At 37.1% G+C, this 144179-nt stretch overlaps 1 protein-coding gene and 1 non-coding gene across 3 annotated transcripts; one reads left to right on the forward strand and one right to left on the reverse strand.

Annotated features, from left to right (window-relative positions):
- Positions 1 to 46052: 46052 nt before the first annotated feature.
- Positions 46053 to 109914, reverse strand: Msr1 (macrophage scavenger receptor 1). 2 transcript variants are annotated; one of them, XM_028872366.2, is made up of 10 exons: positions 109696 to 109914; positions 100368 to 100473; positions 98225 to 98338; positions 91200 to 91609; positions 89056 to 89242; positions 85451 to 85522; positions 81088 to 81177; positions 78721 to 78774; positions 60242 to 60430; positions 46053 to 48994 (listed from the first exon to the last, which is right to left on the reverse strand). In XM_028872366.2, the coding sequence occupies exons 1-10, from the start codon at positions 109792 to 109794 to the stop codon at positions 48861 to 48863; spliced, it is 1455 nt and encodes a 484-aa protein (XP_028728199.1). In that variant the 5' UTR covers positions 109795 to 109914; the 3' UTR covers positions 46053 to 48860. The 2 variants fall into 2 exon arrangements, with proteins under 2 accessions (XP_028728199.1, XP_028728200.1); XM_028872367.2 differs by lacking the exons at positions 46053 to 48994; positions 60242 to 60430 and adding an exon at positions 74031 to 76748 and having other exon boundaries at positions 109696 to 109911.
- A 6248-nt stretch (positions 109915 to 116162) lies between these two features.
- Positions 116163 to 116269, forward strand: LOC114695181. Its single transcript, XR_003734819.1, has one exon. It is a non-coding gene; the product is annotated as a U6 spliceosomal RNA (small nuclear RNA).
- Positions 116270 to 144179: the final 27910 nt, after the last annotated feature.

The following is a 144179-nucleotide window of genomic DNA, read 5'->3' on the forward strand; positions in this document are numbered from 1 at the left end:
TATCCCATATATAGTAACAACTATTGGCATAACATGACATTATATTATGCCTTTTGAGTAACCTAGAGATGACTAGAAACATATAGGAAGATATGGGTTAGTAACTTACAAAAGTGACATTCTTCTTCTTTTTTTTTAAAGGGACTTGAGATATCTATGCAGTGAGAGGTGGAGAACCTGGAACCAAACATGAGAGAATATTGTGGAACAAAGTACTACTAAAATATTATAAGATTGTCATCTCTCAAACATATAGGTAGATATATGACTTTAATATAAAGTTTTAAGGGACTGTCTAAGAATTACATATGATCATAAGTTTAGTAGCACAGTCAGTCATAGATTTGGGAGTAACTCACAGGGCCCCACCATATCCTTCTGAACATTTGGATACTGGTATATCCTAGGGGAGGGCATTCATTATCCTTAGTGGTTTACTCATTGGTGGGACCATTAGATTTCAAACTCAACATACATAGAAGGTACTGGTTAAACTCAATGGGTCACAAAACCCCCAAACCAAGCAGAAAGACATGAAGGTGGGAAAAGCATTTACAGGACAGAAGGGAGATAAAGAGAATAGGAGTTTAGAATAATCAGATTGTATTATATATGTGCATTAAATTGTCAATGAACAAATTTAATAAAGAGTATAAGGTATCTGACTCTTTCTACTCAGAAAACCCAAGCAGACCATGCTTTCACTTCAATCAATACCATTAACATCACTGGCAGAGTTATCTACATTCTCACACATCCTTTTTTGCAGACAGGAAAAAACTCTCCACATATTGTTCAATTAAATGTTTGTAGAAAAGGACACATGGACTTAACCTCAAAGTTAGTGAAGCTAGCTGAAGAGACAGAGAAAGGACCAAGTAAGGAGACTTTTGGAACAATGTGCATATCTTGTTCACCTAAGGTTCAAGCAGAGAATTAATAAAATGGATTTGCAAGGAGCTATAACTGTTTTGCTCATGGGAGAATGTAATGAGGGAGAAAATTGAGTTCTCAAGGCTGATAGAGAAAAGAGACAGGGAGCAAGCTTCCTTTGTTTGGAAAATGCATTGATGAGATTTCTTGGGAAATCAAGTCTTGCTGTGGCATGGGTGTGACCTGGCATTATGACCTCAGAAATGGGAGGATCCAAAAAAAGAGCAGCATAAGGAAGAAGTGTCCGGTGAACCCAGTCACAACTCCCAAATATGTTGTGATGTTATTCAGTTTGCAAAAATCTTGGTAATCTCTCTCTCTCTCTCTCTCTCTCTCTCTCTCTCTCTCTCTCTCTCTCTCTCTCTCTCTCTCTCAGACAATGAGACTGGCAGTATTTTCAAGTTATAGATATTTATATACTAGCAGAGTTCAAATCATCAGTCATTAAGTTTGGGTACCCTGGGGAACAGAAGACATGTGAGAGTGTGAGCATCCTTGACGCTGAATTTTGACTTTCATCCTCTGACATTTGCAGATATCAGTCCCACCTGACACTGAACACTCGGAAATGGTCAGACACCACAAGTTCAAAGTACAGCTTTCAAAAACTGCCCTTACTCCAGAGGTTAGCTGGAGTTGGGAATCTCACAAATATTAATCTCTCTGGAACTGTTGGATAGTAGTTTCCTCTAAAATGAAAACTTTCCACTTTGGAGGGAAACTTCTTAATACAGGTTGTTTAAAGGGAGGTGAAACATACTACTCCAAGTGGAGATGAAATACTGTAGGGAAGCCTGGTAATCTCTTCCCAAGCCAGCAGATTCCACTTCAGCTCAGCTGGCAACTTGGCCTCCTGGGAGGTAAGTACGCAGGTCCTTAAATATTGAAATTTTGCTTCATTTCTAAAGCCTGGATTCACTTGGTCTCCATAAAATTTTCTATCATTACTTAAATTTATTCTACAGCATCTTAGAATCTCATGGCTTTAAGATAGGTTATGCTTTTATAGATTATTCATCAATGACTTCTAATTCATGGTTTGCAGAGTTTATGCATGAAGTTTTTTTTTTTAATGATGCAACTATTAATCCTGTAAAACGGGTAGGGGAGGGCAGATTAGCACAGAGCATTCTTCACTATCTAATGATGATGGTGATGGTCTTCTCCGTGTCTGTGTTTTCCTCAGTCATCCTTATGTGGGCTCTGCTCCTCTGGTCAGCATCCTTATGGATTAGCATTCATTATCAGGGGATCAAATGAGTTACTTGAAAGATTATAAAAGCTGAGACATTCTTACAAGCTGTTTCTTAGTCACCGTGTAAAATTATCTCATGTTCTTCCACCTCCAATATTAGCTAACAATTTATTTTCATTTCTGTATAGCTTACTCTACTCACGTTCTAAGACAGAATTCCTTAGACTTAAAATACATAAGAAAATCCTGAGAAAGTAATGAACATGCAAGGTCTTTAAAGAATTTCTGGTTCAGTAGAGAGGGAGGAAATAGCAACTGTGTTGTACTAGCTGCAGCAATAAGGAAAGAGAAGAAAATTAAAGGGATCCAAATAAGGAAGATGAATTTAAACTATCTCTATTTGCATATGACATGATACTATACATTAGTGATCCTCAAAACTACCAGAAAACTTCTAGAAATGAAAAAAAATTCAGAAACATGGCAGGATACATAATCAGCTTGTACAAATCAATAGCTTTTCTATACATCAACAACAAATATATAGAGAGGGTATTATAGACACACTCCCATTTAAGATAGCCTCAAAAGAAAAACAAAATATCTAGGAATAAACCTAATTGAGGAAGTAAAAGTCCTCTATTGTATGGTAACTTTAAACCGCCAAAGAAAGAACTAGAGAAAGACAAGAGAAAAATGGAAAGACATCCCATGCTTATTATGGATTGGTAAACTTAACATTGTAAAAATGACCATTCTACTATAAACTATACATTCAGTGCAATCCCATCAAAATTCCCACCCCATTCTTCACATAAATAGAAAAACAATTATCTTAAAATTCATATGGAACCACAAAAGATCCCAGATGCCCAAAACTATCCTGAGCAAAAACAACCATTCCAGATGGATTACAGCTCCAGATCTTAAGATATATTATAGATTCATAATACTGAAAACAATATGGTGCTGGCACAAAAACAAACATGTGGGCAAATGAAACAAAATGAAAGACCCAAACATGACTACAATTAATTCAGTTATCTGTTGTTAATCAAAGATGCTGAAAACATAACCTGCTCCCAAAACTACTTGGTAAAGCATTCCCAAGATTTACAGACAAGCAAATGTCAGGTATTGTGAAATTAGACAGAGTGAAGTAAAAGATTCATGTCAGCATTCAGAGGCGTTGGTGTACTGGCAATCCCTAACAGATCTATATTTGAACTTGCAGAACATGATATATTAAAACTATGCTGTTAGAGTTTCAATACAGGTTTGTTATAGCTCAAATGAAATGTTCCTATGGGCATATGCATTGAATATTTGTTTCCCGAACTGGTGGTTTGCTTTGGGAAAATGATGAACCTTAGGGTGGCATGCCTAGCTGTAGGAAACAGGTCACTGGAGGAATGCTTTTGAAGGTTCTACCTGGTCCATAAGCCTTTACTCTCCCTGCTTATAACTTCTGTGAGATACTACTCTGTGGTAGCCACAATGTTCAGCCCAAGTGCATGGAAACAAACACCAAGGGCCTCAGAAACTGTGAGCCAAATAAATCCTTCCACCCCTAAGAAGTATTTATGTCAAATACAGGTCAACAACTGTAAAGTGATTAATAGTGTTCCATTGGGGACCAAATGACTGCAGTTTATTCATTTTGGCTGGCTGCAGTCACTAGGTTAAGTGAATGAGTGTGACCACAAGAATGTAAAGGACAAGCATGGCCCTGAGGGGAAAATATGGAACTCTTTTCATTGTAGAATAAGTAAGTTTCGAAAGAATTTTCACACCTGTTATTTCACATGTAGTTCAGTGTCAAAGTGTAAGAATAGCCAGATCTCTTACTTCCCTGACTTTGTAGATGAGAGAATAGACTGAGGTGTATAAAAAGGTGGGTGCACACCCCCCTAATTAAAAAGAAATTGCACAAAAATGAAGTATCATTCTTATTCTTGCTAACTAGATACCAGTTTATTGACTTATCACCTATTTGAGTACATGTGTCAGGCATTAGGAGTATAAGGATTTAAAAGGAAAATTTCTCTTCAAGATATCCACCATATGATGAGGGCATCTTTCTACTTAATGCTATTTTCAGAAGGAATTCTCTTTTCCATAGCTACAGATGTATCACTGACAAGAAGAAATACCCAGCAAAAACATGATGCATGGACCTCAGCTCCATGGCTTTTCAAGACCTATGCAGAATCTCCAGAGTCCATTTATTCTGGGGCTAATTATCTAACCTTGTGGTTGGACAAAATTCCCTTGCCTATACTCTGTCCCTTGACTGGATAGTAGAAGTATCATCTGGTGAGAAAGGGGGATTTTTTTTAAAGGCAGAAGTCAATTCTATGAATCTTTCTGTTAATAATTCTTAAATTAGAATGATGAGCATGGAGTTAGAACTGTTGACAAAGGAAATTTCTGGATTACTCACAAGTAGAATTTACTTTTAATCCCTCCTACGCCCACATTCACCAGTATCAAAGTTAAAGATTTCACACAGGCACATGGTAAGTTTGATGTTGAAAATCTTAAATCTTATTCAAGAACAATCTTAATTTCTCTTCTATCTTACTGATCTGCTTTAATGTTAAAATCGTTGTCTACTTATGTGCTTTGTTTTACATCCAATGGATGTGAATGGTACCTAGCAGATGCAAGTGTGGTCAGTCTTGCAGCTGGGGCCTGGTGATCCATATTTTTGCTTTACCATGGGCAAATGAGTAGTATAGGATCCAATGAGTACATTTTTTAAAGCAGAAATCATAGAAAGAATCTAACTAAAACCATTTCGAGCACACATTGCTAACAATTGGATTCGAATCAAAGAGTATGAAAGTTTATTATTAGCCGTAACTTTTACGATGAGTTTTTGCTAAAGTAATTAATTCCAAGGAAGATTCTGCTAGTGTTAGGGAAATTTTACTTCACTGTATGATTTCGTGGAACTATTTGGGACCCTCTGTCATAAAAAGTAAGAATCTGAATTTAAGGAATGTAGAGGAGCTAGAGAAAAGTATTCAAAGCAAAGTTCTGTTTGGTCTCTGAATATTCCTGCCATCAGTGTTCCAGTAACTGACTCCAAGCAGAGTCACAAGCAATTATAGCTTCCACAACCAGTGGCTACCATCTGTCTCTTTTTAAAAATGAAGGGGCTATTTGAAAGTATTGGAAAGAGTATCTGGTTCCCTTAATATGCTTCTGAACCGAAGTCTGTGTTGGGCAGGCTGAGCACTACAGCAAAGTGCTTTAGAAGCAAACTTATTACTCAGCTTACCTGTCAACTGATTGCCTTTCTTTCCTCTGGGCCAGTATTTCCTGTTCTTAACCAAATCTTCTGGGAAAAAAAAAACTGAAGAAGAGAGGACAATGCAAAGAAATTAGGCACATCACTCTATTTCATTTATTTGCCTCCTCTTTAGTACAGCTAAACAAAATGTCTTTATTTTGTTATAAGTGGACAAATAGAAACAGAGCCAGTACAGTGGGCTGGACTGAAATATCTCGTCAATCAGAGTTGAAAAGTGCTCTGCAGATACTGGCTTACTGCACTCTGTGAAATATGTCATGTTGGTATATTAGGTAAATACTGTAAACTGTATATTAATTACAGATGGAATAAACAAAAATTTAATGCACAGAATTAATTTAGAAGTAATCATCTGCATAGGTAGATTAATTTATTAATCTAATACTATAAAATATTGAACCCAATCCACTTAAAATTAAGCTCAATGAACCATAAGAAAACTTAAGAACTTAAATAACCACTGATATTATTAATATCTTGTCAAATGAGTTCTACTTTATAAGATACAGTTTCCATTCATAATAGGAGCCAGGACAACTTTGACAAGGAAGTTATTTTAGGTCCCTTTCACTTAAAGACATACACACCATTGGGTGAGACATCTGCCTTTTCTCTTTTTTCCATTTCTCTCCTTTTACCCCACCATTTCTATCTGTTTCCCTCCACTTTCATCAATAATTTCTAAGATAGTTTGTTTGAATAAATGGTGTTAGCTCTTACCTAATGCTCAGAATTAGAGTGTGTCTCAAAAATATTTGTTTCAGAATCAGAAACTGACATTTTGATCTTTATCTCTGGTAATAAATAGTATCTTCTGATTTCCATTTCTGATTTTAATAAGGGTAGATCACTATTGACAAAAGGTCCACTAATTAATCTTTGCCATCAGAATTCTGACATGAGATTTCATACACTCACTGTCATATTGACTGAGTAAATGGCTTATTCTGAGGTTTATTACTGTATCTACTGACAGACTTCTGATTTCTTATGACAGATACTACACACTTTAAAAATTTTTGTTATTTAATTATTGATGGATAGTAGTATTTTGATTTTTGGTAGGGGTTTATTTTCTAATTATTTAATTTATTTTTCCCTTCTTTCTCTCCCTTCTCCCACTCCCCTCCCTTCTCTGTCTCTCCCCCCCATTTCCCCTCTACTTTTTCTTTCTCCCTTGTCCACATTAGCTCTTTTTTCTTTTCCTGTCTGCCTCCTTATTTTTCTACCTCATCCTTCTTTTCCATCCTTCCTTCCTTCTTTCTTTCTCATTGTTTCTCTCTCTAAATATTTAATGACTGTGCCAGGCATTATGCTTGGTGCTGGTAATATAATCACAGGATCTGCTTTGAGGATCTGATACTAAAATAGGGATACTATAATAAGTTTGCAGCACAGCATTACACTGTAGAAGAGATAATGAGGGGAGCAGAAGAAAGGGGCTGTTTGGAAAGTGTTCAAGTGTCAAATTCAAGAATTACAGAAATTTTTATTGTCAATTTTTATGGAGTCAATCAGAGAAGTTAGAAGTCATGGTAAGCAGAGAAGAAAATAGTTCAATATCGATTAGATGAGAAAATTCAAAGCCTTTGCAGATCTATAAGCCAGTCCAAGATCATGCAAGAGAGAAAGTGGTGTGGATTGTGGCAGTTGAAATTCTAAATGAGCTGGAAACATTGTAAAGGCCTCTTTCTATGTCATAGGGGTCTATTTTTACCTTGCAGGTAATGCTGTCCTTTCAGAGGTTTTCAAGACAGTACAGAGAGTGACTCTCCTTTTAGAAACCACGTTTAATATAAGTTGATCATATACATGGAAAGAAAATTTAGAAACCAATATAAAACTCCTTCAATTCATGGTCTCCTCTTAACATTATCAGCTAATGGATTGACACTATCTAAGAAGTAGCTCCTGCTGGAGAAGAGGCAAGGTGTTCCTGGGACCTAAGCCCAGAGCCAGCTCACATGTGCACAGCACTAAGCAGACAATGTTGCTCCCCCCCCCTCTACTGCTGCCCAAAGCTCTGGCTCTTCTCTCTAGTACATATTGTGAGCACATCCAAACTGCTACCTCAGATGACAGTGTACGATAACTCAGCATCCTGTCATTGGCCCAGCACAGTCTCCTTTCACCTCAAGTGCCTGATTGCGGTGCATCGCTCTTGCCGAAAGACTTTAGTTATTTGTTGAAATGATGGTCTGCTTTCAAGTGAGCATGGGGGGGGCGCAGCTCACAATATTTGCCATTGAGTTTTAATCAATGCTGTGGGGGGAAAATTGTTGAACATCTCATAGGAAATTGCTGTGATCATCTTTGATAGCTTTGCCAGAAAGAGTAGAAAATTGCAGAAAATTGTTTAAAAATATAGTTAGAATGATTTAGCATTAGTGGCAACCTCAATTTCAACTCTGGCTGTTTCATCATTTACTTAATGTAATCTATGATTTTATCTATTAGCTTAAATTTCTCTTTCAATTTTCTTGCTTATGTCAAGACTGCCTGAGTGCCCTGCATCTGGCTTTCATGAAGCAGCATTTACTCAGCCCTTCTTCCCAGCACCTGGCTATTTGCATACTCAGGTTTGCAGCTCCAAATGGTGATGAATGCTTACTCAAGATGGCCATTCTGTGCAATTATTTTATAAGCATTTGGTTTCCATTAAATTGAAAATGTTTCAAAAACTTCTGCTGACATTTTAACTCACCATGGACATTTGGTTTCTAATAATCATTAAGCTCTTAGCCTTCCATATCACATAATTATGATTATATCCATAGATTTGTGCTGCTCCCAACCTTGGTCAGAGAAGCTTCTTATTGCAGTGTGTCGTGGTTAATGCAGAGATTCATAACCGTTCAAAGCTAAGAATAAGGGACTGTGAGGGTTCAGTCATAGATGTGATAGCTCCACCAATCCCTGACCCCCAAGGCTTAGGGAAGAAGTGGCAGAAAGTTCATAAGAGCCAAAGGATGCGGTAAAATGCTGTTAAATGATGTTGTGTCCTCTGGACATAACATGTCTGTTGCACACATAAGCTCATAGGGACTGTGGTTACCTATATAAAACCTGTACAAGATAAGTCAGTTATGAGTTCCAGCACAGAGGGCAGGGGCTCTGGAGACCCTACCCTTAGCTGAGGAGCTACTGGTAGTTGATATCTGCTGTGCCTGGGGAGAGTCACATTTTGTGTGTGTGTGTGTGTGTGTGTGTGTGTGTGTGTGTGTGTGTGTGTGTGTGTGTGTGTGTGTGTTGGTTTTTGAGACAGGTTTTCTCTGTATAGTTTTGGTACCTTTCCTGGATCTCACTCTGTAGACCAGGCTGGCCTTGAACTCACAGAGATCTGCCTGCCTTTGCCTCCTGAGTGCTGGGATTAAAGGCGTATACCACTGCTGCCCTGCCAATTCAAATAGTTTTAGGAGTGTGGCCAGCTGCTGGTAGATTCTTTAGGCCTCAGTGAATGACTCTTACTCATGTACACACAGACAGCACTACTTGGACTTGGTGGATTTATAAATTACAATATTTTTAAAAGGAGGACATAAAGTTGGGAGGGAGATGGGACAAGGGTCTTGGAGGGAGGTGGATGGGCACAGTAAGTAGTAGATATAATCAAGATTTTATATATATATACACATACATATATGTGCAAGTTTTAGAAAAAAACTAACTAAAAATGTTAAGTATTCAAAACTCACTCAAAATTATATATAAAAATCTAATGAGGGGGCTATAAGAATATTATAGAAGTTAAGAATACTTGCTACTCTTCTAGAGTTTTACTCCAAGTACCACACAGCAGCTTATAACCATCTATAGTTCCAGTTCTAGGGGATCTGACACCCTCTTCTAGTCTCTGCAGGCACCAGGCATGCATGTGATGCGCATAAATACACGCATGCAAACACTCATCAAGTAAAAATCAAGTCTTAATGTGAGAAATTCATGGAGTCTACTTAAAGGGCAAAGGAATTAATTAAGGGAGAAAACCTCACTGTACAGAACACAATTGTTGCAGGTTCTGGAATGCTGGGGCAAATTCCCATGCTGTTCTGGTCATCTAAGTCAGTCCTGCATCCCAGTCCCATGAGGGAGCAAAGAGCAAGCCTAAGTGAGTCTCCGGACTTAAGGGTATCCTCGAGCCATACCTGGGGGGGCATGTATTTCAAGGTCATAGGTAGGTAGAACAGTCACCTGCTGCCTCTCTAGAGGTGGTGCTTCAAGGTCATAGATGGAACAGCTACACACTACAAAGTCTTTAAAAAAATTCTCTTCAACAGGGGCCTGCTAGATGGTTCAGCTGGTAAAGAGGCTTGCTGCCAAATCTGACAACAGGTGTGTGATCTCCAAATTCTACATGATAGAGAGAACCAACTTCCAAAAAAGTGTTCTTTCACCTCCTCCAGCATGCCATGATATTCATGTTTTATCCCCTTCCAACAAAGAAAATAAACAGACAAATGCAGAAACTCAGTTGTACAAACTTGTCATTTAGCAGAGAGGAATTTTAAATCTATACACTAGCATCAAGACAGTGATTTCAATCAAAAATTTATTTTCCTGATTGAATACCGAGTTGTGATGGTTTATTACGTTTATTTCTAATGATCAATTCTGGTTAGTCAAGTATGTGTGGGGACCCATTGCAGAAGTGCAACCATGTAGAGGACAGAAAATAACTGTATGTTCTTCCTAACCTATTTATCATGGAAAGAAAATGGCATTATCTCCTTAACACAAGAACTAAAAATCTATAATCTAACCATTTAAAATAAAACTAAAAAAAGGACTTAAAAATACAGTCCTTCACTTTTTAAGTCAAAGATACTAGAGAAATAAGTAATACATATGTATTCTGTAGGAATTTAAGACCACCTGATTTTTGACAAAGAAGGCAAAACTATACTGCCCAGCCTGCAGGGCTTCAATGGGTTCTCGACCACCCTAAGGAGGGAATGTAGGGACAGGATATACAAAGGAAAGACACCAAGTCTGGATTCTGATCAAGGTGCCCTTTATTTCTCTTCCACAAAGGTTTATATAGCTCAGCAGGGTGGGGGGAGCAAGAAGAGGTCATCTGCATAAGGTGGGGCAAGCTAACAGGATGTTTGTATAGGCTGTTTACAGGGTGAGAGGGTCAAGGGCTCTGACTCAATGTCTTGTTGCTAGGCAACCTGACTGTAAGATGATCTAGTTCCCAGTCTTATTGGGAGTCTGTGTTTTTCCATTAACTAGAGATTCTGTCCTTGTCCCTGACACTATACAATGGAATAAAGAAAGCATCTTCAACAAATGGTGCTGGAATAACTGGATGTCAACACATAGAAGATTGCAAATATATCCATATCTATCGCCCTGCACAAAACTCAAGTCCAGGTGGATTCGAGACCTCAATATAAATCCAACTACACTGATCTGATAGTGGAGAAAGTAGGAAGTAGCCTAGAAAACATTGGCACAGGAGACCACTTCCTAAATATAACACCAGTAGCACAGACACTGAGAGAAATAATTAATAAATGAGACCTCCTGAAAATGAGAAGCTTCTGTAAGGCAAAGGACACAGTAAATAAGACAAAAGACAGCCCACAAAATGGGAAAAGATCTTCATCAACTCCACATCTGACAGAGGACTGATCTCCAAAATATATAAAGAATTCAAGAAACCAGACAGCAAAATACCAAACAATCCAAATAAAAAATAGGCTACAGATCTAAGCAGAGAATTATCAACAGAAGAATCTCAAATGGCCAAAAGACATTTAAGGAATTGCTCAACATCCTTAGTCATCGGGGAAATGCAAATCAAAATGACTCTGGGATACCATCTTACACCTGTCAGAATGGCTAAGATCAAAAACACTGATTACAGCTTATGTGGGAGAGGATGTGAAGCAAGGAGAACACTCCTCCACTGTTGGTGGGAGTGCAAACATGCACAGCCACTTTGGAAATCGATATGGCGGTTTCTCAGAAAATTGCGAATCAATCTATGTTAAGACCCAATGATACCACTCTTGGGCGTATACTCAAGGGATGCTCAAGCATACCACAAGGACACTTGTTCAACTATGTTCATAGCAGCATTATTTGTAATAGCCAGAACCTAGAAACAACCTAGATGCCATTCAACTGAAGAATGGATAAAGAAAAAGTGGTACATATACACAACAGAGTACTACTCAGCAGACAAAAACAATGATATTATGATATTTGCAGGCAAATGGATAGAACTGTGAAATATCATCCTGAGTGAGGTAACTCAGACTCAGAAGGACAAGCATAGTATGTACTCACTCATAAGTTGATACTTGAAGTAAAGCAAAGGATAATTAAACTATAACCAACAGCTCCAGAGAAGCTAGGAAGCAAGGAGGACCCTAAGAGGGATGTAGAGATCACCTTGGGAAGGGGAAACAGAGGAGCTCTCCATGAGTAAACTGGAGATGAGGGGAGGCAAAAGAAGGTAGGGGATGGGGGATGAGAACATGAAGTAATGGGATGGTCTAGCTGGGGGAGGGACAGAGTGGGAGAACAATGAAAGAGATATCTTGATAGAGGGAGACATTATGGGGTAAGGGAGAAACCTGGTGCTAGGGAAATTCCCAGGAATCCAAAAGAATGACCCCAGGTTAGACTACTATCAACAGTGGTGAAAGTGTCTGAACTGGCCTACCCTGGTAATCAGATTGATGAATATCCTAACTGTCGTCATAGAACTTTTATCAAGTAACTGATGGAAGCAGAAGCAGAGATCCACAACCATGCACCAGGCTGAGCTCATGAGCAAGGTGGATTAAGATCATGATGGAGGAATCTACAGAGACAACTGAACCAAGCTCAAAGGAACTTATGAACCAATGCTGTGGGATTCAGCTACAGACAGATAGCTGTGGAACCTGCATGGGAACAGACTAGACCCTCTGCCTACAGGAGACGGTTGTGTAGCTGGGTCTGTTTGAGGGCCCCTGGCAGTGTGATCAGGATTTATCCCTGGTGCATGAGCTGGCTTTCTGGATCCCATTTCCTATGGTCCGACACCTTGCTCACCCCTGATAAAGCATGGGGGAGGGGACTGGTACTGCCTAAACTGAATATACTAGGCTTAGCTGTCCCTGCATGGGAGAATTTACTCTGTTAGAGGAGGGGATGAGGGGTGGGGAAGAGAAGATGGCAGGGGATCAGGAGGAGGGATGAGAGGGGGATCTGTGGTTGGTATGTAACATGAATTTAAAAAAAAAACTAAAAAATAAGAAAGTGTTTAAGAAAATATAAAAGTATGTCAATGATGTAACTCCAAAGAGAAATCTGCTATTGTAACATTTATTTTTAGTTTCTTAATGTATATGTGCACATGTGTGAGTATATGCCTATTGTGTCCAGGTGCCTGTGTAGGCCAGAAGAGGGCACTGGATGCCATGGAGCTGGAGGCACTGGTTGTGAGCTTCTCATCATGAGTTGGGCAAGTGCTCTTGACTGCTAAACCACCTCTCTGGGCTCCCAAGAAAAATCTTTTAAAACAGCAAGATCCTTCTAAATTATGGCAATGTTTTCAATGATAAAAGGAATGTTCTCCAACAAGCTATTGAAATCTGCCAGAAATGTATCAGCTTACTCAATAGTCATTTTGGAGAAAATGGCAGCATTTTTAGACTTCCTAAACTACCCAGACCATAGCCTATTGTTCTCTTTCTAATTCACACTTCAAAGATTAGCACAGTTACATGGAAAGGAAAAAAAAAAGTTTTTCAAGGTTAGAGTAGAAATCGATAAAGCGTTAGATTTCTAAAATTTAAGAAACTGATACTCATGTCTTATACTACAAATATATTCAGATAAATTGATATGTGTATTCCTATATGTAAATGTACTCATCTTTTCTACCTAATTGCCAAATGCTTATTGAGTTGATCTTATGCACAAATCAATGTGCTAAGTCAACAAGAAGTTTAATAAGTTCTCAGTGCTACTTAGGCTCAATAATTTGCCTTTAGCACACCACTAGTATCTTTATCTAATTGGCATCAGAAAAGTGAGGAAATGTAATTCATTGAAAAAATTTTATCCACACTATAGTGTTTGCTATTCTTCAAACCAGGAAGCATTATGTACGTTGTTTTTGGAGAATGTCACAAAAAATTTACTTAGCACTGGACTGTCAGAAATAAGGGTGTAGTCTAGATATTTTATTAGTTTGGCTGGCTACGTCTAGATGTTCTCTCTTGCAGGAACAGGCACAAACCTTTGATACTATGAAACATGGCCAAAGGTGACTACAGATTGTTCTGTGAGATGAAACACATGAGTGGGATGCCCATCTCATAATTTCCTAACATTTTTTAGACTTCTTCTATCAAACTAAATGAGAAGAACAAAATAATCTATTATCCACCACCAGTGTTGGAGATTTTTACATATTTCCATTAAACTCCATATTATATTTTTATCTCTTTTTAGCCAAACCTTGAAATATGAAGCTAATTTTTTCGATAGGGCTATCAGAAGTCTCTCTATCCAAATACTGTTTAAAGAGCCAAAGAGTCACATGGAGTATAGAAGATGACTTAACATTTTATAGGCTGGTCAGTAATCTGGTATGCAATGTTTTCATGATCAGGAAAATATGTGGGGAAGAAATTATTACCCTCTCTCCAAGATCTGGGAAAGTTTAGATCAACCTTGTTATAAATTTTTTGTTATAAATTTTTAATGATGATTTTCTTTTTAACTTAAGCATTATTAAGACCTTTCTATATCCATTCATGTCAATAAGTCAGATTTTCCTTGTTAGAGGGCATCTTAGGATATGGTGAATGTTATCATAAAAATCAATAAGAAGGCAAGGGGCTAAGCCCCGTCTCAACTTGGTATGCCAGACTTGGTTGACCACCTAAGGGAGGTCTACCCTGTCTAAGGAGTGGAATGGGAGGGTGTGGGATGTGGAAGACATGGAGGGCAGGAGAAAGGATTTGCAGGGGAACTGGGGATGGTATGTAAAAAAAAATTAAAGAAAAAAATAATAAAAAGAACATCAACAAACTCAAAACCTTAAACCTCAAACTTTTAGAAAGTAGCACTTGAAGGAAAACAGTGGGAGTTTTTCCATGAAAAGAAACATTGGAAGTATGCAAATGAGCTGATGTGAACTCAGAGTAAAAGTTGTAGTTTCTAAATTCTGCCCTTGGTGTGCTCAACATGGAAAAGAACCATTTCTAATGTTTCTTTTTATGATTAAATACATTTAACATTAGTTCTTCCCTAGAATGAAATAAAAAGGCTTTTCCAATATTTAACATTTTAAATTATTTAAAAATATTCTAAGTTATTTTTACTTCTATATATATTATATATATGAGATACTCTTTTAGCTGAAATACTTAGACATTTTAATATTAAAAAATTGAGTTGAAAATATATGTTCCATGCAGGAGATTTTGCACCTGCAGGATGAATAATTTCTCAACTAAAATATGATTTATGGAGCAGAGTCAGTTGAAAGCAACCATTTAAAAGTTTTTAACAGGATCTTGTGTCTTAGAGGACCATTGCAAACACAAAATTTTGCAGCAGTTTCTGTATCTTCTGCAACTCACTCAGCAATGGTTGCTTCACTCAGAGCAGGAACCTCTTGGATATTTAACAAGCATTTCTTTGTCACCCCATTCTGTGTCATGGACAAAATTAGCAATGCTCCTGTGTGTCCTCCTGCAGGAGCCACACTGCTCTGCTTTCCTTCTAAGGCTTGTCAATACCTGTGGACCATGGAGTAATATATGTAGCTCCACCGTCTACTCATCAGCTTGACCACGGGGAAGGCCCCTTGGTTACAAGCTTCACATTTGTGCACATTTTGCTAGTACACAATTAGACTCTGTATTGTTCTTTTCAAAAAGATAATTCTGGATTCAAAGGACTGATTGATATTCTTTGTTAAACACTTGTACTGTTCATTTACAGAAATGAAACACAAACAAGAGCATAGTCTTAGAGAGGCCCCTTTCATTGCTTTCTGTTGCTTGCTATCAACTGACAACTTTGACTTGAAGAAGATAAAGTCAATGGTTAATGGATGGAGTAAGTTAATGTTGATTGTTTTCAGTTGAAAAATGATGTGCCCCTCTGTGGGTGGAAGGCTGATCCTCTCACTGGTTGACTGATGGACAGGAAGTATGAGGTCTTCTCAGGAAATACTGAGGTGGAGGCAGTCTGAGGGGATGCTTTATTTTGGATGGTGTGATTAAAGTTCTAGCCATGCATTTAAAGGGCAGCTGTGACAAATGAGACAATTGCTAGACATCTAGCCTATCTGTCCCAGCTCTCAGACCATGATGACCTCCAAATCTCTCAGAGAAGTCTTCCTGTTCATCTTCCGAGAACTACCTATCTCATGATAATTGTTCAAATATAATATTAAATACAATTTTTATTATTGTTTTAGCCTTGATATTTATTTGTATCCTTTTACTTTAATCCTTTCATTATCATCTTTGGTATTTTGTAGAGATTGATTTATGCCAGATACACAAAAGGTATGTGTTGGAATTTTATTTTGAAAATTGAATTTTAACACTGTATACTACACTTCAAGTTTTATGAAACTTTAGAACTATGGTTAGACATATTATGAATGCTACATGGAGTCTTGGGAGTTTGTGAGAGGGTAATATTCTATAGGGAATGAAGGTCATTCTCTGTTTCAAACAAACAGAATAGGAAAGAGGCACTTGGAAGGGGACAGATGGACAGAAGGTCCTTAAGCCAAGGTAAGATGCAATGGCATTATCACCTATAGTTTGAAATAGTGAAACATAGTTGCAATTCCAGGAGTGGGAACCTGTGTGGGTGTCAGATTACCAAGAGGAATAAGAGAGGAGGACTGAGAAGCACATGTAATGGGAACCTTCTCCTATGTTAGTCCTAGATAACAGGAGATTGGCTTCAATTGATTATAATGTGGAAAGTCATGAGAAAAACCTACAAGGACGTTAGTAAGCAAATTTCTGAAAATATGCATGTAGCATCTTCATTCTAACCAAGTGATGATGCAGAACTGCTTTCATGAGAAATCAAATGTAGCTCTGTAAGAACTGAATCAATACGAAGACACAGCAAATAATAAAGAAGGACAAAACAAAAACAAACAAGAACTTAAGACAGAGGCCTAAGGGAACCATAACAAATCAGACTGCCAAGCATTCTCCCATGAGTGGTCCCTGTCTGGATAGAAGTGAATTCCTGAACTTGGCCATTTAGTAATCCATCGACTCTGTAACCATGAAGAATACCGATATTACAAACCAACACTGAATCATTGACGCTTGCCTGATGCCAATACTGTTGATGAAACTTCAATGTGTTTCAATGTGCAGTAAAATTCAACCATACATCTGGAAGCTTGCAATGCCTGGTTCCAGAAAGATAAGAACCTTATGATGCTTTGTGGTCCCACTCAACATAATGTGTATATATGGCATTGTACACAAGCTTAATTTTATGTATGTAAGAAAACTATGTTGTTGTTGTTTTTAATAAACAGTGTTAAAGGGTGCTTACATTGCTGTGGGATGGTCTGTATGTCAAATTACTCTGATTGTAAAAATAAAACACTGATTGAGTGACAAAAGTAAAAAGAAGAATTGAAGCGAATGAGAAACAATGCATAAACAAATGTAAGAATAAGACACAATGCTATGTTTATGATGGATTATTTAATTGCTTAAGGTGATACTTTGTAAGAAAATATTTTTTTTTTTTTGTTATATCATACAGTTTGTTATTAAGCAGGTTGCTATATTCTTTGTACAAGACATACAGAAGTTTCTTAACTTGGATTCAGTTACCTCTATTTATAGTTTGATTCTTTGACATTCTCTGTTCTGTATATTATTTTTTTTCCTTTATGAAATAGGCACAAGCTCTTTGTGAGAGGCCTTTCTCAGAAAGCTCCCAGCCTTCACTGAAGAAATTTCTCTTCACAGTAGATAGAGGCCACCACAGAAAACTACAACTGGACACAATGCAGATATCAACTGACCACGCAGAGCCCAGGCCCAAAGGATGTGTCTACATCATAGCTGCTACATCTATGGCTCAGTGGACACATGTATGTAACAATAGTAATCAAATAAAAAGGCTATCTATTTGAGTGGGGCATGAGAGAGGTTGGATAGAGAGGACATGGGTGGGACCAGAAGGAAAATAAATGGAATGGGGTAAGTGATACAATTGTATTTTAATTAAAAGGTATAAAAATAATAAAGTAGGTAGGGTATGGGCTCTAAACAATTATTTGATTGAAAGTCTCAGGTGATGGGGAGATACCACTCAATCACACAGTTTCTTGGTATACATGAGTCCTTCTGCTTATTACTTTGGTGATATTCATGTAAATTAAAAAATTAGTATCACAATTTGTCATTTATTCAGTATGAGAAGAAAAGACATCTTTGAGACAATGCAAACTCTTTAAATTACTAACAAAAAATCTTTTTCTATTTAGCAATCTGTTTTCCTTTAACATCATTGAGACTTCAAAAATTTTTCAACTAATGTGTTTCTCAGAATGATACTATGTGATATCAAAGGGTTCGTCTTTCCATTAAAAGCTATTTATTTATTTGTATTCATATTTACTGGCCTATTACTATCTGGAATTGATCACTGACCTCCAATTAATATGCAACTTAGGAATCAGAAAGGACCACTTCCCTGCCCCACTCACATATTTCCTCTTTCTTTGTTTCTTTCTCTCCTTTCTCTTATTTCTGGTAGTTTTGGGTAAGAACTTTTTCAGGATTTTCCTGCTTGTGTTATGAATCCAATGGTGAGGTTGTGTATGAGAGAGAGGAGTGAAACATGAGACAGACTGAAGGGAGGAGGCCCTGCTTCCATTCAGCCAGTGGTAGGGCAGATACAGCCACCAGACAAAGGAAGACCACAAATAATAAAGCTGGAGGTAGAAGGACTTATCACACATGTATCCCAAGGCAGGAGAGCCTGAAGCTTCTTCCTGGGCCAAAGCTGAGTTGTGTGAAGTGCCCTCTTGTGCTGGCTGTCCTTGATGGAGATACCAGGGTTTTCATCCTTTCTTCCATCACCCTAACATCTTCTTTTGCTTCCTTTGTATAGTGTAAGGGATCCAGTAATTGCTTTGGACTAAAAGGATAATCTGGGATAATCATCTTCTTTTAAAGTCAGCTGAATGGCACCTATAATTTCACTTTGCAATCTTAATTTCTCTTTGTGGTCACAGAATTTAGGAATGAGAACTTGAACATATCTGATGGTTTTTACTTTTTGCTGCACTTTACAAAATTCTTCAAAATTTTACTTTTACTTTTTTTAGTGCTGGAGACTGAGCCAAGGACCTTTGTACACCAAATAAGCCATGAGTTTACCATGAAGTGATCCCTGGCATCTTATTTTTGTGTTTCAAGCCATAAAAATTCCTTCAGGAAATCTTTCCAAGCCCCTAGATTCAGTGGGTACCATAAAGTGTACCCCAGTACCTTTGTTCCTGTGTATATTATACTGGGTATCAGCCAGTCCAAAGTACTTCCTTCTATTTGGAAAATATATCCATTTAAGATTCTACCTCTTCTTTTTTCTGTAGTGTTTCTTAAGTACTAAAATTTGTCAGAAAGCTCTTTTGGTATGATTACAGTTGCCTTTTTTAAAATTTGCTAACTATAGTAATTATAAGTAATCATTAAGTAACAATTATTTTTTTCTTTGTTGTCTAATGCTGTACAAAATTCAAGTCTGGTGTAATGACCATAGATCTATTAGTTGAATATTCTTGACATTGATGGTCACTTATATGCACTTCTATTCACATTGAATTACCTATTAGTTTTAGGGCTCTGCAGGGCATAAACTATTAAATTTTTTTTTTTTTTTGGTTTTTTCGAGACAGGGTTTCTCTGTGTAGCTTTGCGCCTTTCCTGGAACTCACTTGGTAGCCCAGGCTGGCCTCGAACTCACAAAGATCCACCTGGCTCTGCCTCCCGAGTGCTGGGATTAAAGGCGTGCGCCACCACCGCCCGGGAAACTATTAAATTTTTACTACACAGTAGTCTGTCATATACTGTCTATATATTAGTTGCCAAATACATGGTGACTGTATTGTGTGCTTTTGCAATACAGTGATGAGGCAGACATGAGAGACAGTCCACCACAAAAGGGAAAATTGGGGAGAAAAGGAGATAAATTTGAAGGAACGTCCAAACCTACCAAGGTGAACACCATGAGGTCTTGAGGCTTGAGAAAAATCATCTTGAGCTTGATAAAAGGGCTTTCCAATATTCCAGGGTGGTATCATCACCATTGTTGAGGCTTACCCCATCACTCTAGGAAATGTCTGCCCCTGAAATCTCATATGCATCCTTGAACGACAATACAAAGCAGATCATCTCGAGAACTTTTGCAGGATGTTCATCTGCCCTGTTGAAACCAAGACAGTATTGCCAAGTGTCTCCAAATCATACTCTGGGTCTATCTTCCCTTTCTTAAAGAACAGAATGTATTCCCAATCCCCCTTCATTCATTCCATTTAGTACTCTATCAGTGTATCTGCTGCTATAGTTCTGGTTATCCACCAACTCTTCCTAGTTTTGCTCATTTGATTAAAACTATGGTTCATGCCTATGATGATCTCATCAAAAGCTGGCCTATCACACAAATAATTGTCTTTTCTGAACACTTTATTCATGTGTGTGTGTGTGTGTGTGTGTGTGTGTGTGTGTGTGTGTGTGAGAGAGAGAGAGAGAGAGAGAGAGAGAGAGAGAGAGAGAGAGAGAGGAAGTAAACTGTTTATATTTTTAATTTCAAATCTGTTGTTGCCAATCTCCTCAATTTGACTTCCCTTCTTTGTTTCTCTTTTCTCTCTCACTATAGACCTCCTCCACAGCCCCAGGAGCCTAAACTAGTACTCACTTTGGATTTGAACTGCAAGAGGACTGATTAACAACAAGATCAAAACTACTCCCATTCAACCGTGAATCTCACAGGAATGACCCCCTCTGCCAAAATAAAATTTTCTACCACAGCAAGACTATATGCTAAAGCAGAAATAATTATCTTAGAGGACTCTTAGTGTCCCCCTAAGCAAATAGGACTTCTGAGAACCACTGAGTCTGAGACAATGATGAACTAGGCCATGCTGTGACCAGATGGCTTCCTTATGCACATTTCTTCTGCTGTTAAAACTAAAGTTCATATCAGTGCTTAAAAAATGGCTTGGGGGGTCACTGTCCTCTTCTCTGTTCCTCTTTCTGGTGTGCCGTTTTGATTATGTCTCCTTGGTCTGCTTTCCCCATTAGTCATCTCTTTAATTGGATTCCTAGGGCTGACAGTGCACTCCAAAGTTCTTGTCACAGGCTCGGTTTGATTCCAAGACCAACTTGGAGGCTCTGTCTATGAGCCCCACCCTGTATAGGTCTTCAGGTTCTGCTCTGTTTATGACATTAAACTCCCAGGTAAAGTCCTATCCCACCTTTCATATCCTTCTATCTTGCAGAAAGCGTTTCTTCCACTCTGTTGCCTAAGTATGGAGAAGCCATAGTGTAGCTCTCCTAACCCTATTCTTAGGGTTCAGTCCTCACGGGTGTTGGACTAGTAGCAGAGTGCTTTACCCAGCATTGCAGTTGACTCTGTTGGCTCTCATATTGGGTTCAAGTACAAAGTATAGACTTAATCATCTCATTTCTCCATGCTGGGTGTCTTGGAGTCTAGTGAAAGGTGATGGGGTAACTTTTTCTTCCTAACTTCATTCTACATAGCTAATAGTATTTTGTTATGCAAAGTATAAACATTACGGCCTTTGGCCTTGGGTCTTTTGAAGACAGTTTGGTGTTTGAATGGGTATCCATTTTTGACTCAGAGAATATGGGAACTTGCTGAAAGAGCCACTTCTCTAGTTTCCTATCATATAAATTCTAATAGAGGTAATGCTTGAAAGAAGCCATTCAAAAAGCTTTAAACACATATTTTATGTATCAGTAGAAAACATATGCTACTGAGAAAAAATACCCATCATCTTTTTATGTGTGGTATGAGGTACAGCATGAATATACTGAATGAACATCTGGGGCAGAGGAAGAAGCTGGCAGCTCTGGAAAGGAGGACCAGATCCCCATGTCCATTTGATCCCAGCTTTGTTCTATGCTCTCCATTCCAGAAGAAAATACTAGGGAGAGCCCAGGTGACTGCAGACACGATTATCATAAAAGTCAGTGCCTTCAAACTTGAGGAAAAGAACAAGATTTCAGACCTCCCACTGAGAATTGTCTCTGAAAGCTCTTGTAAGAAGCCAGACTCTGCAGTAGGCACCTGGTGTTTGTCACCTGAGCTTTCACAATGGCCTCAAGAGGCAGTTATCCCAGATGACTTGACAGAGGTAAAAACTGAAACTTGCACCTTATGTGATTTGGATGAGTCAGAAGCAGTGTTAGTATTATAGCATATTAATTCTTCCCAACACCATGTAATTCTAGAGATAGCGGGTAGGATGATGTCACCTGGACTTTGGTAAGCAAGAGTATATTTACCCACCTCATTTGGGAAAGAATATAATGTTTTATGTTAGTTAAATGTGATGGTTAAAACTGCCAACATGACAGGATTCAGAATTACCTTGAAAACAAGTCTTTTAGGCATACCTGGGAGGAACAATCTAGATCAGCTTGCCATATGGGAGTGCCTATAAAAGATGTTCTATATCAGGTTAGTTGATATGGGAAGACCTTTCTTAATTGTGGGAAGTACCACAGTACCACAGTCTGATGTCCTGGACTGGATAAAGAGGAGAAAGCAAGTTGAGCATTAGCATTCATTCCTGTGCTTCCTTGTGGATGTAATGGGACCAGATGCCTAAAGGTCTTGCCTCTAAGACTTCTGTCATGATGGAGTATACCAAAGAATGATGAGCCAAAATCAAGACTTCCTTCCTTAGTTTGGTTTTACTAGGCAGGCACTTTTTGCAGCAAGGAGGCAAATAATGCTGTGTATGACATAAAGAACTCAACTTTAAAATATTAATAGGATAGTTTAGTGAGAATCAAGTTAAAAATAGTTTATTTTACATAGTTAATTTCTAAGAGAAATTTGAGTGCATTAAAAAACTCAAAGTTTTAGGGAAATTGATATGTTAAGACATTATGTGTATGTGTGTATGCATATTGGACAGCTATTCATTCCTGGACATGAGGCCTGTCCTGGAGTGTGATTGATATACCTAATAACAATCCACTGGAGAAAACTGATTTTTCCCTCTCTCAGTGGGTATCAATTCCAAACAGCTTCTTGGTTAAGAGTGGGACTTTGTGTCTATTTCCCCTTCTCACTGCAGGTCAGAGAATGCTGTCACAGTCTCTGTTAGTTCGGATGTGCATCAGTCCTGTGCTGTCTGGGGTCATCCACCAACTTCTCTCTTAAAATCTTTCTGCCACCACCGCCCTTGGTATAGATCCCTGAGCCTTGAAGGGAGAGGTTTGATAAAGATACTCCATTTAGGGATGAGCACTTCTAAGTTGCTTACTCTTTGCATATTGGCTGGTGTCAATTTTTTTTGTTGATTGCCATCTATTGCAAGTAACTTCTCTGATGAGGGTTGCATGATGCTCTGCTCCATGGTTGTAGCAATGTGTGATTAGGAGTCATTTACTGCTATGCATTGGCTCCTTTTGTTTGTTTGTTTGTTTGTAATTTTCATCCTATTGATTTTTTTGGTATTTTTATCTTATTTTAACATTTATTTTATCTGTTTTTATTGAAAATAGATTCTGATTATTCTTTTTTCCTGCCCCATCTCTTTGCAGATCCTCTACACTTCCCTACCCATATAAATCCACACCCTTTCTTTCTCTCTCATTACAATACAAATATGCATCTAAAAATAATAAAACAAAACATGAACAGACAAGAATAGAACAAACAAGTAGAAAAAAGTGGAAGAAAACATACAAGAAACTCATACAGACATTGAGACACATATTTGTACACACAGAAGAACATAAATAAAACAAAAGCAGAAACCATAATATATAAGTAAAGGACTGTAAGGTTAAAAGAAAAAAGTCCAGACAAAGCATTGTGAGACAAAAAACTCCAAAAACATCATTGTTTGTGTATTTTCTTTGTTTGTTTTGCTTGTTGTTGGCCATCTACTTCTAGACAGGTGGCCTGCCCTTGAGAATATTTTATATACCTAGTGAAATGTTGTTGGAGAAAACCAAGTTTCCCTTTGTGGAATCTTCCCTCTACATCTCAGGTGGAATTTGATAGCATTCTTAGCTTTAGGGTTGGTAGAAGCTGTAGGTGTCTATGTTGAGTAAGGAGTTCAAAAGTTCACCCACTTTACCAAGTAATGTTGAAGTTGGACATAGAGCCCAAAAGCAAATGGCTAATAAGGGGAGTAAAGATAGCCTAAGATAAGAGAGCCTAAGATAATTTTTCTCTCTACTTGTAGCACAGCATCTTTCCATCCCATAATCACAATGTTCTAGTCAGGTAAGGTCAAATTGTCTATAGGTCTTTAATACAAATGCAACATTTTTAGATGTTCTATTGATGCCCGGCTTCTTGGTAAGTGTTTTTTAATTTATGATTGCTTTTTTATAAGTACAATAAAAGATGACAGAAGAGCACACTATTCAGAGTTAACTTGGACCCATTTCCCAAGCATTGATTGTCACTCATATTTAGCCCCTAATAAACTCTTACTTCCTTTGGAGAAGGACTTGTGTTTAAATTGACAAAAGTAATTAGTTTAAAATGCAAGGTCTCAGAGAAATGAAGTCACGTTCAATTACTTACTACTCTAAAAGATATATAAAGCAGGAGAAAAGGAGAGCAGTGTGACAGACAATTTAAAATGAAATTAAGTGAGAACCAGATGGAATATGAATATTTAACTCACATCGAAAGCCAGGTCACTGAGCAGCCTAAGTGCTAGGGTTGCCAGATAGAATGGAGGTCAGTGAAAATGAGGTTCTTGTCACCAATACATTAAATCTCAATAGAACTCTGACCTACATACTTCATGGCACACACTGGTACTGTAAAAACATATGTGTCCTCTACCTTTTTCTGCCTCTGTCTCAGTCTCTGGATGTTCCTTCTCTATCTCTGTTTTTGTCTCTGCTTCCTCTCCCTGTCTCTAGTTCACTGTCTTCAGTGTCTGTGTGTTTTCCTTTGTCTCTGTCTCTCTTCCCTCCTCTGTGTCTCTTTTCCATGTCTCTCTCTGTGTATGTCTCTCTGTCTGCCATGTCTCTTGGTCTCACTGCTGCTTTCTGTCTCTCTGTGTTTCTCTCCACATAGCTCTCTATCTCTCTGTGTGTGTCTCTCTATGGATATGTGTCTCTCTGTGTTTTTCTCTCTCTGTGTATCTCTGTGTGGGTGTCTCTGTGTCTCAGTGTGGGTGTCTGTGTGTCTCTCTGTGCATGTCTCTTCTCTGTCTCTGTGTGTGTCTCTCTCTCTGTGTATGTATCTCTCTGTGTTTCTGTCTGTGTGTCTCTGTGTGGGCATCTCTGTGTGTATCTCTCTATGTGTGTGTCTCCCTCTCCATCTCTCCCTCACCATAGCTCTCTCTCCCATCTCTTTCTCTCTCTGTGCTGTGTCTGTCTATCTCTCTCACTCTGTGTTTCCATGTGTCTCTGTGTCTGTGTCTCTGTCTCTCTCCCCTCACACACACAATTGGAAAGCCATTTGGATATACAACTGCCATATGCAGTAATATACAACTGACCCTAGGCTACAGAAAGGGGACAGGAACCATTTACAGATAGGCCATGATGGTACCTACTTCTGTTTATCTCTTCTTTGTAGGTTTTGATAGCTTTAACAGTGAATCTTAACTTTGTGCCCTGGGGTGTGAACTGCACAGATCATCATGCAATGGGATTTGATTTAAAAATTGGAGTGTTGTGAGTCAAACTGTTATAAACATCTAAGAAATAAACAGTGACAACTGTTTATTATAGATATTCAGTATTTTACCAAGTTTCTTAGTTCTTTCTTCCAATATGAGAACTGCAAGGCAACTCCACCTGGGACTTTAAAACAAATACAGACTTGCCATTTTAGACTCTGCAACTGTGAGCATGTTTTCTTTCTTTCTTTGGTGCAAGGTACTAATGCTCAAGTAAATAGGATGTGAGGGTTTGTTTGTTTGTTTGTGGTTGTGTGTGTGTGTGTGTGTACCATGTGACCTGGTGAGAATTTTGCCCTTAACTATAGCAAGCAGTGTACTTTTTTTTTCTTATTTTTCTCCATTCAATACTAAAGAACCCCCCAGACATGTGCTGCTTATTTTAAATTCAAAAGTAACTAGTCATCTTGTGTTATGATTTTCTACTTCTGGCATCTCTATTAAGAGTAAATCGCCTACTAGATCTCATTTTAATTACTAATATTATGTATGTGTTTCTCATCTTTGCATGTTAGTATGACATTAGGATTGAAACTTCTTTTGTGATAATTTATTTCTGACTTCACTTAGAGAATAGAATTTCCCAGACACTGTTGCCAGAGGATTAACGTTTTTTGTAAGCATTTAGTTAAATACTTAAGCTTGGCTGCTTGCAGAAGAGAACACATAGTTTGACAATGTGTTATGCACAGATAATGTGTTTTTAATTGTGATTGTATTTATTGAAGGCAAAGCAAGTATTAAATGTGTTCTCATGGCTGAATAACTGCAAATTGAGAATGACTTTTCCAAATCTTCTCTTTTCACACTACTTTACGTCTCTTGTTCTTCTGTTGTCTCTTACTGATTTTCAGATTCCTTCCTTTTCCCTCTTCCTTTCCTCCTAGCCCAGTGGTTCTCAATCTTCCTAATGCTGCGACCCTTTAACACAATTCCTCATGTTGTGCTAACCTCCCACCATAAAATTATTTCATTGCTACTTCACAATTGTAATTTTCCTACTTTTATGAATCCTAATCTGATAAGCAGGTTGTCTGGCACATGACCCCTAAAGGGGTTAAAACTCACAGGTTGAGAAACGCTGTTCCAGTTCCTTAAGGTGAATCAACAATTGCAAACACCTTCATTCTTAACTCTCAGGTGCTTACCAGCTATATTTACTTCTTCTTATTTATGTGAGGTGACCTCTAGCCCAAGCAATCAAAGCTGCTAAATCATGTCAAATGTGTAACCAGGAAGACTGGTCATACTGTGGTTGCTTCCACAGAGGAAATGCTTCCAGTATTTGCTGAGTCTGACAGTTGTGTGCACAGAGCAAAGCGTGTATGGTAAATCTGTGCATGCTAGGAGGGCTTATGGACAATGTCCAGGCCATATTAGCATGGGGTTTGAGACAGGACAGTGGCACACCACTGTAATCCAAGCATTTGGCAGATCAGCTGGAGGTGTGCAGATCAGGAATGTGGGATAATCCTTGGTGATATAGTGAGCAAGAGGTCGACTTGGGGACACATCAGACCCTGCCATAGAAAGCCAAAACCAAATAAGGAAACATAACAAAAATATAAACAAAAGAAACCAATGTTCCCTTGGAATTAATGAACCTTTGCAGTTCTGTCTCTTCCCCAGTTTTCATCTCTTCATAAACTCTATGCCATTACTCCCCTCAAACTACTGTTAAGAATATAATAAGAATAAGGCTTAGGGGAAGTCTGGTGAGAGAAAACTTGTCTGGTATAAACAAGGTGGTAGGTTAGATCACTGGAATTTTCAAAACTAAAATTCAATTCAGAATAATATACCAGATTCTTCCACCAAGAGACTCTATCAACTTTCTAAGTATGAACCTCCAGGAGCACTGGATGCAATGGACATTTCTTCTTTCTGCAAATAATCACTTTCATTTATCATACATGTACAGAGTGGAAAAAAAATAAACCTTTGACCACTGCATGCATTGGACAGGAGATTAATATCTTGGATATATAAAGAGTGGCAGCAAGATGGCACAGCTGGTCAAAATGTTTTTCCCATTAGTGCAGTGTCTTTATTTCTACCTGGAGCCCTTGGTAGTAGTTGAAAACCGACATTCAAAGCTTGTCCTTTGACTTCCACATGCTAGCAATAGCATGCCTATACCTGCACATATCATATATACCCATACTAATAAATAAAGCACAATAAACAAAATATGCTCCTACATATATTTTTGAAAACTGAAATATATTTTCAAAAATTGAAATTAACAAGCCAACATGATGGGGAGATATCACAATGCCACACTCCTGAATAAAGAGCTACAGGTAACCAGTGGCTGCTAGGAGAAGGAGAATAATTCTTCTTCAGGGATGAGCCCACAATACATTATCCAATCACATATACATACAAACTTAACTAAATGATTCTAATAATAAATCCTAAACTCATATACATACAAGCAACATGAAATGGACTGAGCAGGTTGTACTTCAAAATGTATATGCATGTACATATGTAATAATAATAAAGAATAAGATGTCATGATGTTGAGAAGGAATGGGGGTTTTCAAGAGGAGTTGGAAGGAAAAAAGAGAGCAGGGGAAGGGATGTAATTACTGTAGTCATATATGATATCCACAAAGAATAAATAAAAGGAACTATACAATCAATAAATGGGGTAATGAATTGAATAGACAGTTTTGAAAGGACATGGATGAAAACTGACCAATAATATAAAGGGCATTCTATATCTTTAGCTATTAAGGAAGTGAAGGTACAAACTGTTTAGTGATTTTATCTCCTGCCAATCAAAACACTGAAAACAGAACTACTGAACTAATGAGCTACAGTCCTCTTTGGTATCTAATTGAATAACTCTATGTCAACATACCATAGATATAATTGCACAGTCATGCAATTATACAGATATTATTGCTGCACTGCCCCAACAGCCAGGATACTGAACCAGCTCAGATGTTCATCAACAAATAAGTAGATACAGAAAATGTGGTACTTACTTACAGTGATTTTATGCAGCCACAGAGAAAAAAAATGAAATCACAATGTTTTCAAGACAGGGGCTATAACTAGTCATCATTAAGTTAAACGAAACAGGTCAAACTCAGTAAAACAAATGTTATATCCTCTGTCACAGGAGAAGGAGCACTAGATAGGAAGACGGTAGGACTCAGGCGCTATGAAAAGATACAAGGGAAAATTGGGGGAGTACTTTATCTGAGCAAGAGGAAAGGAGGCCAATGCAAAGGAGAGATGTGGAGGGCAGATAAAGAACATGAAGGAGCTTTGAAAAAGACAGAGGGAAACATTGTTTTATGTTCCCTTAAATATACATATATTACATGCATAAGTACATATGTACATATATAAATAATTTAAATGAAGTTATGTCACTTTGGGTGATAATGCTCCCAAGAACTATAGATGATCTAACAAAAACTTCTCCAGTGGCAGGCATGAGAAAACTCACTTTGGGTTGTTGTTTAGGAGAGTTCAAAATATTTTCCCCCAAATATATGCTACTGCCCTTTGCTATCTTCCACATACTTCAGACCTAGGAATTGGAAGAACTGAGCCAGAGGAATGGGACATCTGCTGAGTGATCATGTCTTCTAAATATGACAGGAAGTTGCACTCTGCCATAAAACTTTGGTCATGCAGCGTGTGCACACGCTTTATCCAGCACTCGGAGCAGAGCCAGGGATCTCTGTGAGTTCGAGCAGCCGGCTACCAAGTGACTCCAGGAAAGGCGCAAAGCTACACAGAGAAACCCTGTCTCGAAAATAAAAAAAAAACAACTCTGGTCACCTAAACAAGACCTGTACAATGGCAAAATCAGTTGGCATGCCAACATGGTGGGGGACTCAAACAAATCCTGCCCCTAGATGAAGGGCTATCAGCTATTAATGACTAGGGGAGGAGAATCAGTCTTCTCCAGGGATGATCTTCCTAATAGGTTATCCAGTCCTACACAGCCAGCCCTAATCACATTTACTCATTAGCAATACTTAGCAAATTCAGCTGATTGTATTTATAGGTCCACATGTAACAATAATAATTGTTGTAGAACAATTTTTGTGTACACTATGAATATGCATTACTCTCATTGCTAATAAAGAGCTCACTGGTCTATAGCTGGGCAGGAGGAGGTTCGTTGGGAAAACCTGACTAAGAGGATGCTGGAATAAAGAAGGGCAGAGTCATAGGAGTCTCCAGCAGACCCAGAATGAGTTGGACACACAAAATGGGATAGAGGTAAAAGCCACCAGACTCAGGGCAGCACACACATTAATAGAAATGGGTTAAGTTGTAAGTAATAAGCTAATTAGTAACAAGCCTGAGCTATCAGCCAAGCATTTATAATTAATATAAGCCTCAGTGTGTTTATTTGAGAGAGTCTGTGGGACAGGAAAACTCTGCCTGCAAATAATTTAGAAATGGGAGGGGTCACGAATTTGAGAGAATTGAGTGTAGAATGATATAAATACAGTATACAAGTATGAAAATCTCAAAAAACATTAAAAAGCAACTTTCCAACTTAAAAAATGTGTATATATGTGTGTATAAATGTGTGCATATCTATGTGCATGTACGTGTGTGTGTGTGTGTGTGTGTGTGTGTGTGTGTGTGTGTGTGAATGAGTGTGTTTAAAGTAAAACAGCGTCCATGAGAGGGGAGGAAGAGGTCTCATGGGATCAGAAAGAAAATATCATAATGGATTACCAAAGATAAGAAAGTAGGAGGAGAACTCCTGAGGGAAAGAGGCAATCAGCCAGATAGAGTCAGCAATGCAGAATACAACAGTGTTTGGGGGGGAGTGAGGGGAAGAAGAGTATAAAAACACCATGTATGATAGTCTAAAAGATAATACATAAATCTATAAACTACCATAACCCTAAAGTATGTGTTATGTTAAATATATAATAATTGAAATTATGAAAAAATGAGAATAATAATGTAATGAATAACTAGGAGATAACCACTTAAATTGAGCATTAAAACAGTAAAACTGCAATTGAATCTTCATGCTCATTTGGCAGTATTTCTTTCTCTCCTCTGAATTTCCATATTTTTACTTATTGACTTTGATCCTTGGATATGAATCATCAACACAAAACACAGCCTCTATGGATATGGTTCATTTGCAGCTAAATATTACATAAATTAAGCACACTAGAATGTTGAATTAAAGAGAGAAATAAAAATACTTCTTGGACTAGGTTAGCCAAGAAAAAGCCAAAGTTGGAATTCTACACTTTTTTCTCTGTCTGTAGCTTATGGTGTCTTTAAGTTGATATTTATAAAACTTGTTCAAAGTGTCATTTGTTTCAGTTTATTTGAATATGGTTGCTTTCCTCTCAAGCAGTGGCCAAAATTAAGCCCAATTTATGAGGCATTAAGAAGTGGGACAGGTAGGATATGAAAGAAGTAGTCAGTCTACCTTAAGTATAAGCTAATTTTTCCACATAGTAGATGGATTATTTTTAGAAAGCCATATTAACTATTTTTACATGTTCCCCATGCCTTATGATGTGATGTTCTATGATTCTCCGACACATTGCCAGCAAAAAGGTCACCAACAGATGCAAGCCAGAGGCCTTAGACCAGAAACATAAACCAAAATGAACTTTTCTTTTTCATGATTTCCCTAATCTGAAGTACTCAGTTGCAAAAACAAACAAACAAAAAACAAAACAAACTATATGCAACTAAAATATATCAAGTAACTCCTTTTTTTATAATATTCATTGCTTAAATGTACGATTATGGACTTCTAAAATACCACTTCAATCATTTACTTGTTAGTAAGTAAATAAATTTAATTAGCCTTACTGCAAAACAGAAAGACATTAATACAGTGTTTGAGGAGTGGGAAGGAAGTTTGTAGAGTTTTTGGACTTAGAGTATATTCTAATTTGATTTCCTGTGATAAAATACTGATCAAAAGGAACTTGCAAAGGAAAAGATGTCCTTGGCTTACCCTTTCAGGTCAGAATCCACCATTGAGGGAAGCCAGAGACTCAAGGCAGATACCTGGAGTCATGGACCATGGAAGACTGATGCTTGCTGTTGCTCTAGATAACTTAGGCTTATGATCAGCTGGCCTCTTTATATAACCCAGGAATACCTGTCTCAGGAGTTTAGCAGCCACAGAGTCAGGCCATCCTACATCAATTAACAATCAGGTATATTCTTTACAACTTGGAAACAGACCAATCAGATAAAGAAAATTACTCAACTGAGACTTGCCACCCAAAGCATTCGGGACAGGCCCTGCTCCCACCACTAGGAGTCCCACAAATAGATCAAGCTACACAACTGCCATAAGTATGTAGAAGCCCTAGGTTGGTTCCATGCAGACTTCCTCGCTGTTGGTCCAGAGTCTGTGAGCTCCTATGAACCCAGTTCTCTTGTAATGACCTTGACACCCCTGACTCACACAGCCTTCATTTCCTCTATCCAACAGGATTCTCCAATTTCAACCCAGTGCTTGACTGTGGATCTCTGCATCTGTTTCCATCTGTCACTGGATGAAGGCTCTCTGATGATAATTGAGGTAGTTACCAACCTGATTACAGGAGAAGGCCAGTTCAGGCTACCTATCTACTATTGCAAGGAGTCTTAGCTGGAGTCATCCTTTTAGATTTGTGGAAGTTTCTCTTGTACCAGTTTTCTACCTGAACTAAAAATGCCCACCCCTAAATCCCTCATGTTCCTATCCCCGCTAGGCCCCCAATCTACTGGAGATTTCTTCTGTTTCCCCTTCCCAGGCAAATCCATGTGTCCCGCTCCCCCTTTGGGCCACCCTTGTTACTTAGCCTCTCTGGGACTGTGGATTATAGTATGATTATTCTTTAATTTATAGCTAATATCCATTTATGAATGAGTACCATGATATACCATGTTTGTCTTTCTGGGTTACCTCACTCAGGGTGTTTTTTTTTCAAGTGCTATCCATTTGCCTTCAAATTTCCTAATGTCATTGTATTTAACAGCTAAGTAACACTCCATTGTGTAAATGTATCACATTTTCTTTATCCGGTCATTAGTTGACAAGCATCTAGGTTATTTCTAGGTTCTGGCTATTATGAATAATGCTACTATGAACATAATTGAGAGAGAAACTCAAAGCAACTCCACTCAAGGTTGTATACTCTCTGCATTTCTATTCAATATAGTACTCAAAGTTCTAACCACAGCAATAAGACAACAAAAGGAGATCAAGGGGATACAAATTGGAAATGAAGAAGTTGAAGTCTCATTATTTGCAGACAATATGGTAGTATACATAATCAACCCTAAAACTTCTACCAGGGAACTCCTACAGCTGATAAACACCTTTATTGAAATGACTGGATACGGTAAGAACAATTCAGTAGTCTCCTTTATACAAACAATAAATGAGCTTCAAAAGAAATCAGGAAAACAGCACCATTTACAATAGTCACAAATTATATAAACTATCTTTGCATAACTAACAAAACAAGTGAAAGATCTATATGACAAGAACTTCAAATTTTTGTCTGTTTGTCTGTTGTTGTTGTTTTCAGAGCTGAGGACTAAACCCAGGGACTTGTGCTTTCTTGGCAAGAACTCTACCACTGAGCTAAATCTCTAACCCCAGAACTTCAAGTTTTTGAAGAAAGAAATTGGAGAAGATATCAGAAGGTGGAAAGCTATCCCATGCTCATGAATCAGTAGGATTAACATAGTAAATATAGCCATCTGACCAAAAGCAATCTACAGATTCAATGCAATCTCCATCAAAATCCCCACTCAATTCTTTACGGACCTTAGAAGAAAAATACTCAACTTTATATGGGAAAACAAAAATTCAGGATAGCTAAAACAATTTTGTATGATAAAAGAACTTCCAGAGGTATCATCATCCCTGATTTCAAGCTCTATTAAAAGTTATAGTAATAAAAACAGCATGGTGTTGGCATAAAAACAGACAGATGGATGAATGGAATATAACTGAAGACCCCAACATAAATTCATAAACCTATGGACACCAGAATTTTGACAAAGAAGACAAAATTATACAATGAAAAAAAAAAACAAAGCATCTTCAACAAATGAAGAATGCAAATAGATTCATATCTATTGTCATGCACAAAACTCAAGCCTAAGTGTATCAAAGTCCTCAACATAAATCCAATTACACTAAACCTGATTGAAGAGAAAGTGGGAAAGAGCCTTGAATACACTGGCACTGGAGACAACTTCCTGAATTAAGCATGAGTAGCACAGACACTGAGACCAACAATCACTAAATGTGGCCTTATGAAACTGAAAAGCTTTTGTGTGGTAAAGGACACTGTCAATAGGACAAAACAGCAGCCTACAGAATGTGGAAAGATCTTCATCAACCCCACATCTGACAGAGGACTGATCTACAGAATATATAAAGATCTCAAGAAATTAGACATAATAAAACCAAATAATCCATTTCAAAAATGGGGCACAGATCTACACAGAATTCTCAGTAGAAGAATCTTAGTCGAGAGACACTTAAAAAATTGTTCAACATCCATAGCCATCAGGAAAATGCAAATCAAAACAACTCTGAAATTCTATTTTACACCAGTCAGAACTGCTAAAACCAAAAACACTAATTACAGCTTATTCTGAAGAGGATATGGAGCAAGGGGAACACTCCTCCACTGCTGGTGGGAGTACAAACTTGTACAACATTTGGAAATCAAAATGAAGTTTTCTCAGAAAACTGGGAATCAATCTATCGCAAGACCCAGCAACTATTCTTGGGCATATACCCAAAGGATGCTCAATCACTCCACAAGGACACTTGTTCTTCATAATTTTTAATACTTAACATGTAATAAAATGTATTAATCTTTTCATTATGGTTTACATATATTTTCTGATTTACCACATATTTCCTAGTTGGCACAAGGAGACTGTGGCAGGAGGGTTATGAGATCATTTCTAAGGAGAAAGAAGAAAAAAAGAGAGAAAGGAAGGAAGAAAAAAGAGAAAAAAAGACAAATAGATGGTCCAATATGAGTAACTATAACTACAACCATCTAAGCCATGACAAAGATTAGTAAAACAACATACACACAGAAGAAAAGACTGTATTTTAAACAGATAGTATTGAAAAACTGGATGTCAGCATGTAGAATTAAATTAGTCCAATATCTATCATCCCACATAAGTAAATTCTAAATGCACTGAAGACCTCTATATAAAACTTGAAATGTTCTAAATACTAGAAGAAAACATGGCCAGTACCCAATTCGGTATAGGTATAAGGAAGGATGTTCTGAACAGGACTTCATTTATTCAGGAATTAAGGCTAACCACTGATAAATAGAACCTCATAAAACGTAAAAGCTTCTATATATCAAAGGAAACAATAACTTAGGTAAGGAGAAAGCTCACAGAGTGTGACAGAACAATTTGCTAATCATAAATAATATCTATAATGCTGCTAGTTCTATGGTCTGTTGTCTTTAAGTCTTATGAGAGCATAGTGTATAGAGCTTGACAACACATTCAATGAGCTAACACTCCTGTAGTTTTGTAGGATTATTAATATACAAATATTATGAATATCCTAGGCAATTTAGAAAAGTTAAATAGTTGCCGAAAGCCATCATGCTGGTGAATATTTGTCAACCTGACACAAATCTAGATCAGTGGTTTTTAACCTGTGGGTCACAACCCATTTAGGGGTTGACAGCCCCAAAAACACAGATATTGATATTTTGATTCATAACAGTAGCAAACTTAGAGTTGTGAAGTAACAATGAAAATAATTTTATGTTTGGGGTCACCACCACATGAGGAACTGTATTAAAGGAGCACAGTGTTAGGAAGGTTGAAAACCACTCTTCTAGAGTCACATGAGAAAAGGGAATCTCAATATAAGCATCACCCCAATCAGCTTGGGCTGTTGCAATGTCTTTGAAGGATTGCCCTGATTGATGATTAATGTAGGCAGGCCCTGTCCACTGTAGGTGGTACCATCCTTAGGCAGGTGGGTCTTTACTAAAAGAGGCAGAGAACAAGCCAGTAAACATTTTTTCCTCCATGACCTATGCTTTAGTTCCTGCTTCAAGGTTTCTTTTATGAGTTTTTCCCCTGAATGTTAGATTTAAACCTGCAAGTATAAGTCAAATACAAATAAGTCACTTTCCTGAATTATGGTGTGGTTTTTGTTACTTTCCTACTGCTGTGATGAAACATCGTGACCAAAAACAACTTTGGGAGGAAATATTTTATTTGCCTTACATATGTTGAATCACAGTTCATTGAGGGATACCAAGGCAAGGATTTAAATCATGCACTAACCTAGATGCAGAAACTGAGGCACAGACCGTGGAGAAGTGCTGCTTACTGGCTTGGTCCTCATAACTTGTTAAGCATGCTTTCATATAAAATACAGGACCATCTGCTCAAGTGTGGTACCACCCACAATGGACTGGGCCCTCCCCTATCAGTCACTAATAAAGGAAATGCCTTACAGGGGTGCCTATATCCAGATCAACCGAGACATTTTCTCAATTGTGTTTCCTTCCTCTCTGATGATTGTAGTTTGAATCAAATTGATATAAAACTACCCAGCACATAGTGTTTATCATAGCAACAGGAAGCAAATAAGACCTGCCGTCTAATTAGTACACCTGAGAAATAGTCAAGACTTGAACTTAGGTCTTCTCACTTCAGATTTTGTGTTCTTTTTACTATGAAGTACTTCACATTACCATGCAAAACACTTAGAACTCACATCTCTATGTTCAGCCTAGACCTCAGGTGACCTCATTACATACTAGATGCTTTACTGAAGAGAACTGACCAAATTTGACAAACCCCTCCCAACCGACTCCTTCCCTATGCTTCATTCTGCTCTGGTTAGGGGTGAGGCACTATTTTTTTTTAATCATTCTCCCACACTCTGTCTGAACACTTAATCCTGGGGCAGCATGAATACGGGTGATTCCACCACCTTCCTTCTTATTTCTAGTCTCTTCTATTCCTATTGTATAAAAGTGAAAAGCAATTCTTGCACTCCATTACTTTTCCTTTGAGAGAACATACAGCTGTAAAAATACAACTAATTTATTATATTTCCAATCTGTCTGCTATCTAAATTATAAATGCTTTACATTAGCTTTAATTTATTAAAATATGCTGTAAGTGGTCTGGAGATGTTCAGGGGGACCAGTTAATATGCCCTGGCATCAACACTCAGAGAAGGTTATGCCTCCTTGACTGAGCAGATGTTTAAGTCATTTAGGACTTATTTTAAAGTTCAAAAATAAACTTATTACAGCACAGGGACATTAACACTATGCTCAGATAAAGGGTAAAGTAAGAAAGTAAAGGGTGATTACACGAACAAACACTTTTTCATGGTCTATTAGCAATTCTGTACTTGAATTAGTAGTTATTCTTATTATCTTCTAAATGGGGCATTGTTTTAAAACAGTAGACTATAAAATTACATATTGTATTACCAGTAAAACAAAGTTATAAAAAGAGTTAAAGTGTGTTGTTCAAATCATAGATGGTCTTTTAATAAAAAATCCTGTACCAGATATTGGGGTGAAAGCTGAGAGATCAGAGAATCAGAGCAGGCCACAGCCACCACCTATTACCTCACCAACTCCATGAATCCTCAGACTGAAATCCTCTGAGTCCTCACTCAAATGGGTCTCAGCTGAAATGCTTTATTTCCTGTTTCCTTGATGCCTAATATATCTTTCTCTGCCCTGCTATCACTTCCTGAGATTAAAGGTGTATGTGTTTCCCAGTACTGGGATTAAAGGTGTTTGCCATCACTGTCTGGCCTCTATGTCTAATCTAGTGGCTGGCTCTGTCCTCTGATCCTCTGGCAAGCTTTATTGGGGTACACAATTTATCACTACAGAAGTGTTTTCAAATGGCACCTGGAGACTCACATCACAGACTCAGTGAATTCAGAAATAATATGAACAGAGTGGGAGTGTGTGAGGGAACTTCAGCTCTTCTAAGTGCAGAGTGGGAAACATAAAAAAGACTGATATTCAAGTTGGACCCAAATAATAAGTGACAACATAGAAATTGGAATAGAGAACCAATAAACCCTATTTGTTCTTCTCTCCTATTGAGAGAGATTATGAAAACTACATCCCTCTCTATTCCCCCCCTTTTTTAAAAAAAAAAATAAAAGGTTTTTGCTAGTTTTGTGAGTCATCAAGTCTCAGAAATAGTGGGGCTAAGCTTTTATCAAAGCAGCGTGTAGTCCAGAAACCTTTTTTTTTTTTTTTTTTTTTTTAATACTAGTAAAGACTAAATCTGCCACACAGCGTAATGTGTCACTGGCAGACGCCTCATTTTTGCCATACTGTTGGTCAAACACACAAGCCAGGAACTCGCCAGTGTTCAAACCTGCATTTTGTAGCATCTAGCTGCCCATATGAGACAAGAAGCAGGAACCTGGTTTTGGCTCTGTTTAGAATTGGTTATTAAAGATTCTCAGGTTTAAGGTGGAAACTCGAGCCGTTGGGCTCCATTTGTTGCTGGAGGGCTTCTCTCCAGGTTCCACCAAACCCCGCAGTCCCACAATCCACGTATAAAATAATCACTCAGACGCTTATAATACTTACAAACTGTATGGCCGTGGCAGGCTTCTTGCTAACTGTTCTTATATCTTAAATTAACCCATTTCTATAAATCTATACCTTGCCACGTGGCAGGTGGCTTACCGGCATCTTTACATGCTGCTTGTCCTGACGGTGGCTACAGTGTCTCTCCCTTCTTCCTGTTTCCCCAATTCTCCTCTCTCCTTGTCCGCCTATACTTCCTGTCTGGTCACTGGCCATCAGTGTTTTATTTATATACAGTGATATCCACAGCATTTCATCTTCTTCACAAACCTCTTCCCACAATCATTTTGTGTTTAATTGTGTGTGTGTGTGTGTGTGTGTGTGTGTGTGTGTATGCGTGCATGTGAGGAGACAGAGAGAGTGAGAGAATGATCAGGGGAGAGAGAGGGAGAGGGAGAGGGAGAAAGAGAGAGAGAATCCATGTCTGATACTGTCATGCTGGGGAGGTCATAATTTGTACCTTACTACTGTTTAGCTAAATTGACATAGCATCAAATTGCCTTCTAAATATCTATGCCTGTACCTATAAACATTCCACTGTTGGCCTTAATCACAGTGTTGTTAATAAGCTTATGATTTTGGGTTGGGCCATGCTCATAACTATTGTTGGCTGCTTGTGGTCTTTGAGCAACAGTTTGGGCATGGCAGGTAAACATTATAAGGAGCCTAGGACTTCTTTTCTTGGTGGAGGAAGGAAATCAATTTATCAACTTGAAATGCATTTGAAATTTATGACCTATCAATTTTAAATCACAAGAAAGAAATTCCCTATACTTTTTATTTTCCCACTTTAAAATTCAATATAGACCTGACTGTCAAAAAAAAGTCTTCTAGATTTTTGGGAAGGCAGAAATTAGTTACTGCCATTCCACTGATTCTTTGCAATATATAAAATGAATGATTCTTTTAAAAAAAATCCAGATTTTAAAATTCTGATTTCAGTAAAAAAAAATGCATTTATAAACCTTCAAAATGATGAATTTTCTATATTAGAAAACTACTTTATTTAATGTACTAAAAGTCTACAGAGCGAGATGCAGGAAAGGCGCAAAGCTACACAGAGAAACCCTGTCTCGAAAAAAAAAACAAAAAAATAAAAAATAAAAATAAATGTCTTAAAAGTAACAATTGAGATGTATAAAAAACCATAAGGAATAATACTATTAATTATCTACCTAAACTGCCTATAATATACATAAGTCACTAAATAAATATACACATATAGTTTAAATAAAAATTCCCTATATGGCCTGATAATGCTATACCCAAGAGCCATTCACCATCTAGTGAAAACCCCAATGGCAGTCATGAAAGTCCTCTTTTGAGTCAGGGCTGTGCAAGACTGTGCAAGACAAAAATCTTACAGGCTATTGCTGTTCTCATTAACTGCCCTCAAGAGGTGAACAATAAGTCTCTATTTCTATAGATACCATGTACTTCAGACTCAGGGTCCAGAGCTTTCTGAGATGGAACCGACTCAAAAACCTCTTCCCTGAGGACGAGGATTCATGATACCAGAAGGTACTAAGTAAACATTCAAAGGATGGAAGTAACCAACAGTCTTACCCAGTTATGATATCTATGAACCACAGCAATGACCACCATGATATTAGAACTGTAAGTGTAGTAGTCACTTGCATACCTTGGAGGTAGTCACCAGTTCTCTAATTGGACTTAAGACCTGATCAACGAGAGGGAAGCCATGTCTAGTATTGGAAACCAAGTCAACTACCCAGGACTAATAAAGTCTTGGGTCTTGAAGAAGAACATATAACTGCCAGTTTACTAATAGCATAATTCCTAATTACATTAAAAATTTTTGTCCTTATACCCACAAATAAGTATAATCCTTAACTACCATCAAGGAAATATCTCTTTGCTACTGATGGAAACCATTACTGAACATCACAACCAATTAAAATGTCATCCCCAGGGAATAAATAAAATAGTCTACTCCAGGGAAGAGCATATAAATTGGTTTTCCAAAACTAATTGGCCAGGCCTGAAAAAATATAAGTGCATGTAACATTACACAAACTGAGAAGGTTGTTTTTATGCATTTAGAGTTATATACACATGTATGTAATATATGAGTTGTAGAGTCTAGTTCCAACTGACACATCTACACCACAGCTCTTGCACCTAAGGCTCAGGGACCATAGCAGAAGAGGGGTGGAAAGACTGAAAGATTGTAAGAGCCAGAAAAGGAGGGACTTTGCTGTGAAATTGTGTCTCCTAGAGATGCCAGAATCTATACCCATAAAGTCTCACCAACATGACTAACTGAACATGATCTGAGCAAGAATGACATCAATAAACACAGTAATGAAGATGGGAGAAAGCTCATGAGGATTCAACCCTACACAAAGAACTACAGGCAACTCAAGAATGATGAGAATGAGAAAAATAGTCTTCCAGAGGGAAGATCACACCAATTGGTTATCTAATATGGTGAGAACTGAAAACACACATACAAACCACCTTATACAGACTGAGTACATTGCATTTGTGCATTTATATATATATAAAGATAGTTAATGAAAAAGAGGTCACAAATTTGAAAGAGAGCAAGGCGGGGGTGCATAGGAGGTCTTGGAAGGGACAATGGGAAAGAAGAAATGGTGTGTTCATATTATGGTCTCAAAATATATTTTTAAAATGGGGTAGTAGCTGTAACTTCAACACCAAAGAATAAATGGGAATACATAAAAGTCTGTCCATTCTCCTTGTCCCCAAATATTTTAACACAACCTTCATCATAAGTGTCTTTTTTCTATTGAAAAATTCCTCTTTCAAATGACTTCATATAGAGAACATATTCTTTAAAATTCAACCCAAATTACTCTCGCATTATTTTTCATTTTATTTAATGCCTGCACATATGTCTGTGCACCAAGTGCATGCCTGGTTCTCATGGAGACTAGGAAGGAGTGTCAGATCTCCTAGGACAAGAGTTATAGATGGTTGTAAGGTAACAGAAAGGAGGGTTCTAGATATTAAACCTGGGTCCTTGGAAGAATAGACAGTACTAATTCATCGAGCTATTCTTCTTGCCCTTGCTTTATTCTTACTGATTATAAAAAAAAGTGTGTCTGTGTGTGTGCCTATGTGTATGTGTGTGTATACACATGTGTACAGGTGCCCCAGCTGAGTACAAGACCAGCCTGAACTACAATGTAAGACCCAGTTTTATAAGAGTAAACAAAAATTAAAACTATATGTACTGGAAAGAATCCCCAAATTCACAAGCTAATGGTTTTGAAGTTCAGGCAATTATGATAAGTGGAATTTGAAGAACAAATTTTGGGAGTTGGCTCTCACCTTTCATGGTTGGTTCCTGTGATCAGGCATGGCTAGAAAGTGATTTTACCCACTGAGTCATCTCACCAGTCCTGTTTTATTGATTTTTAAGAAGCATGCCATTAATATTATGGCTCTATATAGGCATGAGAAAATTAATGCTCATGGATGGATGGTGATAGAGTTGATACTAGGGTGTGATGGGACCATGATGCAATCTTTTGGCCAGGAGACTGAAAGAGCAGGTGACGTTGGTAAATGATGGATTAGTCCAGCTGCCATGTCCCTTGCTGAAATAATTCCCCTGATATTTTCCACACGACCCTCTGCTTTTTATGTGCCAATTAGGACCTTAAGCTCTTTAAGGAAACCACAGAAATTAAAGCAGCTTCCATTACTAACATTGCTGATATCCACCAATGCCACACATGAATTATACAAGAGAGGAAGATAATTACACCCAAGTGACTAATCAGATTTACAAAGAAACTCATATTGTTATCAAATATTAAAAATTCCCCACATATACCTATAAGTCTTAGTAAAGAATTAGGCCAAGCCTGATTTACAGAAAAGTAAAACAGTCTTTCTCCTCCTTTCTCTTCATCTTTCTAGACAGGAATAATAAAAATAATGAAGCCAATTTGAATATTATGAGACTGTAGGGCTTACATACATTTTCACCACATAATCTATTCTTCCTAGTAAGGTTTTTTTTTTTTTTTTTGAGTTATAATACAAGTACATAATTTTTTTTCTTTCTGCTTCCTCCTTCCAAACTCTCCCATATTTCCCTCCTTGCTTCTTTTCAAACTCATAGCCTATTTCATTTTTCATTAACTGTTACAATTTTGTAGACAGATGTGATACTACATGAGAAAGAATCAAGATATTGGTATCTTATTTGGAAGATGAAAATTGTTGAGCATTAGAAAGGAAGCGCTGTTGGTTTCTGTGTTCATCACGGGTCTGGCTGAGCTTCCATTCCATAATTATGTCAGTTTTAGAGGCTGCAGAGCATCACTTCAACTAAAACAAACCCTGCTTCAGATGGTGCTGTGCCCACCTGCTCCCCAAAGCCTTCAGAGGGGCACTTTTTCTTGCAGTCGCAGACAGGCACCATCACATAGTACTTCCTTTCCTACACAGTTGCTCTGGTTTCCAGCTGTCTTTTGAATCCAATTAAAAATTCCTGGACTGCAGTTTCTACCCTAGTGCCAATGGCTTTGTTTGTCATCCTTTTTGAGTGTACTGCTCATAAAAATCTTGGCGTCAGCCACACACATTCTTCTTTAGATCCCAAGAACTTCAAGGACAGGTCCAACTTGCTTCGTTTTTTCTTTCTGTTGCCTACTTCTCTGCTGCTTACCACAGCCTGGCTGGGATCTGGCTATGCCATGGATTTCTTGGGCATGACTTGTGAGATGTCCCTCCTTTGCCCCTGGCCCCACCCCAAGCCCAGTGACAAGTATTCTGTAGATCTAGCCAACTTTTCCTGTGACAGCACTAAAATGAAAAAAATCCATTTTTATTTTTTTTTTTTCTGGAGAGAAGGGTAAAGGAATAGTGAAGTCAGAAAAGAATCCAAGTGAAAAGAAAGAACCGAAGGATCTGGAAAGCCCAAGGAAGGTTTGTTGAGGCAGTTTCTGGTACCTCTGCCTCTACTACATTTACTTCCACCCTGGCTCTTTTCATGGTATGAGAGCTCATCATAGTCCCACTTAGGATCAGTCTTCAGGAAAATTGCTCTTTCCCTGTGTTTTTTGTTTGTTTATTTGTTTTTGTTTTTGTTTTTTGTTTGTTTCTGGACCCCTGTAAAGGCTTAGAGTAGGCTCTCTCCACTGTCCTTGCCAAGGATCCTCAGGAAGTCTGGGAAATCCTCTCCTTGTAGAATTTTATCTTCCTCAGAGTGGAAAACACTTCCTTCACTGCATCACACTAATCTGAGTCCCACATTATTTTCCCTCCCTGAAAACATGGGTAACTTAAAAGTTCCATCCACACAATCAATTTCCTATTTTAATTTATGGGGCACTATCGCTTTTTAATCTTAATGAAGAAATGGCGCATGGTAGTCTAATGTTATGTTAAAATAAATGAGGGTTTGGATTCAGATGGGAATTTATGTTATGTTAAAATAAATTAGGGTTGGGATTCAGGAGGGGAGGGCCTGAGAGGAGTTGGGAGAGGAAAAACTGTATCAGAATATATTGTATGAAAAGTCTATTTTCAATAAAAATAGATTTAAAAAAAAAGGAAAAGAAGACAGTTCAGAAAACAAAAGAACTTTGAAAGTAACTCCATTTCTATAACTTTATAGACATCAAATGTGGGAAGGATAGGAAAGATTTGAAGCACCTGAAAAAAGTTGCTTTGGCTCTGTCCATATTTCTCCACTGAGACTCCTTATAATCTCAACCTGAATCAAGCAGTTCACACAGAATTGTTCCATTTTCCATGGCATATGGATAAGCATGGTGGGCTGAATGCCTTCCCTATAAAACTTGCAGCCAGCACCATATCAGCCTGAGTACCCTCACCCTTATCTGAATATTCTGAGAACCAACCTGGAATCACATATTGCATAAAATAATATCTCTAGGTATCATGTTAATATGGCACATAAATGAATTTTATATGGAGAGGAAATGAGGAAGACCTTTATCCTCCACACACATGCATGTACATCCACACAAACATGTATATACTCCTCCACACACCACTCTGAGGGGAACACTGGGTCTTGTTGGCCAGATATTATAGCTGAATCAGGGATATCCAGGTTCATGGAGTGATCCTGTCTCAAACATGAGATGGAGCGAGAGATTAAAGAAGACATTATCAGCTTCTGACTTCACCACACATACACACTCATGCACTCGTATGCACAATGCACACATGCACATTCACAAAAAATAGAACTTGAGTGCTATGATAAAAATAATTGTCTAATATTACTATGACCCAGATGAACTTCTTCTTCAGTTAATTTATTGCCATCTTTATAGCATATGCCATTTCAATATATTAAAAACTTATTTAATTACCTCCTAATTCAAAATGTTTAACACATAATGGAGATGATTACCAAATATGCTGTTTCTTGAAGTTCCCTCTATATACTCCCAGTTTTCCATTTTCCTTTCTTCTTTTCTCTCCTTCATTCTTCTTTTCTTTTATTCTTAACTTTCTCAGATTACCACTTCTCCCATCTGTCACTCCAGCAGTTGACTGAGATATATGGCATGCCAGATCTCTGACAAGTACTTGATATCCGTAATAATTGTTTATTCAGAATAATAGACCTGTGCTCACTTTATTCTACCATGATATCTTTAGAATGGGATGGTTATTTTGTTGTTTAAGGAAAGAAACAAATAGTGTCATTAATTTTAGCAATCTTTTTGAGAAAATGAAGCATCAGACAATTTTGTGATTAGCAAAAGAAATATTTTCCATGAAGACTGGTTAAACTTGTTTGGGCCTGGGGAGGTTCTTGATGCATGGTTAACACTGTATTTCCAGTCTCTTGCTTTATTCTCTAAAATTATTCCAGTATATAGTTCTCATATATTTTTTTTTATTAAATTTTATTTTACAATATAATTTAATTCTACATATCAGTCACAGATTCCTTTGTTCTCCCCCCTCCCGCACCCCTCCCCTTCCCCTCAGGCACCCCCCATTCCCATCTCCTCCAGGGCAAAGACTCCCCAAGGATTGAGATCAACCTGATAGACTCAGTCCAGGCAGTTCCAGTCTCCTCCTCCCAGGCTGAGACAAGCATTCCTTGCATAAGCCCCAGGTTTCAAACAGCCAACTCATGCAATGAGCACAGGACCTGGTCCCACTGCCTGGATGCCTCCCAAACAGATCAAGCCAATCAACTGTCTTACCTATTCAGAGGGCCTGATCCAGTTGGGGGCCCCTCAGCCTTTGGTTCATAGTTCATGTGTTTCCATTCATTTGGCTATTTGTCCCTGTGCTTTATCCAACCTTGGTCTCAACAATTCTTGCTCATATAAACCCTCCTCTTTCTCGCCAATTGGACTCCCAGAGCTCCACCAGGACCTAGCATGGATCTCTGCATCCAGATTTCTCAGTCATTGGATGGGGTTTCTAGCATAACAATTAGGGTGTTTGGCCATCCTATCACCAGAGTAGGTCAGTCCCGGCTGTCTCTCGACCATTGCTAGTAGTCTATTGTAGGGGTATCTTTGTGGATTTCTGTGGGCCACTCTAGCACTTTGTTTCTTCCTTTTCTCATGTGGTCTTCATTTACCATGGTCTCCTATTCCTTGTTCTCCCTCTCTGTTCTTGATCCAGCTGGGATCTTCTGCTCCCCCAAGTTCTCTTTCCCTCAACCCTTGCCCTTCATTACTCCCACTCACATCCAGGTGTTCATGTAGATCTCATCCATTTCTCCATCATTGGGCGATCCCCGTGTCTTTCTTGGGGTCCTCTTTTCCAGGCAGCCTCCCTGGTGTTGTGAGTAGCAGTCCAGTCATCCTTGTTTCACACATCTAGTATCCTCCTATGAGTGAGTGAGTACATACCATGTTTGTCTTTCTGAGTCTGGGTTTCCTCACTCAGGATGATTTTTTTCTAGATTCATCCATTTGCCTGCAAACCTCATGATGTCATTGTTTTTCTTTGCTGAGTAGTATTCCATTGTGCATATGTAGCACATTCTATTTATCCATTCTTCAGTTGAAGAGTATCTAGGTTGTTTCCAGGTTCTGACTATTACAAACAATGCTGATATGAACATAGGTTTTCATATCATATTTTTTTTAATCAGGGAATTCAACTGAACTCGAAGAGCCATATTCACATCTACAGTTTTAAAAATGAATACAGTAATATACTTTGTATTTCTGGTATGTGATTTTTTTTGTAGAAAAAGAAACTACATAGCAATGGTTTTATGTTTTATATAACTCGTTTGAAATCTGAGAATATATGATTCAATCTCAGCATTGTATTGCCTTCATAAAGCAAAGATTAGCGGTGAAGTCTTAACTGTCATCCTACTTTAAAAGGTGACTAACTCAGTACATAATTGCAATTCTGCAATGGTCTCTATTCTCCTATCTTTTGTACCTAAGTTTCAAAATCCAGAACAACACTTGCTCTGTTCCCTGTGTGCAAGGACGTCTTTCTTTTCCTTTTTTGTATTCTCATCTCATTTATAAAAGTTTCAAGTTTCAAAATATTCAATTGGATACATCATTATTTTTAAAAATTCCATGTAAAATCCCAGAGAAAGCATATTCCTTACTATTTTCATTTTGTGCAAGTCACTAGATAAAACCAACTTATTAGATGATAGGTTTATTTTGGAACATGCTTTGAGTGATAGCCCATCACTGCAGGGAAGGCAAAATGGCAGGAGCATGTGGGAGCAGAAAGAAATGAAAATCTGTTCTCCACCTACTTTCCATTTTCATTTAGTGCCAGAACCACAACCAATAAGATAGAGTCACAAAATTCAGGTCTTGGTTTCTCATTTAAATCTCTTTGGAAATGCTTTCAAGGAGATGGCTATAGCTGTATCTTCTAGATCATCCTAAATCCCAATAGCATGACCAGTAATGTTAACCATCACATAGTCACCCCTGTCATATTAACATAATACTCAAGTTAAATCCTAACATGTTGTCCCTGGTTCCTAAAGTTTCACATTAATCTCATAATGCAAAACAAATTTAGTTTATTTTCAAAGAGTCCTCAAAGCCATAAGAGTTTCAAAACTGTTCAGAACAGAAGTTCAGAATCCCTTCTTAGAATCAGGCAATCTCTTCCCTGTGAAATCCTACTTTTAAAAAGCACAAGTTACATACTTCTAGTATATAATCTCACAGTATAAATATTGCCAATCCAAAAGGGATGAATTGAATCATAGTAAAGAAAGAACAGTCAAAAAAACACTGAAATCCAATATGGTAAACATTAACTCCCATAATTCCATGTTAGGCACATGGATTCCCAAAGAAATCATCTGGATTCCTAAAGTACTGGGTAAACTAGAAATTCTATTTCTGCTATTTCAGCACACTTAAACTTTCTCTTGGATAATAAGTTCTACTCTGTACATGAAGCTTTTCTCGGCAGATGTCTCTCAGTCCTGGCAGCACCGACTCAACTGAGGCTTCACCTTCACAGCTTCACACAATGTCCTCTAGGGGATTCTTTATAGGAAATCTGACTCTGACACATACTTCCTGACCTCAGTGTCTTTCTAGTATCTTGTTGTAAGCCTCTGTGAATCCCTTGCTCTTTTATTTTCTACCATATGGAATGAGGCTTCTAAGTTTGGTCTTGAAATACAGTCTGGCCCTTTTCTGCCAAACGATTACAAAGGTCTCTGTGTACACTGGTGGCTGATTCCAGGACAAAACTTTTCTAGGAAATTGTTTTCTGCAGAGAATCCCTTGAGCAGAATTTTCAGTTCAATTTCTGTCCATTCAAATAAATTTGCATTTTTATAAGTTAGAGCCTTTCCTCGGTGTTGCCATCAGGGCACCCTTGTTTTTTCTACTGCAAAACGTGGTTTCTCATTAATTTTTCAAATCATTTTAACAATCACAGTTCCTTTCTCTCCCACTTCTTTCTCAGCAACTTTAAACCAGTGCATGCTCATTTCTCACTAAAACTGCACATTTTTCATATCTTCCTGCTCCACTTCTTGCTCTTTTTCATTGTAGATTTGTATGAAAACAGGTTTGTAACAATGTCACAGACTGAACCAATTAGATCATGAAGTTTTATCCACTAAAGACACTAGCCCATTGGTTTTTATTTAGTCTAGAACACAAATAGAATGAAATCATAGTAGTTTCCGGAAGGTAACATGAATGGCCCTTTCCAGGTCTTGATAGAATCCTTATATCCTTTTGAAACCTCCAGAAACTGACTTTTAGCATTTGCATTTTTCTCACCATTATGAACTTCCAAATTCCTACCAGGAGAGTCCATTAAGCTCTGCTTATAGCATTGTAGAGCAGCTACAGCTTATGGCTCTAAACTTTCCTTCATTCCTCCAGTTAAATTAATTCAGCAAGTTGACAAGCTGCAGCCAGGTTTACGACAATTACAACCCCACTTCTGGTAAAAATTTTCTCCATTTGCTATTTTTCCTCATTGCTATAAATGAAACTTGAGAAAGGACTTTTTTTTTGACTCATGGCTTCAGGTAGTCTGTCTCAGTAATAGAAGCATTATGTAGTTAGTGTTCATCCCATAAACAATGGAATAGCGCTACCAACAACTCTACCTCAGTTTAATGTCCTCATAGAAATAACTATATTTTTGCCACACTAGGCAAAAATTGCCACTTGTGGATTCTTTCAAGCTGACAATCAAAATTGACCATTGCAAGAAGTTAGAATGCTTCATATATAGACATAGATTAAGTTTGATGTGTTTAAAAACTTTTTCCAGTCACTTAAAATATTCCTTTTCTTTTACAAATACTGTGAATCCCTTTACTATCCATTAAAATGGTTTTAGTGGAGCAGGGAAACTAAAATAATTTTACAACAGTGATTTCATAAATGTTAGTGAAATTATGATGTATTATGAAGTGCATGTAACTCCAGCATCTTCGGCATGTGAACAGGCTAACACTCCCCATTGCCTGATTTTACAGTCTTCAATAGATGATTCTCTCCCAAAACACATCACTTCATTCAGCCATATTGGACCAGTACCTGCAATAATCAGATACATCTGCATTAGTAACTATGGCTAAGGGTTTATGATTGAATGGGGCAAGGTATTGGTTACTCTTTATATGCAAGTACTGTGAATCTAGAATTGGCTTCCTGCCTCAGAAAACTTCATACTTTGCAACCCTGGAAACTACTAGACTGCAAAATAATAATAGTTACAAAAAAAGTCGCTGCACAGTTCTGTGAAAGCCCAGATTAAAGGCTAATTGATTGTCTTCCTGAGAATGCATTGGCTTTCATTGTTAATCTAAAAATAAGGAAGCATTGACAGCAGTGGATCTATGTAATGACATGTTGATTGAAGTGTTCTTAGATGTTTGAATTTTGGTGCATACCTGGAGATAAAAATACTGGCAGAAAAGGGATGGCATGGCAGAAACCTCTTTTATTCTGTAGCTTTTAGCTATTAGTGTATTTCACTGAGCATTGCCTAGTTTACCAAATAGCCTATCTATTTTAATGAAACTACCATATTGATTTAGTAAAGCATTTGTAAAATCATCTTATAAGGAAACCCTGGACTGAAAGTGGTGTTGATTTTAAGCACAAGCAAATAAAAAAATTGGTGAGGCTAAAACACATTCACTTTCTCTGAGGTCATTCACAGGTTCATTATAATGAAGAAAAACTACTCACTAGTAGACTACCTAACAAATATTTAATTTAATAAATAAGCAGACTAAGGTGCCACTAAAGATAGAATTTTATCAAGAAGAAAACAATTGTTTTTGGAAAAGAAGCTGTGTTATGAAAGATAAATTTAAAAATAAGTGCTTGGAAATATTTTTTGACATTCTTTCTTCAGTGTATCACTGTAAAAAATTCATGTTTTTTTGTTCTTAAGATATTAGAAAACAGAACCTTTAGGAAACATAAACATGTGCTTACATCAAGTTTTGTTAGCCATATTAAATCCAAACCTCTAGATGAGGTTTTCAGAACAATAGGTACATGGTGAATTATAAACATAATTGCATAGTAATATGTGCATACAGGAACAATCAGCTACTGATGATGTCATAATTCATAGTGTAGAAAACACGTGATCTAAAACATAGATAAAGCTTTTTCATTATAAACAAAAATACTTATTTCATATGTCAAAGGAAGCATAGAAATGTTTAATATTTTAGAATAGTCTCTGGGTATCTAAAACACAATTGGTGTTAATGACTGAAACAAGGCATATTTAGTAGGTTAAATTGGGAGTTGGACTATATTATAATAACTCTTGAATTATACATAGTGAGCCATCAAAATACATACATCATCAGATATATATTTTACAGTTGTATATCAAAGTGGAAGTTTAATGGAAAAATTTTCAAGGGTGAAAAAAGCTTCATAAGATTCATTTATGGAAATTTTCCTTGAAGACTCAATTTTGATTTGTTTGTGGAATAGAACAGGAAGACCACTTTTCCATACATAACAAAGATTGGTACATTCCTTTAAGATTTAAGTAACATGTCTCTAGTAGGAAGATCTAAACACAAAACACAATTTTGTTTTGCATTATCAAGGCAATTATAAATATGTGTTTTCATGTAATGGCTAATAAATTATCAGAATCCAAATATTTCTTTTATGTTTTGATTTATTTGTTTTATTGGTTTTGTTTGTTTGTTTGTTTTAATTTGGTGTTTGGGGAATTGAATCCAGGATGTTGAGTATGCTAAGCTCAAGTGATCTGCTCCTACTGTACACCTCCAGCCCACAATGTCCTATTACAAAAAAGCAAAGGATTCCTGGGATGCTCAAATATAAAAGTAATACTAATAAGCTTGAGAATTCAATCATCTGGAGAATGTCTACAACAACACTGTACTTTTGTGATTGAAATATGAAGACATAAAAAATGTAAGAAAATAAAATCTCAAAGGTAGAAACCTTGCAAGGAATACTTGTTAGTTCTCAAATTGCTTATTGGGTATGGCATGACCTTTTCAGCATTTGTGAATATTTATTTGTGTGTGAATTTTTTTCCACTACATAAAAAATCTTACAGAAAGTTCTGGAAAGCCCTAAAGGGATACTAAAAGAAACACAGACAAACAGCCATGTATGGTCACTCCCATGCTTACGTGGAATAAAGACAAAGCAGAAGGAAATATAATAATTGTACTCATCACATGCAAATGTAAATAAACAGAGTTGAAACTGTGGAGAAACCATGGCCTTGCTATTCCTCTGGGGACAGAAGAAAGGAAAGGCTCATGGCCTCTGTCCTTGGGCTACTGTGATGGGTTTACTTTGAATTATTTTGTAGCTCTATTCATTTGGTTCAGACCTTAGCAGTACAGCTTTTCTCATCCATGGAAAGAGATGTGAGAGTGAGAAGAATCCCATTGATGGCAGCTATTCCAGTAAGTAAGAAAATAAAACCACCTAGTCAATGTGCCGATAGGTGAGCACACAGGGTTATAGAGACTGTGACTAAACAGTTCATCTAGAATCCTGAGTGCTAGAATCCTGAGGGTGTGGTGATGAGAACACAAACACAGGCTTATTCCCTCCAGGATTTCTTATATGACAGGACTCACTCATGGTTTGTTTGATTCAATGACTCATTGAATTCTCCACCAAAATTAAAGAATTAAATTTCATTTTTGTTCTAATTTTCTACTGACAGAACAGAAACTGATGTAGAAGTAGGAACTTTGCCCAAAGCCACACAGAATCCCTATGTTATGTCTGCCCAGAGCCAATCAATATTCACTGCATTCCTCTGCATTTCTTGGATTTAACCATACCATGAATCTGTTTTGAGTGCAAAGAATTCAAATCCCACACTTGCTTGGAATGACTTCCACCTGGGGGCTTATGTTCTAGGTGGATAAAACAATTGATGTTGCAAACGTGGTAGCAGAGTTTATATTTGCATCCATAACTTTTGCCTATTATTCTAGACCTCACAGCGAGGACAGACACAGGTGATAAAATTTAAGGCCCCATCAATGATTATCTCTTTTGCTGAGCAGAAAGGACTCAGTAACTGTGGGAACATTTGGAGTGCTTGAAGATGATATCCTAGGTATTTCTCCTCTGATTCTGTTTATTCTCTAACTTTTAAATAAAGGCAATACTTCCATTTCATAGCTAAATAGACTCAGAGGATACAAATCTATCTCAAAATAGGAGAGAGTAAAGCTAAGTAAAACCATGAAGACACCAAACCCAGTACTATTTACTCATCACACAGAAGCTAACTAGAGGTGAGGAAATAATTTATAAATATTTGTTTTATTTTTGTATTAATATATTCAGAATCTATTGAGCCTAAGGGAAAATTTTATTTAATGCACATTTTCCAGCTTATTCCAAATGGTTTTCTGCCTTTAAAAATTAATGCAAAGGTAGCATAAAATTCATAAAATTTTATCTTTATGCAAAACTAATAGATTTAAAAAGTAAATTTGCTTTTGTTTCTTTAGATAATAACAATTATTTAAGGAATTCTGCTGTTGTTGTAGTCACTGCTGGGTGTTTGTGTGTAATATATTCTTTGTACTCACTGGGAACATACGTAACTTGTGTAGAATTTAGTAGATATGCTTCTGACCAAATTAGTACCCAGTTGACCTAGCTATAGTTATTTATCATTTGTCTATCTATATATTTGTCTCCTATATCTATCTATATATCATCTTTCTACCACACCTATCTACGTATGCATATATATATTTATGATTGATTTCTCTTGAAATTTGTTAACTGTTGGAGAAAACAAATAACATGCTTATGTGTTTCTAAAAGCAAGCAAGAATGAAAGCATTGTCTATAGTTTTTGGAGTTTTGTGATCCTGGTTTATATTGTTTGGTGGTTATATTTCCTCTTAACCTTGAAAAAGAACAATATCAGCACTTTTTGAGTGACAAGTATCTTTAATCTTCATATTAATCCCATTTTTAGAGAGAGGAGGATGATAAGATTTCACATATTAATTGATATATGGTGAAGTGATAAGATTTTCTGTCAGCTGCTGAGTAGATGGACTGGTTAACCAAAAGGTCCCTGTTTTCTTGAAGTATCTGCATGTGTTTTAATTATATCTAGTTGTAGATGTGTGATATAAATTCATATCACTTTTGTGACTTGTAGCTTTGAAGTGTATCATGTAAAGATTTTTCTTTGAGAGAAAACAATGCTTTGTATTGAAACTGAAACACTGTTGGTATCAAAATAGAATAGAACATGTTAGCCCTGCAGTTCAGAGTCTTGTTCTATGGTTCTGAAAGTCTACATACTTCCCTTGATTTTTGTCCTTTATTGAATTGCATCAAAAAGCAGGGCTAACATGATTATAAGGTTGCATTTGGTTTTGGTATTCTATGACATTAAGGTTGTAAATGAGCAAGTTTGTTTAGGGGGAAAAATCTCACTGACAAAAAATTTAGAATGATTGTGTCTAGTAGAAAAAACTATGGGTGCTAGATGAAAACATTAACTTGCCAAAAAATCCTTGCCTGCTTGATGACTGAAAATTTGGGCTAGTTTTGTGATCTAAACTTGTAGTGGTATTTGCTCCACCCAAGACCTTGGGTCATAAGGCCAAAGGAGGCAGTGCTTCCTGCCTTTGTATGTGATCTCTTATAAGGGAAGGGAGAAGAGTCACATGTCCCTTCTCCTTGCTTCTTCCTGCAAGGAGGATTTACTCCCAGTCAGATCAGAGGACAACTTCAGCTGTCTACTCCGTTCTGTATTCGTGAGTGTATTTCCTCAATTTATATCTTAATAAATTCTGTTACCCATTTAATAGACTTACGTGGATTGACCTTAATATATACTAGCCATACTTAAACTACAGAAAATGGTTTGGGGCATTGTATATGTTTCTCAAAAGCACCTACCTGTAATCCTCAAAGGGGATTATACAGTAAGCTAAATGACAGCAAAGTACACTTGGTTCTGTCTTTGCTACTATAACTAATAAAACAGGCAGGGTAGACTCCATGATCTCTTCAATAATACCCACATTCAAATATTTACATTTCAAAACTTTTACAAAATATTTATGCTGGGGGTGGATAGGAAGCAGGTGTGTGCATATTTGGGTGAAGGTATGTGTACATCTGAGTGCATGTGTGTGGAGGCCAGAGGTCAACTCAGGTATCATTCTTGATTACTCTTCATCCTATGTTTAGAGACAGAGTCTCTCAGTGAACCTGGAGCTCATAGGTTCAGCAAAACTGGATGGTCATTGATCTCTGGAGATCTGCTTGTCTCTATCACTCCCAGTACTATTGTTACAAATGCTTGCTGCCACTACTTGGGTTTTTATGTAGATGCTGGACTATGAACTCAGGTTCTCATGGTTACTGGGCAAGTGCTTTACCAAAAGTGCTATAGTGCCAGCCACTACATTTCCAAATCTTTAATGTTGAGGGACATTATGAGTGACATTGCCTTTATCTTTGGAATTATTTTTATAACCATTCACTGCAAGATAGGTCAAAGATGCAGAGATAAATTTGGTTTGCTTCCTCTCTTCTTTAGCATTTTTTTAAAAATTACACTAAATATGGAAAGTGGTAGCAGTTAATATGAAAGCAAAGAATAGCTATGAGTTTGCAAGAGACAGCACCATGACAATAATTTTCTTTTGTTTCTGTTCTAAAGTTTAGAGGTTTGCACCGTTAATTTAGGAGAAGGAAAACAGCTGCTTTTGTTTCAACTCTTACTCTCCTGAGCAGGTTCCTGGAGATAGCATGGTTGTCTGATAAAGTCCGTCCTTGTTTGCTACAGAGTGGACACTGGGATGAGGTTAGAGGGCCTGCATAAAGAAGAGGGGTCCTTCTCCCTCCTCCAATGACCAGCACCAGCTAACTCTGCACTGCCTGAAACTCACTGGCTTCATCTTCTCAGGAAAAGAAAGAACATTTCACTTCATGCACACAGCATATGCCAAGGAAAGGACCTAGTTAAAGGAGCATGCTTTAAGCTTTATTCCAATAAATCATTTCGCTGGCCGCTGCAAAACTAATTGTTTTTAAAGCTAACAAGGATTATCTCTGGTAAGCCAGGTTTGCTATTTTGAAACCTAAAAGAAAAGAAAGGAAAAAGAAAAGTAGGTTGAGGGAACTGTGTCAGAAAACTACATTCTCTCTGAAATGGGAGAATTATATCAAGTGGATGAGTTAAATTTTTTCCTTTTATTTAAATTTTGGCAGTTGTAGACAATATAAAATTAACTGGATTTTTCATATTTTCCCAAGCAAATAATAAATAATTAAAACTCACATGCATGTAGCATGAATCATGAAAAGTCTTATTAATAAAATCAAACCTGAGCCAAGTATTGGGGTGAATGCTGGAAGATCAGAGAAGCAGCACAAACCACAGCCACCTCACCTCACCCATTTCCTCAGCTGATCCTGTTTCCTCAGACTGGAAGCCTCTGAGTCCTCATCCAGAATGAATCTCAGCTGAACTGCTGCTCAAAAGCCTAAAAGCTTAACCAGGCAAAAGCTTCTAGTTTCTGGTCTTCACACCTTATATACCTTTCTGCTTTCTGCCATCACTCTCTGGGATTAAAGGCTCACTTCTTGGGATTAAAGGCGTGAGTCACCATCCCTGGCTATTTCTAATGTATCCCTGAACTCACAGAGATCCAGACGGATCTCTGCCTCTGGAATGCTAGGATTAAAGGCATGTGTGCCACCATTTTCTAGCTTCTGTATCTACTGGCTGTTCTGTTCTCTGGCCCCAGATAAATGTATTAGGATACACAGTATTTTGGCTAACACAATACCACCACACATGCATGTTTGTCTTTTGCTCCCTGCCATTCATTCACTTCTCTAGGTTTGCTTTTCTGTCTCTATTCTGCAATCAGAACTGACTTTCCCCATCTCCTGGGTAGAACTGTAATGACATGTAGAGAGGTATTAGAACAAAGTTCTAAAAATCTTACAAAAACAGTTCTTCACTGGGGCTAAGCCCAAAGTAGCTTACTCGGCAAGTCTGTCTCATATAATATTCCATGATGTAGACCACAGCACTTAAATTTCAAAATGTTTTCGTTTTTTCATTCAGAACAACCCTTCTTGGGTTTGTTTATCTCTGTTTCCTATCTCATCTTGCTTCATTTTTAAATTTTCCTAATCATATTTCAGTGGGTTAGTAGTGAGAACTGAAGGAAGGGTTGGACTGACATGGAGCAGTGTTGTCAGACCTCTTTTCACACATCCTCACAACGGAAAATTGCATTTACCTTTCTGACTCATGGAGTAGCTCTAATGTCACTGTGTGCTATCTATCATTCTGCATCATTCTATGTATTTCTGGCTCTACTTTCAAGCAGAGTGCCAAATGCACTTCTAATTATTGAGTGTGCACTGCTTGTAAGCACAGACCTTTGAGTCCTAGGCAGGTCTTCTAGTGAGTGTTTTCCACATGCTTGTGCCCTAGAGATTCTAAACAGATCTGTGACAATATTGTTCTCATTTTATTGAAATGATGAGGACAAAGGTACCAAAGCTGAGGTTTCAACATCCATCTTCTGCATTCTAAAGCTTTTTGTCTTTCTAATTGGCTTCACACAGTGTTCAGAAGTGTATAAAGAAAAGTAATGTGCTTGTCCACTGTATGGATTTATGGAATAAGTTTTGAAGCACTGTTCAGAATTACCTTATAACATACATACACAGCCTCGTTAAGTGAGGCCTATTAGAAAAGAACTCTGTTAAGTCAGAAAGAGAACCTTTAAGAGATTTGTCATTAATTAGCTACATAAATAATTTCACTTGATGCTAAATCCTGTCATTCCACTCTTTGCTAGAAGAGAAAGCATTTTCAGGCATGTGCTCATATGTGTATTTCCTTGGAATGAGTACAAGCTTAGAAGAACCATGTGACAATTGAACTTTATTGTCAACTTGACTGGATTTAGAATCTCCTAGATGGTGAGGTATGCCCCTCAATATGCCTAGGGATGACTTCTCTGGAATATTTGACTTGGGAGGCTAGTCCTCATAGTTAGGGCAACATTAGGATCATGCCCTTTCCCAATGCTGTTTCTGCCTAGATTGTAAGGCTCAATTAAAAGACATATTTGAAATCTATAGCAAGCCTACACACTCAGATAAATAGGCGCAGAATCACATTGTATTTTGTCAAAGCTTATTAGATCTCCCAAATTAAAATTTATCTACTTATGTCACATTGAATGTGATGTTCTTTCTGTACTAAATGTAAGGTTCACCTGAAGATATGAAACATGAATTAACTGTATGTGTCTTAATGAAACAAATTGAAATGAAGATTTGGCTTTTTTTTTTTTTTCAATGAAGATAGAGCTTGAGAATAAAGGAGATCTACATGTTGTTATTCTAAACCAGAAGGAGGGTCAACCATTTGCCAGGTAAAGAGACATTGCGGCAGAAATTGCATATTCTCTTAATCCAGAGATATTGACTTCATAGGTGGCAAAGATGTTCTACATATTTATTTAAAATGAACAGATTTCCATTCTGTCTATTTTTTAAAGTCAGGCAGATTTCCCTACAACATATGGAAACTCACATTGTCAGTTCAGTTCTTTTAACTCTTTTCTTATAAAAATTAACCTATTGATTGGAAGTATTTCACTCTGAAAAGCAAATTTAAGCACAGAAGAATGCTTAACATCTTCACTTATCATTGTTTCTATTTTCATTTGTTTTATTTGTTTGAGAGAGGTCTTGGTAGGTAGCCTAGGCTGTCTTTGACTTTATATCTTCCAGTGCTCTGAGTAGAGGTGTGGAATCCCATACTAGATAAACTCACAACTTATGAAGTAGAATAGAAGTCCTGAAGGTGTGGTAGGGATGGGAAGTTTGTAACCACATCAATTCATTGTATTATGGTAAATGTAGTTATTTTCCACTTCCTTTGTTTCTCTGATTCACCCTTTTTTAAATGAGGTAGTGACTTCTGTCTTTTTATTTTATTTTATTTTTTTTCTGGAGCTGGGGACTGAACCCAGGGCCTTGCATTGTTTGCTAGGCAAGAGCTCTACCACTGAGCTAAATCCCCAACCCCCAATTCAGCTTTTATAGCACAAATTAAATAAAAATAGATAATCAGGAACTTAATTTGGCTACAGAAACTCTGCATACCAGGAATCTGTTTTCTTACATTTGGTTTCTTCACCAGATTAAAGCGTGTGTTTGAAGACTTATAACCTGAGATCCCTGCTCAAATCCATCTCTTATTACCTATTATGAGAATTTATTTAAGGAAAAGATGTAATTTTGACACATTGTCAATTCTATTAAATGTGCTCAGCATAACATCAGGCTCAAAGTTATCACTAAATGGTAGTATCATATCACCAAGTCATACCTCTTATGGGAATATCAAGCATCTAATCTTATCCTAGTATTGTTAATATGATAATTTGATATATGTCCAATTTTAGAAATATAAACGAGAGGAAATATTACTTTATCTTTATAATTTTACATAAATTTCTTCTCTATTTCTTTTTTCTGATTGACCACATGCATCAGGAATAATAAAGCTATTAATCAGATCGGTGAACACCCTAACTGTCTTCATAAAGTCTTTCTCCAGTAACTGATGGAAACAGATGCAGAGATCCACAGCCAAACACCAGGCAGAGCTCCAGAGCTCCAGTCCAGTTGGAGAGAGAAGAGGGATTCTGTGAGTAAGGGCATCAAGATTATGATGGAGAAACCTACAGAAACAACCAAACCAAACTAGTGGGAACTCATGACATTTAAATCAACAGCTGTGGAGCCTGCATGGAACTGGACTAGGACCTCTGTGTAGAGAGACAGTGTGTAGCTTGATCTGCTTAACGGGCCCCTTGGCAGTAGGATCAGAATCCATCCCTGGCGCATTAGCAGGCTGTTCGGAGCCCACTAACTATGATGAGACACCTTGCTCAGCATTGAGGCAGGAGGAGGGGCTTGAACCTGCCTCTACTAAATATACCTCTCCATGGGAGGCCTTATCTTCTTGTAGGAGGGAATGGGGGGCAGATTGGGACAGGAAGGTTGGAGGGTGGAAGGAGAGAAGAGGGAGATCTTTGATTAGTATGTAAAATGAATAAAAAAGTTCTTTTTTTTTTTTTCTTTTTTTTTTTTTTTTTTTTTTTGGTTTTTGGAGACAGGGTTTCTTTGTGTAGCTTTGCACTTTTCCTGGAACTCGCTCTGTAGACCATGCTGGCCTCGAACTCACAGAGATCTGCCTGGCTTTGTCTCCCGAGTGCTGGGATTAAAGATGTGTGCCACCACCACCTGGCTCTACAAACATTTTTTTTTATTTAAAAAAAAAGAAAAGCCAACAACAACAAAAAATCATAACTGCAGAGAAACTGATTTGAAGACTGGAATAATTAGAAAACAGATGAAAATGCAAGTGTGTACATGTTTCCCTAATCTCTTTGTCATCCAGAATCAAAGCATTTGTAGATGTTTAATTACACTTAAGACCTATTATAAGATGCTAATTTAGAAAGACCAATTTACAGTGAAAATTTCAAGGGCATATATTTAAGCATATTTTCCAGTGTAAATTCTCTTTCAAGTTATTTTATGCAGTCCCAGAACTGGTTGCTGCATCTCGGTGAGATACATTAAGGTGTTTGTGGCCTAAGAAGTTTTCCAACCTAAATGAGGGGAATAAAAACCTCACTCCTGTGGGACTCAAACAGAGTCTGGGACCCTCCTCTAAATCCACCAAGGACAGACTGTAAGTCTACACAAATGTTGAACAGATGTCTCCAGAATCAGTTGCGCAAACTCAGCCACTGATGATGTACTATGTTCGGTCCATGACTCCCTCATCCTTATCCCTCTAGATCTTTCTGGCCAATGACAGTGCTTGGTTTGCCAAATAATCAACCAAGGCCAAATGCAATTTAAATATTACCTTGTCAGGAAGATTTTATTCACACACACACACACACACACACACACACACACACACACACACACACTTTTTTTAAAGCATCTACTTTCCTTGAAAACTTTTGTGCAGAATTTTTTTTTTTTTTTTTTTTTAATCCACATGCTTCTGTTCCTGCTTGGTTTCCAAATGGTTAAAAACTGCCTACTTTTAAGAATTTGGGCACTGCATGGGGGCAGTTGGAGGAGGAATGGAGGAGAGAGAGCGATGTACATCCAGTCCTCATGTTTGAAATTCTCAAAAAAAAAAAAAAAAAATGTTTTTTAAAAGCCTACCTCAAGTTTTAAAGGAACAACCAGATTTTAGATTACCTTGTCCAAAGTGAGCTCTCTTGTGCACGGCTTGAACACTTTGGTATCCTAGACTCCTGCAGACTACTTGTCCAGCACGGATATCCCAACGATCATCACAGACGGTGCCCCACCGGCCCTCGTGGAAGACCTCCACTCTGCCCTCATGAGGTCCACTGCCATCAACCAGTCGAACTCTCTTAAGGGTAGCTGTAAAACAGGTAGCAAAGACTGACTATGCACACATTGTTTCACTAATTCTTTTTTTTTTTTTTTTGAGATGGTTGGGGTTGGACCCTGTTACCTTAATTTCTTTTTTAAGAAAGTATTTTCATTCATTTCTTCAGTAAGTGAAACTACTGGAATAAATATTAAACTTTTTACGCCACCTATTGGCAGAAGAGTTTAATTGCAAGCATTGCTTCACTGTAAAGCTGAACTGAAGTTACCTTTAGATATGCTAGAACCCTTCAACAATTGTTCCAGTGACTTCGATGCTTGAGACGTACCAGTTTATTGTAGTTTTATAAATTTTCACGTTATTTGGAAAATGTGTCACAGAGTTTGTCAGTATTTTCCTAATTCACTAATGTGTAATCCAATGATTCTCGACAACTTAGAGGATCAAGAGCAGATTATCTTACACCATAAACAAGAAAGTAGATTGTCAAACTGTGCATCTTATTCAGAGAAAAAGCAAGAAGTTAAATTGATAACTATCAAGAACATCCCTTACTGTATGACTCATAGAATTTTTTACCCTCCAAATGTTTACAATTTCTCATCGCTCTGGGGTGCAGATGCCACTTTCTTCAGTGGCGAAGGCTCTGATAAGTTGCCCGTGTACCAGTAAATAATATTCCACATGTGTCCAGGCAAGCAATGCTAAATAAACCCAGCAAACTATATAGACACAAAAATAGACAGGAAAGTAGGAAAGGGTTTGATTGGGCGAGTGGTTGGTGAAAGGAGGTAATTGGGGGTGTGAAACATGACCACAATTCATTATGTGTATAAACTATCAAGGAATAAAACAGTTAAAAAACTTATGCTAAACAATATCATCCTCTCTCATATTCATAATACCCAATTAGTAGGTCTATTTCAATGTATAATTTAATAATTAATCTATAACATATATACCTTTGAGATACTTTATATATAAGATATAAAGTAATATTTAAAGGCATTCTTTCAATTGAAGGTCTGAGTAATACTAAATTATAAAACAAGCCAGAGAGTGCTGGAGGTATTGCTCAATGGTTAGAGCACTTGCTCCTCTTTCAGAGGACCAGTGAGTGACCCATAACCCATTTGTAACATCTACACATCTATCCCTGCATTTCCAGGGAATTTGATGCCTCCTTTCTAGCCTCTGTGGGAACAAGGCACCCACGTGTTGCACAGACATACATGCATGCAGACTCATAAAATAAAAGTAACAAATAGTTCTCTAGTGTCCAAATAGGATGTATGGTTTTAGTTTTTAGAGTTCATTTTATTTAAGAAATATTCAGTGGTATTGTCTCCTAATTCAACCAAACTTTGTTGAAACAGTAATTCAACAACTCAATGAAGCTTTCCTATAACCTGACTCACCTCGTGAGCCATACAGAAGCATAGACAGACATTATTATAACTATGTTCTAGCTTCTACAGAATTAATGGAATCATGCCAAAGCACAAATCTATTTCTCACTCAGGCAAAGGCTGAACATTTTTGAAATATAAATAACCTGTTATGATAAGATCTAAACTCTCAACTACTGAGAAAAATCCATGAGTGACCTAATCATTTATAGCAAGTGCCTAAGAAAATAAGATAATATTCTAAGAATGATTATATAAAGTTTTCCATCTTAATAGAATCCCATTGTGCTCAGTAGTGTTATGCTTGCGTGTTCATTTTTACAAAGTTGAGTATATCCAGACATAATATACTTAATGTGCAATCTAGGGACAAACTGACATATTCAAACGTTTGATTATGTAAGCTTTGTTGTCCGCACACTTGCGTATATAAGCACTTTCAGTGTCTTCCGCCTCAACAGATGCCATTGGTGAACCTTGCTGACCCTGAAGCAGTGGTTCTTAATTCTTGGTATGCAGCAAAATTTCAAATTTCTGGCCCCATATTTATAGGGCCTGAGTGGAACCTTACAATTCCCATGTGCAACAAGTCCCCAGGTGGTGCTGATGTTGCTGGCCCAGCAACCACATTATGAGATATGTGAACTAGAAGATGACATTGCATACCTAAGAAAGGGGGCGTGTTATATCAGAAACAGCCCTTAGCGAGCCATCTATTTTACCTCCTCCAAGGTCCAGGGAACATCCCAGAAGATCAGGTGCCAGGGATGTAAGAGGTGGAGGATGGGAATGAGTGTTATAAAATGCTGTATGCTGCATATGGTCTGGCCAAAGCAATTATGAACACAGAATCTGTGACTGACTGTACTAGACTGGTGTAAATGCACACATGCACACACACACACACATACAAGCACACAGACATATGCACAGAGACATGCACATACAGGCACACACACACAAGTACACACTGGCACACAGACACACAAATGGAAATAGAAAGGTCTACTTGGGAAGCATAAGGAAGTGACCAGAAATGGAAAGGACAGAGGAGAAGGTAATAGAGGTAGAAAGACTATGATATCAATTCATTGTATGCAAGTAAGGGATTGTCAAAGATTTAAAAACTAATTTTAAAAGAAAAAAAAGCCCTCAATAGTTATATAGTTCATCAATTACAAGGAGGGTGACTGCAATATGCCAATGCGTGCCTGTCATCTGATTTTTTTTTCCAGTTATATCCTATCTCTTGGCAGATGAGTTCTCTGCGAATCCTTGGCCATCTCAGAGTTAGGGGAGGGGCTCGATGGAGAACTGGCCTCTCCTTCTCTGAGTCAGCTGCTTGTGAGACTGAAGTAGGAGGATTCAAAAACTCAAGGTCTGCCTTTGCTACAAGAGTGAGTTCAAGGCCAGGCTGGGCAGCTTAGTGAGCTCCTGTCTTGAAATGAAAAGCACAAAACAAGGCTAAGGATGTCACTCAGTGGGAGGGTACTTTTCTCCCATATAGGAATGCCTGGGTGTAAGGCCTAGTCTCAGTAGGGGCTGTTTTCATGACAGACAGAAGCTCATAAGCCCCAGCCAGGGCATTTTATACCCCCTCAACTGTAATATTTGTCTGAAAGGCTGAAGATCATAATTTCTTCTGAATTTAGATAGCTTATAGATATATGAATGTATGGTATATGAAAAATAATAACATGGATATCCTTCTAACACTCTAACACATTTAGCGAGACAGATTCCTTCTACTGGGAATTTTTGTCATATATATTACATTTTCTTTCTGTATATTTTATACATATTCTGGCTAGATTTCTTTAATTCTCCTTTAAAGTTCCATTAATACAGACTTTTCCCAGAGTCAGGTGAGATAAACCCAGGTCAGGACTATCACCTACTGAATGATTTATTATATTAATAATATATTTATAATTGGCCAAAATGCTATACACACAAGAAATAGGAATCAAATTAACTTAAACCAAAATAAACTTACAGAGTTAAAGATAAAGACTGAACTGAAAATGAGAGATTACAATGTAATTTATGGTGTATAACACACACACAAAATATAATCATTGTTTATGTGTACAAGTATACAATAAATGCATAAAATCACAAGAGAAAGTAAAAACATATCCTATGATGAAGGTTTACCCTAAGCAGCCTGGACAGTGGTTACAGTGAGGCCTTTGCAGCACTCAGATCAAATCTGTAGTCAATATGGTAAATATTGACATCTTACAAGTCCAGGTGGTGGAGCATCTGTGGCTACTTAGCAATAATTTTCTGTAAATAGTCTTTCTTTATATTTGAAATATATTTCACTTAAAGAAGAAAGCAACACATTCACAGAAATGCCAGTAAAGCCACAGCAGAGCCCTAAATAAATAATGAAACTTCTTCATACACAAGTCTTTCTTTTAAGTTACAAATGACCAATTAACAATTACAGATACAGACAGTTCTCAACCTACAGTGGTTTGATGTGATGATCTTTAACCATACAATGCTACAAAAGCAAAAATACTCAATAGAGACTGAACTGGGATGCTTGACCTTTTAGTTTGCTTTCCTCTTTCGTGGCAGTGACATGCAATCTTGTACCCTCTAGAAGTGCAGAAGGGCAGAAGCAGGAGATTGCACCCAGCTGGCCTTGAGTTCAGAGGAAAGGAGGTGCTAAGGCTACAGTGTGCCGTGTTGCCACATGTGGGGGATTCAGAGTTTAGGTATATTCATTGCTCTATCGATTTATGATATTTTCAGTTTATGATGAGTATACCCAGAGAAACATCTGTATTGTTATAATCCTTTCTCATGCTTATAATCACTTTCTCTCTCCCCCGGGCCTCCCTCTTTCCCTCTCTCTCTTCATCCCTTCCTCCCCCTCCTGCTCCTCCTTCTTCCTGCTCCTCCTCCTCCTCCTGCTCCTCCTCCTCCTCTCTCTCTCCCCATCTCTCTTCTCTGTTGCCATTTTATTAAAGGGCTAAATTTATTATAATGATAATTGTCATATTTGAATCCTGAGTGTTTAAATGTGTGTTTACCTAGTTGCACTTTCACCAGAAAGACTTCACAACATGGTAAACTTCTGAAAAATGCCCTGATACTTACACTTTATGTTTGTCAATTTCCTTAATGAGATTTTTTTTCATGAATGCATGCCCCAGATGTTATGGTTATTGAACAATCATCAGACCAATTTTGGATCTTACTTCAGAAATCAGAAGGGACAGGAATAAGATCAGAATGTGCTGGAGAACTTTAGAGTGTTTGTTGTGATTTCAAATACCTACAGAGAGATTAGTTTATGGTGTCCAGTCTAGCAGGAAACTTCTTTTTTTTTTCTTTCTTTTTTTGGTTTTTTGAGACAGGGTTTCTCTGTGTAACTTTGCGCCTTTCCTGGATATTGTAGCCAGGCTTGACTACAGAGATCCGCCTCCTGCTCCAGCTGGATAAACTGTCAAGCACAGGAAACTTCAAGACAATGTAATGGATGTTCAAGTTAAAGTTATATGAGTTCTGGTCTTATACTTCCCCATTATGTGTGGATAGCAATATCATTCTCTTAGATGTCTAAGCCAAGCTGTTGCACGCCCTCAAATGAAGAAGGAGATGTGTGCTGATCATTGGAATGAAGGTTGGAGAGAAGGTAGAATCGAAATGTCTTTCCAAGCATTGTCGTAACAAATGACTGTGGCTGTGTAACTGAAAACAGAAACTCTAGGAGGTTTAGGTTTAGGGGGTCATAAGACCGAAATGGCCTCTGTGGGATCTCTGCTTGCTTTTTCTCAGCTTCTGTTATCTCTTACCAATTCTTGGTGGTTTTGGTTGTAGCTAAAGCATTTCGGATCTTCTCTGTTTATACTCCTCTTTTTATATAATCACTGAATTAGAGCTAACCTTAATCCAGCATAAACTAATTTTGGTTTAAATATGTGTACAAATACTTTCTAATTCAGGTCACTTTCTGAGATTTCCAGTGGATATGATTGTGTTTTTGAAATACCATGGAGCACAGAGATGGCAGAAATTTGAAAAAGAAAGCAAAACTTTACTTTCAATATTTTCATCAAAGTATTATAGATTAGAGGCGCTTTTAACTTTGGAACATGATGTTGGTGCTCAGTTCTGTTTCAATATTAAAAATCAACTTGTTCAGCATTTGAAGTCTGCAGAATCAGCTGCACACTAATAGTTTTGTTTATGCTGAGAATGAATCAGTTCCCCAAATCAATCATGGGTCTTAACTACATGCTTTAACAAATATTACAATAAATATTGAGAATGTATATCTTAAAAATAACTTATAATAAACTTAGATATTATTGTAAGTACAATTTTGAATAGCTTACTTCAATGTAGAAAGATTATAAAAGGCTATTATTTCTATATTTAAGTTGTCAATACATAATATTTGAATCATTGAGGTTTTAAGATACTCTTTCCTAGAGAGTGGAAAATACTTAAGATGAAAACAGTATTGGGATTTTAAAACTGTAGTGAAATATATCTCTGTAGAAGTGTGAGAGCTCATTTATTAGGATATTTGTCATATGAGAACAATCTGGTATCATTTATAAGTGAGTCTTAATTTGTAAAGGTACTTAAGGGGGGTTTCAAAGTTCTGCACAGTAAAATTTATCTATTTTGGGGGCTGTTTAATTGTTTAACTATTTGCTTATCATTTGAGACCCCAGAGTTCTCAAATCATCAGGCCCAAAATTAATATTTTTGAACAAGGCTCATTTAGAATGATACCATCTTTAAAAGGTATCATGTAGGGCATTCTGTATATTCATTTCTAAATTTGTACATTTCAGACAGATTTTGGTGAAATTCTCATGTTCTTCTTTACAGAATAAATATGCCAAAACTTGTCTCTTGGGATTGGGCTTGCAAATATTACATGTAAAACATGTTATCCTGATGTGTGAAGCATAATATGGACAGTAGAATTAAAGTTAATCATAATTTATTTTGAAAATTATTCTGTAAAGTCATAGGTTATAAGGGTATTTAAAAATGTGATGTTTAGGGAAAAAACTGCTCCAAATTTGGACGACTAAAGTTTAATCTGCCTAGTTACTGGCTGTTCTGACAATTTATATGAGAGGAAAGTGACTTCCCACAATTACTGAATGTTTATAACTTGAATCGGATATAAAGACAACTGAAAGACAACATGCACTCCTAAGGAATTGTGTGTTGTGTTTTGTTTGTATTCACAAATGTTTATGTCTTCACAAGCTGTATTCTGACTGACTTAATGGAACTGGTGGAAGTCAATTGTGTATATGTGTGTGGTCCTTGTTATATTGGTTTCTAACAAGTGTGGTAATACTTTATTTGTGCTAAAATGTGGTGATATTTATTTGGATGTTAATAAATAAAGTTTGCCTAGAGATCAGAGGAAATAGCAAGCCATTAACACAAAAGTCAGGCAGTGATAACACATACCCTTAATCCAACCACTTATCAGGAAGGGTCTCTGTGTGTTCAAGACCATACTAGGGAACAGAGCCAAGTGTGATGACACTCATCTTTAATCCCAGTACCAACCATAGAGACCTGGAGGTCTGTACAGACAGGCAGTAACAAGGAAGTGAGGTAGCTGGACTAATAGCCAATGAGAGGGCAGAAGAACAAGGCAATAAAAGTGAGGTTACACAGGAAGTAGTTCACTTTTTGGGAGCTGCAGAACTAGTGAGGTAAGGTTGGTTGGTTGCTTTCACTATTTCCCTGATCTCTAATGCTTTCACCCCTATATTTGGCTCCATGTTTTTTATTTAATAAGACTATTTAGAAATTTGTCTACCAACAGGAGCAGCCATAATCCATGGACCACTGTCGTACCTAGAAGTATTTAGAGACAGACTATTTGAAACCTCAAAAAGTCAACAGAGAACCCACTCTCCTTATCCAGAATATAGTTATTTCCGTTTGTTTGACCAGTGTTGTGCAGTCAAAGTAGAAACTCACTAAAAATATGAATGAATGTGGATTGGCTTGTTTTGTTTAGATAAGAATAAGAGCAGAAAAATACACCTAGTAAATGGTGGATCTCAAAAAAAAAATGGGTTCTCAGTTAGATGGAAGTACCAAACACTTTAAGAATATTTCAAGTGTAGATTCAGAGATAAGTGTCTTGAGAGAAGATGCTTCTCCAAACTGGAAGCCAAAGAGACTAGCTTCTAGTCCCAACTGTGTTTGTTACACACTGGCCTTATAACCATGGACAAGCAGTTCTGATGTTTACATTTTCATTTATTATTAGAACTATCTCCTATGGCACTGTGATGAGGCCTAACGTAAACCACAATGTATTGTAAGAATGTTTGAGGGGAAACGTTGGTTTAAGGTTCAATATAATGTTGTCTTTGAGTTGAAGACTTTGACCTGAATGTCAGCTAAGCCAGGTTTCAAAGTGCATAGACCAACCACACCTATAAACAGGTTTTACAGAGGTTTTGAGAGATTCTTGAATACTCATGGGGAAACCTCAGTGACAGACTATTTGTGAGGACCAAGTGAAGACAAGGAAGTCTTTACATTGGCTACAGATTGAAGAATGCCAAGCACATTATTCCTAACATTGCTTCTTAAAAATTCTGATACCTGGCTTAATGCTTTAAAAAGGCGATGGCAGCAGCAGTGCATTACATAAGCAAAGAGTTTTTAGCCACTCTGCCTTTCCAAATTCCCCAAACAGATTTTATGAAGCATCTGTCCCAGCTCATGGCACAAACCCCACGAACGGGCAATCTCTGTCAAGTCTGCCATATGCATGTCACAGAATCCCAAGAGATTATTCCCATACATCCTACAGCTACAAGTAACTTCTAGACCAATGGCTCCTAGGGTGCAATGTGCTTACTTGATTATAACTCATTCCCACTGTGAAAGAACGGGCCTGCTAAAATAGCTGTCCAATGAGCAATCAGCAAGATTGTTCCTAAATGTTACTGAACCACACAGTGAGGGTTGTTCAGCGTTCTGTGTCCTTGTACCCTTGAGATTCTGAAAAGGAAATCATGTCTTCCTAATTACTAGACATTTAGAGCATTGTGAGGGAATGAGTACACCCATCCCTAAACACAGTAGCCAAGAGTGAGCTCAGCTCCCAAGCAGAGATGAATTAGAGTATTTATTTTTTAAGGAAAAAGGTAGCAAGTGGTAAAAATAATATGGCTCAGCATGAAGCTATTCACAACAGAGGTAACAAATATGAAGTCTAAGAGACATGCAGAGAGACTGAGTCCACATGATTTAGCTTGAACTTCTGTATACACTTGATTTTAATTTCAAATTTGTCTCAAATTAGAATTGCCTGAGGAGGAGCCTACCTGAAGAAGTATCTTGATTGCTTTGATTGGCATGAGAAGACTCACATTGGATATGGGCAATACCTCCTGGTACCAGCACGGATAAAAAGGACGTGGCAGAAGGAAGTTCATCTTGCCATTTACTCTCTCTGTTTTCATCTTGCTTGCTGCAATTAATCTGCCCTGTTATTGCTGCTGTTTCTTTCACTGATAGCACAACCAATGTTTCCAAGCTTTTGTCCTTGACTAGGACCATGGAACTTTCCAGGCTTTCAGTGCCAGATTGAGACAACGGAGGCACCCAGCCTTGTAGAGTGGGCAACTACTGGCTTATCTGCTTATGTATCTGCCTTTTCCCCAGTGAGAGACAGCCATTGTGAGACTGTTCCAAAATCTGAGACACCCAGCCCTAAGGTCAGAATGATTATCAGATTCTCAGATCACTGATGCAATTCTTTGAGATAATATGATTTTAAAGTCCACGTGTGTGTGTGTGTGTGTGTGTGTGTGTGTGTGTGTGTGTGTGTAGTAAGGATATATATCTGCATCCCATTAATTTTCTTCCTTTAGAGAACCCTAATACACCCTGTATCCTTCCATTCATGAAATAAAATCGCTCTTGTAGAATTCTTTTTTTTTTTTTTTTGATTTTTTTCGAGACAGGGTTTCTCTGTGTAGACTTGTAGAATTCTTATGTGAACTAATTCATTAGTTTCTCTAATGAGAAAGTTTTATTACATTTTGTTACTTTTCACTTCAGCTATTCAGAGTTTTTTGGTTTTGTTTATTTTTTTTTTTTGCTTCTTTGTTTTGTCTTTGTTTTTGTTTGTTTGTTTTTTTCTAAATGGGGTTGCTTTATGTACCCTGACTGTCCTGGAACTGTTTCTACAGACCAGGCTGGCCTGGAACTCACAGAGATTCTCCTGCCCCAGCCTCCTTCACTTCAGTTTTTTGTTTGTCTCATTGTTGTTGTTTTTAAACAAAGACTCTCACTATATTACCTAAGCTCACCTCAAATTGTCAATCCTGCTGCTTCAGGCTCCCGAATGCTGGAACTACATGTTTGTACCACCATTCTCTTCCCACTTGACTGCTCGCACAAACATATTGGTGGTAAATATTTGAGGAAGAACATAAGTGATTGTCAAGGTTATTCTGTTTGACGGGAACCTTTTAAAAATTGGTTATTGTATATTCAAGTGACACTTTCTGGGTAATAATTTTTGTTTCATGAAATGGCATGATATTAAAGAACATCACTGAAATGTAAAGTTTCAAAATTAGTAAAAACATAAATACAAGTGAAAATGTTCTTGTAAGTTTTAGCATCGACATGACTTAAAATTTTAAGGTGTAATTTAGGCTTCCCCCAAAGATAAACTGGTAGAAAGTGACCGAAAGACCCTCTTCCTAGCCTTATAGAAAGGCAGACATGAGATGACGCATAGACACAGTGTCAATACTAATTCATTCTTTCATTGTTGCAGAGGATGAGGGTCACGTTTGCATATCTTCTGTTGAGACTATAGTAAGTTCCTCCTAATTTCATGTAGTGAACTACTAACCGCCAGTGTGACTGTGTTTAGAGCTATGGCCTTTACAGTGGAATTCAGGCTTAAAGACTTGATAAATGCAGAGCCCTAGTTCAATAGGGTTGGTGCTTTAGGAGCAGAAAAATCACAAGAGCCTCAGAGGCCATACTGCCTTTGAGGATGCAGTGAGATGAAGGCCGTTGGCAAGCCAAGCAGAGAGAGGTCTCCGCAGAAACCCACCCTGTCTGCACTTCTGTTTTTGACTTCTAATCTCCAGAACCATGAATAAGACCAGTTTATTCTGACAGTGCAAGAACAAGAACATGTTATACTTTCCCCGTTTCCACTTATTTTTTGTGTTTGAGTATTCATATATAAGAGAACAAATAAAAGGGAAACTTGAAAGAGCAATATATTCTTTCATTTTTAGATAGGAAATAAGGGTGCCACATCAGCTGGGTTGTGATTTGCATGCCTCAAAAACTTCCTAAAAAGGATTGCTTTTTAGCTAGGCATAGTGTGGTGGAGTACCTTTAATCCCAGCTTGCAAGAAGCCAAGACGGGGGGATTACAATATCGAGGCTAAACTAGGCTATCTAGTGAGTCTTATCTCAAAAAGACATACATAAATGGATTTATTTTTTATTTAAGGTTTGAGATGATGTTTAACATTGTTAGCTAGACAGAAACTGGAATCACATGGGAAACAAACCTTTGGGAATGTCTGTAAGAGTTTTGGGATTGTGTTAAATGAGATAGCAAGACCAACCCTAACTGTGGGAGACACCTACACATGTTTTGGGGTTCCCAAAATGAACAGAAAGGAGAAAAGTAAGCTCAGCACCAACATGTCTCTTTGCTTCCTAGTGGTGGACAAGACCTGGCCAGCTTTTTTATGCTCCTAACTCCAGAATTTACCTGCCATGATGTCTTATCACACCCTTGAACTGTGAGCCAAAGCAAACCCTTCTTTGTATAAGGTGGTTTTGTCCAAGTCATGAGAAAATTAGGTAACAGATAATGCAACTCAGTGGCAGAGCATTTACTTGACTGTCCAAAGCCCCAGCCAGGTTTGCTGCCAGCTAAAATAATGTCTGGTTTTAAATTTTCAAAATATTCATTAAGAATCTACTAGGTTTCTTAGTAAATCTTAATAAAATTTATTCAAACAGTTGCTTTCTGTCATTGGAACACCCCTGTTCTTTTGATGCACAATTTGTATTCCTATGGGTGGTAGTGTGGTTATCAGAAATGGAGCAAGGGCTCAGGGATTGTTGGGGAAGAGGAGATGTGAAGAGTGTAAGAGTTAGCAGTGGTCGATGGCTACCAGGAATCAGTGTCTTCTGGATATAGCAGGGCAGCTGTATGTAAGTCACGGTGGTTGTGATGGATTGCATAAGACTGGTTCATGCTCAAGCCAGACCAAGTCACAGTATGAGAGGAGGAACTAGGTGAGAAGTCCTAAACCTAGTGAAGGAGCAACTGGTAATTGATAGCTGCTGGGAGAGAGAGAAAGAGAGTCAATTTCTTCTGGTAAGTTGACCATGGTCCAGGGGTCACATCCAAGAATATATGGGTGACAAGAATTGGTCTTGATATATTTTTAAAAGATACAAAATTGAGGTTGGTACAGAAGCAGGGATAGATCTGGGAAGAATCTGGAGGAGGGTAAAAATGATTTAAATACATTGCATGAAATTCTCAGAGAACTAAAAAAATACTTTAAAAATTAAAATAAAAAATGTGGCTGTGAGAGGAGGGAGTTTCATTTAGTTTATAAGAGAACATTTAATGATTTTACTAGAGACTAATGACTCATGCTATAAACCATATGGAGTTTTATGAAAATATTGTGCATAGAAAACTGAATGTTTGTGTTCTGTTACACTTGTCAGCATCCCAAAGAAGTGAAAATTAAGACTTCCACAAAATATCATTAGGAAACACAGTCACTTTACTACACAATTCACATTAGCAGCCTTTAAATTGCTTTGTGAAACTCACGTATTTTACTCTGAAGTGTATTCATCAGGGTATATGTATTTAGAGGAGGAATAAAGTGAGAGTAACTTTAGTACCTTAAGGAACGGTGAAGAATATACAGCCCGAGCCCTCATCAGAGTGCTGCAGGGATGCCCTTGGACATGCCTTGTGCAGTCAAGCTAGCTGTTCTTCTAGGGAATTGAACCTGAGATTTAGTTTCTAACAGTAGCACACTTCTAGACAAGACAGGTTGAGGAGACCAAGTGAGACTCTGCAAGCCTATTCTTATAAGGTATTTATTGCAAGCAAAATAGATGATCTTGTTTTCCTATAAAGCAGGATTTCCCACCAGAGTACAGAAGACAGTGGCTCCTACCTGGAGATGGGGTGAGGGGAGGAGAGTCTTTGTTTCTCAGAGGTTATGGAAGGATGAACCACATCCTTCATCTCTTTTCTATTTCTGAACCCCTGTACACACAGGATGAACTTCAAATATGTTGATAAAAAGCTGGGATAGAATTATATTGACTTTTTCTTTTTAATTGTATCTGGTGAAATTCAGGCTGTGAGAGTCATTGGTGAGATGGACTGATCAGGACAAGCTAACTACTTATCCATTGCTGATTTAAAGCTGTTTCTATTTACAAGACATGTAAGTAGTGTTATTAAGGACCACATGTATTGAGTTAGGGGAATGCTGTATTTTTTTTTAACAATTGGGAGAATCATAGGGAGCTATAGATAAAATGCAATTGTCGTAAAAGTGGATACCATTGTCTAATTTACCAAAAGTCATTCCTGCTCTGGTATAATGTATCCCGTTTTGCTGGCTCAAAAGTAGTGCTACTGTGAAAAGTACACTCTGGAACTTGAAAAAAAGAAGAGAAAGAAAACGCAGTAAGTGCAAAGAGGCATCAAAGCAGCCAGTGATACTCGAAAATGTGAAAACTGAGTCAGTTACTGAAATAAAGGTAGACTATTAGCAGGTAGCTTTTCCCAAGGCGCATGTAAGTAACTCTCATTAGTGATAATGGAAGTCTTGAGAGCACTTCCAGGAAGACAATGTGTCTGAGTAATAGACTTGAGGGAGAAAATGCAGGCAACATGTGCAGTAGTTACGATGGTGGAAACATAAACAAAGATGACTCAATAGTACACTTTGGTATTTTGTCTCTATAGATTTTTATCTTCTGGGGGAGGATCTTCAAATTATAAGGCTCATTCTGGAAAATAGAACTACTAATTACAAATATTCTCTCTCTCTTTTCTACCTCCAAATCCTCCATATTAAATATTTGTAATATTTACATGTGTAGAACATTTGACTAGTGTGGAAGCGTTTCACAGAGGCATGAGGATTTGCAAACTGGCAGGCATGGGTTTGAATTTGTGCTGTTTTCCTTTATTAGCAGTTAATCTTGGATTCCAGTTCATTAAACAGTGATGCTAATAGCACTTACCCCAATGTCTCTCTGCACATTAGATATGAAAACGCATCACAAGTACCTGGTACACAGCAAGTATCCTCTGAATGGTCATTATTACAATTAGTTATGATGGGAAAAGAAGGCTTTAACTTTAATCAACTGAATGTTTTGAGAAAGATCAGAAGTTTATTTATGATTAAGTTGAGTTCTCGGTATAAATCAAAGCAAATACATTTTTTTCATATGATTGTACAGGTTTCAGACTAAGACACTAAAAATTCACATCCTATCTCTCTTTTTGATCATGAACAGAGCATGCTGACACACCACAAATAAGCATTAGGACTCTTTAAGATGGTGCTTCACAGTTTTTGCTTACATGACTTCCTTGCTTGACAAAAACACCCTTTCTAGTTAGTATGGTAAGCGAACATATTATTTGCCACTGTTCATTTTACATTATAAAAGTTGGGATGATTGATGCCTTTGAATGGGGCATTCAGAATCTATTTTTATCTAAAGGGAAACACAGAGTCTTCTTTATTAATGTGAGAAGTTCAGGTTAGTATTCCACACTTTACTATGCATGCTTAGCTTTGGAAAATAGATGACTTGAGATCTGAATTCCTACAATTTGCCTGCCAGTACATCTGGGACCAGGGCTGTTCTGTATGGTGCCAAAATTGTCCACAGCAATGCCTTCTGGCACAAGAAAAGAGTCACACATACTCCACAGCACAGGCCAATTAAGCCACAGGCACAAATCCAATTTTCTCTAGATGTTTGCACAGAATAACTGGTCTGTTAATACTGCAGAAGATCAGGATCACTTGCTCATTCCTTTTCCTTTTCCTTCAGGACCAGGTTTGATTATGTCTTGGTGGCATGCAAGCACAGATGCAACCTAGTACCCAGTGATAATACCAATTCATTGCCACCCTTTTCAGAACCTTCTCAACAAATGTTGTGGGCTCAGACAAGTGTTTTGAAGTCCAGATTTTTGTTTTATTAATTGGACATTTTGTTCTGATCTCTGTCAACAGATACAGCCTCTGGTTTAGCTGCTTCTCTTACTTATCACTAATGTTCTTCTGCTTTGCTAAGACAAATTCACTGATGTGTGATCTGGGCACACTTGCACTGCTCTTCCATCTAACATAAAAAAATCTTGTCTTATTCTCTAACATCTCTCTTTTTGCTGGAGACATATATTTGGCTTCTGGCATTCCCATTTTTCTTTCTGCCCTAATATGATTAGAGATTTAACATGTCTGCATAAAAATAGGAAAGAACAGCTGTTATGTTCAGTAAGACTGCTGTGAACCATTCCTATGACTTTATAGGTCTTGATGATTTTATAGAACATCTTCACACACATAATTTTGTCCCCACAACAACCCTGTGAGGTAGGAAGTGACATCATTTGGCAGAGCAGAAAATGGAAAAAGTGAGATATACACAGGCATACAATTAGAAGTCTGCTGCTATCTTAATGTTGTGGATCTTAGGGTTTAGTGTTAAAACATGAAAGAAAGGAAAATCCTGGGAAATACGCTCTGTTAGCTCATGGAGAGGCAACAACATGAAAACAACATGGGAACTTATATCTTTACTATTCCTGTATTTTATTTTCTTTCCTTCTCCTGTTTTGCATTTTCTCTTATTATGACTTATTCAAAATATTTCCACTTATATTTCAATATTTATTTCCCAGTATATGCACTTAAAACATAAAATGCAAGTAAATGTAAAGAGCTTTATAGAATAAAAACAAACATTGATTTCATGATCAAAACGTTTTTGTTTGAAATGAATAGGCAATTACTGAAGTATTAGGTTTGTTTCTCATTCAAATATATTGAAGAAATTATTTAAATTCTGATTTAATATCATATATATATATATATAATTTGATTTGGAGAATAATAAGGCAGAAAGTGAAACATGCAATAAAATAAAGTTATCCTTAATATACAAAGGCACTAAGATTAATCTCCTCTCAATGTCTGTACAGCCCTATTATTTTCCTAGGATAGTTTTCTCTGGTTTGTTTATAACTGGTATATTTATATCTATAAAGGTTAGAGAAAATATATATTTATTTTTATGTCTGGCTCTGAAACAATGAACTTAACGCTAACTGAATGAATAAGCGAATGGATGGATAGACTTTCTTCTATTCTATCCCTTTTTCTATTTGAGAATAATGTCTTGAGCTTAAAGAACCCATAGTTAATCAATATCCATACAGTTTCTCCTAGAACCAAACGGGTTAAATTGTATTCCACAAGATTAGGTGACTGAACAGTAGAAGGTCTGAAGGAGGCAGGAACATCCCATTAGTCAGCTCATGGACGCATCTAGGTGAAGGGTGACAGGGGATGAGGGTCATTGGAGGAGAGTGCATGATGGTATACATATGGGTGTGCTTTGGGTGCCCGAGCAGCACCCAGAGTCAGGAGAGGAAATCATATTTAGAAGCCAGGCATGACATGACACAGGAACCAAGTTCATTTTGAAGGACTTGCAAAAAGATCCCGGAAGTCAGTTGTGCTGATGGCTTGTCCAGAGGTCAAAGGCCTTTTAAGGAGATGATAGTGGAGTGCTCTGCCCAACCCACCTGATCTTAAAAGGGTCTTGGTCCCAATATGATCAGGGAGTTAGACTGATCCTGACACATATGTAAAAGAGGAAATCAGGATTACTTTATTATGTTTAAATAATGCCTGAATTATTAAAATGTACGTTGAATTAATTCAATACAAAGTTTAAAGATCATAATTAAAATGTAGAGAATTGAGTAATTACATACAGAATAATCTGTAGACCTGTTTTGGAGGCATTTGCAAGACCTCATTGTAAAATGCATATAACCTTTGAACTATTGATTCTACTTCTAGTGAATCCTATATTTAACAGTATCCTCACAAAATAAAAATGTGAATGTAACATTGATTACTAAAGCCAAACCAAAAAAAGCAAAATGTATTGACCATTGACGAGTAGGGAAGTTAATTACTAATTTGTGGTAATTGTGGTATCTCTGTAATTTAGAAAAATGTCTATCACTGAGAGTAAAAAGGCTAAAGCACATGTGATTGCATATTAAACACGGAAAAACAGGACCCTTTAGGTTAGATTGTAGGCATATTATTATTTCTTCTTTTGGAGAATTGTAGAATTGCTTTACATTCTCCTTAGGGAGACATGTAGAAGAATCAAGAGGCTGTATACACTCATCCACAGAAATAGCTCTTAGGCTTTCTCAGAGAAAGTACTCAAACTCCAAAATACCCATCTAAATTTGTAATGTAAATTTCTAGACCTAGCCAAAAAATTATTAGAGGCACTTAGAAGTTGCAGGAAACAGAAAGCAGTGTGGATTTTTAATACATAGGTTAAAAGTAGCAAAAGTACCCTATATGCCACACTCAACTACAGTCAATATTTCAAAGCTCCGAGAGAGCCTCAAGGGAAATGAGATGAGATCAAGACACTTTATACAAAAGTGTGAGAAGATAAAGACATAGACAAAGATACACAGCGACTTAAGGGCTGGGAGCTAGCAAGACACCCACTGAAATTATATGGGATGAAAGTAAAAGGAAGGAAAGGGCTCTTAACAAGCATGCAACAGAGAAGTGGCCTCCTGAAAGAAAACATGGACAAGGGAATGTGTTTATGTTGCCTTAATGTGATAGGAGCAGTGGAGGAAGCACAAAAGTACTGAGGAGTCCACCACTCTGTGTTGTTCATCTCTAAAAGCATCATAGTTGACTCCAGTGGCTCATCCCAGTCATGACCTTATACCATCTAAAACAGAGCCCTGAACAAGGAGGGTGTGGCTGTGGCTCTCACTGGCCAGGTCACAATATACATTTCACATGTAGACTCTCTTTGGAAGACAGGGAGGCGCTCTTTGATTTTAAAATCTCAAGTGGGTTCTTCATTCCTCGTCACAATGATTACATTAAAGATTATATTCATCTTATACACATAAGAAATTACTTGTGGCTTAGCCAATGGTCACCATCTCAGCTGATATATAACTTTTAATGTCTGATACCCAGGTTTTCTGAGTTTCACCAAGAGGTCTGCATTCTATTAATGAAGCCCCCTGATGTGAAATCTATTCTTCTGAAGGTTGGCAAGTCTTGGATATAGAATATGACATTTGCAAGGTTTTAGTAAAAACAAAACAAAACAAAAGCCCTAGCTGCCAGAGAATTATTCTGTCAAGGTCTTCAGGTTGTCCACATGTCTATATATGAGCTTTTCATGAGCGTGTAAGGGAACTGTGATTGTTTCTATTCATAGGCTTGATTTCCTTCAGTGGGTAGAAATTGACTTGAAAATTGGACAATTTTCTGTGTGATTTTCCTTTAGAAAAAAGTGCTAATCAAAAGGAGAAGAAAAACAGAATATAAGTGCATAATGAATTTGAAAGAGATGTGTGATCTAATCTATTTGTTTTACTCCAATTAGCATGTTTTATTTGGAGAAAACTGTGGCTGGCTTCTACAGAAACTCTGCAGATCAATGCTAAATCCCTCAACATTTGGTTCAAGCCTACACCACTAATATCACAATCTAACTTTATTTTTAAAAAAACTGACACAGGAAACAAGAAGTCATAAACTTACTTGATATGCCTGTACTCCCCTTTTCTCCTTTTTGGCCTTTCGGTCCAGGATATCCTTAGAAAAAAAATAGCAAAAGAAAAAAAAATTAGTTCAACATAAAATGCTGGTATCTTACTCTCTTTCTCAGACTCATCTTTCTTTGAATCTCTCTTTGTTCTTTTTCATTTTGGAGTTCTGGAGACAGTACCCAAGGCCTGTGTGTACTAAACACATGCTGTACCACTGAGCCTCGGTCTCAAGCTCCATAGAACTTGCTTTAAATGGAAATGGGACAACACAAAATAAGATATCAATTTATAGCAACTTATAGTTAGTTAAATATAATAATCATGCCATGCTGATAATAATGGTCACCTTTGAAACCCCATTATAGTTTTTGTATTACAACATCCAAAATTATTTACAAGGTTGTGATATGTCCCCCTTTCACAAAACACGCAAAGCTGAAATGTAGTATAATTTTTGCATATTATTTTTCATTTTCTTTTATCTGACTCTACTTTCAATAGCTAGGATCTTCTAACTCTTCCTCAATCTTTATTTTTTTCCCATTATAAATTTATTTTTGTGTCTCATTATTTATTTCCTTGGGACAGAACATAGTTTAGGACTTTATAAGTTCAGGGGCTGATGGAATTCTGATGACTCCATTTCTAAGTGTTCCTTGGTCCCTCAGTCCTCTAGTCTAATCACATTTGGATATGAGACTCCCCACCCATTTATACAGGGATGCAGCCCAAGTGTTACATGAGGGTCAGTGACTCAAACTTATCAGTAAGTGTGGAAATGTTGACCACTGGTCTTTGTAAATGGTTTGCTCCCTTGTTCTCAGTTCCACTGTAAATAGTGGTGTCTGAGAGATAACTATTTGGCACTAAGAGGAGATTTCTGTGGTGACAATTTCATCTCATGAGAGGGGTCCTGTTTGACCATTAATTCTTATTTTTTCTTTGGCTCTTTTTTCTTGTTTGGTTGTTTTATCATATTATAATTTGCTTGTTTTTTACTTATTTCAAAAGCGTTCTTCTTGAATTCTATACTTAGGAAGGAGAAAGAGTCATATGACTACAGTGTTTCTCTACATACAGTGGTGTCTCCATGAGTGTTACACAGAAGAGGACCCTGGTGCCAAGAATACCCCACCATCAGCCTAACCGAAATGGCCCCTCTTCTAGACACCTGCCAACCATAGATGTATTTCCTGTCTCCATAACTTTGCCTTTTCCAGAAGTGCACACAGTTAGAATCATCAGTTTTAGTATTTTCAGACCAGCTTCTTTCAGTTGGTAATATTCATTCATGATTTCTCCACATCATTTTTGTGACCTGATAATCCATTTCTTTTCCTCGCTAATTATGATTCTGTTCTCTGCCTTCTTCATGGTTTGTTTATCCATTCACATACTGAAGGGTGGTAGAGGTTGGATAGAGAGTTCAGAGTATTTAGGTGAATGACAGGGTATCCTTGGGACTAAGAGACTAGTCTGTAATGCTGGTAGAGATAAAATATTATACACTTGTCAGACTTCATACAATATGGAACACAAAGAGTGAACCCCAATGTCCTCAATGGACTTTTGCTAATAATGATGAACTACTATTGGTTTAATACTTATGTCAAATGTTCCATCAAGGCAAGGTGTTATAAGTAAAAACAGGTGTGTATTTGATGAGGGGTGTATGAGAACTGTATGCCTTCCCTGACAAATTCCTATAAACCTAGAAGTACTAAAATCTATTCAAACTACCTTAACAATATGGACTGTATTCTTTTTGTATTACTTTGTTTTGAAAATGGGAAACTAAGCTTATTCCCTACTAATGTTGCTATACAAAGAACACAATCTAATACCAGTCTTTTTATGGAATCAGTGGTAATAAAGATCGATAGCTGTGCAGTGTTGATTATTATGAACTAGTAAGTAAAATAAATCCATTTATTCTGTTATAAATACTTTTTCAATGGGACTTACCAAGGTTTTGCTAACTGTGTTCAAAAGGTTATTTATACTGTTTGCTTCTTTTTCTTGATAGTCTTTTCACTCTACTTACTGTATGGTAGAGAGCATTCTTCATAGGGAGCTATGATATTATAAAATGTATAGATGTGTGTGTGTGTGTGTGTGTGTGTGTGTGTGTGTGTGTGTGTGTATAACCTGTGTACAGAACTATTTTCTTTTGGAGCATAAGAATTTTCCTCTGATGGGCAAAAATTATTTTCAACTTATTTTAGAGTATAAAGTTAACTATGTAAGTGCTGCTACTCTATGTGGAAAATTTATTTGTTATGCGAGTATTTTAGAAACATTATCAATGATCCAATGTTGATTTGCATACTCTGTGATAACAAGCATAGCATTACAATACCTGATCTCCCCGCCTTTCCAGGTGCCCCTGAGTATCCTCGAATTCCAGGGAGGCCCATGATCCCCCGGTCACCTTTAAGGCCTGGAGGACCTGCATGGTTAATAAAGAAAACAAAAATGGCTAGCAGTTCATTTTCAAACATATTTGAGCAGCCAATGAATGAAGTAAGTGAATCTCTGAGGAGAGTATGATATTTTTCCTGTCGTTCATGCATTCAGTTGAAAGAAAATATAATAAATGACATGAACATGTTGCAATGAGTATGTTATAGTCAATGAAAAGTGCATTGTCAGTAAACTAAGAACACGACATATTTTTCTTTTTAATCAGAAAGCTACTACCATCAATGGGAAAATTTCAAGTGACAGATATTTCTATAAGTAGTATGTAAATTCTTGAAGCTTGAACTTTTAATATTCACGTTAGTAAAAACAAAATACAAGTGATAAGAAATATCAATGCGTTTTAAACACCACAAACTTGAATTATTTATGGGTATGAAATATATACACATACAATGGAATCTGAAAATTACTATTATTTTAGTTTTTATCTATAAGATGACTATAAAAACTCCATATGTAGAAAAAGCTACTGTTATGGAATAAAATATTTATTGTAGAGTTTTTAACATAAGCTAACATAAAACAGTCTATGTCCTATTTTACCCTGTTTTCAGTGTTATTATCAGTTCACTGGGAATCCATTAATCCAAATTTCATTTGGATCCTCCATGGAAGTATGTTATAAGAAATTGATTATACTTCTTTCTTCAATGTCAAAATTTACAAATTTGCCTTTGTTTACAAGATCCAGAAAGCAGAATTTACATGTATCTAGTCTACTGAAAAATACTTTCTGTGCATTTTTAAGTATACCTAAAACTTGATAAATTGTCTTCTAAAAATGTTAACTTGAAGAAATATATGATGACAAATAGTTAAGAAATGTTATTCAACTCATTATAAAATGTTTGTTCTAACAGAAATTAGGCATGTAATGTAAATAAATGGTGTTATATAGTAAAGTTGGGCCATTATAAATCTGCATACTTATGCAATGAGTACTATATATAATGTATATACTGCACTATATATACCAAATGTTGCATGTATACCTCATAGTGTATATTTACTTGATTTTTTTAGCAAGTAATCTAAAACAACTTAACTTATTCTATCTGGGTAAACTGACATTTAGACATTTCTTCATTATGCAGCCTGACATACATACTTTCAGTTATTGAGGAATGTGGTTTGCATGTAAGATGCCCCCTTAAAGTACTCAGATAGTAAAGTCTAGTAGTGTTATTGTGAGTTGAAGGCATCACAAGGAGCACTGATCTCATCAATGTATTATTAGCTAACCAATACCATCAGAACTGTTTACTAATAAGACGTAATTTATCATCATGCAATTTCCATGAAGGCAGATTCTATAGCTCCTTCCTTGTTCTCCATATGGTATTATATGCAACAAATGCCCAGTATATATTTTTAGAGTAAAAAGCAATAGAACTTTCACTCGATGTATTTCCAAGGCACTGGTACTATAAAATGAATTATTATTATTATTATTATTATTATTATTATTATTATGTTGCCTCAAGAAAAAGTAAATGTTAATCTACTATTCACACTAGAGGATGTGTAATAATTATAATGCATTGACTATTTTATGCACTGGCCCCTATGGTAACCACTAAGGTTTCTAAGATATTCCTGTCATGGCTGTGGGAGTAGCTGTTTGTTAGGCTGAGTTGTTAAATGGCTTTACATATGGGGCTTTGATGAAGGCAGAATTATGATTGATCATCATTTATCTTTTGTTCCTGATTTTGGCATCAAATTTGAAGCAACCAGACAGAACACTGAGCCTAATATAGCAATTAGGTGGGGAGGAATTCTATCTGTTTTGCATTCATATCTTAAGTAGGAGAAGCAACCAACATTATTGTAGCTGCCCAAGCCACTGTCACCAAGATCTGTAAGAAGTCTGGATAGTTTGCTGTAATGGTTATGCATCAAACCCAATATCAACTCTCTGCCTGAAAGGGTATTACTTACCAGGACCTATAACTAACTGTTATATGAGGAAACTGCATAGTGTCTGTGGAAATGAGCAGTGTCATCAGAAATAAACTAAACCCTTATTGTTATTATTTATCTATGCGAACTTGACTGGATCTGGGATTTGACTAAAAGAGAAGCCCCTGTCTGTGTTGGGGTCAGAGGGTCCTGTGAGAGCATGTCTAAGAAGAATTAACTAAGGAGGAAGATCCTCTCCTGGAGTGCATTTCACCTTCCAGCAACAACACAGCAGTAATAAGATAGCAATGAGAATTCGTTACAACTGCTTGCTGCATGACTTTGCTCCTCGTTGCGTTTACTCTGCTGTTATGGCTACCACTGCTGCTGTTGTTGCTGCTACTGCAGCCAGTATTCTTTCTTGACGTCACACTCAGATACGGTATATTAGTTTGACATGGTGTCTGTTTATACTAGTAATAAAGGCTGAAGAGTTCAAACCCTATTCTATCTCACACATCCATAGATCAGAAACTGGGAATGATGCTTTCAAGGCAATACTTGTACAGCAAATCATGGGCCACACTGACTTTCTGTGTTTGCAATATAGTGCTTTAGCAATTATGCTTCATAGTAGGGGGCAGCTTCTTACAGCTCTTGGTGACAGTGGCTTAGGCAGATACAATAATGTTGGTTGCTTCTCCTACTTATGATATGAATGCATATTTCTTAAGATGTGTAGAGCCTTCACCAAGAAGAAGGACTTTGCTGGATAAAAATACTTATTTGTCATTATTGTCAAAAGCACACACTGCGGCGGTGGTGGCGCACGCCTTTAATCCCAGCACTCGGGAGGCAGAGCAGGCGGATCGTGTGAGTCGAGCAGCCTGGCTACCAAGTGAGCTCAGAAAGGCGAAAACTACACAGAAAACCTTTCGAAAAAAAAAAAAAAAAAAAAAAAAAAAAAAAAAAAAAAAAAAAAAAAAAAAAAAGCACACACTACTTAAAGAAAGATGAACACACACTATTTATAGATATATGTATATATATATATGTATAATAGATGATAGACAAAGATTTTAAAGCCATTTTCTTTTAAGTATAAGATACACAATGATGTACTTGTATGATAGATACTATTCATGCTTTTCAGCTTTGGATATTTTTTCTCATGTAAATGTGGCTGGTCAAAATATTTATGAAAAGAAAAAATATTTATTTCATCTAAAAGGGAAAACTAAGATTGGATCCAAGGTATTTAGCTAAATTTCTGGCCAGTCAGCCTTTCTAATTGTGTTTAGACGATTCAGTCTATTTTCCTTTCAAACAGTGTGCAGGGGATTTGTTTGCAAAGGATGGCATTTGAATGGCATGGCAACCACATTTTTGTTATTGTTTGTTTCAGTTTTTTTGTTTGTTTATTTATTTTTTGTTTTTTGTTTTTTTAGCAAAGAAAGTTCATGTCCTTTCTCCTTTTCTGTGTCTTCCATTATCTTCTTTCAAAACACCGCTTTCATGCCTACAACATCCTCAGAGGAAAATAATTCAGAACAATTTTTCTCGACATAAAATACAATGCAGAGACTGGCTGCCAGCCAAGACAAAAGTCACTCATCTTCTCTCCTTTATTTACTTCCCAGTTCTGGAAGTTTAAATGGTGTAGTGCAGTCAAGGAAAATGCAAGAACTATATTCTCATGAATGTATCTATATATCTTGAAAAATCATATCTTGCAAATTAATCCAACAGGAATGTGGTTTTCTTATTCTCCTTCAAGTAATAGCTTTATGTGCACTATATACTGTATATGTTCTCCCTGGAAAGTCCCCCAGACTCATAAACAACCTTATGTAGTAACTCGGAATAAAACGTTAAATTTTCTACAAAAATCAATAATTAGTGCTTGGGCTAGAGACATGACCCAGCAGTTAAGAGGACTGACTGCTCTTCCAGAGGACCCATGTTTGATTCCTGGAACCCATATGGCAACTAACAATTATCTGTCATTCAAATTCTCTGGGATAATATACTCTTTTCACATCTAAGAAGATACCAGGCATGTGCACTGTGTATAGATATATGTGCAACCAAAACATCCATTCACATAAAATAATAAAATATTTTAAATGAATTAATACTTACCATTCAATTAGCCATGTCATTGGGATGCTAGAACACATTATATTTGCCAGCATGTGAGGGGATTTACCAACACTCACACACACATATACCACAGAAAAAATGGAATAGATATTCTTTCCTTAACACAAACATGCATTCACATACCAACCTTGTGGTATATCATTAAGTGATTACTATATCCTTATCTATTGTACCTGGAATGCCAGGTGGGCCACTTTGTCCAGTGAGTCCTCTGTCTCCCTTTTCACCTGGGGGTCCAGGAGGCCCTTTAAAAAATCACAAGTACTGACAATAATTATAAAGCATAGGTAAGTTTATTATTTATCAAACAGTTATATAGAAATCCAAAAATTTCTATTTGCTGTGCATTAACATAAAATGAAGAACTCTAATCTTCCTAAATGGCAAAGTATTCTGTTGTTGAAAACTGTAATGGTCTCATCTGAGAAAGATGCCATATTCTCAAATTATATCATATAAATATTCTTATGAGGTTAACACTTTACTAGGTTCTGAGAACCTGGTAACAGGGAAAGGGACACTGTAACAGCACAAAATGACATAAATATTGTGCACACATTAAGAACTTATGCTTGTAATTCTCTTGGTGGAGATAAATATACATACATATGTGTGTATATGTGTGTGTGTGTGTGTGTGTGTGTGTGAATGTATGTGCATGTCACAACAACTGAAGGAATAGAAGCTATGAATTTGAATCACAGAAAGTAGAGTGCATGGGAACTGTTGAAGGAAGGAAATGAAATGGGAGAAATTAATATAATTATATTTTAACTTAATAAATCTTAAAGACTATAAACTATGTGCTGATAAAATTAAGCCATTTTTTTCTAGGTAGAATAAGTAAAATATAGATCATATAGACCAATTACAAGGCTAATATAACACACAAAACTGGAAAATGCTGGCTTATATTAGGAGTTTTAAGAGAGATATTAATAAATCTTATTTGAACTTTTGAATGTAAGAAATCTGAAGAGGTCTTGTGCATGGTCTTTCTAGAGAAACAGAATAAGAGATAAATGACAACTAGCTTGGAGCAAGAAACTATTTGAAGAATGATACAATTACAAAAAAACTAGAAAAACAAAGATTTGAGAAAGGAAGTGGACATGTTGGCTAAGAGTCAAGATTTTGATTTTGGATTTTTAAAGTGTGGGATAAAGATTAAAATGCACAATGGAAGCATCCAATTGTTCAAAGGTTGATTAATCCAGATTTTTCTTTGTCATGTATTTTAATGTGCTAATGAAAGAAAGAATGGGTGTGACATGCATGTCTGTGAGCTACACAGTACAGTAGTAAGGAAAACACCCCAGCAACAAGTGTTCACCAGCACTGCCATCAGCCACAAAATCCCTCATTCATGCACCTACTTCATTCCCAGAGATAAACATTAACTGGAATCTAGCATTTCTTATTTTCTTTCAATTTTCAAGCATCATTTTTATTATATATCAGTGTGGCTGTAAATATACATTTATATCTGATAAATTGTGAATATTAAAAAAGGACCAAAAATATAAATTGGGGTAGAACATTGAATATAGCATGTATAAACCACCAGATTCAATCCCTGCACAAATAAATAAATGAGTAAGAGAAAATTAATAATAAATAAACTAGCAATGAATAAGTCAAATTATACCATATAGTTTATATGTGCTGATTATAAGTTCCATTGGTGCTAAAATTTGGATGAACCTACTTCTTAATTGTCTTAAACTAGTATAAGGTAGAGAAAATCTCATGAGGTTATTAATTTCTAATCTAGTTATTAATGAAGAAAATATTAAAATCATAAAATAAAACTTAATGGACATGGGAGAAAGAATGAGACAGTCCAATTTGATTTAGTTAAAGAGGAAGGAGAGAGAACTGTGAAGAAGCCATATTAAATGGAAATTAAATTAGAAAGTAGGGTGAAACTTAGCAAGCACTTGGGCTAAATCTTCAGAAAGAAGAAAGGGAAGGAGGAAGGAATAGAAGAACGGAGGGAGTGAGGGAAGGATGGAGGGTGGGACGGAATATGAAAATGAAAAATGTTTACAAACTGATCATAATCTTAAATCAAATTTCTTGGAATTACAATTGCCTAATCTAAAAATTCTCCATCCAAAGTTCAGATTGGTGAGATCACAGACATTACAGAGAGATGAATAATGAAGGTAAAGAAAACCAAAACCCACAGGAATAATTTCTCCAATATACACTGGGACATCTTGTTCTACACCTACAGTTTTAAGCAATTTTCCTACAAAAAAAAATTAAAATTACAAACAAAACCAGAGGACCAAAGAGAGTTCAGTGGTAGAGTGTCAACCCAGACTGTCCAAGGTCAGGCTTGTTCTCTAGTGCTAAATGGGAGAAAATGGTATCTGTGTAAGCATGTCTGTTATTTTCTTTTCTTCATTCCCTTAGAGACACTGTAGAGCAACTATCATACAGCATGTTCCTTTCATTACTTATAGTAACTAACTCAGCAGTCATCCAAAATACACACAATAGGGAGTAATACTGGTCCACTTACATAAGACAGATGGGCATCTACAAATGTTTGGTATTCAGAAGCCAAATCCCTATCAATTATTATCCTCATAACATAACCAAAATAATTGTGGATATAAAAATGTGTATGGAGTAAGACATAGGGAAAAATCAAGAGCAAAGAAAAAAAGGAAGAAAATGACATCAACATCATACCACTGACTTTGGCTAAATGAACTTCCAAATCATTTATTTTATGCAGAAGCATATTACCAGATGAGATGGATGACATAGATTTTTATAGGAGTAATTGGCTATCAGAATAAATTCTTTTAATTAAAAAATAAGTTGAATAATATAGACTAAGCTCTGGTTTGTAAAAGTTTATAATATGAGCTGTAATCTCAAGCAGAGGGGACAAGGGAGTGTGTCATGAAGAAAAGCACTTTCAGTTCCCTATTCAACCCAGTTATCTTTTAAGATGCTGACCAGCGTTAACATATATTACAACACATTTTAACAGCAATCAAGACAAGTGGAATAAATCATAAAGTTTCCAAACCCTCTTTGGTAACTTTGAAGAAGAGATAAATTCAATAAAAAGTAATACAAAAGACAGAACAAGAAAGCGAGAGAGACATAAATCAAGCTGGAAAAAGAAAAAAAAAACACAAAGTAGTAGAAATAGATATAAGGAAAAGAAATTGTCAGATTGTATTTTTAAAAACAACCATATTTATAGGAATTATATTTTAAAAACACAGGCCAAAAAGTTAAAATTAGAGAAAATTATCCATAAAATGAAAATAACTAAAATCTAATATTAGATTTAATAATAGATATATATGACATGCTTGCCAAAAGATGAGTAAGAGTCATTGGAACTGAAGAAGATATTGGTATATCTATGATTATTTTGAAGATTTCAAGAGGTGTCTCTAACTAAAAGTATAGTCAGGTAAGAAGTAAAGAGATTTTTTCATGCTTATATGGTCCAATCTCTTTTATTGTTTGAGGCAGGCTCTCACTGCAGAGCCTAGCCTTGCCTCAAGGTCTCTTGCCTCATCCTTCCCAGTGCTGAATCACCACATCAGGATTTGCATTTCTCTTTTAGTAATTCTAGGGTGTGGGTGACCTTGCCACACCTGGCCTCATATTGAATGTTCTTCTCTGCATTTATGGTAACTGCATCCTCAAAAACCACTTACTTTAAATGGCAGAATTTCAAATATCAAACGTCTGCATGTAATGATATATTTTAATGTCTCATTTTTGGGACAAGATGTCTTACCTTGAATTAAGGTGATGTTTTTCAATGTCTGTGAGTGTTCCCAGTCCTTCAGTCTGAGGTCATTAGTGATGTTATTCAGTACTTTCATTTCCTGTTTTACTTCCTGTTCCACACGCTCTTGTTCTTCTTTCACAGACTGGATTTCTGCTGACACGTTGCACACACGTTCCCGTAACTTACTGATATCCTGTAAAACACAGTAAGCATCGCAACCTTTGTTGCACACGATTAGGAAATATGGAAGTGCACAGAGTTTTTGATATTTGGATGTTTTAAAAGCATATAGCATTGGGGGAGTGTTACAGGATAAGAATAAGAACACGAGTATTCTGAATTGTAGTTCTCTGGCTGCAAAGAATTTTTTTTTCTTTTTTTCTTTTTTTGGCTAAATGGTTCATTAAGATCTCAAATCAAAACAAACAAAGTCAGTGGGCTAGACATCTACGAATGGGTCTATTCCCAAACACAAATGTCAAATACTGAAAATTAAAAATAACATCTTGTCATAGGGGTATAGATGTATCAAGGGAGGAAAGTAAAGGAGAATTATAATTAAATTATGATCTCAAAAATTAAGTGACAAGAGTATTTCCTGCTGCAATAATGTTCTGTTTGCTTGCTTGTTTTGTGGTGTTGGGTTGGACCCAGTGTTTTTTGTCTGCTAAACTATAACTCTACCACTGAGCTGATCTTCAGAGCAATAATACATCATCTGGATATAACTTCATCAAGAGTGATTTCTTTTGGGGGTGATCTTTTATTTTTGATATTGTAAATTTCTTGCTGCTTTTTTTCGAGACAGGGTTTCTCTGTAGTTTTGGTGCCTGTCCTGGATCTCACTCTGTAGACCAGGCTGGCCTCGAACTCACAGAGATCCACCTGGCTCTGCCTCCTGAGTGCTGAGATTAAAGGCGTGTGCCACCACCACCCAGCTTGATATTGTAATTTAATTGTAATGTTTTCACATAAGGATCCCACATCTTAGATATTTTATGATATATAGATTTTTTTTTACATGGGTGGTGAAGTTTTCACCAAATATTTAGTTTTGAAATGAAAAGAAACAACTGGAATCACTTAACAAAAACAGAATCATAAAACAAATGTTCATCTTTTTTAAGGTTTTGTTTTCCTTTTGTTCTTAACTCCCCTTTCAGAAGAACAAATCAATCCAGATCTTAGCCAGAATTAGCTATAAAATGATCTGGAACAAAGGTCATATATTATAGTACATGGGCTGTGTATAATCCACAAACTAGTTTTGTAAATAAACATTTATTGATTCCCAACCTTTGCTCATATGTCTGTATGTTATAGTTGTTGGCTTCTGTACTGAGTCTTTTCTCAGACCATATAGATCTTTCAGTCTAAAGTTTTTCCATCTCACCTAGGAGGAATCATTATTAACAACTGTCCTAACATATATTTCTTTTGGCAGTCATACAAAGAGATGGATATGTGATCATTATACAGTACTGCTTTGGTGTGACTACTTTTTGATGATTAATGCATGCCATAGCATGAACAGTAGTAGAAAATTTAATGCACATTGAATCTTATGATGATTATAAGTGTACACTGTTATCTTATTAAGAACTCATGTTAAAAATACGTTTATAATTTTCAAATTTTAATTTTAGTTACCAGTGCAATAAAACCTGTGTATATCTTCTAGAAATGGCAAAATAAATTAACTTAAAATTCTGCTTCATAAGGTATCATGTAAATACTTATATTACTTTATTAGATTATCAGAAGGAAATATTATTATTAAAAGAGATTATTATTCTAAGGAATATTAAATTATTCAAAAAAGGTATTTACCTTTCCAGATATGCTCAGGTAATCTAAATTTTATAATTGGTGTAGTCTAACAAGGCAACAAATGGTATTTATAATATGAAAACACCTTCGTAGTCTAGATCCAATGGAAAAATACTCCCCTTTTGCTGAGAGTCTGGAAAAGGCACCAGTTAAATCTATAGAGACCTTTTATTAAATTGTCAGAGAGAGTACTATAAACATCAGTAGGTGAAGTAGAAAAAAGTTTTGTGCCTTCTGCATTCTGAATTGCTGAAAGAAACAGAATGTGAAGGAATTTAGCTCCAGAATGCAACCATGCTATTGCATTCTGAAATGCTTACCTCCTGCTGCTTCACTGTAGACTCGTTGACTTTGTGATTCAGGGTTGCTGTATTGAGCTGGACATCAAGCAGTGTGGTATTCAGACTCAGTAAGGATTTGGAGATTTCATCTAGTGAGTTCCCATGTTCCTGGACTGATGAAATCAAGGAACTTAACTGCAGAAGAGCATCATTAAGTCTTTGGTCAGTTGTCATACTAAAGTTTTGGAAGCGTTCTGCATCTATGAGGTTGGCTTTTGATTCTGAAACGCTTTGGATTCTCTCTTCCAAGTCCTTCATGTGTTCCAAGGCAACTGTAAATCTCATTTCAGCTTTACTGGTGTTTTCTTTTCCAATCAGACTTTGAGATGTATCACTTGCGTTAATTGAACCAACTAAGCAGTTCTTCATTTCCCAATTCATAAGATGGGCTGCATATTTAAATAAAAATAAATCAAATCATAGCCTATATAATTTTGTACTCATCATTTCTTTCTATGTCTCTGCATTCCATTCCATTGCAATATGTTTAATACTAGCCTAAATCAAGAATATATTTTGCAATGATCACATTCAGTATGTTAACATGAATCACACAGTCACCTTTATGTTTTTATGTTAGAATTTATTCCAGTATAGATCATTCTTTCTGATTTGTTGCTCATTAGTCTTCTTGGTCATTGTGCTTTCTTTGCCAATTAGAGAAAATTCTACATACTGATATGTACTGCATGCTACTTCATGGACTATTGTTAATTGAAAATGAGAGCACGTTAAGCCACTCTTCTGGAATAAGCCTGTGGGACATAGTTATATTAGGATGACAATTACAAAACAATAGTGCACAGGATGATCAGAAGACTAATGCTATCCACAGTATTGGTAAACTGTTGATTCATTACTGACACTATCAAAAATGGCAAGAAATTATGAAAATATGTTTATTCTCTTTAAAAATGCATTGTGCTTATTAGGATATTTTAACCCACTGTAAGATATTTAATCATAGTAGAAAATGTGAAAACAAATTTACCATATGTATTATCAATCTGAACTGAAGGCTAATATCTCATTGTATATTTATCAAATCATGTTTATTTTAATTAACATAATTGTTATATTAATTGGTTTGTGATACAAGTCTTCATTATATAGCTCAGCTTGGACTTGAAGCTGTTACACAGCCGAGCTAACCTCAAACTCCTGATTCTCCTGCTGTAGCCTCCCCAGTCCTGGAATTATAGAATCTAAAAACTGCCCTTTTATTTTTTGTTAATAGTTTTCTACAAAACAATTTGATAAATATATTATACCCTATGGTGGATCTGCCAGATTTGCTTAGAAATTCCCCAAATTAAGTTTGCTTCAGTTTTCAAAAACACATTCATTATTTGAAGAATCAGTCTTGTGATGAATCACATCTTCAAGAATATCTATTCAGTGGAATTTGGGGATCATAATGAGCTGCTGACACATATTTCTAAATGGGTGTGTGTTCTCTAAATGAGCTACTTATCCTTTCAGAATGGTATAGACTGATACTCTGTATAATTTATAAAATAAAGAAAACTGAAGGTAAATAAAACATTGGTTTTAAAGATAAAAACTCCATACATTGCAACTATATAAGGAGTAAATATTAAAATATTTTTACCACTAGTCTATAATGATATAAGATATTTAAGGAAAATGAACAAAGTATAAGTGACTATGTAAATATTTTTAGTTGCATGTTTCTTTTATATTGTTATGTTGATGTATGACATTTTCCACATATGACTTCATAGAGAAGGAAAAATGTATCTCCATATAGCCAAAAATACTTAAATGTGTGGCTGTACCTGAATCTGTTGAATTTTTAGTGCAACCATTGTTAGAGAATTTTTGAGAATTAAATAACACAAAGAAAAGCTACATTTTTGTGTTTACACTGAACCAAACCTACCATCTACATTCCTAATAATAATTAATTCCATTATAATTATATATTAGCTATATATAGTATGAACATAATACTTAAGTAAATTAATTAATAAAATGCACTAAATATATTAATATATTGTGTAACATAAAAACATTCCTGAAGTGAGTTGTATCTGCAAACACAGCAGTTTGTACTTTATTTAACTAGATCTATGCCCTACTTGCTTCATCATAGAATTTTGCTTTGAAAAGAAGCTTTACTTCACATAGTAAATTAATAAGTATTTATCTTAGCATAGGAAGAAGAGATCTGATTTTGCAAAAGGTTTCGTTAACTATGATTTTAATTTGACAATGTACACATGAGTTAGACGTAAAGGCTTTACTTCACTTATTTATTTTAAAAACAGAATACTTCTTGTCTCCTTAATAATAAATGAAACTAGTGTGAGCTTTACTTTGTTTAAAAATGGTTCACTCGAGTGCTGGAGCACTTAGCTAGATGGTGCTTACCGGGCATGCATGTACCAACCTTAGAATCCAGACTACAGCAATAACTAACTAACTATGGCAGTCTTAATGAGAATGGGCTCCAAACACTTACATATTTAATGTTTTGTTTCCACAGTTGGTATAACTGTTTAGGAAGCATTAGGAAGTGTGATCTTCTAGGAGAGGTATATCAATAGAGGCAGGACTTGAAGTTTCTAAAGACTTGGGCCATTCTAGTTCTTTCTTCCTCATGGTTTTATCTCAAGATGTGAGCTCTGAGAATCATACCTACCTTCTTCCTCCCATTCTCTTTGCCATGATGGTCATGGACTCTAATCCTCTAGTTAGAGCAACCGTTAAGTCCAAAACTAATGCTTTATTTTATAAGTTGCCTTGGTCATGGTGTCTTATCACAGCAGTAGAGGATTAGGCGCTAACTATCTAAGCAAATTAGATAGATGAGGAAAAAATTTAAAGTAGAGATTACCTCCTTATAATACAGATATAAAGAATGCCACAGGGACACCACCAATGGACATTTCAACATGGAAAATGGAAAATCCCACTAGGTCTCAACCTTACACAAAGAACTATAGGCAACTGAATAAAGCTGGGAACAGGAGGGGTGGTCCTTCCCAAGGAGGACCAACTGGATGACCAGTGCCAAACAGCCAATCCTGAAAACATACATACAAGTAACATCATGCAGACTACACAGGTTATATTTTAGGAATATATGTGTGTGAGCATATACATATATGCATGTGAAACAACAGTGAAAAGAGGCAACTAATTTTAAGGAGAGTGGGGAGAGGTTTGTGACAGGGTTTGGAAGAAGGAAAAGGAAGATTTTCCAAATGTTGTTAAATATAAGATTATGTTATAATGTCAAAAATAAAGTTAAAAGAGAATGTCAGAGTTTATATCCTCAAAGGTATACTTCTTTTCACTTGTTTCTGGAGAGATGTCATTCTATATCATCTCCATTTTACACAGAAACAAGTCAAAATGTTATGACATATACAAATACCCAGGGAACTGGTGATATTTGATTCTATATATCAGGTTTATGCTTTCATACTAGTAATATCTTTTCCTATCCAAAATTTATATTTTTAAAAAATAATTTATGTTTCAGTAGCAATTCATATACCTCCATTCTAGAATATGTCTTTTTGTCTTGCTCTAGTCTTATGATGTTATTTTTTTCTCTCAGGAATACTTCACATTGTTTAAGAAAGATATCATACAAAGTAGGCCATGAAAATAATAAAACAACTTTTCACGTACGAGCCACTTCAATTTTGAATAGCTCTGTGCTCACCTTTTTCCTTCAACTCTCAATTCATGTGTTGTACCAATACTTTCAGAATTCTATAACTGTAATCTTTTCATATCTTGTCTGTGTATGCAATATATTTTAACGCTTCTTTGAAAGACATTGTGATTTAGTACTAAGAGTTATAAATACATTAAGTTACCTATTATTGGTACATGATAATCACAATGACTTCTCCTTGAAATTCTAGTATTTGGTATTGGTATTAATTTATAAGATTGGAACATTCTATTTCCTGTCTGTCTTAATAGGTTTCTACTGTAATTTTAAGAAACGGAAAAATCACAGATCAATTACTATCTACTCCATAGCAAATGTTTTACTTTGTAATATTTCCTAATGGCCCAAGAATTTTGAACTTGATTACAACCATGGATACTTTTCAGGCTTCTGTCTCCCTTGATCAGGGTCTATCAGAGCTCTGTAGACTGTGGTTTACATAAAGAGATGGTGTATATTTGGTGACACCAAGCAAGGACACACCATTCAAGTCTGTATTTCACATTGCAGATAAGCATGTATACATGGACAACATATAGATAATTTTGTTCATGAGGAATCTACATTACTAGAAACTTTAGCTCTCTTTATTCAATAGCTGCCATTTGTTTGCTGTTTACTTTGATTATGTTTGGATTTTGTTTTCTCTGTTTTTAATGGCTAAAACAGGAGCTGTTTTTGTGTTTTGCTTGTTTGTTTGCAGGTTTTTTATAGAGATAATCTCTTGGATAACATTATGACAATTCTATTTTCATGTTTTTTTTTTTCTGGACAATCATGCTTTATTATAATAACCACATTACAATGGGAGCCAGTGGAAAAGAGAGGTTAGGACACAAAAGTCATAGATGGGAACACATGCTCCATTACTGAGGAGTTTCAGTTTTCTGGTGTGGATAATGAAGATAATTATAGTGTCTGCTGAAAGAGTAATTGTAAAGATGTATTAAGATAATATGCTGAAAGTTTAGAGCCCAGTGCTTGGGCATAGTAAATGATGTAAAATGATAAAATGATAGCTCCTTTTACAATTGTTGTTGATTTCCTTAGCTTTTCTTTCTTAGTACAATTTTGAATCTGTTTTGAGATATTCTCTCAGATTACCACTTAACAAAGGACATTTGATTTTGCATTTAAGGCCATTTTCTTAGGTAGATTAGCATGCACTTTCAAATGAGCTTTTCCTAAACCTTTCTCTTGATAATGTATATAGCAAACACATTGGGAAAACTCATAGAGAAAAGGGTAATGACTAGAACAATTAATTTGAATATCAGTTGAAATCCAACACATCTAATCTCTGAGGAGGTAGTTCAGTCAATAGACTGCTTCCCTAGCATGTAGGTTGCCCTGATTTAGATTCCTGCATCACAAAAACAAAACATGTTGATGCCCCTAATCTCAGTACTTAGAGGTAGAGGCAGGAAGATCCGTGTTCAAGGTCATTCTTAGGTACATAGCAAGTTAGAAGTGCTAGCCTGGGATAAAGGATACCATGTACCTAGGGAAAACATCATTTGAAAATGTTATCCCAGTTCAAGTAGAAATACGTGCCTGGAGAATATCACATGAAACCTAAGTTTATTTAAAATCCCAATATATGTTGCTGTGTTATTATTAAGATATGTTTAAATAAAAGCACATCAACTATATTAATTAGAAAGTCATATTTTAAAAATGTGATATTACTATCTGGTTTCTGCATTTGATTTATAAAAATTTCTGAAAAAAAAAGACATGTTTTTCTGAGATAGACATTGTTAGTGTAAATGACCATATTTGTTTTCACACTGACAAATACTTCAGAATATTAGATTTTCTTAACATACTTTAGAAGACACTAGAGACACACTAAAGAACATGGTTAACTTCATTCTCTTTTAGGGAGCATTTTTATTATATAATACCTGGAATTTCAGGAGTGCTGTTGTTCAACACTAGAAGTATTCAGAACTATGAAGTTTAACACACTTTTGAAATACTCTAAACCTTACCAGTCTACTTTCTTTAAAAAAAAAAAAAAAAAAAAAAAAAAAAAAAAAGATTACTGAAAGTTTAATATAAAGATTCAATTACATTTACATGTAACAGCAATGAGCCAAGGCAGTGTAAAATTCAAATTCATTAGCATTTGCAAAAGCAAGAAGAGAATCTAATCTCAGTCACATCTAACAGTACATGTACAAGATTTATGCAAATCTTTGAAAGAAGTTAACAACAATCTAAATAAATGAAGATGTATTTCATGCACTATTTTATAACTGCTTAAAACTACAGACATGCATGCATGCACACACAGTCACATACAGTTTAAATGAAATTTTTGCCTCTTGGAGTGATAATACTCCCCCTGCTCATGATGCCTAGTACTGTAAACTTAGCCCAGATGACATATTACTGCCATTTCCCTACTCCAATAAAAATTCTAACTATATTCTAAATACGTATGTATGCCCACAGTTAAGTATAACTCTCATGGCTCATCACTGCTCAACAGAAAAGCCCCACACCCACAGTGGACTGAAATCATTACAGAAATCCACAATTATCCAAAATGCAGAGAATAACTGATCCTGGTATACCTATCCCAAATCGATACACCATGTATATCTAAGGTTCAGAAGAGAGGATAGGAAGACCTAGAGAACGAGGATCATGTTGACTATTGAGAGATTATGTCTTCTACTCATGGCATGGATCTGTACCCATGAAATGTTAACAACGTGATCACTTAAACAAGACCTGAAAAATTACACCACCAATTGACATTTCAATATAGATAGAGGAAATCTCACAAGGCCCTAATCCTGGATGAAGAGCTAGCTATTGGCAATTAATGGCTTAAAGACTCAATCATCTGTAGGAATGAGTACCCTGATATATTATCCAACCACATGAGGTCAGACCTAAATACATATACATTTGAACATCATCAGCAAACGAATTCATATATAAAACAATAATAAAATGATAGCAAAGAATAATAGATAATGTTTTGGAGGAGGAATCAGGGGACAAGGGAGGAGTTAGAGGGAGGAGAAAGAGAGAGCAGAACAGATATAAATCTAGCCCAATTTTATGTCAATATTTTTATTTTTTATATTTTATTTGTAAAATTTTTAAAAAAAGCCTGTTAATACTTACATTACAGAATCTATTTTAATTGCATTTGTTGAAATTGAGGAATGCTTTAGTATATGAAGTTTCTTTACAAATCTACCATACAAAAACTGCCATAGTTCTGCTCTTACAATAAGTGGATCAAGAGTTTGAAAATTCTAGGATACTGTACCTGCCGCTATCCCAATGAGCGGTATGAGAACGGCAAACACAAGAAGGTAGAGCGCGACTAGGGCAGTTTTGAGGGACTTCAGCTTCTCCTGAAGGGAAGGGCCATTTTTAGGATCTAAAACAAAGCGAAAGAAAACATAACAAAATCCCAGCCTGTCATTAAAAACCTAAATTTAAGTCTTGATAACTGGTGTTGGTTATAAGCTCCAGCAGGTAAAGTACTTGTTGCACAAGTGAGAGAACATGGCTGCATATGATTTCCGATTTGCGTATCTCACATGATTGGACTGTGACATACAATTATTCTAAGTGGGATAAAAAATGATTTACATGTTGACAAAACTTTGGAACGCATCAATGAAACCCATCCTCTTGATATATCAGGACCTAACAACTATACTTATCTCCTTGACATGCATTTACATAGAACAGGAACTCCTGTAAAGTGTACTACAGTGGGACCATGCTGATACAGAAGGAGAATGGTAGATTATTTACCTATTTATTATGTGGGGAGTGTGTGTGTGTGTGTGTGTGTGTGTGTGTGTGTGTGTGTGTGTGTGTGTGTGTCTGTGTCTGTGTGTGTGTATGTGTGTGTGTGTGTGTGTGTGTGTGTGTGTGTACATCTGGGTTTCTGTGGAGGTCATGGTCAGGGTTTGGATGCCCTCCTCTATTTATCCTCACTCTTTACTTCTGAGACGGGATCTCTCATGGAACCTGCCTGTATTTGTCTACCCAGTGCTGGGTTTCAAAGAGTGCTCTGCCTCTGCCACCCTCAGCTTTTAATATAGCTTCTCGAAGATCCAAATTCAAGTCCCCCTGCTTGCACAGCAGGCACGTGACTGAATAAGTCACCTCCCAAGCTTCTTTCCTGAGATATCTCATGTAGCCCAGGCTGGCATGGTATTCACTCTGCAGCTAAAAATGGCCTTTGACTCATGATTTTCCTGCCTCCACCTTCTAAGTTCTAGAACTATAGATGTGGACCACTTTGTTCAGCTCTGTTCAATTACATTTTGTGAGACAAGGAGAGGGAAAGAAATGAACAATTTTTTTTAAAAAAAAGTAGAGTCAAGAGAAGTAAAGAATGAAAATTAAGAAGAACAACCTATTATAAAAATAAGTTGGAACTCTCTGTGTTTCAGGCTGACTGAATGTGAATCCTGTGTGTGCACCCTGTGTGTGTCTGGTGCATGTGAAGGCCAGGGGTCAGATCACCTGGAACTGAAGTCATAGCTGGTTATGAGCTGACATTTGCACACTAGGAATCACATCCAAGTCCTCTGAAGGAGCAAGGACTCTTAGACACTGAGCAATCACTCTGTCCCTTCCACTTTCTTTTAGGGACAAGGTCTCTTAGATGAACCTGGAATTTGCAAATTTAGTTAGACTGGTTGCTCAACAAGCCACGGGGATTTCTCTGTCTCTGCCTCTCCACCAGCGGAGTTACAGATGTGAACTAGCACACAGTGAGTTTTAACTATGAGCTGGGATTTTAATTTGTTTGTGTAAACTCATGTGTTTTGCATGCTATTTCCCCTACATGGAATCTCTCTCTAACTCTTCTCTTTCCACCCACTCATCCTCTCAGATATGGGCGTTAAGAGTTAGTCGACTAATAAGCTATTCTGGTCTGTCACCTCCAGCCTGATCAGAAGCTGCAGAACATTGTTTCCCTTCTGTTCCTGTCACCATATGATTCATCTGTTGCAAGTTCGATTTTTTTTTTATCTCCCCGAAAGATATGCAGAAGTCCCAGCTCTAGATAACAATGGAGGTGATTTTAATTGGAACTAGGGTCACAGAAGATGTAGTCAAGTGTAAATGATGTCTTGCGGTGTGATATTTATTCTAGTGGTTGGATCTTTCTAAGAAGAGAAAAGAACACACAATTACGCAGGAAAACAAGCCCTCTGAAGCAGGAAGCAGAGGTGCCAGTGACTCGGCTAAAAGCCGGGGCCACCAAGAATTGCCAGAAACAACTAGAAGCTGGAAAGAGACACGGCCTTTAAATGACCTGTGCCATTTGGACACCTTGATTTAAGACTTCTAGGATAGAGAACTGTGAGGGAAAAAAATAAACAAATCTACTGATGTAAGCCACCCAACCCACCACCTGTGTTACCCTGTCACTTTCTACTCACTGGGAGGAAGCAATGCTGTCATCGAGCGAGCGTCGAATTTCACAGACTCTGAGTAGCTGTCAGCATCCTCTGGTTCATCAGGGCAGAGCCTCTGCTGCTCTGTGGTCTATCACACACACACACAGAATACATTAATCCCATATGAAATTGCTGAGGTCACTTTTCATGGTGTTGTAAGTTAATTATTTATAATTAATATTCAATTTTAGCAAGCAAAATGTATAATTAAATACAAAGGTCATATAAAGCACTGTATGAATCTTTTTCATGACTTTTCATGGAAGTATAAAAAAGTTGTATTTATAATGCTGGGAGGATAGTTGCCTATAAAGTGCCTGCTGGTCAAGCATGAATATCTAAATTTGAATGCCTATCATCGCCCAAAAAGCTAGAGGAGGAATAGCCCTAGTGCTCTGAAGTGGAGACAGGAGGATCTCCAGTACTGTGATGGTCAGTAACTACAACCCACTGGTGAATCTCAGACAGAGTGAAGATCCTGTCTCAAAATCTATGGTGCAAAGAAACAGAAGACAATATCCAGCTCTGATCTTTGGTCTCCACCCACAGGTACACACATGTTCAGTTTCACTTCCTCCAGACACACAGTCACATGCACACAAACATGCACTCAGCCATACATTGCAAGCACATGAAAAATAGATGTAAGAGGTCAGATTCCTGAGGATTCATTGCTGTGTTGTTCTCTGTAGAAAGGCATCTATGTTTACAGGCATGTGGTCTTTGAATGTGAGGAGGAGTACCCTGACTTTTCTAACTGAAAAAAAAATCCAAGTGGCAGAAAATAACTAGCTGCAGAGAAAAAAAAATGATTTCCCTTAGAACAAATAGTTATACATGTTTGAGACAAATATTTCCTGTGACTTTCTGGACTGAATGTATTAAACAAAGCTTAGTGAGCCAGACTTCCTTGCCAAGGCATCTGTTTATCTGTTTAGAAAGATAAAGTAAAGTCATTAGATTTAAGTGCACAGGAAAAGCTAACTTTTCCTTCCTTTCCTTCCAACTGGCCCTCTCTCCCTCATTTCCTCCTCCTCTTCCTCTTTTCTTTCCCCCTTCTCTTTCTCCCCAACTCTTCTCTATTTCTTTATACTTTTGCATCACACAACATGAATCTGTACTTGTGTCCTTTAAATTCTACCAATATTCTACTGAGCAAAAAAAATACCCTTATCTCTAATGGCAGGTATCAAAGCCCTTGAATGTCTTAACATGGAGCTAAATGGGCCACCATGCCAGACATTCTGATACTTGGGTGGAGAGGGTCAATGACACGCAATTCTAGATCAGAAGGCACTGAGTCATAGCTGAGAGCAGCAGAGTCTGGTCTGGTATTGCACAGTCGGGTGACCACACATGGCAGCATTGCACTGCACATTCAGAAGACAGCAAAAAGAATCTTGAAAGTTTTCATCAAAAGAAAATACTTAACATTATTTTAATATGACACACTACATATAATAATACATCAATATATTACATGTTACTCACTAATATGCATACTTTTATATTTATAAATTTAAATATGACCAAGATTAGCTGAGTGGTAAAATACCAAGCATGTACTAGGTCCCATTCTTACTTCTGATTATATAAAATGTCTTAGTTAGGGTTTTTATTGCTGTAATGAAACACCATGACCAGTAATCAAGTTGAAGGGGAGGGTTTATTCGGCTTACACTTCCATATCGCTGTTCATCACCAAAGAAAGTCAGGCCAGGAACCCAAACAAGGCAGGAACTTGGAGGTAGGAGCTGATACAGAGGCCATGGAAGGGTGCTGCTTACTAGCTTGCTCCCAGTGCCTTGCTCAGCCTGCTTTCTTATAGAACCCAGGACCACCAGCCCAGGGATGGCTCCACCCACAATGGGCTGGGTCCTGCCCCATCAGTTACTAATTCAGAAAATGCTTTACAGCCGGATCTTATGGAAGCATTTTCTCAGTTGAGGTGCCCTCCTTTCAGATAACTCTAGTTTGTGTGTCAAGTTGACATAAGACTAGCTAGCACACAAAAATGAGTAAATCTATACAAATTTATTTTTTTAAATTAACTAAGTGTATTTAATTAAAATACAAGGTTTTTCTCTTTTCTTCCTTTTTTTTTTCCACTGTGGTGTTAGTCATTAAAATCAAGATCTCAGTCAAGCTTTTATGCTATAGGCTTTTTACCATTAAACCACATCCCAGGCTTTTGAAATTATACTTGAAAATGAGTAAAATGTAATATGTAATAGCACAAAATAAACTAACAAAATAACTTGAGATTCTAACAAACATTCAAGAAATGGTGCTGTGTAGTGTAGAATGGTCTGCAATTTAAGAATATTGTCTGAGAAGATAAACAGATTAACTGTTGTGTTGGTCACAGTTCAGGTGCGATGACTAATTTAGCAAGAATCCAGCATCTTCTGATCCTTCTTTATGCCCACCCCCTCAATGCTGAGGGATGTTTTTAGTACTGAAATTTTAACTGAAATCATGGCAATGTCAGGAAACAAAACTCTAGCCTGGGTTGGGAATGGAGGACCATCACTCATTTCTAAAGGCTCGTATCTGCTTTGAAGATACAGCCAAGGATATGACTAAATTCCTATCAATATACTTCTAAAATATGGCCAAGGAAATTATTTATCTGGTCACTCACAGTGACAATCTTTTCCTGTTGATCATTTCTGAGAATCATTTTCCACAAGTCTTGTGTTGTTTGGTCTGAGGATTGTGATCTTTACAGAATTTGGCCACTAGGACAAGGGAATAAAAGAATGTAGGTGTAGGACCTGAATCTCTCTTTTTTTTGGGGGGGGGGTGTAAGGCAAAATTGAAAAAGGAAGAAAAAGCCCAATAAACCAAGCAGACCTGTATTGCAAGTACTTTTTTTCTCATCTGTTATAGAGGCTGAAGCTGAAAAATATAGCCTTGCAAGAGCTCCATCACAAAAGAGATAAAAATGCCAACTTCAAGGCACAGTGGCACATGGCTACAGTCTCACCATTTGCCTACAATCCTGGCACTCGGGAGGCAGTGGCAAGGGGGAGGAGGAGTGTGCAGAATTAAGGCCAGCCTGGGCCACACTGTAGAACTGTCTCACAAGATAGGCAAATGGAAGCTCTTAAGTAAGTAAGTCAGTGAATAACAAATAACCTGGGAAACTGACTTTGGAGGAAGACGGTTTCACCTTCTGATCAAGGCTTTCCTTCTGTTTTCTGACTTTTAATCTATGTGAACAATGATTTCACTCATCAAGCTGAACAAATGAGCAAGTAAACAAACAAACGAAGAGTTAATAATGAAACGGCTCTATATTCACATTAAAGCCACATTCACAGCAATTGTGGCCAAGTGGAAAAATGTTGAACTCTGAGCTCAGGTGGTAAAGAAGAGGGTGGAAAAGCCCTTGTTTGCACACTGTTAATGAAACCATGTTGTTACTGGATGTTCCTGGTCCTTCTCCAAAAGAGTAAAGAAGGATTTAGTGTGCCTGTTGAGATATCCTGAGTTCATTTTCAATGAAATGCGAAGGAACATTACAATTCATCTGCTCTATTCTCTATGGAGGAATGTTTATGAACAAAGATGAAAACATTTGTACCTGAAAAAAATATGTTTGGAGTGTAAGCTCTGGGCTGGGAGATCCATGTCTGTTTTTGTCCAACGTTGTATCACTAGAACTTAAGGCAAACTAGAACTTTGAATATACTTTATAATTGTTGAGTGGATAATTATATTAGACTTTGTAAGAATTTAATCACATGTATTTGTTTACCAAGTGAAATGGATATTTAAAAAAACAGGGAACTGCAGAGGTGAGTTCTTTTGTAGATAGAAATTCTTCACAATTATTGTGACTCAGATTCTATGGGGGTTTTACTTGACATCCAGAGTCTTTTGGTAGCATCCTTGACCCTGTATTAATGTAACAGGCTCCACAGAACTTAGTATTTCATTGTGTTTTTATTTATTTTCTTAATATCCAGCTCCTTATAGGAAATACCTTGTCATGACTTGAAAATTCATATTGCTCTTGGCACTCTGAGAAAGGCTTATCTTCATCTGGCTTTGACAGGCTGAGCTTCCATCAAAATCAAGCTGAATATTTCCCAGATTTTGCCTCAGCTTTTCCGCAAGTTAGAACAATTGAGGAAGATGTAGCCTGACTGAACCACTTTGGGTAAAATTGTAAGTGAGTTCATTTTCCTTTTTTTCTGTATATTTTCTGTTGCTTGCTTTGGGAGTCAGAACCAGGCTTGTCCATTAGGGCTTAGGAACACAGACTGCCTCTGCCCTGGTCTTGTATGCATCCCTTTGATTTCATGAGTCTCAAATGGCCACTTAACCACATCCTACTGGCATTTTCAGGGACACGTTACTAGATTTTGGGCAGGATGATGTGGGAGTAGGGCAGTTAGTGTGATAGGATGTTTATCTAACCTAGTTTTCACCCTCTAAACTTGGATAATAGCTCTTGAATCACCGAATCTCTGATTCTCTTGCAGCAATATTCCCAACTGCTAAAATTTCTTGTAGGGGATAGAGGAACAATATCGATCCCCTCTTTTTAGATCCCAGTGATAAACTAAAGTATGATTCCAGCACAGCACAGTTCACTCTGGGAACAATGAATGTGCTTGGCTTCCTTAAAGAGCATGGCTGTGGGTTGTGGACATAAGCTTGGCTGACTTCAGTGCAGCCCCTCTGAAAAGTCTATGGATGATGGCTTCCCCATGTTTTCATAGATGAAGCCTCCTTTCCATACTAGTTCCCAGCCCGTATGTCTTAGCCTCTCCTTTATAAGACCACTTGCAATTAGGATGTAACTATATACGAATGCCTGGAAGAGTGGCCAGATACTCTGGTAAATGTCCAATGGTTCTCCCTGCTCCCTCATTCACATTTTGGAGAGAGAATGTCAACAGTCCACAGGCTCAATGGTGACAGATTCTCACAAGTAGGTGCAGTTGTTCTCATGAAAATGGTAGCAGCTTGGCCAGGAGGACAGCAGCTTCTGACACTCCCAGTCCTCATTCTTGTGTTTTTCCAAACACAGTGTTCTCATCGACACCCTACAGTTCTATGTGCATTATGAACACCGGCTCTGAATGCAGATGTAGGGATTTTATCACTGTGGGCAACGTCTGCTTTCAGCAAGCTACTGCTGGGATGCCTTTAATAAACACTCACATTCATGACAAAAACATCTTTATGAGCTACAGCATCAACAAAGATTCATCACGTATTAGATTTCTCTCAATTTACTCCCTATAGTTTTAAGCTCTTTAAAGGGTGTTGGTGGGGGGTGAGAAGCAGGCATATAGAGAATACTTCATCAGAAAAACAAAACAAAACAGAGAAACATAAACTTGAAAACAAGTCTGATTAGTGGCTGAGTAAGGGAGAAGGATCCCACACTTCCAGACACAGACAAACCTTTGGCTATTTTCTGCTTGATTTTGATTTTGTGTTGAGACAGTGTGTCACTAGGTGAACAGTTTGCAATGCAACCTTCCTCCCTCAGGCTCCTGAGATAACAGGTGTACTGTGTGTCTTCTCCTATACCTTGAATCGAGAATGCCAGGGCCTAGCTCATGTCTCTCCCTACTTCCTCCCCTGATGATCTCAGTGCTTGCCTGTCAGATGCAAGGATCCCAGCTTGATCCCCTGAGCCATAAAATGAAGATAAAACAAAGTGGAAATGAAAAATGACATACACGAAAAAGACAAAATGTTTTTTCAGGATGATTGTGCCACATGGATCAGCTTGTACCTCAAGGAAAGTTCATATTTCACAAATGCAGAATTTGAAATTTCTGCCTTGATGCAGGGCTAGGGGCTTGGACCTGCCTCAATTCAATGTACTGGGCTCTGCTGACTCTCCATGGGAGGCCTTACCTTCTCTGAGGAGGGAATGTAGGGTGGGTTGGGAGGGAAGGCTGGGGGGCAGGAGGAGGGAAGAGAGGTATCTGTGGTTGGTATGTAAAATGAATAAAAATGGTTTTAATTAAAGACAAAGAAATTTCTGTTTTGCACTGGAAAATGTTTCTTTCTGACATGCATTAAGTTAGTTAATTGATATGAAAGATATCACTAGTACATCTCATTTTACCCAAAGGAATGTATTATTAAATTTATCAAATAATTTCAATTTTCATCTGATAATTACTACAGCAACTTTGCAAGTGTTAGAATATATGCACAGGTGAGACCTTATTAGCAATCTGTGAACAGTTCTATAGCATTTTCTCTGTGACCTTAGACGTAATTTCCAAGTTAAGGGACAAACAGCTTCACATAATGTGACTTTTTCCCACCACAGGCCAGTGCACTGATAAAGGATTGGGAAATTCTTGGAGCGTGGATAATCTATCAGCAGAGTGTTCTCATGAGAAGCGAAACACATCTCTGCCATATCAGCTTTTTATACAGGGTCAAAAGTTCCTGGACATAGCAACAGGAAAGCCATATGAAAGAACCCTGAGGTTAGCACGAACCACAGCCTTCATTTTTTTCCCATTTGATCATTAAAACAATGGAGGGACATGAAAGCTGAGGTAGAATTCAGCTTCTACTAACCCATCATTTTAATACAATAAAGTGCCATCATGCATCACAGGACATTTTAGTCTTTTTGCATATGTCCGGATTTATACAGTGGACATTGCAATGTGCATATTGATTTGTATAACACATTTCCCTTAAAAATCATGTTTTTCTCCTTCTTTGATATTTTTCAAATTTAAAATAATAAACTATATGATATTTGATCAAACATGAGTATCTATTTCTACGGCCATTTTCTTATAACCCCTCCCCCATTTCTGGAGTTCATGATTCTACTAATATAAATAATGTCATAGTGGTCAATTAGTCTTTATCTATTTTTGTTTTTTGGTTTTTCGAGACAGGGTTTCTCTGTGTAGCTTTGCGCCTTTCCTGGATCTCGCTCTGTAGGCCAGGCTGGCCTCGAACTCACAAAGATCTGCCTGCCTCTGCCTCCCGAGTGCTGGGATTGAAAGCATGTGCCACCACCAACCAGCTAGTCTAATTCTTTTGATACTTTTCTGTTGAACTACTAGACTAAGTAAAAACTATGGTTAATTTATGGTATCTACCATTCTTTAGAAAGATGGTATAAAACACACATATATTTGAGTAACATGTAAGTATGGCGATTTTTAAACCAAATTTGTCACCATAGAATTGCTTAGCCATTAACACAAGTTATTTTAAGACACCTTTGTTTTCATGTTTATAATTATTGTAAAAATATTTCCATGACATTATTTTTTATTTATTGTACACCTTGGATATTGTCTGTTCATATCCATTGCTTGTACAATACAGGAGTGCTTTCTTATACCTGTATGTAACTAAGTAAGGAATTTGTGTCTATCATCTATTAACTATTTGTTGTTGTTGTCTTTGTACTAGCATTAGACTTGTGAACAATTGCCTGCTCAGCAAAGGTGCTACAGATGGGCTCTACACCCCCCCCCGCCCCCCGCATTCCCCTACTTTCCATTTTGAGACCAGATCCCACTAAATTGCCCACACTGGGCTTGAATACACTCTGTAGCCCAGGCATATCTGGAGCTTGTTGTCTGACTGCCTTGGCATTCCAAACAGCTGGATCATGGCCGGTGGTCGTGCATCCCACCACTTGTTTTTTCATATTTCCTATGTATCATTTCTTCTGAGATAAATCTCAACATGTGTTTGCTCTGGTTTTCTTACAGTCAAATTATTTTGAACATTGGGATAAATTGCTCCGGTGTAATCTTCCTTATTCTTTTAAAGTAAAAGCCTTGTTTCTTTATATAAGCAGCTGGCAATTTGTATCATTTTTAAAATTAGTACATTTGTGCAATCATTGTTTCCATGCTGAAGAAATGAGTGTATAAGGAATCCTGTTAGAGACTGAACCATATTGTGACTTACGGTAGTGACAATCATCCTTGGAAACAGAAAGAGTATCAATGTTCGAATCTAAGACCAAAAAGTGACTGAGAAAAATTCGATGAAGATATAGTCTATAAAATTCTCAAAAAATAAAAAAAATATAAATAAATAATAACGTATTAACAAGCATGCTAAATAGAAAAATACATGTGCCATTCTTTTAGGTATATGATTTTAAAGCAAGCAAGCAAATATTTTAACAGTTTTGAATTATAATTTCGTATATGTAAAGCATTAATATACTATCAATGTAAAGGAATACTATGAAGACTAAGATAATTTTACACTTGCCTCATATGCAGAAAGCTACCAAAAAATGAATCAGCACTATTTTACAATTCTGTATAACCATATGAGCTTTACTTATTTTAGCTTCAAGGCAGCTTTGTGAGGTATATAGTCAGACTTTCTCTATTTTGCATCTTAGGACACTAAGACATAAATGGCTTAGGTATTTACCCAATATTGTATAGGTGGAAGGGAAGATGCTGGGGTCTGAAAGCAAGCAGGCAGTGTGCTTATACAAGGTGAGCTCTCAGCTACGACACAAAACATTCATCATTTCAGCTCTGTGACTATTCTGCCACAGTTCCACATGGCCAGCGATAACACCAGCCCAGTTTTATGCTGTGTAAGTCTTATTCATCCATCAATATCACCCTAAATTGTAACATCTCCATGAAGATATTTTTATAGTTCTTTCTTCCTTTAAAGTAATAGTCCTTTCCCTTCATACCTATAGCAATTTTATTCTGTGTAGGATGCCCAAGTTATACTAGTTCTGCTTGCCCATAAGCTTTATATTAAGAATTTCTCATAAAATTAAACGTAATTTTTTCTTTGTATCTCTTGCTCATATGTAATTCAAAAATTATCTGCAGAAGAGACTCAGTCAATATTCACTCTATGAGCAAGGAAGATTAATACAACCATCAGGTTAAAGCCAAAAATGTCATATGAAGAGAAAGGAACAAACTAATTTATTAAACATACTTTGAATGAAGCCAATAAGTTTTAACAAAAAACACATAGTTCCTTGCTAAACAGACTATAAACTAGTTCATTTCGTGCATATTTATTATGTTTTCATTAATGAACACCTTGGCTGGAATTTTTACTATTATTTTAACCTGTTAAACAACAAAACCAAACTATTAGTGGTAGGATAAGGGTTCTACTAGAAATTACTAATCAGATCTCTCTCTCTCTCTCTCTCTCTCTCTCTCTCTCTCTCTCTCTCTCTCTCCTCTCTCTTCTCTCTCTCATTCTCTCTCTCCCCTCACACACTCACATGTACACAGAGTAGACTCACACACTCAATACAAGTAAATTTAGGAAAAAATAGATTAAAATATACCTCTTTTGTCATTGCTGGTAAAGGAGGCAGCACTGATTTATCCACTTCCCTCTCTTTACAATTGAAACCTAAAATCTTTATCACATAGTATTTCGGCATCTGGAGAGGAAATGACACAGTTGCGTGTTGAAAAATCTTACTTTGAAATGTATTTCAATAGCTGTTTCATCAATGCGCAAGTTTGCACATTCTAAATTTGTCAGATAACTCATTCCCCTTTCCTCACAGGACATTGTAAAAAGGAAAAAAGAGAAGTTAAAAAAAAAAGAACAAGAATTTCAGGGCAGGGTGCAAAGTTAACCCCACACCAGTCATTCGTGGTGTACAAGTTATGTATGACTTCTCCCGAATCATTTATTTCCCATCGCATCTTCTTGCAGTCATACAGTGCTGAGAGAAGAAACCAGGTTTTGTTTTCTCTCTTTCACGCTTTTCTCCTGGTCTTTATAGGAGAGAGTAAAGCCAAAGCATAAAACAAGACACAAGGAAAGGTTACGGCACTTAACAGTGGAAATCAGCAACGCTGCTGCTCGATGATTCAGGTCTCTCTGTAATGGCACTAGCAGTGTCGATTTATTATCTGGGAGCACATTTGAGTAAGGGAAGCTTAATCACCAGCTCAATGGGAAGGAAAACCCTTTACCTTCTGATGTGTGGTAAAAGGTTTGCATGTTTTGTTTTATTCATTCACTCACATTCCACAAGTTCAAGGATGACACACTTAAACATTCAATATTGCATGATTAAGCTTTTATAACTAATATTTCTGAACAGAGATAGATAATTTTCCACAAGCAGTACTTGGTGCTCCAAACAGAAGGAATCATGCTTCTTCTTTTTAAAAATAAATTGATTCTTCTCTTCATACATTACATCCCTCCACTCCTCCCAGCTCCCTACAGGTGCTTGTCTTCCCCAGATCTACAGCTCCTCCCTTCCCCTTCAGAAAAGAGCAGGCCTCCTAGGGATGTCAACTGGACACAACATAACAAGTTACAACATAACAAGACTAGGCACAAAACCTCATATCAAGGCTGGGCAAGACAACCCAGTAGAAGGAAAAGGGTCCCAAGAGCAGGTGAAAGAGTCAGAGATACCCCACTCCCACTATGACGAGTCCCCCAAAACACCGAGTCAACAACTATAATATAGATGCTAAGGATGTAGCCCAGATCCATGCAGGCTCCCTGATTGCCACGTCAATCTCTGTGAGGCCCTATGAGCCCTGCTTAGTTCCTTCAGTGCATCATCATCCTTAGTGGCTTCTTCTGGAAGCTGACTGGAGCAGATGCAGAAACCCACAGTCAAACCACTAGGCAGAGAGAGAACCCAAATAAGAGATCTCCATTGAGTCCCTCCCTTTGGAGCTTGGAACCCTACAGAAAAGGAGAAGGAAGAATTGTAGGAATCATGCTTCTTAAGAAATGATGGATCAAATCAGTAAGTCCAAAAGGTACCCACTATCCAATGACAACGTATGGTAGAAAGATCATAAGAGCAAAGCATTTGGGAAACACAAGTGATAATTTAATACTAATACTATTTATAATAACAGTATGGCAAACCCATTCCTAAGGTAATTAATAAAAGGTTGAGAGTGGTCAGGGGTATAGCTCAGTGGTAGAGCACTTGTGTAATATTAGCCAAGGGGTCCTGGTTCAATCCCTAGCATCACATCTCTTTTAATTAAAAGGAAAATAAGAAAATAATTATTTAAAGGGGGCATATAATTTCTAGCCGTGAAACTTCAAATAAAAATATATAATCATAAATCCATCCACATTGGACTAGCACCGAGGCTATTATGCTAGTTCATAACCACATGTTGGAAGTTTCTCATAACATTTTAAAGAAAGAAGAGCTGCAAACTGACACAAGATCTCACTCATTTTTCTTTACTATTGTTTGTTAGTACATCTGATTATAGGGCACGGGGCCTATGATGTCTGGAGTATAGGAATCACATCCTACCCAGGAATGGAGATGCAGCCCTGTGACCCTAGCATTCAGGAGACTGAGAAAGGGGGATGTGGATTTCGAGGTCCACTAGTCATCTTGTGAGATCCTGTCTCAGAAAAAAAAAAAAAAAAAAAAAAAAAACTTTCTGTAGTGTTAAATGTAGATAACCCACTAATACTACAAGATCTTAAAAGTCACACTTAAGAAGCCACAAATTATGACACCGACTTTCCAATTTTCTATTTTTATGAGGACTCGTTAGACTGGGGTCAGCTACATTTCTAGTCTCTCTGCAACACTGTTATATATAGTTGTACTTCCCAATTCTAACCACTTCCCTTCATTATTTCCTCATTCTCTGGTTAATTTAACTGTTCATTTAAAAAATTCCATTTCTTTTCTTCTACCTCCAAAAAGATGCACTATCCACACATTTTGTTTATATATATACATATATATATACTATAATTATATATACTATAATGCATTATAGTATATTATGTTATCTATTAGATATCATATAATATGGTGCATACAAACTCCTTACCAGGAAATCAGGAAGAAAAGACTAAACTCAGACCAAAGGCTAACTGACATGGAAGGAATGAGGAATGTCTAAGGAGCTGGGGCTTTATTGTTTCATTTAATTCCAGCCACTCTGCCAGGCCTGATCAAGAAAGTGTGGTGGGACAAGGAGATGGCTCAGAGGATAAGGGTGCCCATTTCTGACTGTGTCGGAATACATTATTTCTTTATCTTGGGTCAGCATATGTACCACTGAGGGATGCCTGCATTCTTCATCAGAAGCATTGCGTGGGAAATAAGTCACACACTTAAGCATACTTCAGACCTTTTGGATGGTCACCTATCATCAGTCTTGGAATACATGGAATGTATCTAGTACCTTTATCTCTTCCACCTTTAATCATGTATATACAGTGAAAGCTGCAGAAGATTTGACTAGTATTCAGTAAAAGTTTGTAATCGATTAAGGAAGTGGATTGGAAAAGCTGAGTTGAATGCTTTAGGTTCCATAGCATCCAGAGCTTAACAGAAGATCTAATATTTTATATTCTCTAAGAGTTACTTGTGTGTCTAAAATTGCAACTGGTCATCAATCATAAGAGATAAGATATGACATACAGGGTCTGGAGAGATGGCTCAGCAATCAGGAGTATACACTGCTTTTCCTTAGGATCCAAGCTTGATCCTCAGCATCCATTTCAGTGACACACAACCATGTACAATTCCAGATCATGGGATCTAATGCTCTCTTCTGGCCTCCACAGACATTACACTCACACTCACTCACACACACACACACACACACACACACACACACACACACACACACTAAAAAAATAATAAAAGCATTTTATGTTTTGAAATAAATATGTAATATTTTTAGCTAATATTTGTGTATTCTGAAATCAAACAAATGAGTTCTGACTTACATAGAGATTTTGAGAATGGTGCAATGAGCATATATTTCCAAGTGAATATTATAACTATATAGAATTATCAAAACAATGCAAAATGTAGGCAAATACAGCGAACAGGAGCAGAGATTCGTTTACCTCAGGCAGAATCCACTGGAGGCTCAAACTTGTAGGAGTATAACTGACACATAGAAACTGCTTTTGAAAAAGAAACCATGGACTCCTCACTTGAGCCCCAAACCCACATTTTGTTTTTGTCTCTTTTAGACATTTTACTGTCAACCTTTAAACCATTCTTATTTCATACCACAGGAGGAACCTAAATCTGAATTCACATTGAATTCCAGGAGCAATACCAGTCCATAACTACATTTATGACAAAGTACAAAAACAGTTTCCAATGAATTGTGTCACAAGACAGATCACCCCTCAAGTTCAGGCAAACATCTACAAAGGCTAATATCAAGGCAAAGCACTCTTTTGGACTAATAATAATCATCTTAGGGAAACTGGAGCCAAGAGTTTCCTGAATGAGAGCTGAGGTGACGATCACCTAGTGTGGACCTTGACCAGGACTCCTTCATACCTGGTTTTCACTCCTTAATCATAGTTTTCTTAGGTTTAAGTCTAAAGCTAATGCTAGTTCTCCAAAGACCAATTTGGAATCACTGGAGCCTTTTGTGTTCCCCTACTGAGGCCCATTGAGTGCATCTCCTCTCTGATTTAAGCTACTATATTACTTCTATCTTTATTTGGCAGATTATTAGGGTGTTGCGATGGTTAATCTTGTATGTCAACTTACAAAATGCCTCTGAAAATGTCTATGAGAGTGTTTCCAGAGAGATTTCACTGAGGGAGGAAGAGCCATCCTGACTAAGGACAGCCAGCCTTTGATGAGCTGGGTGGGGCTTCTGGGCTGACTGAAAAGGAGGAGGCTTGCTAGCCACCAGCAGCTCTCTCTCTTGGATCCTAAGGCCTCAAAGTGATCACATGTTTCATGCTTCCATTGCCACACCTTCCTCCCCACGGTGGACTTCATCTCTTCTGAAATCATAGCCCAAAATGAAACCTTCCTTGCTTATGGTCAGTTATTTTGTCACATAAATAACAAACATCAACAATACAACAGAGTGGCTCACTTTGGGTTTCTGGTGAATCCTAGCATTGAGGCCAGTGGACCCAACATTTTTTTTTTTTTTTTTTTTTTTTTTTTTCGAGACAGGGTTTCTCTGTGTAGCTTTGCGTCTTTCCTGGAGCTCACTTGGTAGCCCAGGCTGGCCTCGAACTCACAGAGATCTACCTGGCTCTGCCTCCCGAGTGCTGGGATTAAAGGCATGCGCCACCAATGCCCGGCCCAATATTTGTTTTATAACAAGCACCCGCACACATTAATGTTTCACAAGCACCAGAAGGCTGATAAGCAAAGTGAGATATTCCTAGAATACCTGTGGCTCTTTGGAGCCCCCAAACATTCCTGCTTTTACAAAACAAACAAAAACAAACAAAACAAACCTATGACTGTGTGTATCAGGGGTTCTCAGGAGAGATGGCTCAGTGGTTAAGACCATGGGATACTCTTTCAGCAGAGCCAGGTTCAATTTTCAGCACCTGTATGGCAGCATACAACCCTCTGAAACACCAGTTTCAGTGGATCCAACATCCTTCTCTGGCCTCTGCAGGATCAGGATTGCAAGTGGTTCATAGACATACATGCAGGCAAAATAGCCATACATTAAATAAATTAAATAAATAAATAAATAAATAAATAAATAAATAATTCTGTTGAAGTTTTCAGAAGGCAGAGGCATGGAAAATATCTGACAATGCCGGATAGGATTAACAATTTATCATATGAGCCAGATGTTCTCCAAAACCAAGACCCACCCTTCATTGGGGAAACTTCAACAGAGCCTTATATTACCCATATCTTAACAGAGGGAAAATATCAAAGCTATGGAAGGCATGTGAAGCTACTGACCAGAGACAAAGGCCACACAAAGAACATAATCATAAATTATAGAATGCTCTCCTACCCCATAACTTACCAAAGCTGCAGGAGAAGACCAGAAGATTTTAGGACAAAGAGCTGCTGCATCATTTTTGTTGTCTATTTTTGAGATTGTAGTTTAATGACAGTACTTTTTCCTTCCCCTTTTCTCTTGCCAAGCCCTCCCACATATCAATCCCTTCCTTCAAATGCATGATCTATTTTTATTAATTTTTATTGCATGTATATGTGTTTTATATACATATGAATCTCTAAATGTAACCTACCAAGCCCATATAATATTACTTGTATGTATATTTAAGGTATTACTTAAAAGGAAGTATATAGAGAAAGTCAAAACCAAAAGAGAAGAGAAAACAAGGGTATACTAGAGGAAGTTTCAGTTTCTGAGGGCTTTATCTACAGGAAACATTAAGCACTGAAAGACCCTAACCCTTCAGGCTTACACCCCCCAAACTCCAGGAGAATGAGGAACCAAAATACTAGTCCCAAGGGCAACCTGACTCAGCCATTACTCAACTACCTCCCCTGCCACAATGAAACAATATAAAGAGATTTCTATTAAGAGATGTGCTCAACTGTGACTGGGATAGTTGCAAGTGTTCCAGGAAGGACCACTGTGACCTTTGTGTAAACTCCACTCCCGCCCTGATGCCTCCCTTGAGGTTTCAGGAAGAATGTGCATGTGGACGTGACTGTACCCACTCTGTGATCAGACCATGATCTTGTGAAATTATCCTCTAGACAAAAATCAATGGAAATGAAATTGTATGGGAATTGTAATCTTATGGTTTTTGTGGGTTTTTCCTTTAAAAGCACCTGTGTGGCTGCAGTAGGATGCGACTCTTGCTCTTTGGAGCTGAGTTAGCCTGTCTGTACAGTCACTTCAATAAACCTTGTGCTGTTGCATCAACTGGACCGGAGTCTGGGTTCTTGGGGCACCCACTTGAGACCCTAGATTTTGGGGTCTATCAGCACAACCCAATCCCTCACTAGAGTAACATCCAATAAGTGTATACTAAACACCAAAGGTCACACAGTTCTTCAACAATTAGGGAAGTGTGCTTGCTTCGGCAGCACATATACTAAAATTGAAATGATACAGAGAAGATTAGCATGGCCCCTGCTCAAGGATGATATGCAAATTCGTGAAGTGTTCCATATTTTTAAGCAAAAAAAATTATTAAAAAAAACAATTAGGGAAGTATAAAATAAGCATCTACAAAATGATAGCAACAGATTTCCTTGCAAGGTCAGCTATTTACAGCAACCAAAATCCACAGTGCCCCATTTCCTTATGATTATGTCTTATTAAAAAGAACCAGAAATCTAAGAAAGAAAGTATATATGAATCCATTTGGGGGCGATATTGGAGACACATGAATATACATTGTACTGCATTTAGGCATGGTTCAGTTTAAGTAAGTTTAAGAGTTATGAAAATGTCCGTTAAGTAAAATCTCAGCAAACAGCACCAAGCAAATGCTTCCCCAGAATCCCTGAACTCTTAGGATATCAACCTAGGGATTTCACAAAGAAAATCAGGATCTGTAGAGATGTCTCACCTTGTAAAGGATCTAAGGATCAGAGTTTGATACCCAGCACCCACTTCAAAGCTGATCACAGCAGGGAGAGCATGTAATTCACATGATGAAGAGGCAGAGACACATGAGACCCTGGGGCTCTTTGTCCAGTCAGTCTAGCCCATTGGGATAAACTGGTAAGATTACCTGTCCTCCAAACAGAGCAGCAGAAACAAAAAAAAAGGGGAGAGTGATTAAGGAAGATACTGATGCAGACCTCTAGTTTCCATACAGATGCACACTCATGAATTTGCACACATGTGAGCACACATACCCAGCCATACATACATACAGACACACACACACACACACACACACACACACACACACACACACACACACACACACACACACGCATACCTCACACCTGACAATAGGCCTTGATATTTCTTTCGTCTTTCCTTTTTTTCTTTTCCTACAGCATTCACTACAAGGGACTTAAAATCTTGAATCTCTTATTTGTGCCTTTTATGTATTTGTAAAACAGGCTAGCAAACACTGGCAAGTACCTAATTGTTAAATGGCCAAATGTGGATAAAATCAATTAAAGAAAGGATAAAGAATATACAAATATTATGTTTACAGCTTATAGGATAAGTAGTGGAATCATAGTTTATTCTCACAGTTACAGTTAATATGGATTTGAGAAAATACACATTAAAGATCAGATAAGTTTTTTTGGTTTTTGTTTTGTTTTGTTTTGTTTGTTTGTTTTCCTTTGAAGTGCTTCCTGAAGGGCCTGAAAGCCATTTTGTTCATTCAGGAAGGATGTTGATTCATGCTGTCAGTGAAAACAGAACTTCTCTCCTTGGTTACTTCAGATGCACTTCTCACCTTGCCCCAGCCTTCTGCTTTTCCCCAGAAGGCGGACACATTAGTCAGAGTCAAGTGGCTGCTTGACCTCCGGCTGCTGACTACATTGTGTCAAGGGGAAGTTTAACAGCAGATTCCCAGAAGGAAGAAGAGTTCATCTCCATATGAACCTCCACATTAAGCACTCAAAAATGAAATTAGATGAGTATAGTCTTAGAATGCTTAGAAAGTGTTTAAAGGAATTAATATAAGCAAACAAAAAAATGTTTAGATCTGTTGGGTGAATTTTTTGACAACAATATCTCTTATATTTACACAATATTTGTCATCTGCTATTGTTTTGAGGACCCAAAATATTTTAGTTCTAGAGTTACCCAAGTTCAAGCTCCACTATAATTCAAGGGATGGAGGAGAATTTGAGAAAAGTTCCAGAAAAAAAAAAAAAAAAAGCAAGAGGAGCTATGAGAGGCAGAAAAAAAAATGTCTGTTAACTCCCTCATTTTGAAGATGTCCACATCCTAATTCTCAAAAAGGAAGTGCTCCATTTCAGGGTGAAGGGAACATTTGTATGCGGAATAACCTTTACATTGAATTCACTCAGGTGACATGACAATAAGATTGTTCTGTATTAGGCTGCAGAGATGGCTCAGTGGTCAAGAGCACTGGCTGCTCTTCCAGAGGACACAGGTTCAATTCCTAGCACTTACATAGCAGCTCACAACTGTCTATAACTCCTTTTCCATGGGCTCTGACACCCTTACAGACATACATGCAGGCAAAACACCAATATATATATATATAAATTAAAAAATAAGTAAATTTAGCTGGGCGGTGGTGGTACATGCCTTTAATCCCAGCACTTGTGAGGTAGAGGCAGGCAGATCTCTGTGAGTTCCAGGCCTGCCTGGTCTACAGAGCAAGATCCAGGACAGGCACCAAAACTACACAGAGAAACCCTGTCTCAAAAAAAAAAAAAAAAAAAAAGGAAAAAAAGATTGTTCTGTATTACCTGAGTGAATTCAGTGGATTCACAGTTGTAAGTAAAAACTGAAAACAAATAAAAAGTAGGCGAGTTGAAGGAAATACATTCTGAATGAATAGCCAGAGAGATGCAAAATCGTTGGCTTTGATGATGAAGAATGAAGGCCACTTGCTAAAAATTATAAGTGGTACCTAAACGGGCAAAGGGTAAGAATGTACACAGATTTTATTTTCCTCACAAGCATTCAGAAAGAAATGCAACCACATCAGCAGCGTGATTTTATCCCAGGGAGCCTGGATTTGAACATCTAATCTCTAAATTTATAGAAGAGGCAATTCTTATTTGTTTAAGCCACTGATTGTGTTGACACCTCCTAGCAGCAGTAGAAGACAAGTAAGAGTTTTACTGGTTTGCTTGAGTGTAATAACAAAACACAAGCCTGGAGGGCATAAAAACAGAGGTGTGTACTTCGCCGGTCTAGAGGTAAAGTCAGGTCAATGCCTCAAGAGATTTGGTTTCACCCAAAGTCTCTGCTTTGGTTTTCCACCAATTTTTTTTGTGTGTTTTTATATATTATTATTCTATGTATATGTGAACTTAGTGAATATTTATGTGTAGTGCATGTGTGTGTTAACCAAATTTCCTCTGTTTTTAAGGACATTGGTCAGATAGGGTTAAGGTCTATTTGGTTAGTTCCCACTTTAAAGGTAGGTCCTATCTCATACATGAGGTATGTGCTAATAAGGTAACTGTGACCATTTGTCCAGTAAGAACACATGCAAGAGGCAGGAAGGCTGGCTCAGTGTTTAAGAGCACTTGTTCTTGCAGAGAAGCTTGGCTTGGTTCCCAGCACCATCATGGTGACTCACAGAAGAGGGAAGTCTGATACCCTGTGCAGGATCCAGAGATTCAGACACACATGTACATCCATGTACATACACATAAAACACTCAAAGACATAAAATAAAAATAAATTAAAAGACATTGGGATACTCAGTCCTAAATTGGGTGTGTTTACCATACCCTTTACCTCAAGGTTCAGACATCTATGTGGAAGAAGATGCAGAAAAGTTGTGTGATCTAGAAGTAGTGGATGAGTCCTAGAAAAAAAAATCAATTTTCCAGACACATCATAACTAGTGCACATATAAACCTACAGAGAATGTGGCAGAGTACATAAGACCCGAGCACGTTCAAGCCAGAGAAGGGAAAGGGTTCACAGATCCCATCATTAGCCGAGAAGCTATTTGCAAATAATAGCTGCTAGAAGATGGAAAACTACGTTTTTGACTGAGTGTCACTGGGTATATCAACTACACTCCAAGGCAAGCCCCGTGCTCAGAAGTCCTTTCACAACACGAACTAGACCCCATGTTTTTGTTGTGCCATTTTTTTAAAATTTTATTTTACAATAAATTTGTATTTTACAATACAATTCAGTTCTACATATCAGCCAGATTCCCTTGTTCTCCACCTCCCGCACCCCTCCCCTTCCCCCAAGTCCACGCCCCCCATTCCCACCTCCTCCAGGGCAAAGCCTCCACTGAGGACTGAGATCAACCTGGTAGACTCAGTCCATGCAGATCCAGTCCCCTCCTCCCAGGCTGAGCCAAGGGACCCTGCATAAGCCCCAGGTTTCAAACAGCCAAGTCATGCAATGAGCACAGGACCTGGTACCACTGCCTGGATGCCTCCCAAACAGATCAAGCCAATCAACTGTCTCACCCATTTAGAGGGCCTGATCTAGTTGGGGGCCCCTCAACCATTGGTTCATAGTTCATGTGTTTCCATTCATTTGGCTATTTGTCCCTGTGCTTTATCCAACCTTGGTCTTAACAATTCTCACTCATATAAACCCTCCTCTTTCTCGCTAATTAGACTCCCAGAACTCCACCAGGGGCCTAGCCATAAATCTCTGCATCCAGATCCCTCAGTCGTTGGATGGGGTTTCTAGCACGACAATTAGGGTGTTTGGCCATCCCGTCACCAGAGTAGGTCAGTTCCGGCTGTCTCTCGAACATTGCTAGTAGTCTATTGTGGGGGTATCTTTGTGGATTTCTGTGGGCCTCTCTAGAACTTTGCTTTTTCCTATTCTCATGTGGTCTTCATTTACCATGGTCTCCTATTCCTTGTTCTCCCTCTCTGTTCTTGATCCAGCTGGGATCTTCTGCTCCCCCAAGCTCTCTTTCCCTCGACCCTCAGCCTTCATTAACCCCACTCATGTCCAGGCTGTTCATGTAAATCTCATCCATTTCTCTGTCATTGGGCGATCCCTGTGTCTTTCTTGGTGTCCTGTTTTCCAGGTAGCCTCCCTGGTGATGTGAGTAGCAGTCCAGTCATCCTTGTTCCACATCTAGTATCCAGTTACAAGTGAGTACATACCATATTTGTCTTTCTGAGTCTGGGTTACCTCACTCAGGATGATTTTTTTTTTTCTAGATCCATCCATTTACCTGCAAACCTCATGATGTCATTGTTTTTCTCTGCTGAGTAGTATTCCATTGTGTATATGTGCCACAATTTATTTATCCATTCTTCAGTTGAAGGGCATCTAGGTTTTTTCCAGGTTTTGGCTATTACAAACAATGCTGATATAAACATAGCTGAGCAAGTGCTCTTGTGGTATGAATGAGCATTTCTTGGGTATATGCCCAAGAGTGGTATAGCTGGATCTGCCTCCCGAGTGCTGGGATTAAAGGCGTGCGCCAACCACCCCCCCCCACGCCCGGCCTGATTCCCAATTTTCTAAGAAAGTGCCATATTGATTTCCAAAGTGGTTGTACAAGCTTGCATTCCCACCAACAGTGGAGGAGAGTTCCCCTAGTTCCACATCCTCTCCAGCATAAAGTGTCTTCAGTGTTTTTGATCTTAGCCATTCTGACAGGTATAAGGTGGTATCTCAGAGTTGTTTTGATTTGCATTTCCCTGATGATTAGGGATGCTGAGCAATTCCTTAAATGTCTTTCAGCCATTTGAGTTTCCTCTGTTGAGAATTCTCTGTTTAGTTTTATAGCCCATTTCTTAATTGGACTGTTTGTCATTTTGATGTCTAATTTCTTGAGTTTCTTATATATTCTGGATATCAGTCCTCTGTCACATGTGGGGTTGGTGAAGATCTTTTTCCCATTCTGTAGGCTGTCGCTTTGCCTTGTTGACCGTATCCTTTGCTCTACAAAAGCTTCTCAGTTTCAAGAGGTCCCATTGATTGATTGTTTCTTTCAGTGTCTGTGCTACTGGTGTTATATTTAGGAAGTGATCTCCTATGCCAGTGTGTTCAAGACTACTTCCTACTTTCTCTTCTAGCAGGTTCAGAGTAGCTGGATTTATGTTGAGGTCCTTGATCCACTTGGACTTAAGTTTTGTGCATGGTGACAGATACGGATCTATTTGTAGCCTTCTACACACTGATATCCAGTTATGCCAGCACCATTTGTTGAAGATGCTTTCATTTTTCCATTGTACACTTTTGGCTTCTTTGTCAAAAATTATATGTTCATAGGTGTGCGGATTAATGTCAGGGTCTTCAATTTGATTCCATTGGTCCACATGTTTGTTTTTATGCCAATACCAAGTTGTTTTTATTATTGTAGCTCTATAGTAGAGCTTGAAGTCAGGGATCATGATGCCTCCAGAGGTTGTTTTATTTTTGTTTTGTTTTACTTAAAGAGAGAGAAAGAGAGGGAGGTGAGAGGGAAGGGAGGTGGAGTATATCTGGGATAGTTGGAGGGGGAGAATGTGAACAAAATACGTTGTATGTGCTTTTCAAATAATACATAAACATATTTTAAAGATTAGCAATGACATTGGGATTTCAGAACTCATATAATTTTGTGTGCTAAGTTTTCACCCATATTTATGTCTGAGGAAACTGTGGACCTATCCTGGGATTGTTATCCTTAAGCACAAATTCAAAATGAATACAAGAATAGCTATTCTTTTCAATTGGCAGAACCCACATTGGTCTGCTGAGTTGACAATCCTCCTGGTTGTGGAGCCAAATGGAAGTCACTGAAATGCTTTCTCTAGGCAGAGCACAGGACAAAAGACAGTAATCATTCTGTGCTGCTTCTATACAAAGGTAAGTAACTCGGTATGCAATGAAGTAAGTATTTCCTGTTCTGAGGGGTCAACTAGATCCTTGGGGTGTGGGAGAGTGCCCTCTTGTGGGCATGTGTATAGAAAATAAATATTTTGTGCTATCATCCATTTAGAGTTTCATAAACAAGGCAGTCTATCAAACTCACCATGTGAGAACAAGAAAGACTTGATTGTGTACCTTATGGCGCTTTCCTCCTGGGGATGAACTTCAGTCATCATACACAGGAAGTAGCCATTCAGTAGAGAGAAAATTGATTCAGGGCTGATAGAGAAAGTTGCACATTTTTTTTCTAAACAGAACTGATCTGGTCCAGGTCCAAAATGAGTTTCCAATGTCAACAATAGAACACACACTGAGGCTTCCTGATAGGACCTTATCCTTCATATAGAGTACACTGTTTCCTCATGTTCTCATTCCCTATCCCTTCCCCTTTACTGCCCTCCCCTCCCCCATTCCCAGTTTACTCATGGAGAACTGCTCTGTTTCCCCTTCCCAAGGTGATCCATGCATCCCTCTTAGGGTCCTCCTTGTTACCTAGCTTCTCTAGAGCTGTGACTTGTAGTCTGATTATCCTTTGCTTTACATATAGTATTCACTTACAAGTGAGTACATACCATGTTTGTCTTTCTGAATCTGGGTTACCTCACTCAGGATAGTTTCTAGTTCTATCCATTTGCCTGAAAATTTCATGATGTCATTATTTTTTACAGCTGACTAATACTCCATTCTGTATATGTACCACATTTTCTTTGTCCATTCTTCAGTTAAGAAGCATCTAGGTTGCAAGAGAGCAATGAAAGAGATATCTTGATAGAAAGAGACATAATGGGGTTAGGGAGAAACCTGGTTCCAGGGAAATTCCCAGAAATCCACAAGGACGACCCCAGATTAGATTACTAGCAATAGTGGAGAGGATGTCTGAACTGGTTTACCCCAGTAATCCAGTAATAGGTGAATACCCTAACTGTCATTATAGAGCATTCATCCAGTAACTGGTGGAAGCAAATGCAGAGATCCACAGCCAAGGGCCAGACCAAGCTCTGGGAGTCCAGTCGAAGAGAGGGATTATATGAGCAGGGGGGGGGGGAATCAAGATGGGAAAAATCTACAGAGCCAACTGAACCAAGCTCGTAGCAACTCACAGACTTTAGATTACCAGCTGTGGAACCTGCATAGGACCTAACTAGGCCCTCTGCATGTGGGAGGCAGTTGTGTAGCTTGGTCTGTTTGAGGGGCCCTTGGCAGTGGGATCCAGATCTATCCTGGTACATGAACTGGCTTTCTGGAGTCCATTTATGGTGGGACACCTTGTTCACCCTTGATGCAGGCAGGGCCATTGGTCCTACCTCAACTGAATGTATACCAGGCTTTGCTGACTCCCCAGGGGAGGCCTTACCCCTTTGGAGGAGGGCATGGGAATTCGGAGTTCGGGGAGGCCGGGGAGGGGGGAGAGTGAGAGGATGGATGAGAGGGGCATCTATGGTTGGTATGTAAAGAGAGTAAAACATTTTTTTAAAATAAAAAAGAAATACAAAAATCTTTTGTTAAAAAAGAAAAAAAAAAAAGAGTACACTGATTACCTCTGACTTCTTCCCAGGAAGTATAACGGATTCTTACTGGACAACAAAACAAAACCCAACTCTTGAAGATATAGGCTGGATTTTCTAGATTTCAAAGCTTTACACGGTGCCACAGAAATAAACATATACTGCAACAAAGTCGTATGCCACTACTATTCCTTCTGGTAAGGAGTACACTGTATAAGGGAGTCAAATTTTAAAAGTTTCAGAAGTGGATAATTTTATTTGAAGGAATTAAAATTAGTCAAATGTGGTGATGAGCTTATCGTTAGCAAATATTTTCTTTTAGATGTAGGTTTTATAAAAATGGAAGAATGTAACAGGAAAGAAGTGGCAGAGGAAGGGTCACGATGGATTTTTTTTGCTCTCCTAATTTTTTTTAATACTATTTCTTGGTTCAAATTTTCAAGCAGGATGAAGAATAAGGACATACATATCCCTAATATATTTTAAATTAAAAAGTTGATAACATACCTCATATTTATATTCCTTAGGGCATAACTCAAAATTGTTGCATTTATTTTATAAGCAGTGGATTCTTTTTTTTTTTTTTTTCAATAGAACATCTGATGTTCTGGAAAAGACCTCAGGGCCTCTTGCTTGCTAGATCGGTTATGCCACTGACCTAAGGGATAATAAAATTATGATGCATTTATACAATTTATACAATAATATTCAGCTGTGAAGAAAAATGAAATCTTAAGGTAAATGGATGAAGCTAGAAATGATCTGGATTGAGGTAACCCAGACTCCAAGATACAAATATTACATGTTTTGTCTTAAATGTAGATGTTAGATTTTTAGATGGGTGTGTTTCAATCTGGATAATCACTGAGCCTAGATAGATAGTAAGAGACCAGGGAGGAGGAAAGGATTTTCCAAGAAAGAGGAAATACAATATAGTGTTAAAAAGACATAAAGGAGAAACTATAATCAGAGGATTAAATAAGAAGGGGGATGGGAAGGCATGGCATAAATGGAGTCATCATGTGATAAGGAAGACAATGTTTCAACTCAATATGCCACCAAGTAAAAGCTCCAATGGCAGGAATGGGTTGCAACTTACTGAGTTGGCCAACAGGGTCCCTTAGACTATGCCCAAACACCACAGGCTATTGCCAAGGTTATTGGTTACTATCCATAACCTATGGTAAGGCCCTACTGCTGAATACATGCCTTACTTATCACTGAGCATGGAGAAACTGAGCTGGTGCCCAACTTCGTTCATGGTGCTGAAAGGTATTTTTGCATACTACCAGAGAAGAAAATTCATCATCAATATTACCCAGCTACAAACTCTGGAACCTATAGCAGTGACCTGCCTGTGAGGTATGCTGGTGCAATAGTGGTATGATGTCATAGGAATAATCTATCCCCAAAGTAATTTAAAGATATCTCATCCCATTTTGTTTTCCATTTTAATATTTTCTCTTGCATTCTTACAGACTCTATGAGGTGTTGCTATCTTCCTAGTCAATTTTCCATTGCTTAAATTCATCAAAGTTCTTACCACTACAATACAAAGATACTTGATATAAATATAAAATTGCTAATGTAGATATGAAGAACAACAATTATACTTTCTCTGTAGCATGGATTTTAAAAGTTCTTATTAATAAAAACAAGCCCAGAGCCAGGTATTGGGGTGAATGCTGAATGATCAGACAAACAGAGCAAGCCACAGCCACCTCACCTTGGCAATTCCTCATCTGATCCTGTTTCCTCAGACTGGAAACCTCTGAGTCCTCATCCAGAATGAATCTCAGCTGAACTGTTGCTCAAAAGCCTAAAAGCTTAACCAGCTCTAGTTCCTGGTCCTTGTGCCTTAAATACTTTTCTGCTTCCTGCCATCATTTCCTAGGATTAAAGGCGTGAGTCACCATTCCTAACTGTTTCCAGTGTGGCTTTGAACTCACAGAGATCCAGACAGATCTCTGCCTTTGGAATGCTAAGATTAAAGGTGTGTGTGCCACCATTTTCTGGCCTCTATATCTAGTAGCTGTTCTGTTCTCTGATCCCAGATAAGTTTATTAGGGTGCACAATATTTTGGGGGACAAAATATCACCACATTTCTTGGCTTATATCCCAGACTGTCTTTCCATTCCATGTTTCTGTCTCTTGTCTCTCCCTCCTCTCCTCTCCCTCTTTTTTGCTCTGCCTCTCCATCCCTGCTTCCTCTCTAGTTTTCCCAAACCCTCTCTCCCAATTCAGTTTTTATAACACCAGGTTTAATAGCTTAAACTTTCTCAATTACATTTATAAATGGCCTGTTATCTCTACTGATTCATGGAAGATATGAGCACACACATCCATTCAAGAAAATTTGCCACTTTTGCTCCTCTTTCCATGGATTTGGAATTTGCTTTGTCATCCTTAGAGATCATCCATTGTAAAGTATTCTCTCAATCTTAGAGATTTAGGAACAAGCATCCGCATTGACTGTGTCTATCTATGATCAAAAGCATAACTAGAGCTTCATTAAATAGGCTCTGGTGATATGATGTCCTACAGCTCTCTTCAGGACGAGAATCTTCAAAATGCATCCGACTAAGAACAGCGAACATAGTGGTGAGGATTAAAGAAAACAGCCACGTTTTGTCATTAGCCAATGTGTAGGAGACCTCTTAGAGGACAGGGAGTCAGCTGCATGATTTGAATAATACTTCAAAGAAGAAGAAGATTTCTAACATGAAAAAATAAAACAATAATAAGTTGCTCAAGATTGCATTTTTTAAATAATAAGAATGATGATGAGGTTTCTATTATTTGAATATGAATACAAATTATCTTAAGAATATTTCTTTACCATGTGAAAGCTTTTTGAAAATGCAAATGAGTTCATCTCCATCTGTTATAATGCTTACAATGAATTTACACAGCACTTCACATGGCATTATCATAACCCAAGGGAACAGTCTTCTATTGCTGTTTCTTCATTATATGGACAAGATTTTTGTTTGTGTATTTGTTCCTTTTATTTTGGTTTACTGAGGTAGAGACTGGCATATAAAACATTCCATTTTAAATCTTAGGACAAAAACACCATACTTCTCATGTTAGAGTATATCTACAAGCCAAAGGAAGATTAAAGAGAATTGCTTGAAAATTGGTGCTGGGACATTATTATATTTACATTTTGAAATATATTTCTTGTATTCAAGTCATTTCCTCCATTCATAATAATGGAAAAAGAGTAATATAGAATGTGTAATGACAGAGTATAGATCAGCTACTGAAAATCCACTGTAATAAAGAAACATAGTGATATTATTTAAGAAACACATTATTATGTCTTCAGTGTTGTCCAGAAACCAAATACTTTTATCATTTGTGATAATTTATTTATTATTAATATATTATTAATTTGTTCCAAAACAGTATTTCACTGTGTAATACAGGCTAGCCTGGAAGTTACTATGGAGCCCAGGCTAACTTGGGCTTGTAATCTTCCTGCCTCAGTTTCCTGGGCACATAAGATTCTCACTTTAAAAATATGAAAGACACTAGTACCCGGGTATTACAATGCTGCTTAGGTTTTTTTTTTCTTTTAATCAACTTCTAGAACATCAGTTAAGAAAGTTACTTAGCCTAAGATTATTATCAGTCAAGTGATAATTAAAATGAAATATTAACTAAAGTTCCTTTTTGGATGGTGACTGAAGCCAAAAGTTAACTTCATATTTTTTTAAAAAAATGTATAAATTTGTTTGACATCTACTATACCTTCATTAGTATGCTGTCTAATAACAAACTATAAATTAAATACTAAAATTTTAAAAAATAAACACAATGTTAGAAGCTGTGCATGGTGGTTCTTACCTTATTTCTAGCACTGTGAGGTTGAGACAGAATAACTTCTATGGTTCCTATGTGCTGTGGAATAATCCTCTTGTACACTGTACAGATGTGTCACTCAAATTGGTTTAATAAAACTTTGATTGGCCAGTAGCCAGGCAGGATGTACAGGCAGGGTGACAGAACCAGGATGATGGGAAGGAGAAGGGCAGAGTCACCAGCCAGATGCAGAGGGAGCAGGAGATGAATGTGCTATGCTAATAAAAGTACCGGCATGTGCCAAAGTATAAATAAGGAATATGGGTTAACTTAAAATGTAAGAGCTAGTTAGTAATAAGCCTGAACTATATTGGCTGTGCATTTATAATTCATAATCAGCCTCTGAGTCAGGTTATTTGGGACCAAGTATTCAGGACAGAGAAATGGCTGTTTACACCTGTACCACAAGCGTTGCATGCAGAGTATAATGCTGTCTCAAGATATCAAAGAAATAAACATATAGAGGGGGAAACCATGCAAATCCAAAGAAAAAAATTAAAAATTAACTTACCTTCATTAACATCCATATTGTCTTCCCAAATTAATAATCTCTTCAGAAATATAAACTGACTTACTGGTAAAATTTCTCTTCCTTCTGTACTTGAGTGTTCAAGAGCAAGTATTGGCATGCCTATTTATCTGTTGATTTAATCAAAAAGTTTAATTTCACAGAAATGAAATGGGTAGTTATGTTTTCTACTTTTTAATTTATTAGTCTTTTAAATTTTTTGAAGGTTTATTTTTTTATTTGCATGAGTGTTTTTCCTGTATGCATGTCATTGAAGCATGTGGTCCATTCACAGAGGTCTGATAAAGGTGTTTGATTCTCTGAATCTGGAGTTACTGATTGTAGGTGCAGAAAACAGAACCCTAGTCCTCCACAAGAGTGATAAGTGCTGTTGACTGAGCTGAATTCCTTACCTCGTATCTATTAGTCTATTAAAGAGTTCTTTTTTTCCTTGACCATTTAACAATTGAAATACAAGTTTTAAACCTAATATATTGCTAGAAAGATTTTGATCATGCATACTACATAATTCACTAATTTGCTTATAGAGTTTACTGTTACAACCTTATGATAAAATCTGAACCTAAAGGCATGCTATTGGGTTTCAAATCTTGAATTTAGTACTTATTTACTCTATGACTTTTTGTGAGCTATTTAAGCTCTGGACCTACCGTTTCTTGTTGGATAACAGGATAAAGTTAAGCTATACTGTCGACTTGTAAGATTAAATGTACTTAATAAACTTCTGCTTCTTCTAGTGAGTAAGCATGGTTGTCAGGCATCACTGCTGTTATTAATATAATCATTCATGTGATAGCCTGTTTTTTTTTTTTTTGGTGCTCATTTACAGGTCTTTTAAAATGGGTGTGTACTATTCTGGGTAGATGCTGGCTTCTTTTACATTATGTATAAAAATCTAGTCTGTAAGAGTGAAGCGTAAATCTAATTAATCTTATCAATAAAAACCAGGAGTGAGATATTGGGGTAAAACCTGAAAGATCAGATAAGCAGGAGAGCAGCCACAGTCACTTCCTTCCTCTTTTGTTCCTCCAGTCCAAAAAAAGCCGAGATCCTGTCTCCGCTCTGCCTTATCACTTCCTGTCTTCATCCTGCCTTATAACTTCCTGACTCCTGTCTGTAGAGACCTCCAGACCTCTATGGTTAACTAGTGGCTAGCTCTAGCCTCTGACCCCAAGCGAGCTTTATTTGTCAGAACACAAACAAAATCACACAACATAAGAAATCTATTTACAGATGAAAACAACACAGGATTTGAAAATGAAATTCAATATAGAGGCTTCATAGTTAATGACCCTGATAGACAAATGAATAAGAAAATATAAAAATAAAATACTTATGCATTTAGTCTTAAAATGTAAAAATAATAGTGTAGCACTCACCACTAGTAGGACCTTCTGTCTTCCTTGAAGATTTGACACTTTGTGTTTTCAAACCTCCATGTGACTGTTATGAACAATGTATGAACATGAGGAATGAGTCACTTTTGTACTTAGCCAATGGGAAGCACCAGTTATGACAGAAAGGCAGACTAAAGCATTACAATTGTAAATTTTATTTAACATTATAATATTTATTACAACAAAAATAACCTGATATAAAAAAAGGTAACATGCATGAAATGATCTAAAAGGCTATCTCATTTGGTATTGACTAAGTACTATTTAAGTTCCAATTTTGACTTATTTCAAATAGAGGAAAACATCAAATTTTAGAGCATTTAACAAGATAATATTAAAAATGGTCTTTAAATCTCCAAGTCAAATGTGTCTTGTGAAACTCTGCCAAAATTTTAAAAATACCTTAAAAACAGAAGCAGTTACACTCCACAACTCAGAGGCACCCTATCTTAGTGAGGGTTTCTATTTCTGTGAAGAGAGAGCATGACCATGGCAACTCTTATAAAGGAAAACATCGCATTGGAATGGCTTAAATTTTCAGAGGTTTAGTCCATTATCATCATGGTATGGTGGGACATGGCAGCATGTGGGCAGACATGTGCTGGAGAAGGAGCTGAGAGTTCTACATCTTGATCTTCAGGCAACAGGAAGTGAACTGATACAGGTGAAGCATGAGCAAAGGAGACCTCAATGCCCTTCTCCACGGTGACACATTTCCTCCAATAAGGCCACATCTACTTCAACAAAACCACACCTCCTAATAGTGTCACTGCCTTTGGGAGCCATTTTCATTCAAACCACCACCCACTTGATCATAACTTCCTGTTAATTACCAAAACAAAGGAAAATGGAAATATGTATGCTACTGTGATTATAGTAAATGAAACTAGTCTTATTTTATACATCTAAGTTTCTCAATGTTTAAATGAAATATGTATTAACTTGTGGGAACCCAGTTGGCAGACTGGCTCCCACATTTTACCCCAGGGTACTCTTGAGGAGTGAGGGATAAGAGATTTAGATAGAAGGATAGAGGGGAGAGAAACAGATAGAAACACAGGACAGCCTCTCATGAGGGTATGGATACTTATCCATTGGCCCCTCCTGTCTCTCCTAATGGGCTATTTATAGGAATGCCAAGGGGTGGAACAAAAGAACTCCCCTAGCTCAGCCAAGTGTAGACCCTTCCAATCACCTATTAACCATGCACACAGTCAAGCAATCTTCTAATGCTGCCCTGCTGGGTAAAGCAAGCTCAGATCTCACTAGGAAACCTTTGTGGGCCTCCACATTAACTCACAAAATATCCTAGTGCCATGCAGATAGTTCAACCCTCAGGAGCCATTTAAGAAGCTGGGCCTGGAGGTGCAGGTTTGTAACCCAACACTGGGTGGGTAGAGACAGAGACGGTCTCACTTGACAGCTTGTGTAGGACAATAGGTAAGCCTGCGACTATGGACAGAGACAATATTTCCAAAAGTAATGTGAATGGCTCTTAAGCAGTGAGTATAAAAGCTGTGTTCTGGCCTCTCTCATGTTCTCAAGCAGATACTACCCTCTGCACATGTTCAATAAAGTCTTAATCTATTTTATCTGGATGGTATATATCAGTTTTAATGAATAAAATTTTACTAGAATATAGCCATATCTTTAACATGTTGCTGTAGTTACTTCCACTACATCAGTCTGGATATTTTTGATAGATACCATATAAACTTCAAAGCCTAAAATGCATACTGTCCTGACCTTTACAAGAAAATTTTCTGTGTATAGAGTTAAATTTTCTATTTGTTTATTAGTTTTAAAAAAAAATTTCCAAGCATGTTGCCCTTTAACAGAAACCTATATCATTTAATTTAGTTAGGAGTTCCAAGAAGAAATATTTTTTCTGCCTTTTTTATGCTCATGTTTTCTTTTTTCTCCCATAGAATTTTATTTTGTAAATTTTTATTGAATTTATTTCAGTACAATATATTTTGTTCATAGTCTTTCCCCTTCCCCAGCTCCTCCAAGATCCTCCCTGCGTGCGCGTGCGCACGCGCGCGCGCACACACACACACACACACACACACACACACACACACACACACACACGCTCATTCCAAATATAAGCTGTTGAGTACATATAATGTTACTTGTGTGTATTTTTTCAGAGCATTTGGCAATGGACAACCAATTGGTGTGCTCTTCCCTTGGGCGGGCCACCTCTCCCCATCCCAACTCAGTTGCCTCTGGGTTTTTTGTGTAGGTTTGAGGTGTTGGGGGCTTTTCCCTGTACACTTTGGAATGTCTATTGTTGTCGTTCATATTCAGCTCACATTTGAGCTGTCATGTTGGTGAGATAGGTGTTGCTTCTAATGTTTCTATGAGACACATCTTACAAAAAGCCCTTGATCCCTCCTGCTCTTAACAATCATTCCATGCCCTCTTTCACAATGTTCCCTGAGCCTTGAGTGAAAGAATGTTTTGTAGATTTCTCCCTTGATACTGAGCTCTACAACTCTGCATTTTGATGGGCAGTGGTTTTCTGTAGTGGGCTCCATCTGTTGCCCAGAGACGTTTCCTTAATGAGGGGTGAAGACTGCACTTATCTGTGGGTATAAGGGCAATTATTTATAGATCGTTGATAAGAATTAGACTGGGTTAGTAAATTTGTGATCTTAAATCCTTTTCCAATAACCATGATTTTGCTAGCACTGGAATGGAAAGTTAGCTACGTTTCCACTACTACACACAATTTCCCTATCATTGAGCAGGTCTTAAATCTAATTAGAGAACAGGTGGTTACCACCAAGGTATATGTGTGACTACTGAATCCACAGGGTTATTGTGCCATGCTGGTCAATGATGTGACCAGGGGTGTCACAACTGCATGGGACTGTAGGTTTCCTCGCTCATTCAGAAACTTGTGTGCTGCCTTCTGCTACAACGAAGGTTAGTTCTCAGGGAGAGGGAATTCATGTCAGTTCCAGCTAAGAAGCTTCTGTGCCCTGTTTAGGACATGCCTGGTATCTTCAGCAAGAGGGACTTACCTTCCACCTCTAATGGCAACCAAGAGCAAAAGCAATAAGCTGTATATTTGGGGAGTCCGTTAGAAAACCCTGTCCAATAACTCGAAAAAAAGCTTCTGATGTCTGATAATGGGGTTTAGGTTAAGTGGTCTTTTGATCTTACAGAGAGTGCCATCAGCCTAAATGAGAAAAATTAATTAAACCCATATGTGTGTATTGATGCACTGAATTATATGCATTATAGTGTGTGTTAGTTTTGTGTCCTGTGACTTTGATGAAAATGTTTGTCAGCTGTAGACAATATTTCCTGGTAAAATCTTTATGATCTTTTACATTTAAAAGTATGCCATCTGCAAAGAAAGATACTTTAACTCATGCTTTTCTAATTGTATCTCCTTGATCTCCCTCAGTTATCTTATTGCTCTAGCTAAGATTTCAATTACTATGTTTAATAGGCATAGAGTTGGTGTAAATTACTTTTATTATATTGAAGTCTGTCCCTTTTATCTTGAGCCTTCCCAGGATTTTTATCATGAAGGATTTTGCAAAGTTTTTTTCCTTCTACTGAGATGGTCATGGGCTTTCATCCTTTAGTCTGTTTATGTGGCAGATTTTGCTTATTTATTTACATATGTTTAACCATTCCTTCATCTTTGGGATGAAGCCACTTGATGATGATACATAAACTTTTTGATATGTTCTTTATTTTTGTTTGCAAATATCTTATTTAGAATTTTCATATATAGTTATGAGATATTGATATATATCTCTCATGTAGTTTTGATATTAGGGTAATATAATATTGTCTGATTTTAATCAAATAATGTTCTGAAATAGGCAAAAATGAATTCCTATTTAGAGAAGTAGATGTGCATTAGAATCATATATTCATTAATCACACAATATTATTAATCATACTAATAGCTTTGAGGGATTGGGAAAGAAGTTATGGTTTAAAGGAAAATGGCTGGAGATGAGCAATTTCAAGATTTAAGGGGTGAGTACATAGGTATTCATTTTCTATTAAGTCAATGAACAATACTTAATGTCTCTTTTGTCTTTTCATGCACGTATCACGTGTTAGAATTGCTAAAATTAGTAAAGTAACTCTTCTACCACATTTACAGTTTCCTCTTAAGTTTTGCTAGTGTAATGAAGCAGACAAATTTTCTTCTCTAATAGTAGTCCTATTTTCATATCTGCTCTGCCAATTATTCAGTGTTTGTTTTTCTATCCCTCTGATTTGGAAATGTGTTCAAGAAAGATAAATTTATGTATTTTATATTAACTCTCTTTATATGTTCATTTATAACCATGACAATGTGTAGAAAAATCTTTCTTATAGTTATGTTACTTCATTTTACTTTCTTGAACAATCATTGCTTAATGTGTTATACCTATTATATATAGATCAATTTAGCCCATTTATATTCCTTTTATCTTTTCTAAACATAGCACAGTGAGGTACCATTAAATATCTACCCTATAATTTTCACATCTAATGAAAGATTTACCTTTATACCTTTCGCTAGTGGTAGAACCCAAAAATGAAGAGGAGGCTTGTGGTGATGATATATTGTGTCCCCCAATGTATTCTTCACCCTAATAAAGCTTATCTGAGGATCAGAGGCAAAAGCCAGGCACTATAGTAAACATAGAAGTCAGGTAATTGTGGCACATGCCTTTAATCCTAGCATTCAGGAGGCAATGATCCATCCAGATCTCTGTGAGTTCAAGGCCACACTGTGAACAGAGCCAGGTGTGGTGGCACATGCCTTAAATTCCAACATTAGTTAACCATAAAGGTCTGGAAGTTTGTACAGACAGACAGGAAGTGATGTAGCTGGGCAGAGAAAGGAAGTGAGTTGGCAGAACAGAAAGACATATAGGTTTGGGTATACAGGAAATAGGCCTCTTTAGAGACTGAGGTGTTGGTGGGGTAAGGTAGGCTGTGGCGTTGCTCTATTCCTCTGATCGCTCAGTTTTCACCCCAGTCTCTGGCTCTGGGTTTTTATTAATAAGACTGTTTAGTAATTCATCTTACAGAGGCTGAAGAGCTACAAAAATAAATAAATAAAACAGTAACTTTCCATATTTGGTTTTCTGATATGAAATGACTCAAAGGTACAAAAGATGCAGTAATATGAAAATAAGCTGGGGCAAAAATTTAGCTGATACATGCCATGAGATCTGGCTTTGTCAGAGCTACACTATTAATGTGATTTTACTATTCACTTACACACACAGAACTTATGAGTTTATCTTACATTTTTATCAAGGAGAACCTTGAGAATAATGTAATCAGCTTGCACTGATAAGGAAAGGAGACATATAATTCAAAACTTAGTGCAATAATTGTCTGAATTAATTTTAAACTTAAAATATGAATTAAAGCTAAACAATAACATAAAGATCACTTTTTTTAGCTTTTCTTTCTCTCTCATTTTACCCATAGGTCCTTTGTGTATATATTATGACTTCCAGTTTAGTGTTGCTATGGGATTCCTGACTATACAAATGACTGGGATTTTAATTGTGCCTTTTCTTAGGCTCTTTATGTTTGCTTTGTTTAGGTGGGGGTTGTAATCAGGATATAGTATAAGAGAAAAGAACTATTCCAATAAAAAAATAGGATGTTATTATGTGAGGATTTCTTTATCATTGGTAATATGTGTCAGGTGTAGCTTTTTAGTTTACATTACTTTTCTTATTGTTTTTCTGCCTTTAATACCATTGCTTTCAGAGGCAGGATTTTAAAGAAGTTTTTGTTCTGGTCTAATATATATGAAGCCTAGGATTAAACTCTCACTTAAAAAAATTCTTGCTCATATTTCTCCACCTCTGCATCAAATGCAAAATGTTCTCTGAATTATCCTCAGCTGCTTCTTTTGATCATAATTTAGGAAATGGCATGCATTTAATTGATGTATTTAATAATTTTAATAATTTCTCTTGAGATTTGTTTAATTATATTTTATCAGAGAAAAATGATAATTTCAATAAATTCAAATTTATTGAAAGGATTTTATAGACCGAAGTATAATCTGTCTTTAAAATCTATCTTTATAATCTACCTTTAAAAGAATGTGTCTTGGCCGGGCGGTGGTGGCGCACGCCTTTAATCCCAGCACTCGGGAGGCAGAGGCAGGCGGATCTCTGTGAGTTCGAGGCCAGCGTGGGCTACCAAGTGAGTTCCAGGAAAGGTGCAAAGCTACACAAGAGAAACCCTGTCTCGGGGAAAAAAAAAAAAAAAAAAAAAAAAAAAGAATGTGTCTTTTGCTGTCAAGAGTGGCATGTTAAGTAAGTGGTAGCATGGCTAGTCCTTGATAGAGCAGTCAAACTACTTCTCCATTTCTTTTTATATTGAAACATTCATTTACATATCTATGTACATCCTATTCCTTCTTTAAAATGCAAAGATTTTTTAATGTGTTTTATGTCTGCTTTAAGAGCTTTACATTTTTATAGTTTTTATGTTATGATTTTGTCATTATCACATTATGAAAAGGCTGTCAGATTTCAAGAATATTTCTTGACATTCAGCTTTCTGGTTTTAATATAGCCACTGTGGGTTGGGGGAACTAATACAGAAAATCCCTTTAACTCTCGAACTTTAACCTATTAGTGTTTTTTATATGAACAATTATCCATATGAATTGTTCTGGTCAAAATTACTAAATACTATCACTTCATCCATAGCATGATCCAGCTCTCAGCCACTAGATGGTTTCATTGTGATTACCTTTAAATGGTTCAACTTCCCTCGTTGTTTAGTTTATTGATTGTTACAATGAACAGCAGAAGTGGATGATCACCACAACCACCCTTGTCTGATTGGGTTTTGTTTTGAGACAAGATCTGTGTAGTCTTAATCAACCTTATCTTGTGGTCTTCCTGCCTCATTTTCTCTCATTGTGGGTTATAGGCATAAGCCACCATACCTGACTCAGTAGTTGATGTTCCTCAGTATTTAAGTAATTGTTCACTGTATATTCTCTAATTTCATGTGTAGAGAACAATTGGTATGCTTGTATTTTGACTTTTTTTTTCAGTGAAACTTCATATGACAGTTTGCAAAACTTGGATATAAACAGAAGAAATGTTGAGAAAAATGAAAGTTCAGTGAAGAAATGAAAAGTGATGGTCCTTGATGTGAATTTCAAATAGAATACAAATAGAGTTACATAAAAAAAAAATTAAATCGGGGACATTGAAACACCCACTGTCTGGGAGTGTTTATATACAGCAATAAGAATGAAACAAAGGCAAATTTTACAAAGATTACCAAAGTAGCAATAAAAATAATTTGAAAGGAATTGATGCTATAAATTATCCCACATCAAAGGATTTCTCAAGAATATTGCACTACTTGAAAGCTAAAGAATTAAATGTTTAAGGAAAACATAGGATGGGTTATAATGAATTATTAAAGCAAACAATTCTTCCTCTCTACAACTGAGAAAAGGCATGCCTGATATTTTTACAAGGAAGTAAGTCACTTAAATCTTTAATGTTTCTAATATTTTATATTATATTATGTTTATTTACACTGCTTTTATTTTTCTAGACATGACTGTAAAAGTTTTTTAAAAAAATTAGTACAAAACATTTGAAAGTTAATGGGATGAGTGCAATTTACTGCATATATTAAGCTTCCTTATCATCATTTGGTTTCTGGGTGCTACACTACTGTAACTGGAACATATTGCCTGTTTCCAAAGTGAGGGTTAACATTAGAGAGCGAACATTTTTAAAAATCCTATTGGGGTGCCTGAACAGTTTGTGAAAACACAACAGCAGTGGTGTTGTAACAATGACAATCTACTCAAAGAAAAAATGTTTGTAGACAATTCCCTTTTAAGTCATCTCAGAGACCGGTAGAGAGAAAACTATAATTAAACACAGTTCTCTGATTGACTGGATTCTGTCAGCAAGATGGTATCAGTGTACACGTTATGATCTGAGCACCCTCAAGAAACTAAAACGGAGCACGTCGTTTTTCATTTCAAACAAATTATGGTTAAATGAAAGTGACTTGGATTTAATGATGCACTCAGTGAAACGCATGCAGAATAGAGCAGCTCTCAAAGACCACTGCAATCAGGATTCTTGGACACAGTCCAGTTGGTTCTCACTTTGTAAGTTCCATCCATCTGTAAGCACTATCAATATTGACAGTTTCCCATGGCACCACTCTAACATTTGCTCAACATTTTGCAGATGTGTACACATGGATTAGAAAAGAAGAACTGGATGGTAATCTCTTGGCTTCTGCCCTTACTTTGCCCCTGGCCTACCCTTTATATCATAGAATTGTCAAGGCTCATGGTGTTCTGTTCAATGTTTTCCAGATTTCTCCTTCCTATCTGAGGATTCTTTGCACCTGTACTTCTTCCTTTAAAAAATAAGTTCCATTTCTGTATAAAAGTCAAAAGTGGACCCAGTGTTCACATATTAACGACTTAGATTTTAAAAAAAATTTCATTGCTACTATTATTTATTTTACATTTGTGTATGTGTGTGTGTGTGTACGTGCGCACGCGCACGCATACAACATGGTGGGTATGTGGAAGGGTCAGAGGACAATTTTCAGGAGTTGGATATCTCCTGCTACTGTGTGGTCCTCTGGGTTCTGACTCAGGTTGTGAAGCTTGGCAGCAAGCGTCTTCATCCAGTGACCATATTGATGGCTCTCATTGCTGAGTTTTAAAAGGTGAACATAAATGAACATACAAAGGGAAGGGTGTCCTATGTCTTTGAAATACTGTCATTAGTCCAGTCAGACTGCTATAACAGAAGCTTGTACTGTATAATATATATAATGCACAGTTTTCTGAATCATAGGAAGTCCTGGATTAAGACACCAGCAAATCCAGTGTTTGTCTCTCTCTACATACAAGATGATGGTTTCTATGTGTGTCCTAACATGGTGGAGAGGGCCTATTGATACCTTCAGGCTTCCTAAGTCCATAAACAAAACCTCCTCCAAAGACCCCAGATGCTAATCATGTCACCTTGATATGAATGTCAGATTCTGATGTACGAATTGTGAGAGGACATCAGCATGTAAACCACTGTACACTGCCAACCTCTGCAGGTTTGGAGGTATTAAATGATAGAATGTGAATGACTTGGTTACAGAAAGGGATGAAAGAATGAAAGGAAATACTCACTATTTTCTTTGGTTTACTTTACTAACCATCTTTAATTTGAAATTTTACAATGTGCTTTCTTGTTGTAGTTGTAGCCATTAGTCTCTAAATTAACATAGGACTTAATTCTTCTAGAAAAAAAAACTTCAAATTTTAGCTTCATTATTGTACCATTATAAAGGAGAAAGATATAGATAGATATTATCTACCTACTTGGCATTACACTTTTTTGTAGTTTGTGTAAAATCTGAGATCAAATTATACTGTAAAATGTAAGTAAACTAAATATCCTTAGTTATTTCTGTGTTATTTGATCTGTTGGTCCACATGATTTGTATTTAGTATAGCATTGTTCCTCACACTCTCATCTTGTGTCTTTTATAGCATTTTATAATCTTTTGTTTACTTAATGGTTTGTATACTATAGTTAGTATATGAGTGTCAGTTTTTGTTCATCCTTCAGTAATTACATCTTAATTCTAGCAGGAATTATGTATTTCTCTATGGATAGATCCAAAGTTAATATTATAGGTACATAATACCTATCTTCTTAAACAATCATGAAATGGATAAGGAAATGCCTAACTATATTTAATTTGTCACATGGCCTTTTTGAACCTTTATTTGGTTATTATCCACTTTTCTGGAAATTTTTAATGTATTTATTTTAAATTTATTAGGCATGCATCTTAAATGTTTTTTCCCCTTTGAATAGATTGGCTCCTTATTGTTGATTTTGTTTCCTCCTTGGTATATTGTTTTCTGCACATGATTTGCAACTTTAATATCAATGCTGTCTTCGATAGAAACACAGTTCCTCTCTTTTCCTGCTTTTCCTTTTGGTTAGAAAGCTTGTCTTTGCTTCTAAACCAACCATAGGGTCAACTCTAAAATCAGATTCATTACTTATAATCATGAGTTCCACAAGGCAGTAAAAAAGAGTTCCATATGTGTAGCCAGGATGTCTTGATTTAGCTAATGTCTGATGTGCATCTTTTGCCTTCTCCATTAGCTGCATCTGTTTGTCCTCACAAAATACATCAGACAGACAAAAAGAAGGAGTCCTTTCTCAGCCTTCAGTTCATGTGGTAGATATGTCTGGGTTGTCTTGTCCACTGTGTTTGTGAATCTCTGTCACTACTGCTCATTATCAAGTTCCTCAACCTATTTCTCTTATCAGAGCCTTATAGATTTCCAAGTCCCACATTATTTTCCTCTCACATTATTTATACAAACAAAAGAAAGTGTCTATGTAACAGTGTACATTTGTATATAAATGTATGTATACATATGTGTGTGTGTGTGTGTGTGTGTGTGTGTGTGTGTGTGTGTGTTCACAATATTTTCCTCCTGTTGGTTCAGGTTCTAAGAAAGAACGCATTGGGGAGCTGGAGAGATGGAGAAACAATTAAGTGCATTTGCTTCTCTTGCAGAGGAGCCCAGCATGATTTCCAAAATACACATTGAAGACCTTGTAATTGCCTATAACTCTAAATCCAGGGAATTCAACTCTTTTTTTTTTCTAGCCTCTGAGGTCACCCTCAAAAATATGACATATATTCATGGTAAACACACACACACACACACTCATAATAACACTTTAAAAAATAAGCGTTGGAACAAGTTATTTAAAAAATGTATTACAGAAATATTTGGGATGAAAGACAAGAGTTGAACCACAAGAACCTGGGTCATTTAAGGGAAGAAGCTTTAATTGAGGAACTGACCTGTGGGTAAGGCTGTGGAAGATTGTCTTGACTATTTAATTGATATAGGAGAGCCCAGGCAACTGTGGCTTGCACCACCCTAGGCAGATGGTCCTAGGCTGATTAAGGAAATTAGCTGAGCATGAACCAGTGAAGAAACCAAAGAGCAAGCATCATGCAGTGTTTCTTCTATATGATTTCTTCCTCTGGGTTGCCAGTGTGAAGAACTTTCGATTCCTGCCATGACTTTCCTCAGTGACAAATTTGTAATCTAGAAGTGTAAGGCAAAGATAGTTGAAGCTAGTGAGTAAATTATGAATGATCACAAGCCATTCACAAAGATATTTCCCATTTATTGTGCCCTCATATCACCTTGTGTCCAATTTCCTGGGGCTATTTTCTGGCTTGTTTTAACCAGCCCTTCACTTCGTTTTCATGTGCACTTGCCTGTAATAGGTGGAGAAAGAGGTTCTGCCTCACACATCTGTCTAATGGTTCACCTTTGTTTAAGGCATACTCCAGAGCAAGTGTCAATGATAAATGTTTGAAAGAATGAATGAAGAAATGAACAAATAATTATACTCAATCTTAGACAGTCACCAGACAGCTGGGAGCTAAATTGACTTCTCCTTCTACTGAATGATGGTCCAGATGGGAGGAAATTAGTGGGAAGCAGAGAACATAGGATGCGTTTCTCTTCTAATTATTTCTTCTTTATTAAGGGTTGCTCTGTGAGGTTCAAAGGCTTTACTTTAATTGGGCATACCAATTCAGGACTGTCAACATAGGAGCTTGAGAACAGTATCCTATAAAAACAATGAATAAAACCATGAATTGACTGTTCAGAGATAGATGGATATTAGCATACAAAATCTAATATGTCATACATGGACACTATAAAGTATAAATAATATTTTTACCTTTACAAAGAGTAAGGACCAGAGTGATGTGAAAAAGAATTACTGGAAGGTGCTTTCAGGAAACTTAGTTTCATGTTATAACTTTTGAGACAGGGCCTCACTATGTAGCCCTCCTTAGTCTGGAAATCACTGTGTAATGAGCTTGGCTTCAATTTGTGGCATTTTTCCTTTCCCTTCTCAATGCTGAGGTCACTGGCATGTGTCAAACCACCTGAAGGAAAACTGTAACCTTTGCACACAACTAGAATCATTACTCTATATTTAACCACATACACATAAGCTTTATGCAAATGTATACTTCTAAGTTCAAAATAAATGAGAAGACATTTTTACACTTTTTTAAAAAATGGGTACTTTTTGTATTTCTTACTTGGTTTAGTGTTGCTGAAGCAATATTAGGATAGTGCTTAGCACTTTACTGTGTTCGCTATTAAAACAAATGAAAATATATTCTGACTTATATGAACTGTGTAAAATACCTGTATTACTACTAAGATTTTAATTCTTAAATTTGTTGAACTTTTGGCTTATCAGAAAATGTGAGGAAAGCCCAGGGCATGTCCCTCTCTTTCTCCCTCATTCTCTCCATTCCTTCTCCTGTCTTCAGCCTAGATTCCTTCTCCTACTTATTCTCTCTTCCTGCAAGTCCCACCCATCCTTTCTCTACCTAGCTGTTGGCCATTCAGCTTTTTATTAGACTATCAGGTGCCTTAGGCAGGCAAGGTGTAACTAATGCCACATGTCTTTAAATAATTAAACAAATGCAACATAAACAAATGTAACACATCTTTACATCCTTAACAAAGGCAGCATTTATTGGTTAAAATATTAAGGCAACTCCATGTAGTTAACAGGGAGGTTTATTTTGTGGGGTAACTTACAAGTGAAGGGATGGGTTACACGGTCCGGGAATGGTGTAGCACAGTCCAGCGGTGTTCTCTGGAGAACTCTGCTCAGTCTCCCTCCAGCGTCCAGGGCCCAGGAACCAAGAGTGCTCCCCCATCCAGATCTCAGGTCTTCAGGGTCTTCTCTCAGCTTTGCCTTGTAGGCATGACAGTTACCAAAGCCTCAAAGTGGGTGGTATTTCCAGGTCAAAGCTGGAACGGCTACCCACTACAAGCATTAAAAAAATAATGCACCTTCACAAAGTCAAAGTAATATTCTGCAACTTAAATGTAGCTCATCTTTTTCTATTTACATGTTTTAATTCATTTTACATACCAACCACAGATCCCCTTCTCATCCCTCCTCCCACTACCCTCTCCATAACACATCTTGACATAGTTAAAGTAATTTCCAAAACAGTGCTGCAATAAACGGATATAGGATGTACAAGCATCTGTCGTGTATATATAGAGACCTTCAAGTGTATATCCAGAAATGGTATAGTTGGGTTACACTGTAGATCTGTTTTCAGCTATTGAGGAATTTCAACCATTCTTTCCAACATGGGTACCCTCATTTATAAACCATCAACAGCATATGAGGGTTGCCCTTTCCTTGCATTCTTATAGTACTTCTTGTTTGTTTTGTTAATGATAGACATTCTGACAAAAGAGATTGAATTCAATGTTGTTTTTAATTTTTGTTTCCTTGACTCAGGGCCATTTACGTTACTATTTACCTGTGGGTTTCTCAGCTCAAGCCTCCTCCCTCAAGTATCTCGCAAATCAAACAAGGAAGATGAAGTGGACAAGGTTCAGGGGAGTCTAAAGACAGACTTGTTGTTATTAGGGAGAATTTTCTTATTAAGTGGGAGGGTTATCATTTCAAACACAGTGTGCAGATTATCCCGTAATTTAATGAAAACTGACCCAATTTGCCTGCTCTGTGTTTTGCACTACACAACAATCTACATGAGAGGATGTATTCTCAAGAAATGTGGATGCTTCCACAGCCAATCTTGTTATTTTCTGGTAGGTTGTCAACACAATTTTGAAAATACAGTTTTCTGCTCCCATTCAGGTCACTCCATGTTTGCATATAGTCAAAATGAATGCACACTATAATCTGTAAGTACTAGGGGCCAGAAAGTTATTTATGGTATTAATTAATTAACTAATTAATTAATTAAAATTTTTAGTTGAGTCATGCACATGGTACACACATTTGCATACATACATTCATTCAAGGAATCATACATATAAAACAAAAATAAAGAAACGGTATTATTTTCATTTATATGTATATGTTTAGAGGTCTGTATGTGTATATGTACATGTGTATGTGGGTGTCTTTGGAAGCCAGAAGAGGACACTGGATGCCCTAGAGCTAGAGCTACAGGCAGGTGAAGGCTACATGATGTGGGTGGCTGGGAACCAAATTTTGGTACTCTGCAAGAGCAGCAAGTGATTTTCTAACTGCAAGCCATCTCTCCAGCCTCAAGACACTAATTTTTTTATGTAAAAACATCATCAAAAACTTAGTATCATCACTTTATTCCCTTGTCCATTTTGCAAATGAAATAATTC

The sequence above is a fragment of the Peromyscus leucopus genome, chromosome 17, assembly GCF_004664715.2.
Source record: "Peromyscus leucopus breed LL Stock chromosome 17, UCI_PerLeu_2.1, whole genome shotgun sequence".
NCBI lineage: Eukaryota > Metazoa > Chordata > Mammalia > Rodentia > Cricetidae > Peromyscus > Peromyscus leucopus.

Coding starts and splice junctions, on each gene's coding strand:
- Msr1 (XM_028872366.2), bottom strand. CDS start 109,794: ATGCCGAAATACTATGTGATAAAGATTTTAGGTTTCAATTGTAAAGAG. Junction 91,610..98,224: donor GCTCATTGGGATAGCGGCAG/GTACAGTATCCT, acceptor TTAAATATGCAG/CCCATCTTATGAATTGGGAA. Junction 89,243..91,199: donor CTACAGTGAAGCAGCAGGAG/GTAAGCATTTCA, acceptor TGTGTTTTACAG/GATATCAGTAAGTTACGGGA.